We start from the raw sequence: 144,179 nt of genomic DNA, 5'->3' as shown, positions 1-144,179 counted from the left end.
AGTGTGTCGCTGGCTAGGCCCAGCATTTATTACCCACCCCTAATTGCCCCTCGAGAAGGTGGGGGTGAGCCGCCTTCTTGAGCCGCTGCAGTCCATGTGGTGTAGGTACACCCACCGTGCTGTTAGGGAGGGAGTTCCAGGATTTTGACCCAGTGACAGTGAAGGAACGGCCGATATATTTCCAAGTCAGGATGGTAAGCGACTCGGAGGGGAACTTGCAGGTGGTGGTGTTCCCATGTGTCTGCTGCCCTTGTCCTTCTAGGCGGTGGTGGTTTGGAAGGTACTGTCTAAGGAGCCTTGGTGAGTTGCTGCAGAGCATCTTGTAGATGGTACACACACTGCTGCTACTGTGCGTCGGTGGTGGAGGGAGTGAATGTTTGTGGATGTGGAGCCAATTAAACGGGGCTGCTTTGTCCTGGATGGTGTTGAGCATCTTGAGTGTTGTGGGAGCTGCACTCATCCAGGCAAGTGGGGAGTATTCCATCACACTCCTGACTTGTGCCTAGTAGATGGTGGACAGGCTTTGGGGAGCCAGGAGATGAGTTACTCGCTTGCAGGATTCCCAGCCTCTGACCCGCTCTTGCAGCCACAGTATTTATATGGCCGGTCCAGTTAAGGTTCTGCGCGTGGAAGTGTTAAGCCGCTAAGCCTTGCCTTCTTCGTCTTCAGGGACGTCCAACTGGTCTGAGGACTATTTCATCAGAACAGCTGGAGTGGGGCTCATCATAAACCAGACGGAGGGCACGCCCGGCAGCCCTGGCACAGTGCAGAGTCAGCTGAAGGCAGTGTTCGACCGTGACTGGGACTCGGAGCACGCCTTTGATCTGGACAGCAAGGACGTGAAGAATTGCCGGTCGCACCAGGAGGGTGTATAAGGAGCGGCGGGCGTCGCTTGCAGTCCGGCGCTGCGAGTTTTTGGAGGGGGGGGGGGGCGGGGGGGGGGTGGTGGGGTGGTGGGGGGAGGAGGTTGGGCGGGGGAGGGGTGGGGGAAGGAGGTAGGAGTAAACTGCGGAACGCCGGTGGGTGGGGTGGGTAGAGAGAGGGTGGGGGGAAGTCACGCCCTCACCATCCTTTCTGCACAACCCTTGCTGCGGCGCGCTTCCCCTGACCGAGCGGCTTCTGAGACTCACGTTACCTGTTTCAGAAGCCCCTCCTCCTCCTTCTGACCTCCCCCCCCGTCCCCACGCCTCGAGAAAATAAGCAAAATTAGATTTATCACCCCACGGGGGACAGAAAAGATTTCGCACTCTCGGGTTGAGAGGGTTTGACCCTGACATTGCGATGTCAAAACCCGCCTGAGCGGTTCCAGTGGGCGGAGTTTGTGTGGTTTCCTGGATCTTGCACGATTGGCATGAGCGGCGAGACATGTTCACTCCAACGTAAGCCTGGTAATAAGGGCACCGCGCAACTGTAGGACCTTTGGGCGCCCACCTTGCATTCTGCCCGCTTCCAGTTTGTTTGTTTAACAAGGAGAGAATCACGCTTTTTAACGACAGTAATAACCCGGGGCCGGTGGACACTCTGGGGATGCTCAGAAGGGTGATACGCAAATGAGAGCCCATCTCCCGTCCCATTCGGCCCATCATGCCTGTGCTGGCTCTGGCTCTCGCGCCCCCCCCCCCCCCCCCCCCCCCGTTCGCTGGACCCCGTCCCTCTCCGATCAGACCTCTCCGAAAAGCGGCTCTGGATTTTAACCCCGTTCCTGGCCCAAAAGGCTGGGGTCGGGTCGAGAGCAGGGGGGCTCGCAAAGTGTGCGGGGCTACTCAATGGCTCTTAACTCCAGCGCCGTGATTTGCCCCTCTCCGCCACTTGCCCCACCCCCCACCACCCCACACTGAGTGGATTGCGAAGGGATTCGCATTTCTGTAACGCCTTTCACAACCTCGGGATGTCCGAAAATGCTTACAAAGCACTTTCGAAGCGTAGCCCCTGCTGCCATGTAGGAAACGCGGCAGCCAATTTGCGCACAGCAAGCTCCCACACACAGCCGATACCATAATGACCAAATAATGTGTTTTTTTTTGTTAAAAAGTGACGTGAGTCGAGGGGTAAATTTTGGCGGCGGGAGCTGGTGGGATCTCCCTCTCTGCCCACCCCCCCTCCTCCTCCCCCACCAACTTCTCCCCCCCACCCAGCCCTTCTCCCCACAGTGGCTGCGAGGGGAGGCAGGGCCCTCTGTTTTGGTTGTCTCAGCCTAATGATTACGTCATGGGTAGGTGGGTCCTAAACAGCCACGTCCCTCTGTGGGGGGTGGGGGTCCAGAGGGGGCAAACAGGCCCCCTCTCCCCACCCCCCCTGTCTGCCCCACACCTAAAGGGCTGACACCTATCCCACGACGTCTGGGGAGGCACAGGTTGGCAGCCAGTTCCCCCATGGGATCCCAGCAAGGATCAGTCACCCACGGTTGGAGAATCAGCCACGATCGAACCAAATGGCGGAACAGGCGTGAAGGATTAAATGGCCTCCTCCTGGTTCCTGGTATGGGAGAATTTAAAAAAATATATATATATATATTTTGTTATGACTCTATTTTTGATTTTATCTTTTGCACTGAAATGTAGCATTTTTTTTTTGGCTTGAGCTAAAGTGGTCATGATCAAGTAATTTTACGCGTTTATATTTTTTGTGGATCAGAGAGTTATATTTAGCGAGCGCTAGTCAGTCTCCTGTGCTCTTCAAGACTGAGAGTGGGGTTTGAAGGCATTTGGATCAGAGTAAGTGGAGTCCCTAGTCACGTGTTTTGCCTTATTGCCTTTACAAGTTGCAATATCCCCATTTCTCATGGAAACATGTCATGACTCCCTCCCACCTGTGGTGACGCCACTGTACCTCTGGCAGCGTGACACGTTGACATGGCCGGTTTCCATGATAAAAGAGACATAACCACTTGACAAAGGAATAAATTTGGCAGAAGTTTTTGCGGTAATGATTGACAATTTAGCACACACTTCCCGTCACTGTTTTGCATTATAAACTTCCAATGGATGGATAATACTTCTCTCTTGACAAAGGAAAAGCTAAACATTGGAGGAGATTAGCTCTGGCAGCTTTATTCAGGCCCGTTTTGCGTTTTAAAATTGAGCAATGCATCTTGTTTTTTCAGAAGTAACATTCCTCGTTTCTGCCCTGTAGCGAAGGTAAAAGCGCACAATCTTTTTTTAAAATTCATTCGTGGGATGTGGGCGTCGCTGGCAAGAGCAGCATTTATTGCCCATCCCTAATTGCCCCTTGAGAAGGTGGTGCTGCACCACCACTGCAGTCCCTGTGGTGTAGGCACACCCGCAGTGCTGTTAGGGAGGGAGTTCCAGGATTTTGACTCAGCGCCAAGTGAAGGAACGGCCGATATATTTCCAAGTCAGGATGGTGTGTGGCTTGGAGGGGAACTTCCAGGTGGTGGTGTTCCCTTGTGTCGGCTGCCCTTGTCCTTCTAGATGGTAGTGATCATGGGTTTGGAAGGTACTGTCGAAGGAGCCTTGGTGAGTTGCTGCAGTGCATCTTGTAGATGGTACACACACTGCTGCCACTGTGCGTCGGTGGTGGAGGGAGTGGATGTTTGTGGACGGGGTGCCAATCAAGCGGGGCTGCTTTGTCCTGGATGGTGTCGAGCTTCTTGAGTGTTGCGGGAGCTGCACTCATCCAGGCAGCTCCAACAAGCATCTTGCCCAGGAAACCTGGCACTCCTCTGCAGACGGCCTCAAGCACCTTGTCTTAATTTCCCAGTGATGTCCAACCAGGGGAAACTGGTGTAGATTTTCCTTTTTAAAAAGTATGCAGAAACAGTCTGCCACAATGCCCATAAGTAAGTGTAGAAACCTGATCTGCTGTGGAGATCCGCCTCCCATCTCCCCAACACCCTCCTGGCCACTGCCAGGGTCCAGGGAGCTAGATCCTGAAAGTGTAATTTCTAACCCAAAGGCCGCAGTTTTCAGCACCTTGAGCATGGGGTGTGGGTTCTGGTTCACTGGTTAGGTCTCTGGCTAAATGGTTGTCAGTACTTGTTCCAAATGCCCCGCCGACTTGGCTGAACCGTCTGTCTTGAGCAGCAAACGTGTTGCACAAGCAGTGCCTCGGATCCCGGGGCCAGGTTACAAACTGCCTGATGCACCCTGGAAGAGGCAAAGGGAGAGTCCTTTCCACTTCCACTGGGCCACAGGGCAGAGTGCAAAGTAGCAGGCGTTAAGCGGCTGCGACAGGTGGAGTCACTGACCGTGGGAGCTGCGGTGAGTTTCCAGGCAGGGTCCGGTATCTCCGCGGGTATTTTCCGGTTAGGATCGGGGCAGGGCTGGCACTCTGCTGCTGTTTTTTTTTTTAACAGGACTGCCCGTGCAAGGATTGGGAGGGCACTTCAACTCCTGCGATGTTCCGGTTTAGCGCAGCAAACATCCCGGCAGTCCGCACAGACTGGGAGCATTCCAGATTCAGACGCGGGTCTGAGGCTGCTGAGGTGTCGAGGTGGCTGGGGAATAGGCGGGGGGTGGTGGTGGGTGTCGAATTAAACCAGCTGGGTGAACCCCATCGTTTGCAAGCCTGCTTCGGCTGGCAAATATTCGAGCGAGAGTGGGATTGAAGTCGCTTTAATTCAGCTACCTGCCCCCCCACCAACACACATTTATACATTGTGCCTGGGGCAGCGCGAAGCAGAGACAAAATACATTAAGCTGCCGTGCAGTAAGCTGTTCGGAGTGCTTGTAAATAATAGATTTGCTTGTGCTGAAATAAAATGGTTGAACTTCTTACATGGGAGTCATCAGCAGCTTTTGTGTGAATGGTGAACTATTATCAAACCTTTGGGAGGAAACTAAGGTGGCAGATGTGTTATCCCTAGGCTGCATTCATATTCAACCCCACCCACAGCATCCTGTTTCTCACCAATCCAGAACCCGTGTTATGCACTGAGAGACCATCCCCACCAGTACTGTACCCGTGTTATACAGTGACAGACCCATCCCCACCAGTACTGTACCTGTGTTGTACAGTGACAGACCCATCCCCAGCGGTACTGTACCCCAATGTTATACAGTGACAGACCCATCCCCACCAGTACTGTACCCCAGTGTTATACAGTGACAGACCTGTCCCCACCAGTACTGTACCCGTTACACAGTGACAGACCTGTCCCCACCAGTACTGTACCCCAATGTTATACAGCGACAGACCTGTCCCCACCAGTACTGTACCCGTGTTATAGTGACAGACCTGTCCCCACCAGTACTGTACCCGTGTTATAGTGTGACAGACCCATCCCCACCAGTACTGTACCCCAGTGTTATACAGTGACAGACCTGTCCCCACCAGTACTGTACCCCAATGTTATACAGCGACAGACCTGTCCCCACCAGCACTGTACCCCAGTGTTATAGTGTGACAGACCCATCCCCACCAGTACTGTACCCGTGTTATACAGTGACAGACCATCCCCACCAGTACTGTACCCGTGTTATACAGTGACAGACCCGCCCCCACCAGTACTGTACCCCAGTATTATACAGTGACAGACCTGTCCCTACCAGTACTGTACCCCAGTGTTATACAGGGACAGACCCATCCCCACCAGTACTGTACCCCAATGTTATACAGCGACAGACCTGTCCCCACCAGTACTGTACCCCAATGTTATACAGCGACAGACCTGTCCCCACCAGTACTGTACCCCAGTGTTATACAGCGACAGACCTGTCCCACCAGTACCGTACCCCAGTGTTATGCAGTGACAGACCATCCCCACCAGTACTGTACCCGTTATACAGTGACAGACCCGTCCCCAGTATTCAGTACTGTACCCCAGTGTTATACAGTGACAGACCCGTCCCTACCAGTACTGTACCCCAATGTTATACAGCGACAGACCTGTCCCCACCAGCACTGTACCCCAGTGTTATACAGTGACAGACCTGTCTCCACCTGTACTGTACCCCAGTGTTATACAGCGACAGACCCATCCCCACCAGTACTGTACCCCAGTATTATACAGCGACAGACCTGTCCCCATCAAAGTGCTGGAACACAGATGATTTTACCCCAAAGTTGTGGTAAGATCACAGCAGCAGTCAATCTGAACATGCTGCTGGGTCAGTCACACCACTTGAAAGAGCGTCAACTATCTTGAAATCAAAAATCTGCGTTTTCTTCAGAAGATCACAGCCACAGCCACAACACACTCCTTAGTCAACAGAGACAGAATCTCGCAGAGCTCCTGGTGCAGATTCAGAACCCACCTCTTGTATAAAAGGCCACAAGCATTTAATGCCCTCTGTGTACTACTTTCAACACATTGATCAACAAGTTAGTGTTACACTCCTGGCTGCACCATTTTAATCAGTTTCAAATTTCAAACGAGGGGTTTAAATTTCACCGCCTTTAACGAGCTTAAATTTACACAGAAGGAAGTGAAACTCTCTGGTTTGGAACTGAAGTCTTGTGCTCAAACCCAAAATAGAACAACAGGTTTCCGGCTCAACCGATATTTCTTTATTGGATTATCTTGTCACATGATTATATACAAAACAAGAAAAAAAAAATTCAGTCACAGGAAGGACAGATGTGGAATATTTTTCACACATGGGGGATCACAAATCTCCTGTATTCAGGAACATGACGTCAGACTTCACCCTACATCCTGGATGCGCCGACGAACAGGAGGAGTCACAACTCTTGCCGAAACTGGGGCGGGTCTGGGCAGCCAGGCAGAAAAATCGGCTGCCGCTCGCCACGGTAAATTCTACAGGTCCTGGGCGCAAACGGCGATTGACTGGATGCTGCCGTTGGGGCGCTGGAAGAGGGGGTGGTTGGAATGTCCTTGCCGTGTGCTGCTGGGTCTGAAGCAGAGGGCAGGTTTTGCACTCCTGGCTTGGGGTTCTGTGCGCCGAGATGCGGAACGAGTGTCGCTGTAACGCGTGTGAAACCACAATGGGGGGAGGGAGGGGGGTAAATCAGGCCGGTCAAGGGGTCGTTTCTAATAAAGACAGAAAATGCTGGAAAAACTCAGCAGGCCTGGCAGCGTCTGTGGAGAGAGAGAGAGAGAGACAAGAGTTTACGTTTCGAGTCCGTACGACCCTTCTTCAGAGCTGTTGCTGCTTCTGCAGTAGAATATCTCGCTCTGAAGAAGTCACACAGGCTTAAAACGTCAGCTCTGTTTCTCTCTCCACACATCTGCCGGATTTTCCCAGCATTTTCTGCTTTTACTTCAGCTTTCCAGCATCTGCAGCGTTTTGCTTTTATTGTAGGTGTCTTTTTTGTCATTCTGCCAAGTCACCGTCAAAGGAGAGATGAGTGTGTGTGTGTTGGGGGAGGAAGAGGAGGAGAGGTGGGGATAATGAGACTGTACGGGCGTGTGCCTGCTGCCAAAGGAGAGCCAGATCGCTGTGTCGAGCTCAGCTTGGGAGCTGATCCGTTCAGAGGGGCAGGAGGTTCCTGCCGGAAGTGCATCCTGTGACACCAAACCAGGCCGTCGCCGGCCCTGCTTAAACCAGGGGCGTCGCTTTAATCCTCGCCGCGCAAGCACAGGCCCGGGGCCCAGTGATGTCGAACGGGTTTCGAGAGGTGGAGACGGGGGGCATTGCATCAGGGAGGGAAGGGGTGATCTTCGGCTGGTGTCTGCCCCCCTCCCCCTGACCCCCACGCCAGCTTTGAAGGGTCACCGGCCACTTTAGCTCACAAGTCCTGCAAGAGGGGGAAAGACAGATGAAAAGGTTCAATCATTAGAGACCACAATGAATAAAATAACAGATCCAGCTCCACCCCCCACCAAGGCTGATGCCGGTGTTGCAGGTTCAGGCACTACACTTGCTGCTGTCGCTGGTTAGGTAATTCCTCTACGTGCTCACGTGCAAGCACCAGTCTTCGCTCAGCAATGCTGGTTAAGCACTGAGGGGTTGAGTAAGCTTTTCCCAACTCGTTGAGTTCTGAAGTTTAAGGCTGCAGTCATCGACACGATGCTCCACTCCTACTCTGCACCTAACGGTGCACTGGATACCACCTTATGGACCTCGAGCCTATTTCAGACTTAACCCTCGTACAATGGGAACCTGGTGACAGCAGTACATGCCTGCTCGCCTGTGGGGTTCAGCCTCAACTATTACTCCCCACACACCGTAACCCAATCTAGCGAAGACACCCAATGAACAAGACAGGCGTACGCCCCCATTGGACAGACACAGCAGTCACACTTACCCAAGTAGTCGTCCATCAAAGAGCCAATGGCAAACTGGAAGAGAAGGGAAAAGGAGAGAGTACAGGTTATCGGAGCTCTGAACTCAACTCCTGTAAGTAAAAACGGGCGCGTAAGAAGCCAGGGTCCCCTCCCACTCCCTCCGCCGTGACCCTGACATGCCACAAGCACCAGGATCCCGCGAGCTTCTTCAAAAGTATCGGCAGTCTTCAGCCATGTGTGGGGAGGCACAGCTGGGCCGGGCCCTGTTAAGACAGATTCTCACGGTGGAGAAAGCGGCCCACCGCGTTGTGCCGACTCTTTGGGAGAGCTGTCCAATTAGTCTCAGCACTGCACCCACCCCCGCCCCACCCCCGCTCACCCTGTCCCCACAGCCCGGCGACCAGTTACCTTTTCAAATGCACACCAAATTCCCATTGAATCTGCTTCCTCCGCCGCCCCTTTCAGGCAGCGTGTTCTGGAGCACAACACCACGCTGCGCAAAGTAAAAAAACAAAAACCTCATCTCCCTCCCACCCCCACACTCTCCAGATGTTGTCCCACATGGCGTACTCTTCCAGCAGAGTTTGCTGGAGAGCGATGGGGAGTGGGACGAGGATGCCCCCCCTTCCCAGGCCAGGAGCACAGAAGCTAATTGTCGTGGTCCCTGACAGGCTAATTCATGGTGACGGGGAAATCAAACCTGGTGCGTGTGCCCGTGTGCGCGCGTATGTGTATGTCTGTGCTCGTGTGCGCGTGTGCCCGTGTGTGCGCCTACGTGTGTGCATGTGTGCCCGTGTGTGCGCGCGCGCATGTGCCCGTGTGTGTGTGTGTGTGTGTGTGTCCATGTGCGCGTGTGCCCATGTGTGTGCGCGCATCTCAGTACATTTACCAACACAGTTATTGACGAACAAAAATAATTTTTTTAAAGATGAAGTCACTCGTCACCTAATACGCGGGCAGCCATTACAAAATAATTTGCAAAACACTGGGCTGTGTACTTACTATGTCGTTTTTATCTACTCTGGTTCCTACGACCTTCAGTCGAATTTCATCATCTTGTTGGATAACAATGTCCTGGAAACAAACCAACAGAGTTGGGGGGGCTCTTGGTTACATTAGGAGCTTGGCAGCCTTGACTAACAACAATAACTTTTATTTATATAGCACTTTTAATGCTAATGAAGTGACCCAAGGTGCTCCAGAGAAGCATTATAAAACGATGTATGGCACCAAGGCACGTGGTGTGATATTAGATCAGATGACCACAAAGAGTTAGGTTTTAACTCTAAAGGGATAAAGTGAGGTGGAGAGGGTGGGGGAGGGAATTCCAGGGTCTGGGGTTTAGTCAGCTGAAGGCACAGCCACCAATGGTGGAGCAATTCTCATTGGGGACGCGCAAGAGGCCAGAATTAGAGGGAGCACAGAGATCTCAGAGGGTTGTGGGTGCTGGAGGAGATTACAGAGACTGGGAGGGTTGTAGGGTCTGGAGGAGATTACAGAGACTGGGAGGGTTGTAGGGGCTGGAGGAGATTACAGAGATAGGGAGGGTTGTAGGGGCTGGAGGAGATTACAGAGACTGGGAGGGTTGCAGGGGCTGGAGGAGATGACAGAGACTGGGAGGGTTGTAGGGGCTGGAGGAGGTTACAGAGATAGGGAGGGTTGTAGGGGTTGGAGGAGGTTACAGAGATAGGGAGGGTTGTAGGGGATGGAGGAGGTTACAGAGATAGGGAGGGTTGTAGAGGCTGGAGGAGATTACAGAGACTGGGAGGGTTGTAGGGGCTGGAGGAGATTACAGAGACTGGGAGGGTTGTAGGGGCTGGAGGAGGTTACAGAGATAGGGAGGGTTGTAGGGGCTGGAGGAGGTTACAGAGATAGGGAGGGTTGTAGGGGCTGGAGGAGGTTACAGAGATAGGGAGGGTTGTAGGGGCTGGAGGAGGTTACAGATATAAGGAGGGTAGTAGGGGCTGGAGGAGGTTACAGAGGTAAGGAAGGTAGTAGGGGCTGGAGGAAATTACAGAGATAGGGAGAGGAGGAGTGAAGCTATGCAGGGATTCGTAAACAAGGATGAGAATTTTAAAATCAAGAGGTTGCTTGACTGGAAACCAGTGTAGGTCAGCGAGCACAGCAGGAAATAGGGGAATGGGACTTGGTGCGAGTTAAGATATGAAGAGTTTAGGATGACCTCAAGTTTACAGGAGGGTAGAATGTGGGAGCGTCTGGACTGAACGAAGGCAGGGATGAGGATTTCAGCAGATGAGCTGAGACAGGGCGAAGTCGAGCAATGTTAAGGAGGAGGAAATAGGCGATTTTAGTGATGGTGCAGGTATGATGTTGAACAGGACGTACGAGAAAGACTGGTCAGCTTGCTGTCAAGACGGTAATCTTCTAGGAGAGGGTAGGAAACCAGGAGGAAAAACCCTTGGGGGCTAACAGGGAATGAACGGAATATTTCTCACTGACCCCTGTCGGGTGATCGAAACCAAGTCCAGGATCATGAGTCTTTTGTGAAAGTAAAAGTAGGACAAACGTTTCCCTTCCAGGTGTCACATTCCCTGCCCCCGTCATGAACCGGTCCAGCTCCCCCCCACGAAGGTGATGCAGAGTCAGCTCCCGCCACACCAGCGGGCAACACATTCCAGAGGCTCTTGAAGCCTGGAATCTATCAGGGGTCCGCACATCTGCACAGGGGGGTCTAATCTCCCATCCCGTTATAGTAAATGTAGTGGAGGAGAGACCGAGCGAGAAGGGGTTTCAACTTTCCGCATATCAGGAATGTGCTTCCAGGAAAAACGTAGTCACAATTCTGGCCTGAACATTCGCAATACACGTTGTTTCCCATCAAGCTTATCTCGGCCTCGTTTCTCGACCCGCTTCTCCAGGGGGGCTCCCTTGGAGCACGTATAAAGAGGGACTGTCTCGAGTTTTGTTTGCACTTCAGCCCCACGCTCCTGACCTTTGGCCGCACAGTGCTGAGGGAGGTTGGATGTGGGCAGGATGGAGTACCTCCTTGTAAGCCAGCTCCTGGGCCTGGCCAAGATGGCCGTTTACAGGTCCAAGCAGCGGGCAGCTGAAGGGCTCATTCGGCCTGACTGTCTGCCCCTCTTTCGCGGCTGCATTCGCGTCTTGGTGTCCCTGGAGAGGGGGGGCACCCGGTGTCTGCTGGTATGCTTGAGGCCTTCTGTGACCGGTGGGCACCACAGGGGCTGGAATGCATTATCAGCCCCTGCGAACATTATGGTAATTTGATAAGTTTCCCTTGTAGATTTTATTTTAGTTGCAGTACCTCTTTGAGGGGCTGTTAGTTAGTTAATTTGTTCATAGTTTACTCAGCAGAGTATAAAGAGAGACTGCTGGGTCAGTCGGTAGGAGGCAGACATATGTAATGCTACCTTCTGTAAAGAAACCAACTATCAAGAAAAGCAATCGCATCTAGTTTCGTGCTTTGCAGGCTGGCTTGGGACCCATTTGTCAATATGAATCATACCTCGCCAGACATGAACATACCTCGTCACTGGTCTTGTAACACGGAGGGTTGGAATTGGGATCAAACTCCATTTCGGATGGAATTGACTGGAAGGAAAGAGAACACAGTATAAGATTAACAGCCGGCTCATCAATTTAACTCCTCTCAAAGGGTCTGACTCACGAGGCCTCGGGAGTCCGTACACAAGCAGCTTTCTGCGTACTTCAGCTTCGGCTGACGACGCCAGCAGGACACAGTCATAACTCTCTTTGCCTGACACAGGAACCCATGGATTTCCCAACTGGATGCTCATATAAACGTCTCTTTCCCCGCCAGAAAGGGGTAGGGGCTGGAGAAGTGGGGGGGAAATATATATCTCCTGTCCACCCAGCAGCTTCCCGTCATTTGTATAGAGGTGGATGTGTCACAGGTTACACAGAATGTACAGCCATTCAGTCCATCAGCTCTGTGCTGGCATTTATGCTCCAGAAGAGGTGGAAGTGATGTGTGAAGGTTTGAAAAGGTGACCCAACAGCTCCCTCGCTATTTATTTTTAAATGTTTCCCCTGGAATTTCCCCCACTGATGGACCATGATCATAAGATGTAGGAGCAGAAGTAGGCCATTCGGCCCATTGAGTCTGCTCAGCCCTTCAATGAGATCATGGCTGATCTGATAATCCTCACCTCCACTTTCCTGTCTTTTCCCCATAACCCCTGATTCCCTTACTGATTAAAAATCTGTCTATCTCAGCCTTGAATATACTTAACGACCCAGCCTCTACAGCCCTCTGCGGTAAACAATTCCACACAGTCGCTACCCTCAGAGAAGAAATTCCTCCTCATCTCTGTTTTAAATGGGCGACCCCTTATTCTGAGATTACACCCTCTGGTCCTAGACTCTCCCACAAGGGAAAACAACGGCCAGGATCTTCTGGACCTGCCACGGGTGAGGCAACGCCCCAGCCAGAAGTCCATTGACCTGTGGCGGGACCGGTAGATCCCAGCAGCCAGTGGGTGCGTAAAATTCTGCCCAACCTCTCAGCAGCTACCCTGTCAAGCCCCCTAAGAATCTTATATGTTTCGATAAGGTCGCCTCTCATTCTTCTACACTCCAATGAGTACAGCCTACTCAACCTCTCTTTGTAAGAAAATCCCTCCATGTCCGGGATCAACCTATTGCTGGTCACCCCAGGCCGCAGGGCTGACTTCAAATAAATGAACTCTCTGGACGCAGGCATCGCTAGCCAATAAACAGTGCTCATCTCTGGTTGCCGGCCCCCAAGAAGGTGGTGATGTTGGGCTGCCTTCTTGAACCGCTGCAGCCGGTTTTGCTACAGCTGGGTGGTCTGCTAGGCCACTTCAGAGGTTAGTTGAAGAGCGAGTCACGTGTGTGGGACAGGAGTCACATGGAGGCAAGTTTCCTTCCTTAAAGAAAGGACTTACTGAACAGTTTTGCGACCATCCGACAGCCTTATGGTCACTAAAAAACCCCTTGGGCGGGGGGACAAATTGTTTCATTATCTTTTTAATAACCTGAATTTGCATTCTCAAACTACCACAAAGGTATTTTAATCCAGGTTCTCTGGATTTGCACAGCAACTAAAGCACCGTCACTAGATGAGAGGAGACATTGTTTTAAATGTTGCAACTTACATGTCTGGAGATGAAGCAGGACATGGGCCCGATTTCTGTGAAAAGTCCAACCTGTGGAATAAGAAAAGCCCACAATCAAACAGACAGGGATTCTGTACAGTTACACAGTGAGTGATCCTCACCCTGCTGAATAAACAGTGACTCTGTACAGTTACACAGTGAGTGATCCTCACCCTGCTGAATAAACAGTGACTCTGCACAGTTACACAGTGAGTGACCCTTACCCTGAATAAACAGTGACTCTGTACAGTTACACAGTGAGTGATCCTTACCCTGAATAAACAGTGACTCTGCACAGTTACACAGTGAGTGACCCTTACCCTGAATAAACAGTGACTCTGTACAGTTACACAGTGAGTGATCCTTACCCTGAATAAACAGTGACTCTGCACAGTTACACAGTGAGTGACCCTTACCCTGAATAAACAGTGACTCTGTACAGTTACACAGTGAGTGATCCTCACCCTGCTGAATAAAGTGACTCTGTACAGTTACACAGTGAGTGATCCTCACCCTGCTGAATAAACAGTGACTCTGTACAGTTACACAGTGAGTGATCCTTACCCTGAATAAACAGTGACTCTGCACAGTTACACAGTGAGTGACCCTTACCCTGCTGAATAAACACTGACTCTGTACAGTTACACAGTGAGTGACCCTTACCCTGCTGAATAAACACTGACTCTGTCCCGTTACAGACTACAGTGCACTGTCAGCTGCTGGCTACTACTGAGCTTTATCTTTAGTGTGGGGATCAAACTCGGAACTTTCTGGCTAAGGGGCAGGATTGCTGGCAACACCGAGCTCACCTGATACCCCTCTTAAGGGTAAAAATGAAGAACGGCTTCATACTAAACTAAGGGCAAGAAAAGACCAGCTTGTCCATCAAGCCTGCTCCACAACATGATAGCTGGACCGACATGGCCAAACACTTTCTTCCCTCTCACCCAGCCATATAACTTCCCGGGAGCAAAGGAGAAAGCCCAGAGCAAATAACAGAGAAAAATATCTCAAGACTTCAATTGATTCCACATTTTGTGCCGGGGAATCAGTACACCCAGATATTAGTTACCTTGTTGACCTGAGTGACCACAGCATCGACCACCTCCCCTTTAAACGGCCGGAAGACTATGGCCTTGTACTTGACAGGGTAGAGTACAAACCCCCGCCCTGGCTGAATGACTCCGGCTCCAATGTTGTCTATGGTGGTGACGGCAATCACAAAACCATACCTGCGAAGACAACATATATATAAAAAAAGTGGCAGCTTAGATCGCACAACACTCCAGACCAGAACACAGTAACTGAAACGCAGACAGTGCGATCATCAGATCAGTGTAGAGCTCACCAGTGGCTCAGGGACAACTGCGTCGGGTCTGCCTCAATGCTCTGTACCCGATGAGTTGTACAGCCCAAGGAGGAGGCCATTCTGCCCATCGTGCCTGTGCCAGCTCTTTGAAAGCGCTCTCCGATTGGTGCCGCTCGCCTGCCCTCTCCCCAAAAGGTGGAAAAACGGTTAAGATGGCGGATGGGGTGCCGATCAAGCTTGAATACTACCGAGAAAGGAAAACATAGGGTGACTTAGGGTCAGAGTCGGTTGGAGGATAGGGGATTTCCTTGCAGTACAGACTGAGGAGCTGACGACACAAGACTGAGGCGCTCCAGAACAGACACTCCGGGGAGGATGCAATACTGCAACGATCTCCCTAGCAGCACTGGGGAAGCACCCTTTACATGGACTGCAGGGGTTGAATTTGGTGCCTCCTACCCACCCCACACCCCCAACACCAGCTTCTCAAAGGCAACTAGGAATAATAAAAACAAGTGACTTTCCCAGGTTGACATAAAACATAGGGCACAGGAACAGGCCATTTGGCCCAACCAGTCCATGCTGGTGTTTATGTCCCGCTCGAGCCTCCTCCCATCTTTCCTCATCTAAATGTACTATTGTAACCCTCTATTCCCTTCTCCCTCCTCCCTCATGGGGTTGTCCAGTTTCCCTTTAAATGCATCTATAGGAAGATGGTGGCGTAGTAGTAATGTCACTGGACTAGCAATCCAGAGGCCCGGGCCAATGCTCTGGGACACGGGTTCAAATTCCACCAATGGTAGGTTGTGGAATTTAAATTCAATTAATAAAATGAATATAAAGTTAGTTTCACGGTCGTCATTAATGAGGCTATCATCGATTGTCGTAAAAACCCATCTGGGTCACTAATGTCCCTTTAGGGAAGGAAATCTGCCATCCTCATCTGGTCTGGGCCTACATGTGACTGCAGACCCACAGCAATGTGGTTGATTCTTAACTGCCCCCTGGAATGGCCGAGCAAGGCGCTCAGTTCAAGGGCAATTAGGGATGGGCAACAAACGCTGGCCTAGCCAGCGACGCCCACATCCCACGAAAGAATAAATTTATAAAAAATACTATTCGCTGCAGCCGGTGGTAGCGAGATCCCCGTTCTCCCCACTCGCTGGGGAAAGAAGTTTCTCCTGAATTCCCTATCGGATTTCTTGGTGACTATCTTACATTGATGGCCTCTGGTTTATGCTCTTCCCCACAAGAGGAAACATTCTCCCCGTATCGACTCTGTCAAAACCTTTCAGAGTTTTAAAGCCCTCTATGAGATCATCCCCTCAGCCTTCTTTTATCAGGACTTGAAATTAAAAAGCACATTTCACGACCGCCGGACGTCTCAAAGCGCTTTCCGGCCAATTAAATACTTTTGAAGCGTAGTCACTGTTGTAATGTAGGAAATGCGGCAACCAACGTGCGCTCAGCAAGATCCCATAAACAATAAGCAATGTGAGGATGGCCCGGGTCATCTGACTTTGTGATAATGATGATGACGATGATGAGGATGATGATGGAGGGATCAATACTGACTAGGGCACACGGGATAGCTCACCAGCTCTTCTTTGAAAGAGTGCCGTGGGATCTCTGACACCGGCCCAAGCAGGGAGAAGGGAGCCTCAGTTCGATGACTCCTCCAAAAGATGGCACCTCCAACTGTGCAGCGCTGCCACAGTACCACAACGAAGGGTGTCAGCCTTGGTTTTATTTTTGCGTTCAAGCCCCTGGGCTTGAACCAGGCAAGAGTGCTACCCACTGGGCCATGGCTGACACTCAAGCAAATGGTCAATAAATGTCCGCCTTGCCTGCGATGGCCATGTCCCAAGAATGGAGAACGTAAGAACATAAGAACTAGGAGCAGGAGTAGGCAATTCAGCCCCTCGAGCCTGCCTCGCCATTCAGTACGATCATGGCTGATCTCATTTCAGCCTCAACTCCAATTTCCCGCCCTCTCCCCATAACTTTTCAGCCCATTACTAATTAAAAATCTGTCTATCTCCTCCTTAAAGTTATTCAGTGTCCCGGCATCGACTGCACTCTGAGGTAGTGAATTCCACAGATTCATGACCCTTTGAGAAAAGTAATTCCTCCTCATCTCTGATTTAAATCTACCACCCCTTAGCCTAAAACTATGGCCTCTTGTTCTAGAATGCCGCAGAAGGGGAAACATCCGCTCCACATCTACTTTGTCTATCCCCTTTAGCATCTTATATACCTCCAATTAGATCTCCTCTTATCCTTCTAAATTCTAGCAAATATAGGCCTAACCTGCTCAATCTCTTCTCATAAGACAAGCCCCGCATCTCTGGAATCAATCTAGTGAACCTCCTCTGAACCGTCTCCAATGCAACTAAATCCTTCCTCAAGTAAGGGGACCAAAATTGTGCACAGCACTCCAGGGGCGGTCTCACCAATGCCTTGTACAGTTGCAACAACACTTCCCTATTTTTATACTCTGTTCCTTCAGCAATAAATGCCAAAATTCCATTTGCCTTCCTTATTACCTGTTGTACCTGCATACTAGCTTACAGCGATTCATGCACGAGGACACCCAGATCCCTCTGCACTGAAGCATTCTGAAGTTTCTCTCTCCATTTAAATAATAAGTCGCCTTTTTATTCTTCCGACCAAAATGGATAACCTCATACTTATCCATGTTAAACTTCATCTGCCAAATTTTGGCCCATTCACCTAACCTGTCCATATCCATTTGTAAATTTCTTATTTCTTCATTGCAACTTACTTTCCCACCTATTTTGGTGTCATCTGCAAATTTAGCTATAGTACCTTCTACCCCTGAATCCAAGTCATTAATACAGATTGTAAATAGTTGGGGCCCAAGGACTAAACCCTGTGACACCCCACTAGTTACAGCTTGCCATCCAGAAAAAGACCCATTTATCCTGACTCTCTGCTTTCTGTTGGTTAGCCAATCCTCTATCCAAGCTAATATATTACCCCTAACTCCGTGTGATCTTATCTTGTGTATTAATCTTTTGTGTGGCACCTTATCAAAGGCCTTCTGGAAGTCCAGATATACTACATCTACAGGATCCCCATTATCCACTTTGCTTCTCACATCTTCAAAGAACTCTAGCAAATTAGTCAAACACGATTTACTCTTCATAAAACCATGCTGACTCTGATGGATTGCATTTTGACTTTCCAAATGTCCCATTACTACTTCCTTAATAATGGGTTCCAACAATTTCCTTCCTAACTACAGACATTAAACTAACTGGTCTATAGTTTCCTACTTTCTGCCTCCCCCCCATTTTGAATAAGGGTGTTATATTAACATTTTTCCAATCCACTGGAACCTTTCCAGAATCCAGGGAATTTTGGAATATTATAGCCAATGCATCCACTATCTCCACTGCCACTTCCTTTAAGACTCTGGGATGTAGGCCATCAGGTCCTAGGGACTTGTCACCCTTTAATCCCAATAGTTTGCTCAGTACTTTTTCTCTAGTGATGGTGATGGTTCTAAGTTCCTCCTTCTCTATACCCTCTGCACTACCTGTTACTATTGGGGTGGTACTACTGTCCTCCACCGTGAAAACTGAGGCAAAATATTGATTAGGCGTCTCTGCCATTTCTGCGTTCCCCTCTATTAACTCCCCAGTCTCATCCTCCAAGGGACCAACAAATAAAGAAGGGGGAAAAAAAAAATCACAGGCAGTTTTCATTATAACTGTGGACGTTGCAACTTGGTGGGAAAGCACGACATAAAACACACCACGATTTTGTAGACTTGAATACGCAGGCTTGAGATTTATGATCCTATATGAATTTTAAAACGGAGTTGGTTTGTCACTCACTTTCCAGTGCAGGTTCCCTCGACCTCGGTGAAGAGCTTCTGCTTGACTGTGTTGAGCAGGTTAGGACCAAAATATCGAGGATGCAGCAGGATCTCGTGTTCCAAAGAAATCTGAAAGCACGAGAGGAAAACAGAGATATTTAAAAATGGGACGAGTATGATTTTTGTCTATAACGACTGGAATTTCAGAGGGTTGAAACGTTCCCTTAGTACCTCAAAGTCTATCAATCTCAATATTGAATATACTTAAGAGGTGGGGGAGGGTGGGGAGAAGGTCTTTGATGGGGTAGAAGGCAGGAGAGATTAAATGACAAGGGATGATGGTGCCAGGCAAAAGGAGATTGCGCTAAGTCAGGAAACGTGCGATGGGTCCAGATGAGCGGAAATAGGAATGCAGTAGAAGAATCATCACCAGTGTTTCCGAAATGTCTTCCCTTTCCCTCAACTGAGGATTCCCCTTCACCATGCTCAATAGGGCTCTCAACCAGTGTCCATCCCCACTCCCAGGATACAGCTTGGCAAACACACACACAGGATAGTTTTTTCTGTGTGTGTGTGTTGGGAGGGTGGGGTAGGGAGCCACTCTTGCCTTATCTATTCAGCAAGGGAGGTGGTTTTGTCAGCATTGACTCTGTGTCAGCGCTCCAGAGACCCGGAACACAAAATCTAGGTTCGCTCCCCCAGTGCGGGTGCGGAGGGAGTGCTGCACTGTTGGAGGAGCCCTCCCTTTAATGGGGCATTAAACCCTCTTACGATTAAACACAGGAAACGCTCGAAATGTTCAGCAAGTCCAGCAGCATCTGTCGAGAGCGAAACTGAGTTAACGTTTCACGTCGATGATCTTGCATCAGAAATATTAAAACCTCTTAGCCGGACATAAAAAGGTCCCATGCCACTATTCAAAGAAGAACAGGAGAGTTCTCCGGGTGTCAAGCCCAATATTTATCCTGTAATCCACGTGACTGAAACAGTTTTCCCATTCATCAGTAACAATAGCATAGTATATTACTGGTCTGGGGGTTAATGATTCCGAGACCCAAGGCCAAATCCCACCATGGCAGATGGCGAATTTAAATTCAGTTATTAAATAAATTTGGAATACAATTCTAAAGGAGCAGGGGGATCTGCGGGTATACGTGCATCGGTCATTGAAGGTGACAGGGCAGGTTGAGAGAGCAGTTAATAAAGCATACAGTGTCCTAGGCTTTATTAACAGGGGCATTGAGTACAAGAGCAAAGAGATTATATTAAACATGTACAAAACACCGGTTCAGCCTCAGCTGGAGTATTGCATCCAGTTCTGGGCACCGCACTTTAGGAAGGATGTGAAGGCGTTAGGCAGAGTGCAGAAAAGATTCCCGAGAATGGTTCCAGGGATGAGGAACTTCAGTTACATGGATAGATTGGTGAAGGTGGGGCTGTTTTCCTTGAAGAGAAGGTTGAGAGGAGATTAGATAGAGTCATTCAAAATCATGAAAGGTCTGGACAGAGTAGATAGGGAGAAACTGGTCAGGATTAGACAGGATCAAGAACCAAGGGCACAGATTTAAAGTAATTGGAAAAAAAAGCCATGGAGACATGAGGAAAAAAAATTTCACTCCCTCCTGAATGTTACGACTGAAGTTGCTTCCACCAGCTTTGCATGGGTCTGGGATAGATTCACTGAAAAGCTGTACATACGAAATAGGAGCAGGGATAGGCTACTTGGTCCTTTGAGGCTGCTCCACCATTCAATAAAATCTGATTGTAACCTCAACTCCACATTCCCACCTACCGCCAATGACATTCCACCCCCTTGTTAATCAAGAATCTATCTACCTCTGCCTCAAAAGTATTCAAAGGCTCTGCTTCCACTGCCTTTTGAGGAAGAGAGTTCCAAAGACTCACAGCCCTTTGAGTGAAAAAATTTCTCCTCATCCCTATCTTAAATGGGTGACCCCTTATTTTTAAACAGTGATCCCTAGTTCTAGATTCTCCCACAAGAGGAAACATCCTTTCCACATCCCCCCTCCACCGGTCAAGACCCCTCAGGATCTTATATGTTTCAACCAAGTCGCCTCTTATTATCAAAACTCCCCCTCTCTTTGTCATTGGTCTCAATAGCTGCCAATCACGCGACAGACCCACCTACCGCCCGCCACCTGGCTAGGTCCCGAGGACATCATTGCCCACCACTGCCTAGCCGGTCCAACCTTTCCTCACAAGACAACCCTCCCATTCCAGGTTTAAAGCACGGGTGATGATTCCACTTTGCCACTCACGCCTCCTCGATACCCAACTTCTGTCTGTTTACTTGTCCCATTACCATCTCCCTTTGCCTCGCGTCATCTTCACCCTTTTGTCGCTTGCCTTTTAATCCGGGACAGGCCTTTCCCTTTTATTCTTCCTTCCCCCTTTTTATTCTTTCCCAGCACCCCCACCCTACCGGCAGATCTTGGTGAGTGGCAGAGCAGGCCAAAGCGGTCCACTCCGCCCAGGGTGCCCAACAGCCCCGGATTTTAACTGGTCCGGGCGTCCTGCGTCAGGGAAGATTTATAGAGTCACGCGAGACGGTAAATTTTTCCAACGGAGTGCTATCCCCCCGACTAATCCTAACCTTGCGTTATTCACATGCAATTAGCCACAGAACCCCCTGCCCCCCCCAAAATCGTCTTCCCGACCTCTTTGATGCCGGGATGATGATTTTACCAAGTTTGTGACGTTGGAGCTTTCACAGGTACCCCGGTGCCAAAATATCCCATAACTTTTTGGCCAGGAATTGATCGCCCTGACTCCATGTACCTCTAATTGAGAAGTGAAGGGACTATTGACTTGATTTAACTGTTTTACATCTCTTTGTAACATTTTACAGCATTGTCTATGTTTTTAATTCAGATTTCCAGCATCTGCAGGATTTTGCCCTAACGCAGGTTAAACAAATTTGGGGGGCTCCATTTGCGCCTCCGCCCCTCTCTTTGCCATTGGTCTCAATAGCTGCCAATCACCCTACAGACCCGCCCACCGCCACCTGAGTGGGTCATCACAGCCTACCGCCGCTTGGGTAGGTCGAGACGGCCGTCAGTCAAGTCGCATCACCGTCCCCTCCCTCTGCCCCGCCCCGCCTTGGTAGACCGACACAGCCGTCTGTCAAGTGGCATCACCGCCATGATAGGTCGAGACGCCTGTCATTCAAGTGACATCACCGCCTCCACGGGACACGGTCACGGCCGCCGTTTCTCAAAGCGCAAATTCGATTTCTTTTAAAAAAAGGTCAACCGCCTTACTTTCCCTCGCCCTACATCCTTTAAAAAGAATAAAACCGCTCACATGATAAAACATGGTCGCAATGAACCGAAATTTTCTTTTTTTGGAAGGGGGGGGAAAAAAATATAAGCTGATCCCGTCCAGACAAAGCAAGCACCAAGCGTCCGACAGCCACTACGCCAGCGGCAGAGAAGGCCTGATGATGTGCGTCACTACGCAATCACGTCACCCGCGCACCTACGTCGCTCAGCCGGCGTGGCCCCGCCCTCTATCCCTCCCCCCACGTGATGCGGCCGGCCGCAGCTCCCGCCATTTATTTCCAGGAGCTGTCCGCTGGGAGGTGCCGCCATCTTGCTCCCTCAGCCAAAAAGTCGAGGTTTGACAGGTGGGCATCATTGTTCGCTTGCTGCACACTCCACAACCTGGCGCTGAAGAGGGAAGGAGGGGGAGGGAAGGAGGGGGAGGGAAGAAGGGGGGGATCTTACATTCATTTACGGGACGTGGGCGTCTCTGGTCTGGACAGCATCTATTGCCCACTCCTGATTGTGCTTTGACCTGGCAGATGATGCTGCGCCAGGTGGACCGAATCCTCGAGGGAAACCTGGTCGCGCAATCACGACGGTTTTGCAATTTGTATTTATTACGAGATGTGCGCACTGAATTCAGACACCAAGACCCTTTAGAGACTTTAAAGATTAAATTAAAACGTTTATTAACAAAATAAAAGATTTCAAGCACATGCATAAGGCTACAATTACTATTATAATAACTCCTAAAATTCCTAATTAACCTGACTCCTGGTTACACTCCCTTTAAGGCAACGGTCCAAAATAAATTTTAGATGTAAAATAAACTCAGCAAGTTGACTCAATACCCTGCACAGTGGAATTCCAAATGGCATTTTCCCCAATTTCCGTTTAGTTAGACGGCAGACAAGGCCCCGCCTGGGAGAATGGTCAAGAAGGTAAGAGCCCATGTGACTCAGGGCAATTTGGCAAACTGGATCCAAAATTGGCTTAGTGGCAGGATGCAGAGGGTGATGGTCGAAGGTTGTTTTTGCGACTGGGAAGCCTGTGACATGTGGCGTACCGCAGGGATCGGTGCTGCGACCCTTGCTGTTTGTAGTGTACGTTAATGATTTAGACCTGAACATAGGAGGCATGATCAGTATGTTTGCAGATGACACGAAAATTAGTGGTGTGGTAAATAGCGAGGAGGAAAGCCTTAGATTACAGGACGATATAGATGGCCTGGTAAAACGGGCAGAGCAGTGGCAAATGGAATTTAATCCTGATAAGTGTGAGATGATGGATTTTGGGATGGCTAACGCGGCAAGGGAATACACAATGAATACTAGGAGCAGAGGAGGTACAGAGGATCAGAGGGACCTTGGTCTACATGTCTATAGCTCCATGAAGGCAGCAGCACAGGTAGATAAGGTGGTTAAGAAGGCAAATGGGATGCTTCCCTTTATTAGCCGAGGCATAGAATATAAGAGCAGGGAGGTTATGTTGGAGCTGCATAAAACGCTAGTTAGGCCACAGCTGGAGTACCGTGTGCAGTTCTGGCCGCCACACTATAGGAAGGATGTGATTGCACTGGAGAGGGTGCAGAGGAGATTCACCAGGATGTTGCCTGGGCTGGAGCGTTTCAGCTATGAAGAGAGACTGGATAGGCCAGGGTTGTTTTCCTTAGAGCAGAGAAGGCTGAGGGGGGACCTGATAGAGGTGTACAAAATTATGAGGGGCATGGATAGGTGAGATAGGAGGAAACGTTTTCCCTCAGTGGAGGTGTCAATAAGCAGGGGGTATAGATTTAAGGTAAGGGGCAGGATTTAGAGGGGATTTGAGGAGAAACTTTTTCACCCAGAGGGTGGTTGGAATCTGGAACACACTGCCTGAGGGGGTGGTAGAGGCAGGAACGCTCACAACATGTAAGAACCATTTAAATGAGCACTTGAAACGTCATAGCATATAGGGCTATGGGCCAAGTGCTGGAAAATGGGATTAGAATAGATAGGGGCTTGATGGCCAACATGGAAACGATGTGCAGAAGGGCCTGTTTCTGTGCTATATGACTCTATGACTTACGCACAAATGCTGGAAGCTTCATTAAGGCTATTTCACACAATCCTGTTAGGTCTTACATGGTCTTCGCACACATAACCTTTCATTCTCCTTTAAAAGTGTTTCTCTCTTTTTAATATGTAAATTCTATTGTTCCATATGTCTTTGAAACTGCATCTTCCTCATAATATAAAAATTTTAATGTTGCCAACATTATCAGTAACCTTTGGGAAAAATAAACACGTTCCTTAGCCTTGCTTATCTGGCTAGTCTTAACCAGACTTAGAGATCTTTGAAATCCAAATCTCCCTTCATTTATCAAAAAATGCAATTTCCCTTCACACCTTACATGCTAAACCAGCATCCATGCTTACTCATTGGCATGTCAAGCTCCCAGTTTCTTTTGATGGTTTAAAGCTTGAAGTCCACTTGACTACAAAACATAATTAAATTACACGCAGACAGACCCAATTATACTTACCCCCATAAACCTACTTCACAATAAACCAGAAAAATATTATGAAAATTTTTATACTTTCATGACAGATGGTGAGCTGCCGTTCCTGTGGTGTAGGTACACCTATAGTGCTGTTAAGGACGGAGTTCCAGTATTTTGATCCAGTGACAGTGAAGGTAAGGTGATATATTTCCAAGTCAGGATGGTGAGTGGTTTGGAGGGGAACTTCCAGGTGGTGGTGTTCCCATGTATCTGCTGCCGTTGTCCTTCTAGATGGTAGCGGTTGTGGGTTTGAAAGGTGCTGCCTAAGGAGCCTTGGTGAGTTCCTGCAGTGCATCGTGTAGATGGTACACACTGCTGCCACTGTGCATCGGAGGTGGAGGGAATGAATGTTTGTCGATGGGGTGCCAGTCAAACAGGCTGTTTTGTCCTGGATGGTGTTCAGTTTCTTCAGTGTTGTGGGAGCTGCACTCATCCAGGCAAGTGGGGAGTATTCCATCACACTCCTGAGTTGTGCCTTGTAAATGGTGGACAGGCTTTGGGGAGTCAGGAGGTGAGTTACTCGCGGCAGAATTCCCAGTCTCTGACCTGCTCTTGTAGCCACAATATTTATAGGGCTAGTCCACTTCAGTTTCTGGTCAATAGTAATCCCCAAGATGTTGATAGTGGGGTTTCTGCGATGGTACTGCTATTGAATGTCAAGGGGCGATGGTTAGATTCTCTCCTGTTGGAGATGGTCATTGCCTGGCACTTGTGTGGCGTGAATGTTACTTGCCACTTGTCAGCCCAAGCCTGGATATTGTCTAGGTCTTGCCGCATTTGGACATGGGCTGCTTCAGTATCTGAGGAGTCGTGAATGGTGTTGAACATTGTGCAATTGTCAGCGAACATCCCCACTTCTGACCTTATGATGGACAGAAGGTCATTGATGAAGCAGCTGAAGATAGTTGGGCCGAGGACACTACCCTGAAGAACTCCTGCAGTGAACTCCTGGAACTGAGATGATTGACCTCCGGCAAAAGCCACAACATCTTTCTTTGCGCTAGGTATGACTGCAACCAGCGGAGAGTTTCCCCCCTGATTCCCATTGACTCCAGTTTTGCTAGGGCTCCTTGATGCCGCATTCGGTCAAATGCTACCTTGATGACAAGGGCAGTCACTCTCACCTCATCTCTAGAGTTCAACTTTTTTGTCCATGTTTGAAGCAAGGCTGTAATGAAGTCCGGAGCTGAGTTGCCCTGGTGGAACCCAAACTGGATGTCAGGTTATTACTAAGCAAGTGCTGCTCGATAGCACTGTTGATGACCCCTCCCATTAATTTACTGATGATCAAGAGTAGACTAATGGGGTGGTAATTGGCTGAGTTGGATTTGTCCTGCTTTTTGCATACCGGACATACCTGGGCAATTTTCCATATTGCCAGGTAAATGCCAGTGTTGTAGCTGTACTGGAACAGCTTGGCTCAGCGTGCGGCAAGCTCTGGAGCACAAGTCTTCAGTACCATTGCTGGACTATTGTCAGGGCCCATAGCCTTTGCAGAATCCAGTGCCTTCAGCTGTTTCTTGATGTCACATGAAGTGAAACAAATTGGTTGACGACTGGCATCTGTGATGATAGGGGATCTCCAGAGGAGGCTGAGCTGGATCATCCACTCGGCACTTTTGGCCGAGGATTGTTGCGAATGCTTTTTTGCATAGATGTGCTGGGCTCCACCATAATTGAGGATGAGGATATTTGTGGAGCCTCCTCCTCCAGTGAGTTGTTTAATTGTCCACCACAATTCATGACTGGATGTGGCAGGACTGCAGAGCTTAGATCTGATCCGTTGATTGTGGAATCACTTGGCTCTGTCTATCACTTGCTGCTTATGCTGTTTGGCACACACGTAGTCCTGTGTTGTAACTTCACCGGGTTGACACTGCATTTTTGTGCCTGGTGCTGCTCCTGGCATGTCTTCCTGCATTCTTCATTGAACCAGTGTGGACCTCCTGGCTTGGTGCTAATGGTAGAGTGGAGGATATGCTGGGCCATGAGGTTACAGATTGCGTTTGAGTACAATTCTGCTGCTGCTGATGACTCACAATGCTTCAAGGATGCCCAGTCTTGAGTTACTAGATCTGTTCGAAATCTACCCCATTTAGCATGGTGGTAGTGCCACACAACACGATGGAGGGTATCCTCAAAAGAAAGATGGAACTTCGTCTTCACAAGGACTGTGCGGTGGTCACTCCCACCAATACTGTCATGGACAGATGCACCTGTGGCAGGCGGCTTGGTGACCTGTCTTTTCTTATTCATTCTCGGGATGTGAGCTTCGTTGGCTGGACCAGCATTTATTGCCCATCCCTAATTGCTCTTGAGAAGGTGGTGGTGAGCTGCCTTCTTGAACCACTGCAGTCCATGTCATGTAGGTGCACCCATGGTGCTATTAGGGAGTTCCAGGATTTTGACCCAGCGACAGTGAAGGAACGGCGATATATTTCCAAGTCAGGATGGTGAGTGACTTGAGGGGAGCTTCCAGGTGGTGGTGTTCCCGTCTATCTGTTGCCCTTGTCCTTCTAGATGGTAGAGGTCGTGGGTTTGGAAGGTGCTGTTGAAGGATCCTTGGTGCATTCCTGCAGCGCATCTTGTAGATGGTACACACTGCTGCTATTGTGCGTCGGTGGTGGGGGGAGTGAATGTTTGTGGATGTGGTGCCAATCAAGTGGGCTGCTTTGTCCTGGACGGTGTCAAGCTTCTTGAGTGTTGTGGGAGCTGCACTCATCCAGGCAAGTGGGGAGTATTCCATCACACTCCTGACTTGTGCCTTGTAGATGGTGGCAGGCTTTGGGGAGTCAGGAAGTGAGTTCTCGTCATAGGATTCCTAGCCTCTGACCTGCTCTTGTAGCTACAGTATTTATTTGCTACTGAGCCACTCTCAGTGATGGACATTGAAGACCCCATCCAGAGTACATTCTGCACCCTTCCTTCCTCTAAGTGCTGTTCAACATGGAGGGGCATTAATTCATCAGTTGAGGGGTGTTGGCAGTATGTGGTAATCAGCAGGAGGTTTCATTGCCCATGTTTGACCTGATGCCATGAGACTTAATGGGGGCTGGAGTCAATGTTGAGTACTCCCAGGGCAACTCCCTCCCAACTTTATACCACTGTGCCACCACCGCTGCTGGGTCTGTCCTGTCAGTGGGACAGGACATACCCGGGGATGGTGATGATCATGTCTGGGTCATGATCTGTAAGGTATGATTCCGTGAGTATGACTATGTCAGGCTGTTGCTTGAGTAGTCTGAGAGACAGCTCTCTCAATTTTGGCACAAGCCCCCAGATGTTAGTCAGGAGGACTTTGCAGGGTCAACAAAGCTGAGGAGGAGAAGAAGGAGCTGCAGGTATCCTCCAATGAGGAGGACGTTAAAGGGGATGACTATGATGAGGTCCTCGAAGGCAAGGATGCCGTCGATGAGGCCATTACGCTGGCCAGACGAGGCAAGCGCGCTCGCGAGGCCCTCATAGCCGCAAGATTCATGGAGGATGATGACGAGATGCAGTGAGGACAGTCTTCACCTTGCATCTGTGAAAGATTGACTCCTTTGTGACTGATGGCAGCGCACCTACCCTTAGTGATCAGGTACATGTTGTGGAGACGCAACAGAGATCCTTATAGTCGCTAGATTCCAGGATGCAAGATTGAAATCCCCTCCAACTGGGAAATTTATGGAACATAATTTCAAACCTATGGACATGTTTTTACCTCATGATTGGAACTATAAATTTCAAAACGATAAGCTGCAGACAGCAGTCCAGGGCTGGACAGCAAGGGGTTAATTCGGACATTTAGTGGAAACACAGTGACTCATCAAAAGGGTTTGGACATTGACTAACGCGATCAAGAAGTCTGATTACCCAATACAATGGTACAAAGGACATATCATCAATACAATATACTCAAGGAATTATTCAACCTCCACAGACACAAGTACTGTAAATGAAAGCCCAGCTTCAAAACAAAACACACCGAGGCAGGCTACACTGTGGGGCGGGGGTTAATCCCAGACATTCCAACATCACAACAGTACTCATGCTATTAAAAGGACGGGACTTTAAGACATCATCACAGGAGTGAACACAGGATAACCACCATCATGTAATCTAATTAAGAAATGAAGGAGGCCATTGTCACAACCCGGTGGCCCCAGACAACATCCACTCACTCCTGTCACGGAAGGAGAGAAACCTTTCACATAAAGATCAGTTTTGGTGGGATTCATTGTTTTCAGTTGTGGAAACAACAGCAGCACTCTGTAGGTCTGTCTGGAACAGACTTGAAGGATCAAAGAAGGTGCTAAGCACTAACCATCCAGCAGGATGGCCTCAGGAAACGTATTCATGATATTTCGAAAAGGATCATCATAAAAAGGACAGGAGTGAAGGGTTTGGCACTGCAGTCAAGAAGGAGGGTCAGGAAGGGTCAGCTTGGCTTGCAACACTAGACAACACTAGACAGACCAGCCACGTTGGGGATTGTAAGTGTTTTCAGTCATATCGTGGTGATACTGGCCTGAAGGTTTTGAGCTGCAGTCAAAAGGAGGGTTGAGTTTGGTCACCTTGACTCAGGCCTCCAGTCAACACCTGACAGGCCAGCCGTCTCGGGGATTGTAAGTTTCAGCCAAATCGTAGCGATATTGGTCTGGGGGTTTTTGTGAAGGTTTGGGGTAAAAAATTGGGTGTTTTTTGCCGGTACTTTGTAACTTGTTTCAGCCATATCTTGGTGATATTGTTCTGAGGGTTTTTTTTTGTCCTTAAGGTTTCAGGACAGGACGTGGTGTTTTTGCCTGTGTTTTTGTAAGTTTTAACTGAGTCGTGGTGACTTTGTGTCGGGCAATGGGAATAGGTTGTTTTAAATTTTGGGTTTTGTACTGTGGAGTTGTGGATGATTCAATAAAGCAAATGTGAATTTATCAGGGGGTGTGTTGGGGGTGGGTGGGTGGGGTGGGTAGCCCCACCTCAACAAAAAGTACACAGGGAGAATGACAGAACTCTGTGATGCCTGCCCACGACATTCTGGCAGCAATGACAAGCACCATCGAGGTGCAGGCATCAGTAATGTGTCCAGTGATTGTGAAGCCGGACCGTCATTTTGATCTGAAGGTCGCACACTGCACAGGGAAGAGGCCCTGGACTGAGACACTTGCCTTTGGGCAGAGTCGTCCCTGATTTGCACTAAGTGCAGTAGCGGGCAGAGAAAAAGAGCGTTTTACTTGCCGGCCGCAAGGGGCAGCTTTTCACGCCATATCATCCCAGTCCTGCCTCATTAATCGTACGTTCCCAGGAAACACACAGTTTCGATGGCAGGCGGGCTCCGACTCGCTCGCCACTCCATCACCTCGTAGCTTCATCACGCCGGGCACCATGTTTGAAGTGTAGCCAAGCGCACAGCTCTCAGTGCTCCCAGGGCCGCTGTATAGAACACAAGGCCCCGAAAGGGAAGAAGACTGCAGCTCCCCCTCCCCAGGTTTAGTGACACATCCCTGGAGCACCTTTTGGATGCCATGGAGGCCTGCCGCGATCTCCTCTAGCCCCGCTCTGGCTGCAGGAAGGGCAGCAACCTCACCACTCCGGCTTGGTAGGCAATGGCGGTGGTGATCAGTGCCAATGCTGCACAGGAGAGGTTGGCCATCCAACGCAGAAAGAGGATGAATGATCTCATCCGTCTTATCCATGCCGCCAGGGTAAGGCAACCAAGGACACATTCAAGCCCATCACACATTCACTGGCATCTCACTCACTGCCAGCTCAAGGGACATCATTACTCTCTCATACACACCCTCACATCTCCATCCGGCCTCATCTCCTCTGGAGACTGCCTCCTCAGCCCTCAGCATCTTGAGGCCACTTGCACAGGTCAACTTGTGCACCCACACACACCCTGGGATACTCCCCTTCCCCAGTACAGCCTTTGCCCTGCAGCCTTTTCTCTTGCCTGAGGTCACTTCCCCCCACTTCCCCAAACCAGCCCTAGCCCTGCAGCCATTGGAAAGCCACCCCAGCCTTTATGGCTGGTCTGGTAGGAGGAGACCTGCCCGTGGAGCCCCCGTAAAAATGATGTGGTGCTGTCTGCAAAGTCTGGCGCTGATGACTGCGAGTGCTGCCCGAAGCAAGGTAGACAAACAAACCTCGAAGTCGCGAGCGAAGCCCAGCTCGCCAGGTGCCACGTCGCTTATGTACAGTTGTGAAACAGCACGCCGACGTGCCCAGACGATCCAGTGTGGGGGATGTTTCCAGCAAGCTGGGCTTATGATGATATGCAGATGTATTACGATGAAGTTTCTGATGCCCGACGACAGGAAACATGGCCTGCCATTCACGGACGGAGCGGACAACTGCAAACTGGTTTCACAACGTTGTGAAACCCTTTTGGTCTTCTCGCCCTATTGTCTGCTCATGCCGCCAAACACATCTGCCGCCAATGGGCACAGAAAATTCCGCCCTTCATCCTGTGCAGGAACCAAGGCTTCACAGCTGAGTGACACAAACACTGCTCATCATAACAAAACTTTAAAATTAAAACATACTCCTACTTCACAAGGCAGCAAATTTGCTTTTTGCTTGTTTTATTATACATTTCTGTACTGATATCACACCTTTCGTGTCCCCAGAGCATTCCTTCATGTTTTAAAACTAATGTTGGACACCCTGAAAACTCCTGTTCTTTGAAATAGTGCCAGGCATTGACAAGACAGCTGGGTCTCAGTTTAAAGTTTCACCCCAAAGATTGCACCTTTGACAGTGCAGCGCTCCCTCAGTACTGACCCTCCGACAGTGCAGCGTTCCCTCAGTGCTGAAATATTTAGGATCATCCAGCAACATCAGGTAAAAAAACTGGAAGGGAATATTGCTGGCAAGGAGACATTCTTGGGAATTTATTTACAATAGTGAACAGTATGTGCAAGTGATCAACACATGTGCTCAGGCTGTGCAACTACATCTTCTTAACCTCCCTAATCCTGCCGCTTTGTTTTGGTGCTCCTCCGACATCCACAGCGGACTTGGAGGCAGCCTGCTGACTGCTATGCCCTCTCTGTGATGACCTTGATGGGTGTCCTCTGAAGGACCAAGCCCTGGAAGATCCCGGTCTACTTTCGGGATCCTGCCGTCCTTGGCCTGTGGAGCTGGAGTTGCTTGAGTCGAAAACTTGGGTCGTGGACCCCCTCGGCTGTTTCCCAGATGTGCCTGCGAAAGCAAGGAGAGATAATCAGTGCATGGCAGGGGAGCGCAGAACAGGGGAACTGACTCACAGCATGGTTGTCTGATGGATGTTGCACTGCTGGACCCTCACTTGGTTGAGCACCGCTAACCTCGTCGTCAGCACAGAAACGGTCCAGATCATTGCCGGCCAGCTGGATGACTCTATTATCAAAGTCTGTGAGGACCTTGCTGTCGGGCATTCGTACATCAGTCTGCGACCTCTCCCTTTTGTTGTGTGCCAGCTTGTCCTGCATGAATATGGATGAAGAGTGTGTAAGCAGGACGCCTGCCAGGCCAGATGATAAGGATGCCAGACATGTGTAGGTGGTAAGCGGTGTCACGTACAGGATGAGGACGTGATTCACAGGGGAGATGGTATGTGTGAGATAGTGAATGGTGATGTCCCTTGAACTGACAGTGAGTGAGATCCCTTTGGATGTGTGATGGGCTTGTGTGTTTGAGTTGAGAGTGATGAGAAGAGTGACTTACCCTGGTGGAATGGAGGAGATCATTCATACTCTTTCGGTACTGGTTGGCTGTCCTCTTTTGTAGGGCATTGGCGCTGACCACTGCTGTCACCGCCTCCCACGCTGGATTAGTGACCTTGCTCCCTGGTCTTCGCCTAGAGCAGGAGTAAAGGACTTCACAGCGGGCCTCCACAGCGTCCAATAGATGCCCGAGGGAGGCTTCGCTAAACTTGGGGGCAGCATGTTTCCTTCCTTTGACAGTCATAACTTTTCAGCAGCTTCTGATGCCTTAGAGAGTGCTAGCCCTGTGCAGAGGCACCCTTTAATATGGCGCCTGGATTACTGGAGGCCTGAGGTGATGGTGGGGCAGGCAAATCAGAGGCCACCCTGCCAGCAACCTGGTGTGTTTCCCAGGAGTACATTATTAACGAGGCGGGATGCGCTGGGAATGGGATGATACAGCGCGAAAAGCCTCCATTGCGGCCAACGTGCAAAATGTCCATTTTCCCGCCTGCTGCTGCACCTTGTGAAAATCTGGGACGATTCTGCCCATAGTTGGACATTTATGTAATAGTAGAAATTAACTTGTTGCTGGTAAGGCAGTAATGAATTCAAGGTTCAACCCTATCACTCTACTATGCAGAATATCACTACATCCATGAGTTGGACAACAGTGATTAACACAAGTTCGAATGTTCCAGAATGGCAGTCCTGTTTTTAAACGAAAGTAGCTTTACTCTTTACAGAACACTGCAGCTTCAGTGTTTTCCTAGGATACAGTACTTAGCCACTGCACCACAGCAACGTCTTATTGGCAATACTGATGGATACCTAGCAACTCTCAAGGGAGTCACAAGACATTTCTGACCTCTGAAGTTAGCCCATCAGTGACACTGGGTCTCCACAGTCCTGGGTTCCTTTCTCGATTAACATCCCAATGAAAATCCCTCCACTCCATCCCGACCTACATTCAACCCCAGATTCTCTCCCCACTGATATCGTATCAGGGATTAGCCATTTGCCTCGTGGTTCTCATTTAACTCTGCCTTTTGGATGCTGTGTTTCAGCGGAATCATCATGAAACAACATGGATGAGTCAGAGTCACTTGATCCTGTGCTTCAAATTGAATCAGCCTTCTTAATTGAGTTAAGCACTGTATTTCTGTATCTCATGCCCTTTCACTGCTCAATGTTATATTGAATGGGGCTAATTTAACATGTCAGATATAATTCTATAAAACATCATAATTTTCCCAAACAGACCAGGAAGGCTCCAAGATTGAGCTCAGCATTTCGCTGAGTTAGCTCACCTTTGCCTGGGGAACAACCATCAGTCTCTGTGCCACCAGCTAGAAACTTGGAAGCATGTGGATGTCACGCAAGGGCAGTGATGCCAACAGCAGTTGAATATCCTTATGATGTTCATAGCCTAGGTACCCATGGAACCATAATTTCAGCACTGTCCTCCTTAGATATACAGATTGTACTGGGGACTGGAGGGGAGCAAATGAAACTTTGTTCCAAGAATGGTGATAAGATTATACCTAGTAACAATAGACTAGTTAGTCTAATATTAGTCAAGGGTAAACTCTTAGACTCCATCATTCAAGATCGAATTAGTGAACGTTGGAAATGCAAGAGATAATTAAGGATAAATTTAATGGAGTTTTTTTGAAGAAGTGGCCATTTAAGTAGATAAAAGGATGTTGTGGATGTTTTTAAAAGTTTATTAATGGGATGCGGGTGTCGCTGACTAGGCCAGCATTTATTGCCCATCCCTAACTGCCCCTTGAGAAGGTGGTGGTGAGCCACCTTCTTGAACCGCTGCAGTCCATGTGGTGTAGGAACACCCACAATGTTCCAGGAGTTCCAGGATTTTGACCCAGCGACAGTGAAGGAACGGCCGATACATTTCCAAGTCAGGATGGTGTGTGGATCGGAGGGGCACTTCCAGGTGGTGGTGTTCCCATGTGTCAACTGCCCTTGTCCTTTTAGATGGAGGTGGTCGAGTGGATCTTCAGAAGGCAGTTGTTTAGTTGTCTCACAGGAGGCTCATTTACAAAGATTCAGAAATGTGAAAGGAAATGTAGTCAATATGATAGGAGGGTGAATTGACTGACAGGACAAATGGATAGGGCTAATGTCTGTTGTCCAGATTGGAGAAGGATTGAAAGGGGTGTACTCTAGGTTTCAGTGCTGGGTCCACAGTTGTTCACATTAAATATGGCATAGTGTAGACTTAGGCATAGGGAGCATGATAGCGAGATTTTTCGATGACATTAAAGTAGGGGGCTTGGCAAACTGCAAGGAGTCTGCAAAAGACCTGAGGAGAGGTTTCTGGGAGAAAAAACAAACAAGCAAGCAATCGGAATATACCGTAAATGGCAAGGCCTAAAGGCTGTAGATTCAGATAGATATTTCCTAGAAAGTGCAGGTGCAGATAGATAGTCATAAAATAGTCCATGACATTTTAGGTTTTATGTACAGAGCTATAGAATACAAGAGAAAAAATGTTCTGCTGAAGAGTCATATGGACTCGAAACGTTAACTCTGTCTTCCTCTGCATAGATGCTGTCAGACCTGCTGAGTTTTTACAGCAATTTTTGTTTTTGTTCCAGATTTCCAACATCCGCAGTATTTTGCTTTTGTTATAGAAAAAATGTAATGTTAAATTTGTAGACTACAATGGTTGAGCAATTTTGGGCAGCCCATTACAAGCATTGCACGGCATAGAGTCACCAGAATTGTGCCAATGATGGGAAACTGTAATCATGAGGAGGGACTTGGCATGTTGGTCTATTAACAGTGGAGAGGGATTTAATACATTTTTAAAAAATTATCAAGGGTTTTGATAGGGAAGGACTGTTTCCTCTGGTTAGGAGTCAATGTTGAAGGGACATCGCTTTAAAATGATCACTGGGGTGAAGAGAAAGATTGGGAGAATTTTTTTTTACACAGAGGGTTGTTGAAGCATGGAACACTCTACCTCAGTGAAGCAGGGACAGTTGCATCTTGTAAGGGAAAACTGCATATATATTTAATACAGAGGCTATGGAGAGACAGGAGTGGGATTAGCTTTGGAGTGCTCCAGCAAAGATGGCACAGACATGACACAATGCGCCAAATGGCCCCTGTACTGTAAGTTTCACTGGTTTTAAGTCAACAGTAGCTCAGATTGATGTAACCTATTCGTACAGCCTGTTGTGCCGCCTTCAGAGGAATTGGGTGTGGCATGTGTGAAAGGAGGCGCCAATATCTGGAGGATGCACCACACGTCATGCAGCTTTGTTGATTATAGCCTAAAATTTTCAAGTATGCTGTGGTGGTGGAAAATCTCAGCTGTGATTGGAAGATTGCAGGAGCATGTACAGCTGGGCAGCAGGTGAGATTCTTCTCTGCAGGCATGACCATAAAAAAATTACCCCCCATATATAAATTGCTGCCTTACTTTCAGATGTGTTCTCCGTTATCGCCATCTTTTTTGTCATGTAATTTTGTCAATGTGTTAAAATTTAACATTTGAAACTGTCTCTGCAAACATTTAGCACGGAAATCCTGGGCTGAATTTTGCCTTCGCCCGGCGGGCTGACCCAGGAGTGGTCGCGAGTCTGACCGCCGCGCCCACAATCGGGCCCCAACATTGTTAATTGGCCAGCCAGCGTGAAACACGTGCTACAACGCTGAGCGCTGCCGGGGTCGGGGGGTGAAGAGGGCGAGCATGGAAATTTGTGCAGGCGAGCGGGTGCGCACAATGAAAGTTCCCTGGGGCACAGAGAGGCATTTAATTAGAATTAAAAGTCTAGTGATAACCATGAAACCATTGCCGATTGTTGTAAAAAAGCACCCAACTGGTTCACCTACCAGTTCTTTAGGGAAGGAAATCTGCTGTCCTTACCTGGTCTGGCCTACATGTGACTCCAGACCCATAGCAACATATTTGACTCTTAAATGCCCTCTGAACAAGGGCAGTTAGGGATGGGCAATAAATGCTGGCCTAGCCAGCGACACATCCATGAATAAAACAAAAACTTACAAATGTTAAAAACATGTCCCCTCATGTGACTCTGTCAGGATGCTCACCCGACGTCATCGTGCACTATTTTACTCTCATTCGGGCTCGGCGCGTGCCTGCCTGACGAGAAAAAAATTCTGTCCTCTGTGTGTAAAGTTTCCTGTAATGGAGTAGTTGCAGGTTCTGACCAGCATATGGCGAAATGCAGGGATTCTGAAGCCTCTTAACTCTGCTGACCTTCTGTCTGTAAAAAAAAGTAATCATGTTCATCAGTGCCACCAGTAGGTTGGTTTGGAGATTCATAAACCAGATGAATTTCTTCAGGCGTCATCACAGGAATTCACCAAGGCTCTTTCGACAGCACCTTTCAAACCCACGACCACTACCATCTAGAAGGACGAGGGCAGCAGACACATGGGAACACCACCACCTGCAAGTTCCCCTCCAAGCCACTCACCATCCTGACTTGGAAATATATCGGTCGTTCCTTCACTGTCGCCGGGTCAAAATCCTGGAACTCCCTCCCCAACAGCACTGGATGTACCTACACCACACGTACTGCAGTGGTTCAAGAAGGCAGCTCACCCCCACCTTCTCAAGGGGTAATCAGGGGCGGGAAATAAATGCTGGTCTAGCCGATGATGCCCTCATCCCGTGAATGAATAAATTAAAAACAAATGAGTGTACAAAGACAGGGTCAGCATTACAAGGATTGGAACCAATTAAGTCGTGGATAAGCAGGATGGATGATACCAATAACCCTGACTAATTATACATCCCGTGAATGAATAAAAATAACCACCCTGCTGACCCAAAACATGCGTGTCACGTATGCTTTCGGAGTCCAGCCATGGTACCATCCCCTTCTGGCTCACTTTATTATCAAACTTGAGCTCCCTCGATGGGTCAGTGGGTAAATGTGTTCCCTGGTGGGGTATGGTCCTGAACCAAGCAGGCAAGGAAGATCTCGGATTTATGCCAAGAAAGCAGATCTTGATTTGGTTTCCATGAAAACAAAATAAAGAATCGGTCAGTGCTCCTGATCCTGATCGTTATCCAGTGACCACTGTTGGAAATTATGTGGACAGTGGATGAGGGTCATTTGACTTGGCCATGAAGCCTTTCACAAAGTCTGTCAGTGCTTACTATCTAGGATCACTTAAGCATTGTCATTTGGCATTCCAAGGGAAGAAAATGCTCTGCTCCACATTATTTTAAGTTATTCATGGGATGCGGGCGTCGCTGGCTAGGCCAATATTTATTGCCCATCCCTAATCGCCCTTGAGGACGTGGTGGTGAGCTGCCTTCTTGAACTGCTGCGGTCTTTTTCCCCTCAAATGGATAAAATTCCTTTCTAAGTTTATTATTCCCAATGCACACGATGGCCTGGATTTTTGGTCTCCTGAAACGCGATTTGGGCCAATATGTGACTTCTGAAACGTGGGGCCCCCCCCCTCCCCCGAACCTGATTCCCAAGACATGGGCTGAGAGGGGTCAGGTTTTGCAAACAACGATGCATTGCGGGAGGAGTATGGGTGCGGAGGCGAGCTAGTTAGAAGGCCTGTCTCAATTCTCCGGGTTAGCAGCCCAGCTTCCGATATCATTTTGAAACCTTGCCCCCCGCCCCCCTCCCCCCCCTTCCAAACCCCTTCATACTCCCCATGCCCTCTCATAACCCCCCAGGTTCCCTATCTCCTAAGTCCCCCATGCTCCCTCCATGCCCTCTGTATCTCCCATGCCCCTTCCATGTGCCTTCCATTACCCCAAGCCCCTTCCATGTTCCCCCTGCATCCTCCATAGCCACTCACTCAGTATCCACAATGGGCAGACCTTAGCATGTCTTTGAAGTACACATTAAAAAAACTATCATTTTAATAGAGCTTTATACTGAAAAAAACTCACATTCATATAAGCCATTCAAAAAAAATTCCTCCAGTGTAAAAACAAATGCTTATTCATATACCGCATCAAAGACAGATAATCCTTTAAAACCTCTTAAACCGTCAATTAAACTGTGAGCATCGATATGGTTCTGAAGCTTTGGAAGCTCAGTCAAGTGTTCATATGGGCTCGGCTGCAATAACAAACTTGGGAAATGTAAATGGAGTTAATTGAAACTGAAAACTGGAAGACCATTTTTTCCTAAGCTACTCCAAATGTTCTGTCAGTCAAAGCAGTCCAGGAGCAGGTTGATGCTTTTTACTCTCTAAGTGAAAGCTGATGAAGGTTTTCTTTTCAATTTAATAGGGCTTGGGCATTTAAATTACTTCAGATTATTACAATAGACATCACAAGCAGTGTTTTTTTGTCAGTTTTGAATGCATAAGAACACTTTTCCAAATGGAAAAAGTACTCTAATGCATCTCAATGCTTACACAATGCTGGTCAATGTAATGGTCAACTTACCTTGTCAGGACAGAGCCCTAATGATGAATCACTACAGTTAAAACAAATTTGCATTACATTACAGAATTTAATAGTGACATTTGAAGTTGTCATAGCCTTTAAAACTTACCTGTCAGAATGTCCCCAAATCCTTAGCAGGCGTCCTCCACTGGTCACAAACTCTCCAATGAGGTGGGTTTCTCCAGGGTTTCCAAAACCCGCATCACACGAAAATAGCAGGGGAGCAGGAGAAAATTCAACTTTCCTATAGGGCTCACAGTGGCAACACCAACCTTGGAAGAGGTATACAGCATCACAATCCAAGGACTTCCCAACCCACATAAAGGCCACATGAAAATAGTGCTGGGTCAGGGAGAGGAGATTTGTTTTTGCAGTCAAATTTAAAGATTTCATGTTTCCCAAACCCATTCCTGTTTCCATTTGGGGATGAAAATCAGGCCTGATATATCAGAGATAACTGCAAAGCAGTCAGACAGCTTATTCTTGGAGTAGGGGAATGCTGGAGCAGATGCTGTATGTGCAGCAGTGCGAAGGATCATGGTGTGTCCCTATCGTTAGTTTCTCCTCTCCTGTGCTCTCACCACCCTCCAGATGTTTTTCACTCCTTACCTAACATTTGTGATTCCTGCTAGGGGGTGGGTTCCAGTGGCATGGCAGCCATTCTTCAGGTCTGAGAGTTGACACCAGAGTGCTGAAATTGCTAGCCCTGTGAAGGCATAGCAAGGACACAGGTCAAGCAATGGAGGGTTGAAATGATGTTAATTAGGATGGGAACTGATTTGATGGCTTTTTTTTTTCTTAAGCTGCAAAGTTCAGGCGGTAAAGATTAATAGCTCTTGTGTCCACCCCATGTGATAGAGGATTATATTCACTGCTTGAAAACCCACCATCTTGCTGTTCTTGTGAGCAGCAGAAATTACCCTGCTGGACTTTTATCCAAAAAGATCAGTATTGTCCAGATCAGCCAATATCCCACAGTTCTAACTTTTGACATTCTGTGACCTCCATGGGGAAGGTGCCCAACCCTCTTATGTTAATGGCCACCTTGGGATTTGAGACATTTGCCATACCAGATGGCAGAAGTTTGATTGTGCTGCATTTCCGGTGCCAGAGGGGTGGTTCCAGGAATCTCAAGGGTCCAGGCGTTGGAAGACTGCTTGGCCATGAAGGGACCAATGCTTCCCTCATTCAGCCTTCACATGTGGACACACACCAACCACCAGAACTCACTGAGTACTGTTTAGCAGCACGGGTCTTGCTTAAATTATTCTTTTCACACCTCAGCCCGCAGGCCTATTGCAGCTATCCTATCAGTCAAATCAAAGATTCAGTCTTTTCTTTCCTAATTTGGATAAAAACTGAGAGATGGAGACAAGACCAGCTTTTAGTTCAGGATAATGAACAATTTATTTGATTTTTACAAGGTACACACTTGTCTTACATTCCCATTGTCTACTGTTTGCCGTAAAAGTGCAGACAGAATTATAAAGAAAAGTTCTATTAACAACACTTTTGAGTGGAACAAAGAAATGGTAAGAAAAACCAAGCAAAGTCACAATTTTCTTGTAATTTGTAAAAAACAGGAAAGTGTTTGCTATGTTACCGGAAGTATTGGTGCTAGCTGAGGACAAGGCGGTACTTTACTGCAGTGCTCTCGTATTCTGCCTTTTAATGCTAGTATATCAGATATTACAGGCTCCTTTGCTGGACTGCCCTTACGTGTGAACAGCGAACTTATCTCAGACCAGCCAACCCATCCTGAAATTTCCACACGAGGCACTGCATTTATCAACCATGCCGTACTGCCAGGAGGGGAGGGGGAAATGGTGGGGAGAAGGCCAGGAGCGAGGTTGGGGTATTTGAAGTGCAACTAAATTTGATATTTAATTTAGTATTTCATACGTTTTAATACTTGGAGTTCACTCCAAACTGCATGCATGGCTGAGTATTGATTAAAATTCCCTGGGACTTGACTTTTTGTGGCTTTGGGGAGAAAGGACACAGGGATAAAAGGTTACAACAGCAACAACATGAGATTAGGGGAGGGGGGGGGGGGGTTGTGTGTGGGGAGTGGGGGGGGGGGGGGGGGTGGGGGGGCACATGAGAAGAGGGTGGCATTAACATTCAGATTCACAGTGGAAACACGCCCTGACTAGATCCATAGACAACAGTTACATGTTTTACAAAGCAGAAGAATTTAAGCTATCCAAAGTAGATTTTTGTTTTTGCAGTCCTGTTAGTTTACAGGGAAAGGAAACTGGCCGAACTTTATTGCTGTAGGACTCTGGCAATACAGCACCGATCATTGGACGCATTGAGTCTGTTTTGGCCATTACCAAATTACACTTTATATAGGTAGGATGGCATCTATTTGTCTAAAGACAACTTAAACTCTTCCTCTCCAACTGTCTCCACGTTGGTCTTGCTCAAATGATTAATCAGTAAAACCTCTCATAGATTAGCTGTAATTCCATCAAATAAAATAAGCTAGAGAGAGCACCAGTGATTACATGTTTTAACACCTCCATTTTACCAGTATATGAAAATAATAAACCACTACATAGAAAATGTAACAAAATAGTTTTTTTTCTGCTAGTAGGCTATTGCTTTCAGCTTGTAGTAATGGAACTTTAGTTTGTTGTATTAGTTGCTACAGAAGTGTACTGAAATATCTGCAGGTCAGATCTGACTATGGTTCAATTCCTCGCATTGTAAAAAAAACAATGGCTCAACACTTTTAAATATTCCATCCTATTTTTGACCTGCCATTGAGATAGGCATTGGACCTCCATGCCTTGGCTTATCAGTTAAAAGTAATGCAGTTAATTTCTATTTACAAGGACTTAGCTCTATTTACAGAATTATTCTTTGTTTTTGTTGACATTTAGTTCTACCTTGGGAAGGCGGAATACTGATCTGGATCCGCTCTCGCTGCTGGACGAGGAGGACAGGCGGGACTTTTTGGAAACTAGAGATATTCCACTGCCCTCTCCTGCTGCCTCACCTTCACCAAGAGTGACCTCGTAGGAGCCCTTTGACTTGGCCCCGAAGCCTCCGAATGTTCCAAATTTCAGCTTTGACTTTTTGCCTTTTGCCCCTGCTGCCCCTTCTCCAAATTCTATTCTGCCCTTGGGGGAAGTTGGTGAAAGTTCATGCTCATCACTCAGAGATGATGATCTATGACGTTCTGACTTTTTGCCTTTAAATAATGAGAAATCTAGTGTGCCTGACTTGACTTTTGGGGAAGTGCTTATGTCCAGACCAGAACCTTTCCCAGATGCTGCCATTTCTGCTCCTTCCATCTCAACATCACTGAATCCTAGGCTACCCTTTGAGCCCTTAATATCAACCTTTGGTCCAGATACACTGAATTCACCTTCTGCTCCTTCAATACTACTTTTCCCTTTAGACTTAGAAAAATTAAATTTGGGCATTTTAATTTTGCCCTTTTTTATCTTGACTCCTGAACTTTCCATCTCACCTTCTGGCAGGTTGACACTTGCTTGGGGTCCTTTAATGTTGACACTTGCACCTTGTCCACCTGAAACATTTAACTGACCTGGAACACTGACTCCCGTTGTCATTTGTGGTCCTTCTAAACTTGGCCCTTTTATTTGAAATTGAGAATGTTTGAATTTAGGTATTGCCATTTTATCCAATGGAACATCAAGATCAGCCATTGCTGCTTTAATATCTGCATTTATGTCAGGGGCTTTGACATCAAGCTCTGGACCTTTCACATCAGCTTTTATCGTAGGGCCTTTTGCATCAAACTTCACATCAGCTGTAGGGATTTTCACTGCAGGGCTCTTTATATTAGCACTTACGTTCACATCTGGTACACCAACATTTACACCTCCCTTCATGTCTCCCTCAAACTTTGGTTCAGAAAATCCTATATTAGTTTTTGGTACATTAAAATCAACACTGGGACCTTTTCCTTTTAGACCACCAAAGTTGATGTCTGGTGTATCCATTTTCACATTTGGCCCTTTAATGTCTACTTTAGGACATTTTATGTCAGTGTCTATCTTTGGACCAGCAAGATCAGCAGCCAGGTTTCCTTCTAGTTTAGGTCCCTTCACATTTATGCCAAAATCAGGTGCAGAGACCCCTTTTATCTTCTGTCCTGCAAGGTTGATCTGAGGCATCTTTAGCTTTCCTTCTCCACCTTTAAAGTCAATATCTGCAGCACCAACATCTATATTAGGACCTTTTATATCCACACCTGGTCCTTTAAAGTCTCCTTTGAAATTTGGGCTGGAAATATTGACATCACCTTTCAGCTGTTGATTCTTTAAATCTATGTCCAATTTAGGTTGCGAGATGTCAGCTGATGGCATTGCAATCTGGGGGCCTTTGAATTTACCATTAGCGTTTATGTCCGCATCAGGTGTCTCAAGATTTACATCTAAACCTGATGTCTTAAGATCACCTTTTATCTTTGGTGCATTTATGCTGAAATTCAGATCAGAACCTTGCAGTTTAGTACCAGAAGCATTAATTTCAGGCATCTTCAGCTTTCCTTTTGCACCCTCAAAATTGACATCTGGTGTCTTAAAATCCAACTTTGGTCCTTTCATGTCTATTTTAGGTGCTTTGATGTCACCTTTTAGATCAAAGTCAGGTGAACTGATCTTGGGTCCTGAAATCTTCAATGATGGCATCCCGAAACCTGATCCTTTTACCTTAGCATCATGACCATCAATGTTTACATCAGGAGCACCAATTTTGATATCTGCTGAAGGTATGTTAATGTCACCTTCTAGCTTTGGTCCTGAAATATCTGCTTTTGGAAGACTGACACCAACATCCATATCTGGCCCTGCTGCTTTGCGGTTTCCACCAAAGCTGGGGAGTTTCAGTTTAGGCATTTTCAACTTTCCTTCTACACTTGCATCTGATGTATCTAGGTTTACATTTGGCCCTTTGATGTCACATTCCATTGATGGGTCAGATAGACTAACATCACCTTTGAGACTTGATCCTTTCAAATGTAGATCTGGAGCAGAGATCTTGGGTTGAAGATCAATACTGGGTGCATCAATGTTAACTTCAGGTCCTTTAATTCCACTGTCTAATTTTGGTGTACTAACATCAATGTCCACACCTGAACCTTTGAATTTAGGTCCTGAAATATTAAACTTTGGCTTCTTCATTTTCATTTTTAATTTGCCTTCTGGTTTATCAATGTCAACATTTGGAGCATCAACATCAAAATCTATTTCTGGTCTCTTTATGTCAATCGTTGGTCCTGACACTTCACCTTTCACGTTTGTGCCCTTTAAATTAATATCCAAATTTGGCTCAGACATTTTGGGCGGCTTGATGTTCACTGAAGGCAATTTTAATTTTGTGCCTTTGGCTTTGAAACCAGGTCCTTCCAAGTCAACATCCGTGTTGACATCTATTCCTGGTGCTCTGATGTCAACATGTGGACCTTGTATATCTGCAGTTGGAACATCAATATTAGGTGTTCGCAAATCTCCTTCAATCTTTGGACTAGGTAGTTCACCTTTAAATTTTGGTGATGCCAGATCAAACTCTACATCTGGAAACGACAACTTCATTTTTCCAAATCGTGGTTTCTTTACTTTTGATGGCTTGATGTTTAATTGTCCATCAGATGATCCAAGGCTTACATTCAGATCTGGGGACTTAATATCTACATCTGGCTTGGATAAATCAAGGTCACTCTTTGGAGTGGTCACCTTCACATCTCCTGCAGGTTTCTTCGATTTGATATTGAATTTAGGCATTTTAAATTTGCCCTTTTTTCCCTTGGTGCTAATGTTCAAGTCTGGTGAATCAACATTCAAATCTACATCAGCACCAGGTACATCCAGAGATGGAGCAGTTATGTCTCCTTGTGGTCCTTTACTTCCAAATCCAAATTTTGGTTTCTTCATTTTTGGCATTTTCAGATGTGCTCCTTGACCATCTCTATCGATTTCAGGTGTACTCACATCAATACCAAAACTTGGAGATCTAACATCAGCTGTACCTTCCAGTTTTGGGCCCTTCAAGTCAAAATTCATGTCTGGGGAAGATATATTGGGAGCTGAAATGTCCAAAGAAGGCAGTGAAAACTTGTGCCCATTTCCTTTTGCATCAGGGCCCTCAATCTTTATGTCAGGCCCCTCAATATCTACTTTGGGGCCTTTAATATCAACATTTGGGCCTTTTATGTTACCCTCCATATTAATGTCAGCAGCAGCACCACCACCATCTGTCAGTTCAGGGCCTTTAAACCCAAGATCAAAATTAGGAGCTTTAATTTTGGGTAATGAGATATTAATGCCTGGCATTTGAAATCCAGGGCCTTTGATTTTACCATCCACATCTGTCTCAGGAACTTCAACGCCACCTTTTATCTTTGGTCCAGATAGATTAACATCTGTCCCAGGAAGGTTGGCATCAATGTCCAGATTAGGTCCTTCTAATTTAGGTCCACCCATTTTAAATGTGGGCATTTTAATTTTTGGCATGCTGAAGTGTCCATGTGCACCCTCCAAATCAACGTCTGGAGTTTCTACATCAATCTTTGGACCTTTGATTTCTCCCTCTATACTTGGTGAAGAGATGTCAATATTCTGATCACCCTTTATTTTGGAGCCCTTGAAATTCAAATCAATGTCGGGAGCTGTTATATGTGGTAAATGTATTGAAGGCATGGAAAACTTTGGCCTACTTACTTTAGCATCAGGTCCCTCTATATCTACTTTGGGACCTTTAATGTTAAAATTTTGGCCTTTGATGTCACCCTCCATATGAACACCAGGGACATCAACATCACCTGACAGATTGGGACCTTTGAGCTCCAGATCCAAATCAGGCTTTGGGATCTTTGGTCCAGAGATACTGAACCCAGGTTTTTTAAATTTAGGGCCTTTGATGTCACCCTCCAGACTAACATCAGAAACATCAACATCACCTGACAGTTTTGGACCTTTGAGCTCCAGGTCAAAACCAGGCTTTGGTATCTTTGGTCCAGAAATACTGAATCCAGGTAATTTAAATTTAGGGCCTTTGATTTTACTGGAACCTCCTTCAACATCTAGATCCACATCTGGTATTTCAACACCGCCTCTTATTGTTGGTCCTGTTAGGTTGACATCTGCTTCAGGAAGATTGGCATCCATACTCAGATCTGGTCCTTCTACTTTAGGTCCACCAATTCCGAATTTGGGCATTTTCAATTTTGGCATATGCAACTTCCCACCAGGCCCTTTAAGGTCAGCCTCAGGAACATCTACATCCACCTTGGGTCCTTTAATCTCACCCTCTATATTTGGAGAACGAAGGTCAACATCATGGTCGCCTTTTATTTCTGGGCTTTTAAGGCTCAAATCAAAGTTCGGACCCTTTATTTTTGGCATATTTATGGATGGCATTGAAAACTTGAGGCCCTTTCCTTTGATATCAGGTCCCTCGATGTCAACTTTGGGATCTTTAATATTCACATCGGGTCCTTTGAGATCGCCCTCTAGATTAATGTCAGGGACATCAACATTTCCGCTCATTTTTGGACCTTTAAATTCTAAGTCAAATTCAGGTTTTTTGATCTTGGGACCTGAGATATTGAATTCTGGCATTTTAAATTTAGGGCCTTTGATCTTACCGCCTCCAACATCTAGATCTACATCAGGTACATTAACACCGCCTTCTATCTGTGGTCCAGTTAGACTGACATCTGCATCAGGAAGATTGGCATCAATATTCAGATCGGGACCTTCTACTTTAGCTCCACCCATCCCAAACTTGGGCATTTTGAATTTGGGCATGCGGAACTTCCCACTGGGACCTTTAAGATCAGCATCGGGAACATCTATGTCTACCTTCGGTCCTTTAATCTCACCTTCTATATTGGCAGAAGGAAGGTCAATATCATGGTCACCTTTCACATTTGGGCCTTTAAGTTTCAAATCAAAGTCTGGAACATTTATGCTGGGCATATTGATCGAAGGCATTGAAAACTTGAGGCCCTTTCCTTTGACATCAGGTCCCTCGATATCTACTTTGGGACCTTTAACATTCACATCTGGGCCTTTGAGATCGCCCTCTAGATTAACATCAGGGATGTCAACATCTCCGCTCATTTTTGGACCTTTGAACTCGACATCAAATTCAGGCTTTTTGATCTTGGGACCTGAGATATTGAATTCTGGCATTTTAAATTTAGGGCCTCTGATCTTACCTCCTCCAACATCTAGATCTACATCAGGTACATTAACACCGCCTTCTATCTGTGGTCCAGTTAGACTGACATCTGCTTCGGGAAGATTGGCATCAATATTCAGATCAGGACCTTCTACTTTAGCTCCACCCATCCCAAACTTGGGCATTTTGAATTTGGGCATGTGGATCTTCCCACTGGGACCTTTAAGATCAGCGTCAGGAACATCTAGGTCCACCTTAGGGCCTTTGATCTCACCCTCTAAATTTGCAGAAGGAAGGTCAATATCATGGTCACCTTTAAAGTCTGGGCCTTTGAGTTTCAAATCAAAGTCTGGAACATTTATGCTGGGCATATTTATCGAAGGCATTGAAAACTTGAGGCCCTTTCCTTTGACATCAGGTCCCTCAATATCAACTTTGGGACCTTTAACATTCACATCTGGGCCTTTGAGATCGCCCTCTAGATTAACATCAGGGACATCAACATCTCCACTCATTTTTGGACCTTTGAAATGTAAATCCCAATCAGGTTTTTTGATCTTGGGACCTGAGATATTGAATTCTGGCATTTTAAATTTAGGGCCTTTGATCTTACCAGATCCACCTCCAACATCTAGATCTACATCAGGTACATCAACACCGCCTTCTATCTGTGGTCCAGTTATACTGACATCTGCTTCGGGAAGATTGGCATCAATATTCAGATCGGGACCTTCTACTTTAGCTCCACCGAGTCCGAACTTGGGCATTTTGAATTTGGGCATGTGGACCTTCCCACTGGGACCTTTAATATCGGCGTCAGGAACATCTATGTCTACCTTTGGTCCTTTGATCTCACCCTCTATATTTGCAGAAGGAAAGTCAATATCATGGTCACCTTTCACGTTTGGGCCTTTAAGTTTCAAATCAAAGTCTGGAACATTTATACTGGGCATATTGATCGAAGGCATTGAAAACTTGAGGCCCTTTCCTTTGACATCAGGTCCCTCGATATCAACTTTGGGACCTTTAATATTCACATCTGGGCCTTTGAGATCACCCTCCAAATTAACGTCAGGGACATCAACATCCCCGCTCATTTTTGGACCTTTGAAATGTACATCCCAATCAGGTTTTTTGAACTTGGGACCTGAGATATTGAATTCTGGCATTTTAAATTTAGGGCCTCTGATGTTACCAGATCCACCTCCAACATCTAGATCTACATCAGGTAGATCAACACCGCCTTCTATCTGTGGTCCAGTTAGACTGACGTCTGCATCAGGAAGATTGGCATCAATATTCAGATCGGGTCCTTCTACCTTAGCTCCACCCATCCCGAACTTGGGCATTTTGAATTTGGGCATCTGGAACCTTCCCCTGGGACCTTTAAGATCAGCATCAGGAACATCTATGTCTACCTTCGGGCCTTTGATCTCACCCTCCATATTTGCGGAAGGTAGGTCAATATCATGGTCACCTTTCAAGTTTGGGCCTTTGAGTTTCAAATCCAAGTCTGGAACATTTATACTGGGCATATTGATCGAAGGCATTGAAAACTTAAGGCCCTTTCCTTTGACATCAGGTCCCTCGATATCAACTTTGGGTCCTTTAATATTCATATCGGGTCCTTTGAGATCGCCCTCTAGATTTATATCAGGGACATCAACATCTCCACTCATTTTTGGACCTTTGAACTCGATGTCAAATTCAGGTTTTTTGATTTTGGGACCTGAGATATTGAATTCTGGCATTTTAAATTTAGGGCCTTTGATCTTACCTCCTCCAACATCTAGATCTACATCAGGTACATTAACACCACCTTCTATCTGTGGTCCAGTTAGACTGACATCTGCATCGGGAAGATTGGCATCAACATTCAGATCGGGACCTTCTACTTTAGCTCCACCGAGTCCGAACTTGGGCATTTTGAATTTGGGCATGCGGAACTTCCCACTGGGACCTTTAAGATCAGCGTCAGGAACATCTATGTCTACCTTCGGGCCTTTGATCTCACCCTCTATATTGGCAGAAGGAAGGTCAATATCATGGTCACCTTTCACATTTGGGCCTTTAAGTTTCAAATCCAAGTCTGGAACATTTATACTGGGCATATTGATTGAAGGCATTGAAAACTTGAGGCCCTTTCCTTTGACATCAGGTCCCTCGATATCAACTTTGGGACCTTTAATATTCACATCTGGGCCTTTGAGTTTGCCGTCTAAATTAACATCAGGGACATCAACATCCCCACTCATTTTTGGACCTTTGAGATGTACATCCCAATCAGGTTTTTTGATCTTGGGACCTGAGATATTGAATTCTGGCATTTTAAATTTAGGGCCTCTGATGTTACCAGATCCACCACCAACATCTAGATCAACATCAGGTACATTAACACCGCCTTCTATCTGTGGTCCTGTTAGACTAACATCTGCATCAGGAAGATTGGCATCAATATTCAGATCGGGACCTTCTACTTTAGCTCCTCCCATCCCGAACTTGGGCATTTTGAATTTGGGCATCTGAAACTTCCCCCTGGGACCTTTAAGATCAGCATCAGGAACATCTACGTCTACCTTGGGTCCTTTGATCTCACCCTCTATATTTGCAGAAGGAAGGTCAATATCATGGTCACCTTTCAAGTTTGGGCCTTTAAGTTTCCAATCAAAGTCTGGAACATTTATGCTGGGCATATTTATCGAAGGCATTGAAAACTTGAGGCCACCTCCTTTAACATCAGGTCCCTCGATATCAACTTTGGGACCTTTAATATTCACATCAGGTCCTTTGAGGTCGCCCTCCAGATTAACATCAGGGACATCAACACCTCCGCTCATTTTTGGACCTTTGAACTCTACGTCAAATTCAGGCTTTTTGATCTTGGGACCTGAGATATTGAATTCTGGCATTTTAAATTTAGGGCCTTTGATCTTACCTCCTCCAACATCTAGATCTACATCAGGTACATTAACACCACCTTCTATCTGTGGTCCAGTTAGACTGACATCTGCATCAGGAAGATTGGCATCAATATTCAGATCGGGACCTTCTACTTTAGCTCCACCCATCCCGAACTTGGGCATTTTGAATTTAGGCATGTGGAGCTTCCCACTGGGACCTTTAAGATCAGCGTCAGGAACATCTATGTCTACCTTCGGGCCTTTGATCTCACCCTCTATATTGGCAGAAGGAAGGTCAATATCATGGTCACCTTTCACATTTGGGCCTTTAAGTTTCAAATCAAAGTCTGGAACATTTATACTGGGCATATTGATTGAAGGCATTGAAAACTTGAGGCCCTTTCCTTTGACATCAGGTCCCTCGGTATCAACTTTGGGACCTTTAATATTCACATCGGGTCCTTTGAGATCGCCCTCTAGATTAACATCAGGGACATCAACATCTCCGCTCATTTTTGGACCTTTGAAATGTACATCCCAATCAGGTTTTTTGAACTTGGGGCCTGAGATATTGAATTCTGGCATTTTAAATTTAGGGCCTTTGATGTTACCTGATCCACCTCCAACATCTAGATCTACATCAGGTACATCAACACCGCCTTCTATCTGTGGTCCAGTTAGACTGACATCTGCATCAGGAAGATTGGCATCAATATTCAGATCAGGACCTTCTACTTTAGCTCCACCCATTCCAAACTTAGGCATTTTGAATTTGGGCATGTGGAACATTCCCCTGGGACCTTTAAGATCAGCGTCAGGAACATCTACGTCTACCTTTGGTCCTTTGATCTCACCCTCTATATTGGCAGAAGGAAGGTCAATATCATGGTCACCTTTCAAGTTTGGGCCTTTGAGTTTCAAATCAAAGTCTGGAACATTTATACTGGGCATATTTATCGAAGGCATTGAAAACTTGAGGCCCTTTCCTTTGACATCAGGTCCCTCAAGATCAACTTTGGGACCTTTAATATTCACATCGGTTCCTTTGAGATCACCCTCTAGATTAACGTCAGGGACATCAACATCTCCACTCATTTTTGGACCTTTGAACTCTACATCAAATTCAGGTTTTTTGATCTTGGGACCTGAGATATTGAATTCTGGCATTTTAAATTTAGGGCCTTTGATCTTACCTCCTCCAACATCTAGATCTACATCAGGTACATTAACACCACCTTCTATCTGTGGTCCAGTTAGACTGACATCTGCATCGGGAAGAGTGGCATCAATATTCAGATCGGGACCTTCTACTTTAGCTCCACCCATCCCGAAACTGGGCATTTTGAATTTGGGCATGTGGAACATCCCCCTGGAACCTTTAAGATCAGCGTCAGGAACATCTACGTCTACCTTCGGGCCTTTGATCTCACCCTCTATATTGGCAGAAGGAAAGTCAATATCATGGTCACCTTTCACATTTGGGCCTTTAAGTTTCAAATCAAAGTCTGGAACATTTATACTGGGCATATTGATTGAAGGCATTGAAAACTTGAGGCCCTTTCCTTTGACATCAGGTCCCTCGATATCAACTTTGGGACCTTTAATATTCACATCGGGTCCTTTGAGGTCGCCCTCTAGATTAACGTCAGGGACATCAACATCTCCGCTCATTTCTGGACCTTTGAAATGTACATCCCAATCAGGTTTTTTGAACTTGGGACCTGAGATATTGAATTCTGGCATTTTAAATTTAGGGCCTTTGATCATACCAGATCCACCACCAACATCTAGATCGACATCAGGTACATCAACACCACCTTCTATCTGTGGACCAGTTAGATTGACATCTGTCTCGGGAAGATTGGCATCAATATTCAGATCGGGACCTTCTAATTTAGCTCCACCCATCCCGAACTTGGGCATTTTGAATTTGGGCATCTGAAACTTCCCCCTGGGACCTTTAAGATCAGCGTCAGGAACGTCTATGTCTACCTTTGGTCCTTTGATCTCACCCTCTATATTTGCAGAAGGAAGGTCCATATCATGGTCACCTTTTAAGTTTGGGCCTTTAAGTTTCAAATCCAAGTCTGGAACATTTATACTGGGCATATTGATCGAAGGTAATGAAAACTTGAGGCCCTTTCCTTTGACATCAGGTCCCTCAATATCAACTTTGGGTCCCTTAATATTCACATCTGGGCCCTTGAAATCGCCCTCTAGATTAACATCAGGGACATCAACATCTCCGCTCATTTTTGGACCTTGGAGATGTACATCCCAATCAGGTTTTTTGAACTTGGGACCTGAGATATTGAATTCTGGCATTTTAAATTTAGGGCCTTTGATGTTACCAGATCCTCCTCCAATATCTACATCTACATCGGGCACATCAACACTGCCTTCTATCTTTGGTCCAGTTAGATTGACATCTGCTTCAGGAAGATTGGCATCAATATTCAGATCGGGACCTTCTACTTTAGCTCCTCCCATCCCGAACTTGGGCATTTTGAATTTGGGCATCTGAAACTTCCCCCTTGGACCTTTAATATCAGCATCAGGAACATCTATGTCTACCTTTGGGCCTTTGATCTCACCCTCTATATTTGCAGAAGGAAGGTCAATATCATGGTCACCTTTCAAGTTTGGGCCTTTGAGTTTCAAATCAAAGTCTGGAACATTTATACTGGGCATATGTATCGAAGGCATTGAAAACTTGAGGCCCTTTCCTTTGACATCAGGTCCCTCAATATCAACTTTGGGACCTTTAATATTCACATCGGGTCCTTTGAGATCGCCCTCTAGATTAACGTCAGGGACATCAACATCCCCGCTCATTTTTGGACCTTTGAACTCTACGTCAAATTCAGGTTTTTTGATCTTGGGACCTGAGATACTGAATTCTGGCATTTTAAATTTAGGGCCTTTGATCTTACCTCCTCCCACATCTAGATCTACATCAGGTACATTAACACCGCCTTCTATCTGTGGTCCAGTTAGACTGACATCTGTCTTGGGAAGATTGGCATCAATATTCAGATCGGGACCTTCTACTTTAGCTCCACCCATCCCAAAACTAGGCATTTTAAATTTGGGCATGTGAAGCTTCCCACTGGGACCTTTAAGATCAGCGTCGGGAACATCTATGTCTACCTTTGGGCCTTTGATCTCACCCTCTATATTGGCAGAAGGAAGGTCAACATCATGGTCACCTTTCACATTTGGGCCTTTAAGTTTCAAATCAAAGTCTGGAACATTTATACTGGGCATATTGATTGAAGGCATTGAAAACTTGAGGCCCTTTCCTTTGACATCAGGTCCCTCGATATCAACTTTGGGACCTTTAATATTCACATCGGGTCCTTTGAGATCGCCCTCTAGATTAACATCAGGAACATCAACATCTCCGCTCATTTTTGGACCTTTGAAATGTACATCCCAATCAGGTTTTTTGAACTTGGGACCTGAGATATTGAATTCTGGCATTTTAAATTTAGGGCCTTTGATGTTACCTGATCCACCTCCAACATCTAGATCTACATCAGGTACATCAACATCGCCTTCTATCTGTGGTCCAGTTAGACTGACATCTGCTTCGGGAAGATTGGCATCAATATTCAGATCAGGGCCTTCTACTTTAGCTCCACCCATCCCGAACTTGGGCATTTTGAATTTGGGCATCTGAAACTTCCCCCTTGGACCTTTAAGATCAGCGTCAGGGACATCTATGTCTACCTTGGGTCCTTTGATCTCACCCTCTATATTGGCAGAAGGAAGGTCAATATCATGGTCACCTTTCAAGTTTGGGCCTTTAAGTTTCAAATCCAAGTCTGGAACATTTATACTGGGCATATTTATCGAAGGCATTGAAAACTTGAGGCCCTTTCCATTGACATCAGGTCCCTCGATACCAACTTTGGGACCTTTAATATCCACATCTGGGCCTTCGAGATTGCCCTTTAGATTAACGTCAGGGACATCAACATCCCCGCTCATTTTTGGACCTTTGAAATGTACATCCCAATCAGGTTTTTTGAACTTGGGACCTGAGATATTGAATTCTGGCATTTTAAATTTAGGGCCTTTGATGTTACCTGATCCACCTCCAACATCTAGATCTACATCAGGTACATCAACATCGCCTTCTATCTGTGGTCCAGTTAGACTGACATCTGCTTCGGGAAGATTGGCATCAATATTCAGATCAGGGCCTTCTACTTTAGCTCCACCCATCCCGAACTTGGGCATTTTGAATTTGGGCATCTGAAACTTCCCCCTTGGACCTTTAAGATCAGCGTCAGGGACATCTATGTCTACCTTGGGTCCTTTGATCTCACCCTCTATATTGGCAGAAGGAAGGTCAATATCATGGTCACCTTTCAAGTTTGGGCCTTTAAGTTTCAAATCCAAGTCTGGAACATTTATACTGGGCATATTTATCGAAGGCATTGAAAACTTGAGGCCCTTTCCTTTGACATCAGGCCCCTCGAAATCAACGTTGGGACCTTTAATATTCACATCTGGGCCTTTGAGATCACCGTCTAAATTAACATCAGGGACATCAACATCCCCGCTCATTTTTGGACCTTTGAACTCTACATCAAATTCAGGTTTTTTGATCTTGGGACCTGAGATACTGAATTCTGGCATTTTAAATTTAGGGCCTTTGATTTTACCTCCTCCAACATCTAGATCTACATCAGGTACATTAACACCGCCTTCTATCTGTGGTCCAGTTAGATTGACATCTGTCTCAGGAAGATTGGCATCAATATTCAGATCGGGACCTTCTACTTTAGCTCCACCCATCCCGAACTTGGGCATTTTGAATTTGGGCATGTGGAGCTTCCCACTGGGACCTTTAAAATCAGCGTCAGGAACATCTATGTCTACCTTGGGTCCTTTGATCTCACCCTCTATATTTGCAGAAGGAAGGTCAATATCATGGTCACCTTTCAGGTTTGGGCTTTTGAGTTTCAAATCAAAGTCTGGAACATTTATACTGGGCACATTTATCGAAGGCATTGAAAACTTGAGGCCCTTTCCTTTGCCATCAGGTCCCTCGATATCAACTTTGGGACCTTTAATATTCACATCTGGGCCTTTGAGATCGCCCTGTAGATTAACATCAGGGACATCAACATCTCCGCTCATTTTTGGGCCTTTGAGATGTACATCCCAATCAGGTTTTTTGAACTTGGGACCTGAGATATTGAATTCTGGCATTTTAAATTTAGGGCCTTTGATCATACCAGATCCACCACCAACATCTAGATCTACATCAGGTACATCAACACCGCCTCCTATCTGTGGTCCAGTTAGACTGACATCTGCTTCGGGAAGATTGGCATCAATATTCAGATCGGGACCTTCTACTTTCGCTCCACCCATCCCGAACTTGGGAACTTTGAATTTGGGCATGTGGAACCTCCCCCTGGGACCTTTAAGATCAGCGTCCGGAACTTCTACATCTACCATTGGGCCTTTGATCTCACCCTCTATATTTGCAGAAGGAAGGTCAATATCATGGTCACCTTTCAAGTTTGGGCCTTTGAGTTTCAAATCAATGTCTGGAACATTTATGCTGGGCATATTTATCGAAGGCATTGAAAACTCGAGGCCCTTTCCTTTGACATCAGGTGCCTTGATATCAACTTTAGGACCTTTAATATTCACATCGGGCCCTTTGAGATCGCCCTCTAGATTAACGTCAGGGACGTCAACATCTCCGCTCATTTTTGGACCTTTGAAATGTACATCCCAATCAGGTTTTTTGAACTTGGGACCTGAGATATTGAATTCTGGCATTTTATATTTAGGGCCTTTGATGTTACCAGATCCACCTCCAACATCTAGATTGACATCAGGTACATCAACACCACCTTCTATTTGTGGTCCAGTTAGACTGACATCTGCTTCGGGAAGATTGGCATCAATATTCAGATCGGGACCTTCTACTTTAGCTCCACCCATCCCGAACTTGGGCATTTTGAATTTGGGCATCTGGAACATCCCCCTGGGACCTTTAAGATCAGCGTCAGGAACATCTACGTCTACCTTGGGTCCTTTGATCTCACCCTCTATATTTGCAGAAGGAAGGTCAATATTATGGTCACTTTTCACATTTGGGCCTTTAAGTTTCAAATCCAAGTCTGGAACATTTATACTGGGCATATTTATCGAAGGCATTGAAAACTTGAGGCCCTTTCCTTTGACATCAGGTCCCTCGATATCAACTTTGGGACCTTTAATATTCACATCGGGTCCTTTGAGATCGCCGTCTAAATTAACATCAGGGACGTCAAAATCTCCGCTCATTTTTGGACCTTTGAAATGTACATCCAATTCAGGCTTTTTGATCTTGGGACCTGAAATACTGAATTCTGGCATTTTTAATTTAGGGCCTTTGATGTTACCAGATCCACCTCCAACATCAAGGTCTACATCGGGTACATTAACACCGCCTTGTATCTGTGGTGCAGTTAGACTGACATCTGCTTCAGGAAGATTGGCATCAATATTCAGATCGGGACCTTCTACTTTTGCTCCACGCATCCCGAACTTGGGGATTTTGAATTTGGGCATGTGGACCTTCCCACTGGGACCTTTAAGATCAGTGTCGGGAAAATCTACGTCTACCTTGGGTCCTTTGATCTCACCCTCTATATTTGCAGAAGGAAGGTCAATATCATGGTCACCTTTCAGTTTTGGGCCTTTGAATTTCAAATCCAAGTCTGGAACATTTATATTGGGCATATTTATCGAAGGCATTGAAAACTTGAGGCCCTTTCCTTTGACATCAGGTCCCTCAATATCAACTTTGGGGCCTTTAATCTTCACATCGGGTCCTTTGAGATCGCCCTCTAGATTAACATCAGGGACATCAACATCTCCACTCATTTTTGGACCCTTGAACCCCACATCAAATTCAGGTTTTTTGAACTTGGGACTTGATATATTCAATTCTGGCATTTTAAATTCAGGGTCTTTGATTTTTCCAGAAACTCCTCCAACATCTAGATCTACATTCGGTACATCAACACCGCCATGTATCTGTGGTCCCTTTAGATTGATACCTGCCTCGGGAAGATTGGCATTAATATTCAGATCGGGACCTTCTACATTCGGTCCTTCCATTGCAATGTTGGGTAATTTGAATTTTGGCAACTGGAACTTTCCTCTGGGACCTTCAATGTCAGCCTCTGGCCTTTTTACATCAATGATGGGTCCTTTGATCCCACCCTCTATATTTGCAGAAGGAAGGTCAATATCTTGACCACCTTTCAAGTTTGGGCCTTTAAGTTTCAAATCAATGTCTGGAACATTTATATTGGGCATATTGATCGAAGGCATTGAAAATTCGAGGCCCTTTCCTTTGACATCAGGTCCCTCGATATCAACTTTAGGACCTTTAATATTCATATCTGGGCATTTGAGATCGCCCTCTAGATTCACATCAGGGACATCAACATCTCCGCTCATTTTTGGGCCTCTGAAATGTACATCAAATTCAGGTTTTTTGATCTTGGGACCTGAAAGGCTGAATTCTGGCATTTTAAAATTAGAGCCTTTGATTTTACCAATACCTCCTCTAATGTCTAGATCTACATCTGGTACATCAACTCTACCTTCTATGTCTGGTCCAGTAAGACTGACATCTCCCTTGGGAAGTTTGGCATCAATATTCAGATCGGGACCTTCTACTTGAGGTCCACCCATTTTGAAGCTGGGAGTTTCCAATTTTCCGATTTGGAACTTCCCACTTGGACCTTTAAGATTAGCGTCAGGAACATCTACGTCTATCTTGGGTCCTTTGATCTCACCCTCTATAGTTGCAGAAGGAAGGTCAATATCATGGTCACCTTTCAAGTTTGGGCCTTTAAGTTTCAAATCCATGCCTGGAACCCTTACACTGGGCATACTTATGGAAGGCATTGAAAACTTGGGACCACTTTCTTTGACATCAGGACCTCCAATATGAACTTTTGGACCTTTAAAATTCAGACCTGGGCCTTTGAGATCACCCTCTAGCTTAACATCAGGGGCATCAACATCTCCGGTCATTTTTGGACCTTTCAGCTCTACGTCAAATTCAGGTTTTTTGATCTTGGGACCTGAGATATTCAATTCTGCACCTTTGAAGTCACCCTTCAGATTGATGTCAGGTGCGTCAACATCACCTGCCACTCTTGGACATTTCTGCTCCAGATCAATATCAGGCTTTGTCATCTTGGGTCCAGAGATACTGAATCCTGGCCTTTTAAATGTAGGGCCTGTGATGCCACCCTCCACTTTAATGTCAGGGCCATCAACGTCATCTGTGGATTTTGTGCCTTTGGCTTGCAGATCAAAATCAGGGCTTTGGATTTTGTGTCCTGAAACACTGAATCCTGGCATTTTAAATTTAGGGCCTTTGATTTCACTAACACCCCCACCTACATCCAGATCTACTGCAGGTATTTCAATGCCACCTGTTATCTTTGGTCCAGATAACTTAATGTCTGCCTCAGGAAAGTTAGTACCGATGTCCAGATCTGGTCCTCCTACTTTTGTCCACTTATTCGTTGCTTGGGGAATTGGAATTTCCTTTGCATCAGAACCTGAAACATTGAAGTTTGGTGTCTTCATTTTGATATTTAGTTTCCCATCTTGTGTATTGAATCCTGAACCATCAAGCTGCATTTTCGACGTTTGAACATCAATCTTTGAGCCTTTTAAATCATCACGATTTCCATATATATTAACATCATCATCAATCTTAGGAGAAGAAATGACTGTTTTTGCTGCACTTGTGTTAATATCAACAACTTGACCTTTCACATCAAATTCCGATGTTGGCGCTGTTCCTCCTCTTCCTGTTATATTGATCTGCGGCATGTGGAAAGTAGCCTGGGCATGTTCTGTATCTGGTCCAGTTACCTCTACAACTTTTGTTTTCACAATGTGCATTGTATGCGTTGTCCGTTGGCTGTCTCCCATTTGAAATTTCAGACCTTCAGTGCCTGGGAGATTAACGTCTACATCCATCTCTGGCATTTCCAGTTTTGGTCCTGATCTCTCAATGGTGACTTGCTCATGCCTTGGAACTTTTATTTTAAATTCTGGATTCTGGATGTCCATGTCCGTTACGACTGTGGGACCAGAAGTATGAATTGTACGTGTAATAACCTTTCTGGTGATATGTACATTGGAAGATCTGTCACCTTGATCTGATGCCTCTGCACCATCTTCTGACTTCAGACGAGGCTTGATTTTTGTTCTGAAAATTCTCTGATAGTCTTCATCATCTCCACTCTAGAAGAAATATAAAATCTTGGTGTCATATTCAGCTTCATGCTTTTGTTTTTATTCAAGAGAAATTGTCAGGCTTCCATTCAGGACAGTAAAGTCCTAGTTTCAGGCCTGTGCTGAGCTAGCCAATCTCAGCTAATGTGTCAGTATGAGAGCTTGGAAGGGAATAAACTATCAACCAGAATACCCACCCTGATCCCTGTCCTGTGATTCTGCTGAAAAGGGCATATATGAGGACATTCAGTGAGGATAGGATCAAGCTTAGCTCTGATGCCTTTCCTTGCCCACAGTTGGAAAGCCTAACAATATAAATTGTCCAGACTCACCCATCTCCTCCAGTTTGCCCCATCCCATTCTCTATGGTCTAGTGTTCGATGGGTCCTCTCTACTCACCTTCCCTTCCCCACCCTTTGACTTTAAAGCCTTAAAGAGCTACTTTCGCCTTACACCTCTCCACCTTGTTACTTCCCACTCCAAATTTGAAAGCCTTTTTAAAACCTATTTATTCGTCCACATTTTCAGTCAGCTCTTCAAATTCTCCCGCTCACCATCTGTATTCTGCAGTGTGAAGTGCCATAAAACATTCTCTAAATTAAATGTGCTCATATAAATGCTGTCGGTTTTGTGGCCTTATAAATAACAAATGAGTGAGGTATGGAGGGCCACAAGCAGCAGGAAGAGTTAGCTCCTTCAGGAGTGATGGGGAAAAAGTGAAGAAATATACGTTCAAAGTTATTGCTGAAAAAAGAGACATGCTGTCAAAGCTTTTCATCTTGATGGTTTCGCAATAATACGAAATCTCAAGGGGAACAACAGTTTATCCTGCATGAAAAGAGGATGCTGATTGGTTGGCATGTGGACTCTGATGGGTAGAGATTATTGTACTAAGAATTACGCTAACAACTAAATTAAGATTATCAGTCGGGCTTGCAGTGTGGTTCACCTATGCATTGCTAGAAACTACATATATTCATACACAGGGCCCTGTCCTTTGTAAACAGAAAGAACATGTCCATGTGTAGTGCCTTTTTCAACTAAACAAAAGCGTGGGGACAGCCATTCCCTAGTTTATTCTCCATTGCAATGCCTTGACCAATCAGAGTTGACTTGCTTGGTTTGAATTTAAACAAAAAGCTTGGCAATTAACCATTCCGCCTCTAACACCTCTACCAATCAAGAGTCCATTTACCAACCAATCAGCACCCTCTTCTCATGCAATATAAATTGCTGTTCCTTTTGAGACTTGGTATTCTTGGAAAGCTGTCCTCATGAGTGCAAGACAGAAAGCTTCAACAGCATGTCTCTTTTTTTCAGCAAAACTCAAGTTCTGTACTACCAAGTGATTATGGTCAAGGTTAGAAAAGCGAAGTATGTTAGAATGTGAGCTGGTTACCTATGGTGGTGTTAGTAGCTTCATTGGTGGAAGGATGTAATTACAGTGTGATAATTTTACATTATCAATTCCAATATCCACATTTAAAATGGGAATTGCCAGTGAAAAAAGTTGATGTGAGTTGCGCTTGGATATTAGTGAAGTACCAAAAACAAAGTGGAATAAGTCAGGAATTTTGTTTTCACAGAAAGATGTAAAAAAATGTGCATTATATTACCTTTAACTTACAACTCTTGTCACCTGTGGCAGCATTGTAAGATGAAAGCAGAGGGTGGAGGTACAACCCCCTCCCTTATGAGCATTGAGACCCACCAGAAGAGATGCTTTTCACTGGTGCCTTTAGAGGGCAGCATTTGTAGCAGAGAATACAGAAAGTTCTTGCCCCTCCAGTTACTGGAGAGGACAGTAATTTTTAGGAAGAGGATTTTTATGCCATAAACTGCATTCCTCAATTTCTTTTATTATTTTCTCTACAATTTCTCTCACCTCCCCTCTTATGGAGGTGTTGTCTGCCTGACTCGATGATCATCTGGTACCTCACTAAAGTGACCCATTATTATGCTTGGCTGGCCATTGCTTAACAGACTATCCAACAGAGCAAAACCCGATCCTGTCCACGTGCACCCATAGTACTCATTTCAATCAGGAGTCAGAAACCTGGACAGTGTTCCCTTCATTAATCCAAGATACTGAGGCCAACTATGGAGCCCCTACCATGGCCAGTTCAGACCTATCCACTCAGCTTAGACCATCCTGGTCCGTGTCATCTGTAAGTAATTGGGAAGCCTCATGAACTATGTCAAGCAGCCTGAAAATAAAGTTACCAAATGCTGCTTTCAAACACAAGGCCTCCATGTTGTGCTACAGAATGTGCCATGCAATGTAAATGGGCAGATCCCACAGAACAAGTAGCTTTGGAATATTCCAGAGCCACTCTTCCTTGAAGCAGTTGTGCAACATAAAAGTAGCATCATTTTATAACTCCAAATTGTAAAAAAAAAACCATTAATTTTAATGTGACTTTACTCAACGTGCTGCTCATACCAGTACAACATCTGGGCTTGTAGCATCAATCCATTCCGGGTTCCAAGAATAACTTCCCCCAGGAGAAAACTTTTCTCCTTTTCGATGTAGCTTCAGTCCCACAGTATGTCGATCCACAGTCTGTAGTATTTTCTGCGCTTCTTCATATCCCATGTCATCAAAGTAGATAGTTGCACTCACAATCTGGTCACCTAGGAGAAAGATCAGGGGGAAAAAAAAATCGTATTTCTACAGTGCCTTTCAGGTTTGCAGGACATTTAAAAAGTACGGAGAAGCTTCAGGATAAAAGCCAAGCTCAGCCCAGAGTTAGACGAGAGCCCGGCTGCATAGCAAGAAAGAGGATGCCAGGGACCAGAAACTGCAAAGGCTCATCAAGCGAGTGCCCTGTTCAGTGTGAATCTGTGATTATACAGGAATGATCCCTAGTCTATGCCGAGTTAACTAACTGGTTTCAGCTGATCCAGCAGGAATAGTGCTATCATTGGTCTCAGTGCCCTAGTATATGTCTGGCTGAACTCTATTCAGTGACTTGTGCTGGAATGTGCAGGTATTTCTGGACCTTCATTGAGGATAGAATGGCGCTTGATGGTGATGCCCAATAGCTTGCTAACACTCATTGTGATGAGATGTGGCCACCTGGGTGAGGTACCAGAGGCAACCATTGAAACCTGCAATTCATCAAGAGCCAGTGCCTTCAGAAAATAAGATTAGCCATGGAAATTAAGAAGCAATAGAATATCTGTTAACTCATAATATAGTTCCTTTTGTCCATCAGCAAAGCAAAAATTAATAATTTAAACTTACCAATACAGGTTACATAGAGACTGATGTATAAAGTAATCATATAATGATACATACCTTTGTGCTGGGGCCTGAAACTGCCAGTACTGCAATTACACTCTGACTGATCTCAGCTTGCATATACTTAACAATAATTAGACTTTGCAGAAGAATGGGAGAGACGGTATAAACAGAATGGCTTTCCTGACAGTACTGCAATTGTACTCTGAATGACCTCAGCCTGCATTTGCTTAACAATAATTAGACTTTGCAGTTTTGGAGAGACATAGCTACTGTAGTAAAATAGCATAATGTGTAACATATAGTGTAATAGTTCTGTCCTTATAAAGCAGTGCATCATCCATTGTATGGTAAACACAGCCAAGGGAGGTCCGTCAATGCATCTTGAAATCTGTAATGGTGACTTTAAGACTGTACAAACCCAGAAGTCTAGGTTTCTGATCATTAGGTGATTTTAAATAAGTTGCATATTTTTAACAGTATCACAGCAAATTCTCCAAGAGTGAAGGTAATTATGATTTCATTTTAATATAATGGGCAAGGAAAGCCATCAATTGGAAAGCAGGACCCATACCTTCCCTCATCACTCCACTTTTTCCTGCTGGAGAATTCTGCACCACATCCTTGATGAAGATCCCATCATCACCACCACTTATACTGAATCCATGTGCAGCTGCTCCTGACCAGTTGGGGAGCAGCACGTCGAGATCATCCTCCTTTTTAGCCATCTGCCAAAGTCAAAAGCGGCAAAGCGTTAGCCAACCTACAAGAAAAAGGCTAACGAGGTGTAACACTATCAGGGTGTCTGAATCCTTAACAACAATTATCATTGCTTGCATTAGTAATTAAAAGCCAAGTTCAACACAGAAAAGTGTGAGGCGATAGATTTTGGTAGGAGGATGGAAAGAGATGATGCAAGCTGAATGGTACAATTTTAAAGAGGTTGCAAAAACAGGGAGACCTGGAGGAGTTTTTTTTAAGGAGGAAGGATAGGTTAACAAAACATAATAATGTATGTGGGATCTTGGTTAAATCAAGTAAGTTATGATTTATAAAACATAGTTTGGCCTCAATTGGGACATTGTTCCCCACATTTCAGGAAACATGTGAAGGCTTTGGTGAGAGTACAGAAAAGATTTACTAAAATGGTTTCAGGGATAAGGGATTACAGTTACATGGAGAGACTGAAGACCTGGGGTTGTTCTCCTTAAAACAGAGAAGGCTAAGAGGAGATTTGATAGAGGAGTTTAAAATCGTGAAGGGTTTAGACAGAGTAAGTAAAGAGAAACTGTTTCCAGGCTGAAAGGTTGATAACCAGAGGGACACAGATGTAAGGTGACTGACAAGAGAACCAGAAATGACATGAGGAAAAATTTTTATGCGACACGCAGATAGTACTTAGAATGCACTGCCTGACAGGGTAGCGGAAACCGATTCGGCAGTAGTTTTCAAAGAGAATTGGATAAATACTTAATGGAGAAAAAAAATTGCAGGGATATTGGGAAAGAGTGGAGGCATTAGGACTAACTGCATTGCTCTTCGAAAGAGCCATCGTAGACATCGTGGGCTCTTCTGTGCTGCACCATTCTATTTTAGATTCAATTTCCTTTCCACCTTAATGGCTTAATAGGTGAATGCACTGTCTGGTGTGCTACAAAGTCATACAGACCAGCAATGACTTGGATTCCAATGCTACGTAAGCTAAGTTAGCTTAGCTATAAGGGTGAAGCTAAATTTCGTCTTTCATTTGGCCTTACTACTGTTGAACTGGAGGGAGAAGGGGCTGGGGGTCTGTACCTGATTGCTACGGAAGTTGAAGGTGCACAATTGTTGATGTTGGATAGGGAACAGATATCAGGCTTGGGAGTGATGTCTCCACAGTTGAAAAGCCTGCCAACACACAGCCTCTATGCTCATGCATGAAGAATGACCACTTGGGCAAAGTGCCAAAGGGTGCCAACAGTTGTTCAACAACACCCTAGCAACACTTTGCAATTTCAACAGAGAAAAGGACAAAGATAAATTTAGAGCATGATGAGTCTGCTTTATAAATATGGACATAGAAATTTCTAATGGAAAAGTTGAAATAGTGTGACAATAGAAAGCGCGCATTTGTAGATAGAAATTGTGTACAGGTATTAGATTATGTTGCCATATCATATTAGCAATGGTCTTCAGGTGCACTGGAACAAAAGGGCAGGAAATAATGGGACCAGCTGCGGGGACAAAGTTCAAATTTTAAAGGATACTTTTATTCCTTGTTTTGTATAATTTTATATTCTTACTTGTCGTAAATTAGAAAAGCTTACAAGAATTTTGAAGTATAGAATTGGTTGAAGCACTGGTGTTTCTCCCTGGGTGAGCCAGGAGATATAAAACTAAGGGAACAAAATGACACCACTATTGGAAGGGTGTGATTACGGCGTAACAAGTTAAAATAGGCAGTTTTGGTTGTAAATGTATATATAGAAATGTAACGGATGAAAAGTTGACAACAGGCAAGGCTTGGTAGACAAGAAGTACATGCAGACATTGATATTTTAAACATAAAGGTATCTCTCTCTCTCTCTAGTTTTGAGATAAGTTTGTTATACATTTTAACATTATGCCTTGTATCAAACAATCTCTTAAGAAGTCCCCAGCAACAGAAAGTGCTCTTTGATTGGTTTCAGGGTGTCCTGGAAATAAGCAATTCTAAATAATTAGACTTTGGGAAAAGGACAGATCGTTAACAGCAGAATTAATACCGTGTACTTCGCATAGAATAACGCTCCTGTTCTAATTAAGATGTGGATCTAACTTGACTGTAAGCAATGCCACAGGAGATCTGTTACTTTTGAAATAAACGTTGACTTCAATCGCGATGTGTTCACAGACACTTCTGTGCCCCGCCGTGCCTGTGGGGTTTGAGGGGGAGTTAGTCAGAAAGCACATACCTTTATGCAGTTTCTCCGTCTCTGAAAGTATGAAACAAAATCGCTGCCGCTTCTTTGGCTGGAACAAGGTCTGTTACTTCACTTTCGTGCTTGCTTCGGGCTCACAGCACTGGAAGAAAGGAGCAGCAGCAGTCAGACTCAGAAGGTTTAATCTAAGCCCCACACACTGTCCATAAACCTGATCATTTGTGGGATGGCTCCAGAAAATGACCGTGAAAGCTGCTGGATTGTCATAAGAACACAACTGGCTCAGGGGAAGGGAAACCGCCCACCCTTTACCCAGGCTGACCTATGTGATTGCTACACGTGACTCCATCCCACCTACTTGGTACTCTCTACGCTCTCTGAAATGGCCCAAGCAAGTCACTTAAGAAGACCCACCACCAATTTCTCTGGGGACAGATCCAGAGTACTAAAGGGTTTTTCTCATACCTTACAAACCTTGTGATCTATCCGGAACGATCTGTCAGAAATGGTACTGAATTCTCTGAATTGCAAGAAAAAGGGGCCCAACTGAGCTGTTCCAGCTCATCAAAGGAACAAGCACAAACTATGACACATAGGCTATAAGGTCTTGATACTTGTCAGATTAATGATGATGAGTGAAACCTCTCTCCCTCCCGACAACAGTGTAGCGAAAATAGTCAAACAGACCCAGATACAAACAAACTCTCGGAAAATACTGCTCAAAAAGCAAAATGCAACAGATAGTAAAAATCCGAAATGAAAACAGAAAATGCTGGAAATGCTTAGCAAGTCTGCCAGCATCAGTGAAGAGAGAAGCAGAGTAAGGAAATATTGAATTGACCGATTGTATGAATTAGACCTCTGCAGTTGGTCTCGATAAACTGAGTCAAGGAAAGGCGAAATGAACTAACTTTTTGACTTGTCACACTTCTGGAATATGAACGTCAAGTGAGGACAGGATCACATTTGGCTGTAACGGGCACTGTGGTTTATTGGCCATGAAAGGCCGATTGAAATTGTTTGACAAAAGGACCAGGGGTGATATCAGGAAAAATGCTTTTGCACAGCGAGTGGTTAGGGTCTGAAATGCACCACCTGAGAGAGAGGGTGGTGGAGGCAGATTTAATTGTGGCTTTCAAAAAAAGAGTTGCATAATTATCTGAAGAGAAAAAAAATTGCCAGGCTACGAGGAAAAGGTGAAGGGGAGTAGGACTTGTCTAGTTACTCTTACGGAGAGCTAACACGGATGCTTTGGGCAAAATAGTTTCCTACTGTTCTGTAACCGATTCTATGATAGTCACCTCCCTGGGCTTCCTCATAAAGGAAATGCCACTCAAGTGAGGCATGATAGGTAGAACAACAACCAGGGAAATATTCCCGAGCAGGAGTCAGTACCTTCAGGAGAAGGGAAATGCTTGATGTTGACATTGAGAGTTTCCCTGGAGTCTTGCAGTAACTCTAGTGAGAGATTTGCAAAACTCTTGCAGAACTTCAGCACCAGGGTGCCTAAAATGGCAGGCCTTGTTTTCCCCAGTTCACATCCTTCACTTTGATGAGCATGAAAGCATCAAAAAGAATTTAGACCAGAACAATCTGCTTTGGAAACAGAATTATTTTTTTGCACCAGTTATATTCTGAAGCTCAAAAGGCTTGTGTTTTGACAGCTGTGAAGGAAGTATAGTTTGCAAAGGGTCAAATCCAGTTCTATCTAGTGATTATCCAAGGTTGCTTCCCTGATACATGGCATGCTGAGGCCAGCCTCTCATTGCTGCCAACATCAAGTCAACAACTGCTCTTTTAATGTGACAAAGCTATGTTTTAATCTGATTAAAACTTCTTTGACTATCACAAAAACCAAAGGAACAATCTTTCAACAGCTTGCGAGTTTGCAACACTCCCAGCCAAGTCACCGGTTTAAGACCTAGGGCTGTCTCACTCATTCAGTATTTTTTGTCTCTTCCCGTCTCTCACTCCAATCTGCCAGCCTCACCCAGTGAGTTTTGCCACCCTTTTGAAAAACCCATCACTGCAGGAGAGATCTACTTGCCCTGGAGAAGGAACCCGCTCAATGCCAAAGCATTTCTTGCTCATTCAGTTAACTCTACCAGGATCTGCAATCTGCGTGTGTCCCTTGTGGCTCTTGTTTGTTTGCAAGCAGTCTGTGAGGGATGAGGAAATTTATGGTGAACAGAAAGACCAAGCAATCTAAGAAGACTCTGCTCCCTCAATGTGTCAATTCACTGCCTAGGTGGAATTGATCCACCTAGACCAGAGTGGTCCCAGCATCAATTCGGTTTGGTTTAGATTCCTCCAGCAGCCAAACAACTTGCTCACTATCTTGGCCCATGTGAGGGATTGGGTTTGAGGTATCAGAGGGTCCCATGTGGATTTGTATCTCTCCATGTGATAGGGTAAGAAAGCATAAAAAGCCTTGAAACTTTTTAAGAAGTTTTTTAAATAAAACAACTAAACACTCACATGCGTCGAAATAAGTAAATAAAACTGGTTTGGCGGCCTAGCTGCCCAGAATCCTGCTTCCAATTATTTTGGGAATTGTACAAGACTGGTTTTTATTCATTCCGAATGGGAGAGTTTACCTGAATCAGCATACCTTCCTGCCACTGCTTTTCTTGTCAGCGATGGCTCAGTGGTAGCACTCTCAACTCTCAGTCAGAGGACTGTGCGTTCAAACCCCGCTCAGGAGACTAGACCCTACAAACTAGTCTGACAATCCAGCACAATACTGAGGGAGTGTTGCATTGTCGAAGAGGCATTGTTCAGGCGAAAGAAAATGAGCCTATGGCACTAAGAATTCAAAGAGCAGCAAGTTTCCATTGGTGTCTTGGTCAACATTCCTCCCTCGATGAACAGTACCAAAAACAGATTAACGGGCCATTTATCTCCATTGTTGTTGATGGAATTGGGCTGTACTTGTCTGCCATGTTTGCCTGCAGAACAACACTTCTGAAGGTTGGTAGTGAAGCGCTTTGAGGTGCCACCAATGGTGCAATTAAATGCTATATCAACACAAGCTCTTTTGTTATTCTACCACATTTGCTTGCCCAGCCTTGTCAGCACCCCACCTGCTATGGTAGGATTTCAATCTGTCTGTCCTAGGACTACAAACCCACCCCAAACCACATTCCTACATGGTGACAGAAGCATGAAAGAGCTTTAGTCATACATCACCAACAATGAACCATCTCAATGGAACATTAAAGCTGTAGCAGCTGTCAGTTGCTTAGTTTCTTCCGCAACGAGGACATGGACATGGCCAAATGCCCCTCCCCCTTGACTGTGACAGATACAAAATGGCACAGCATGTCCCAAAATCATACTCCATATATGTTATGTGAGAGATACTGAAGCACATCGAACAGGAATATTGGGAAGGATGGGATGTGTTTGGTGCTACAGTTTTCTCCTCGACTGGGGTGCAAGAGGGGAGGGGCGGGGGGGAAATCAGCCAGGGCTGTAAAGGGAAGACAGTGTCATAGTGGTAATGTCACTGGACAGGCCCAGGCAAATGCTCTAGAGACATGGGTTCAAATCCCAACATGCCAGCTGGTGGAAATTCAATTAATCTGTAATTTTAAAAAAAAAAGCTTGTCCAAACTATTGTTGGTTGTCCTAAAAATCATTCTGGATCCCTAATGCACTTTAGGGAATGAAATCTGCCATCCTTATCTGGTCTGGCCTTCATGTGACTCTAGACCCACAGCATCTTGTGATTGACTCCTAACTGTCTTCTGAAATGGCCTAGCAAGCCACTCAGTTGTATCAAACCACAACAGATAAGTCAATAGGTAATGAAACCGGATGGACCACCCAGTATCAACCTAGGCACCAGAAATGATAATGGCACACCCAGCCATCCTCCTTACTAACATCTAGGGGCCTGTGTCAAAATTGGGAAAGCTGTCCCACAGACTAGTCAAGCAACAGCCTCACAGAATCATACCTGACAGACAATGTACCAGACACCACCATTACCTTCCCTGGGTATGTCCTATTCCACCAGCAGGACAGACCCACCAGAGGTGGTGGCACAGTGGTATGCAGCTGGGAGGGAGTTGCCCTGGGAGTCCTTTGCATTGACCCCATGAAGTCTCATGGCATCAGGTCAAACATGAGCAAGGAAACATCCTGCTGATACCCCCTGCCCCCTCAGCTTATGAATCACTACTCCTCCATGTTGAACACCATTTGGAAGAAGTACTAAGGGTGGCAAGGGCACAGAACTTACTTTGGGTGAGTGTCCATCACCAAAAGTGGCTCGGTAGCACCAGTATTGACCGAGTTGGCTGGGTCCTAAAGGACACAGCTGTGAGACTGAGTCTGTGGCAAGTGGTGAGGGAACCAATAAGAGGGAAAAACCTACCTACCTCGTACTCATCAATCTACCTGTTGCAGATGCATCTGCCAATGTCAGTATTGGTAGAGGTGACCGCCACACAGTCATTGTGGAGATGAAGTCCCATCTTCATATTGAGGATTCCCACCTTGTGTTGTGTGGCATTACCACCAATCTCAATGGAATAGATTTCGAACAGATCTAGCAACTCAAAACTGGTCATCCATGAAGCACTGTGCACCATCAGCAGCAGCAGAATTAAACACAATCACAATCTATAACCTCATGGCCCAGCATATCCCCCACTCTACATTGCCATCAGCCAAGGGATCAAGCTTGGTTCAATGCACAGTGCAGGTGGGCATGCCAGGAATAGCACCAGGCATAATTAAAAATGAGGTGTCAACCTGATAAAGCTACATCACAAGACTACTTGCATGCCAAACAGCAGAAGCAGCTTGTGATAGACAGAGCCAAGAGATCCCACAACCAACAGATCAGATCTATGCTGTGAAGTTCTGCCACATCCAGTCATGAATGGTGGTGGACAATTAAACAACTAACAGGAGAAGAAGGCTTCACAAATATCCCCATCCTCAATGATGGAGGAGTCTCGCACATCAGCGCAAAAGACAAGGCTGAAACATTCGCAATCATCTTCAGGCAGAAGTGCCATGTAGATGGTCCACCTCAGTCTCCTCCTGAGGTTCCTAGCATCAAAGATGCCAGTCTTCAGCCAATTCAATTCACTCCACGTGTTATCAAGAAACAGCTGAGGGTACTGGATATGGAAAGGCTGTGGACCCTGACAACATTCCGGCAATAGTACTGAAGACTTGTGCTCTAGAACTTGCCATGCCCCTAGCCAAGCTGTTCCAGTATAGCTACAACACTGGCATCCACCCAGCAATGTGGGAAACTGACCAGTTAGTCCTGTCTACAAAAAGCAGGACAAATCCAACCCAGCCAATTACCACCACATTAGTCTACTCTTGATCTTTAGCAAAGTGATGGAAGGTGTCATTGAAGTGCTATCAAGCGGCGCTTACTCAGCAATAACCTGTTCGCCGACACTCAGTTTGGGTTCTGTCAGGACCACTCAGCTCCTGACCTCATTACATCATTGACCCAAACATGGACAAAGGAGCAAAAGTCAAGAGGTGAGGTGAGAATGACTGCCCTTGATATCGAGGCAACATTTGACCGAGTATTGCTTCAAGCACCCCTGGTAAAACTGGAGTCAATGGGAATCAGGGGGAAAGCTCTCCAATGGTTGGAGTTATACTTAGCACAAAGGAAGCTGGTTGTGGTTGTTGGAGGTCAATCATCTCAATCTCAGGACATCGCTGCAGAAGTTCCTCAGTGTAGTGTCTTAGGCCCAACCAACCACAGGTGCTTCATCAATGACTTCCCTCCATTATAAAGTCAAAAGTGAGGATGTTCATTGATGATGCACAATGTTCAGCACCATAATATGACACCTCAGATACTGAAGCAGTCCTTGTTCATATGCAGCAAAACCTGGACAATATTCAGGCTTAGGCTGATAAGTAGCTAGTTTCATTCATGTCACACAAGTGCCAGGCAATGACCATCACCAACAAGAGAGAATCTAACCATCTTTCCTTGGTATTCAATGGCATGACCATCATTGAATTCCCCACTATCAACATCCTAGGGGTTACCATTGACCAGAAACTGGACTGAACCAGCCATAAAAGTACTGTGGCCACAAGAGCAGGTCACAGGCTGATAATTCTGCAGAGAGTAACTCACCTCACTCTTCAAAGGTTGTCCACCATCTACAAGGCACAAGTCAGGAGTGTGATGGAATACTCCCTGCTTGCCTGGATGAGTGCAGCTCCAACAACACTCAAGAAGCTCGACAGCATCCAGGACAAAGCAGCCCCGCTTGATCAGCACCCCATCCACCACCTCCAACATCCACTCCCTCCACCAGATGCACAGTAGCAGCAGTGTGTGTACCATCTACAAGATGCACTGCAGAAACTCACCAAGGCTCCTTTGACAGCGCCTTCCAAACCTAGAAGGACAAGGGCAACAGACATATGGGAACACCACCGCCTGCAAGTTCCCCTCCAAGTCACAAACCATCCTAACTTGGGACTATATCAGCTGTTCCTTCGCTGTTGCTGGGTCAAAATGCTGGAACTACCCTGTGGGTGTACCTACACCACATGGACTGCAGTGGTTCAAGAAGGCAGGTCACCACCACCTTCTCAAGGGCAAGTAGGGGTGGGCAGTAAATGCTGGCCTTGCCAGCGACGCCCACAGACCTTGAAAGAATAAAAAATAACTATTGATCACTAGTTCTGTGATGCCGTGGAGGAAGTGATTTGTGTAGATGCTGTGAGTTGAAGGCTTAAGCAGTGGAATATTTAGACATGAAGGACAAGAAAGAGTGGAAACCTAAGGAACACTAAGTCCTCAGAGAACCTATTATGAATTTGTTGCCTCTTACTGATATAAAACTGCATTGTTTGTGTAAGGCGGGTGTGAGCTGACAAAGGCACGATTGTACACACAGGGCATAGCCACCTCCTGAAAAGAAACATTGGCTGCTACTGAGCGACGGCTCACTCAGGTAAAAGAAATATCTTTCGCTGATCGAAGATAAAAAAAAGACTGGAATTTGGAGATAGACTTGTGTCAACAGGAGGCACAAAAGCAAAACAAATGGAACAGCAAAATGAGTGAAAACGCAAACAATGGCGTGGTCTCCAGGATACCCCGGTGGAAAGTGAACAGGTCCAGTCACCTCTCCCCATGCGTAGTTATACTTTCTATACTGAGCCGTGCAGATAAGAAGGACAACAGGTTCGAATTCCACCTCTTTGGTGTGGTGTGGGGAGGGGAGGGGTGTGTTGGGGGTGGTGGTGGAGCTGGGCGGGGTAATACTACTACTCCTAATAATATCTATTTTACTTGTTGATGATGTCTAGAAAATGGAAAACTAGTGAAGGCTTCAAATCCAGGGTATATGAGCCCGAAGCTTTTCAGACAAATATTTTCACCCAGAGGATAATTATGGAGTTTATAGTTGCATTATAAAGACAAAGGCCCAGATTTTCAAAGAAGGTTCGTGAACTTGACACCCAGATGAATTCCAGGACCCTATTTTTAAATGCATGACCCAATTGGGCAAGAGGCGAGCATGGTGCCCATTTAGAGGCACAAAGCACCTCCAGGAGACATCAGCAGCAAAGGCGAGCTACCATCTGACGTGGTAAATGCGGGCTCACTCTTAAATTTTAAGAATAAATTAGATAGATACATGGATGGGAGAGGTCTGGAGGGTTATGGACTAGGTGCAGGCCAATGGGACTAGCGGAATAATATTTCGGCACAGACTAGAAGGGCCGAATGGCCTGTTTTTCTGTGCTGTAGTGTTCTATGGTTCTATGGCAGGTGGCAGCCATGTTGGGATTGCCACTGCCTTGCCGTATAGACTCCTTAGAAGCCCAGGAGGTGAAGCAAGGCAGAAAATGGCCATAGATGCCAAGCTATGGTGCAGCATTCGACCCATCGACCCAGTGTTGAGTGGCTCATCAGATTTCACTTTAGCATAAACACAAATAAACTTTCTAACACTGACGTGCACCAGACTGTTTGTGTTTGCCAGAAAAAAAAAGACATGGAAAATTCCATTCTTCACCGGACTGGCCCCTTAACAAACTCCAAAAGAAGCTTACTGGGCTGTTAATTGGCAGTGAGTGGATTTCTGGTTCCCACCGCCCCCCCACCAGCCCTTTAAAAATCTAAAACTGTCCAGGAGGCATCGGGATCCCAACACGGCCTCCAGGACCGCAAATCCGAAATAGTGCCCACACGTGGTGCTGACCCTGCAGCCACTTGACCAAAATGTGCGACTTGAAACGGGGACTGAATGACATCTGTGCGCGCTGATCCGATTAACCTGGGCTGCTAGCCCAGCTTCGCTGAAAGGTTACACTTGGGCCAGGATTTTCCAGCCCTGTGGTGGCGGGGACCCTCCGCGGGAGATTCAGCAGGTTCGGCACTGACTTTCGGTGAGACCGGACAATCCCGTGGAAAATCCCGCCCTTGGCATCGACTCCCTGGACTGCTTTTAACTTTCAGGTTCAGTGGAGGGGATGAGGTATATAACAAGGCAGCCTGATCTGCACCAGATCTCTGCCTACCTTTGGGAGTTAAAATCAGCCCTTCCCTTTTGTAACACCACAAGAGGATTGACTGGCAATTTAAAATATGCCTTCGCTGAAGAGGGCGGAATGATTTTTTTTTTTAAAAAAGATTTATGTTCCTTTGAATTTTTTTTTCGCTAACTCCCTTCCAATCCTGCTCCTGCTGGGGCTTGATTTCATCAACCCCTGCATTCTTCTGCCACTGCAAGCAACGTCATTTCTCACAGGCAAGTTATTTGAACACAGGGGGTGGTCCAATCTCCCAACCTGCATTTTCCATCAGGAAACACTGCACAACAATACAAAGTGGTTGGCGTCGTTGACTCTCTTTTTTCTCTCCCTAACCCACTGAGTGAGCTACCACAGGCTCTTACCCCACCCACCCACCCAACCTGAGATCACCTAGCCCAGTCATCGAGGGCAGGATTCAAATCTGGGTTCCCAGAATTTAAAAAAAAAACTCTAAGGCCTTTATTTGTTCAGGAGGAGTGAACACCAAACCCTCAATTGACAAAATACAGACCTGTCCAAGCCTGCACCATCAGTATGAGACATGGATCAGTTTGCAGGTCTAATCCTTTTTGGTCCAGTCACCTATATTCTAACACGCCTAGTGCCTTACTCACAGCTGCGGGAAATTCAATCAAATAGAGCTTCAAAGCAAAATTTCTCATCGTGACTGTAGCAAGCAAGTATCCAAAAACGCCATCCAGAACATTGATTGCATAATGATCTGGTGGGATAAAATGGTGTTTAATAATCCAACCAGGGTTGAGACCTAAGGATCAAAAATAAAAATAACTGAAAAAACTCAGCAGGTCTGACAGCATCTGTGGAGAGAAATACAGTTAACGTTTCAAGTCCGTATGACTCTTCATCATACGGACTCGAAACATTAACTGTATTTCTCTGCGCAGATGCTGTCAGATCTGCTGAGTTTTTCCAGCTACTTTATTTTTGTTTCAGATTTCCAGCATCCGCAGTATTTTATTTTTATCTTAGAGACCTAAGGATGCCTGGCATCCCTTCAAAACTTCAGCCAAATGGTCATTCCTTATTTGAGTGTAGTTTGTATTGCTCAGTACCACACTGGGAATAGGTTTGCCCACTCAGGCTATTTCAACAGTAAAACTGTTGATTGCGTCAAGGTCTCATTGTATTGCTGTGAGAGGTTATCTTCTTCCTCTAATTGTTTATTAACTGGCAGTATATGCCTTTAAAGAAGTCATTGCAAACAATACAATGACTGCTTTATTGCACAATCATGTTGGTCTGGATGAAAGTTTTCAGTGATTTAGATACATTAACCTTCAGGGCTTCAACGTGTTTTTATACTGAGTACCTCAAGGAAGACCATCACAGCTATAATTGTCAGACTGCAGCATGCTCCAACATACATTCCCTAACAAATCACATCTACCTTAAGACTTGAACACTGATGCCACATTTTGAGCGGCTCTTCAGTACCCCTCTTGCATTTGTTAATTGCCAGGTCACAGACACTTCCCTCACCTTGCACCTCACAAGATGAACATTTTTCGTCTGTCTACTGATGGTCTTCCCTCTCTCGCCCCTCCTAAGCTCCACATACACTGCCCCACTCTTTCTCTGTTTTGCACTCACGCTCTGTTAACATTGAGACTCACCATGCTGCTTCCAGTTCTAACACCTCATTTTGAGAACAACAAATCTGGGGAACCTCTAGTGTTACCTAGTGAGCAGCCGAGCCACAGACAAGAAAGCCCCAGGGTCCATCCCCATTAGTGTTGACAAACACTGCTGAACTCCGATGGTGGGACGGTAGGAGTGCTATAATTGGCCTCAGTGCCACTGAGCGCTGAGGAGGAAATTTGTCTGGAGTTCTAACTCCTGAAAATCATTCAGTTCAACTCTTCCCCCTGACCTCTCCCACCCTCACAACCAGAGGGTGAAGATTGGGCTCAACTTTTCAGACTGACGCGTCAGTAATGACAATTTGGACATGGTGACAAGGGGCAAGCAGGACCGCTAAAACTTCAGCCCTGCAAGAACTTAATGCCTTTGGCACATCAGCGAGAAAGTGGCTCTGAAAAATGACTCAATGTCTCCCCTTCCACCAACAATCCTTAGGTCTTTAAAACCAAAGCTTGGTGTCACCTGATCACTGAATGAATAATTTAAAGAAATACTACTACTTGATTTATGTTGTCCTCTCTTCTGAACCTTGGTGCTATCCTCCACCATGGCCCTTGGCCTTTCACTGGGGTCTCTCCTCTCCTATTCCACTCTTTTCCCCCTGCAAGTTCTGATCCTTGCTGCCAATCTGTCTCACCAATTTCAGGTACATCCATAGTAAGTAACCCAAAGCAAGGATATTAGCCGGGTGCTTCATTACTGAGCCTCAAACAAGCAAGATCCTGTTGGGAACATAGGGGTAGGAGCAGGGCCATTCAGCCCTTCGAGCCTGCTCCGCCATTCAATAGATCATGACTGATCTGGTTGTGGTTTCAACTTCACTTTGCCATCTGCCCCCCATAACCTTTGACTCCGTTGCCTATCAAAAATCTGTCTAACTCAGCCTTGAATAAATTCAATGTCCCAGTCTCCATTGCTTTCTGGAGAAGAGATTTCCACATACTGATGACTCTTTGAGAGAAAGAATTTCTCCTCATCTCCGTCTTAAACAGTAGATCTCTTATTCTTAAACTGTGTCCCCTGGTTCTAATCTCTCCCACAAGTGGAAGCATCCTCCCGGTATCCACCCTATTAAATCCCTTCAGGATCTTATGTTTCAACAAGATCACCTCTCATTCTAATAAACTCCAAGCGGTATAGGCCCAGCCTGCTCAACCCTTCTTCATAAGATAAGCCCCTCAATTCCATTAGGTTCTTACCTAATGTCATCCCTCCACCTCCACCACAACACACACACACACACACACACACACAAACAGATTTGGGTCCTTTGTCAATATGACTTGATACTATACAGGACAATATGTTTGCTAGAATTTCCTTCGGTATCTGGCAACTCCCATGCAACCATATGGCCACCTCCATCAACTGTAGTCCTCCCTTACACGCTCTGCTTTATTACACTGAAATTTCCTTTCCACTGATGCTTGCAAGGGACAGCAGTTAACACAGATGGTGACACTCCCGGTAACACTCTGAAATATGCACACCATTACTATTCTGTCCACTTCCACCTCAATAACTCCACCTCACTTCGTCTCATCTGCTGCTGAAACCCTCATCCATGCCTTTGTTGTTCTATTCCAACTTGACTATTCCAACGCACACCTGGCTAGCTCCCATCTTCCACCCTCCACCAACTTAAACTCATCCAAAACCCTGTTGCCCATATCCTAACTCACATAAAGCCACATTCATCATTCACCCCTGTGTTCAATGACCTACACTGGCATCCCATTAAGCAACACCTTGATTTCAAATCCCTCCATGGCCTCTCGACCCTCCCTCCCTAGTTCTGTAATTCCCCAGCCCCCACAATCCTACAAGGTGCAAAAGCAAAATACTGCAGATGCTAGAAATCCAAAATAAAAATGGAAAATGCTGGAAATACTCAGTAGGTCAGGCAGCATCTGTGGAGAGAAACAGAGTTAATGTTTCAGATCGATGAGCCTTCATTAAAACATCCAACAAGGTGTCTGCATTTCTCCAATTCTGGGCTCCCTTTAAGATGCTCAGTAAAACCAACCTCTTTGACCAATTTTTGGTCATCTGCCTTAATATCTCCTTGCATGGTTCAGTGTCAATCTTTGTTCAAAAATGTGTCGTGAAATGCCTTAAATACTTTGTATATATGCAAGTTGTCATTGCTTGTATACTCCACGTGACTTCACTGTAATCCTGCTATAAGCCACACTCGTCATTCGAACACTTTGCTACACCGCACACTGATATAAGTCACACCCTGAAATATCAGAGTTTTAAACTGTTTTTACAGATCAAAAGCAGTCCCTTCATTTTTGGGGTTAAAAGTAACTTTCAAACCAATTTCTGGACCCTCGTGACAGAGTGTGTTGGATGTAATTAAAAAGCAGATGGTCTGTCCCGTCACACAAGAGCATTGTGTATGTTAAGAGAGGCTTATTAACCACATGACCCGAGGCGCTGTCTGAACATTTAAAAGTAGGAGTTGGGAACAAAACTTACACAGAGAGAGAGAGAGGGAAAGAAAGCCTCACATCAGGGGCAAGGGCAAAGCAGATACCGAACGACAAAGCGAGAAACACAGAAACAACACAGCGAGAGAGAGAGTTAGAAACAGATCGCAGAAAAACTGACAGTAAGATACGTGGATAAAGAGAGGGAGAAAACAGGAATTCAATCGAGAAACACATTCTGCAATAAGCACAATTATGAGAAAACTTATTTTCTCAACAATGAGAAAAATAGAGGAACAGAAAAAACATAACAGGAGAAAGACAGAGAAAATGTCATCAGGATGGAGGGAGAAGGTGGAATAAAACTGAGGCAGCAAAACAAGGGGTGGAGGAAAGGAGAAGGGAGAATAATGTAAGACTGACCTGCTGAAAAGAGACTGAGAATGTTAAAGAACTGCAGGGAGAGATAGGAAGGAAGGGAGAGAGAACAGGCGAGAAGAGGGGAGCCGGGCACACTGCCTGAAATGGATCAGTTTTCTGGCTTCAAAAGGACGACACCCACCAACAGACTGACAAACAAACGTCTCTTTGAAGACGACCCAGATCTGATGGACCCCATGCGCTCCTCTGATGAATCATCGGGATTAGTTTCAGGGTCTCATTATTCCAATTAATCTCATTCCATTTCACATGTCCCAGAAAAATGCCCACATGAGCTTCTCCTGGGGTAACACTGAGGCCAATCTGTCAAAACTGTTTCAAGCACTGGCTCTGGAAAAGTCAGTCGGACAACAACAGGCTTAACCAGATAGAACCCTCTTTTGTTAGCTGTTAATTCGTTGAATTTAATTTGTTTTATTCTGTCCTACTCTTTTTTTTTCTAAACAGGATATGTGTCAGCCACAACCCTGGGTCCAGTAACATTTGGCACACAGCAGTCTTCCACTGCTTCGTTTTTTTCAGGTTTCCTCCCCTCCTGCCCCTAAATCACAGCTCCCAACACCTGGCAGGGGCTCTCCAGTACTTCGCCTAGAGTGACCACTCTTCTCCCGCTCTCCTAAGCAATGGGTGTCATCAGACTATTTGGCTTTGGAGGGCAGTGCTGCCAAGCCAATCCTACCCTCAGCTTGAGACTCATGCATTTGGCCCACTGCAATGGTGCTGGCTCTTTGAAGAGCTATCCCCTTATCCCCTTAATCTATTTGCCTTGCCATACTCTTCAAATATTTACCCACTTTCTTTTACTAAAATCTGTGGATTCTGCATCTGCCGCAGTTTCTGACTGACCGTTCCATGCCCTAAAATCCCTTTGCTAAAAAAAGCAAATTCTCTCCTTGTTCTTCAAATGATGATGTTGAGTTTTTGCCCTCTAGTCACTGACTTACAACCTGTGGTAATAGATTTTCCCTCTTTACCTCAGCAAAGCTCGTTACTCCTGAATGCCTCCAGCACGTCTCCTCTTAGCCTGCGTTGTTCCAATGATAAGAGCCCCTGTTTTTGCTGTTATAATCTTAATTCTTCTTCTTCTGCTCCCTCTCTGCTGCATACGGTTTCCAACCGGGGGGGCTGCTGAATGGTGATCAGGAGCAAGAGTCTTGGCTAATTATTCCCTCCCTCTAGGACAGGGACACTATGTGCTACCACAATATCCTTTACTGCTGCCAGGGTTAACTGCTCCTGATTATTATCCAATAACCTCAAAACAATCATACACTTGAGTGTCAACTGAGGGCAATGTGATTCAAAGATGCGATTGCGATGCCCCCTCCAGTCAAATAGCCTACAGACATTCATGGTCTAGCACTTGACGAATGGCCAACAGATGTGGGACAGAGGAGCCGTTGATGTCCCTGGAACTGCATCCTAGCCCCATTGAGCCCCTGAAGACAGCTACGTTTAGAAATTAGTCGGCCGCCTTCATTAGAAACGTACCAGTGAGAGCTGCAGGCACCAGTTGCAGCCTCGGGGGCAACATACCAGGATTGTTGGGGGTCGGAGGTGGGGGGTGGGGGGGGTGATATTTGGCTGGCTCGGAAGTCCACCAAGGGTCTCGGGTGATTCCAGGAAGGGGGATTTATTATGGAGGAGGGAGGAGAGCTCATCTCTCCGCATTCGAGTGGATTAGTGTTGCTGAAAAAAAAAAGACACCCTGTCGAAGGTTTTTGTCCTGTACTCATCAGGGCAAATTCACAAGAATACCAAATTATAAGGGGAACAACAATTTATTGGTTGCGACAGTTTGTTGTTGTCCCCTTTACAATTTGGTATTCTTGCAAATCTATCCTGACAAGTGCAGGACAAAAAGATTCAACTGCATGTCTCTTTTTTTTCAGCAAAACTCAAGTTCTGCACCACCAAATGACTATCTGTAGGTATCTTTTTTTAAAAGGTGCACCTTTTTGGTACGGCACCTTTAGGGACTGCTGGTGAGGCTGCATGTGGACTTTCAGGGTTTCAGGGTAAACCAATTTCTGGCTTGATCCTAAACAAAAAGGGTTAGTTCCGGAATCAGCATATTAGCCAGCTGTCGGAAACGCCTGTAAAGCGTTTGGATCACCTTTACGTCGGACTTGTTTCCGATACTGTTCCAGATTGTTCCCTTTGATTGCCCCTCCTCGCGCCTGTTTTTCACGACGCCCTCTTTCAATCGCAGCGTGTTCCTAGTTGAAAATTTGTGGAGGGTTTTTAAAAAAAAAAAGGAGGCTGAATGTCGTCTAGCTGGGGTCTGATTAAGCCTCAGGATGCAATTTCCCTCCCTGCTGTCTGCTCCTATGTAAACAGCAAGGGCAGTCAGTGGCTTCAAAGGAAATGAGCAAATCTGGACCCTGCACTCATTACATTCCCTGCTGCATTCCACAGATTCTTAGGTCTGTCTGAAGGACAGGGTCTCAGCCTTGTACACTGCACAGCTAAACATCACCCTCTCAACTCAAAGACTTCCTTGTACGTGTCCTCAGTCCAGCGATTGGATAGTCCCCTTTGCTTCTGGCCCCCTAATGCCGCATATTTAAAATTTTGATTCTTGTGTGTATATCCTTCTCCACGACCTCACCCCTCCCTAGTTCTTTAACTTCCCCCAGCCCTATAAAAACTCCCCTCCCTACTCCTAAACGTAGTTCCTCTGACTCTGGCCTCTATCCTCTCCCTTCCTTTCACCACATCATTTGCAGCTGTGCCTTTAGTCACCTAGACTCCACGCTCTGCAATTCCCCCGCACCTTCCTCTCCTCATTTTAGACGGTCCTTAAAGTCCACCCCTTTGATCATTGTTTTGGTCACACCTCCTAATGCCACCTTCACTGGCTCAGCTTCCATTTACCTCTATATGCCTCTGTGAAGCGGCCTGGGACCTCTCTACAGCATAGAAACTCAAGTTGTTATCTTGGTGCACCCAGAGCTGGTTGCTCTCTATGGTATTTAGAAGGCTCGTTGAGCAAACGGGTAATAGATTGATTCGGGGCAAGACCAAGTTCACGGAAAACGCTAACCTTTGTGAAAATACACCGATGCTTGTCGGTCAGGCCTCACGGTGATGTTATCTGGAAGGCCAAGATCTGACTGGATTCAGCCAGCCTGGAGGGAGATTCAAACTGCAAGGTTTCACCCCAGCTGGTCGTAATCCTCAAACACATAACTGTACAAACTCCAAAACAATGAAAGACTCTCCCTTACATGAGGCAGTGGTTGTAGAATCAGCCCAACTCTAAGACCGAGGTTGACTCCTGGCCTTAGCCTGGCTCCGGGCTTAAGACAAATTCAGTCAGTCTGAATTCTCAGATCATACTCGCCCTCCCGCAGGCCACCGATGTGATGCTGAGCACCCTCTCGATGGCCTTAAGTGTTATGCCCCATTGCCAGAGGGAAGAAATATAGCAAGTTGCGGTAACAACAGGGACCAAAGGGGGCAAATCGTCGAACCAAAACCATTAAAAACAAATCATGCTGCGCAGCTTGCTTTAACATTGGAGTCACCCCCTAGATTCAGGCTGGTCTGTGAGCAGAAGTCACTGCCAGAGATCCATTCTGAATTCACTCCAAGCAGACACTCTCTGACTTGGCTCCCATATAAATGGTCAGGGGGTGAGTACCAGAACTGCACCACAGCAAGAGTGTGGCCTTTTAGGAAGCCAAAATTGGAGTGGGGGGGGAGGGTGGATGGAGGTAAAATAATTCTTTCCCCTTCATTTTTTCTGTTGCTCCTGATTGGAAAAGTCTCTGTGAGCTGTGACGTGTGGAACTGGAATCTTCTGGCCCTCTGCACGACAGAGGTGAATCGAATTCGGTGATGGGCCGGTTAATAAAAAGTACCCCAGAGAGGGTAAAAAAACAACTTTCTTCTTCTCAGCTTCCTTGGAATTACAAGTTCCTTCTCTGCCAGTTTCCTAAACTCTCCTTGAAGGGAGGGAGGGTAAACTGCACTCCTCCAGCTAACATCAACAGGGCTCGGAGAGACGAGGCCAAGAAAAATAACACAGCTCCTTTCAGTTCAGCCGAGCCACAGACTCCCTTGACCTACATACAAGCCTGTGGTAGAGCAGTTACTTGTTTACTGCGTTTTTCAGGCTTGATCCAAATTGAGTGCCGAGTTAGCAATGGGCCAAATTCTATTAAGAAAAGTCAATCTGCCTGCTTTTACCATCCCCTGTGTTTCCCTTGTGAAGGCACACATTCCTGCAAAGCTTTAGTTCTGCCAGCTGCCTTCCAGTACTTCATCACAGGTTATGTGGTCATTTTAACATTCACTGTTTTTTGAGGGCTTGCTGTGTGCAAATCGGCTGCTGCGTTTCCTATGTTACAAAAGCGACTACATTTCGAAAGAACTTTACTGGCTGTAAAGCACTTTGGGACCACCTGGGATCAAGCAAGACGCTGCAGAACCTTTCCTTCTTTTACCTAGGCTCAGATTCAAGGGTAGCCAGCCGACTCCCAGCCCACCGATCTTGGCCTCCAGGAGCCCGAAATAGAACACCCTCCTATATTAAAGAAGTGGTTTAAGCTCGTTTCGGCTCCAGCAGCGCTAAGGGCACCAAACTTTGACCCAACACTGCGTAAGAAAAGCAGCCTGGTCTTCCCGCTCCCAAAGGTTACAAGTGTTGGGAAGGTGAGGACTTTGGCTCGGGGGGGGGGGGAGAAGAATCAGGCCTGGCCACGCGCCCCATAAACCGCCCACCCCACCACTTCACCATTCACAGCCCGACCTCAGACACGAAGAAGACAGGCACTTATGTGAGGCTGAACAGCATGGCCAGCACCCCCGCGAACACAGCAAGAGACAGGCATAAACTCAGAGAGCAACACACTAAAAGCCAGTCGGAGTCGGACATGAAAAGCTGCAATCAGAAAACACAGAAAATGCATTGCTACTGCAAATATTTGTAAGCAGATATTCAAACGGTTCACAGCTTAGCAAGCTATCCTTTTGCTCTGCCTCAGCACGAAAGGCCAGGGACTCTGCCAGCACCCAAAGCAGCAACAGCCAAATGGTGCACTGCACTCCCGCATAACTTTTCAAAGGCTCTTAATAAGACATCAAAGCAAAGTATCAGATTCTAACCAGAGAGGGGGGGTGGGGGGGGCGGGATGGAAATAAGCCAGTGTACTCCTGATGGCTCTCCAGTGAACCTCTGGCTCAAAAGTATTCAGGAATTCAAGCGAGGACTAGCACTGAGATATCACCCTCCCAGGTTGATGGAACAGACGCCAACACTTATTGCCAAAGTACATCCATAAGATATAAGGCTAATGGAATGCTATCATTTATTACGAGAGGGACGTTATGCTTCAGTTATACAGGGCATTGGTGAGACCACACCTCGAGTACTGTTTGCAGTTTTGGTCTCCTTATTTGAGGAGGGATGTAAATGCATTGGAGGTGGTTCAGAGGAGGTTTACAAGATTGATACCTGGAATGAGTGGGTTGTCTTATGAGGAAAGGTTGGACAGACTGGGCTTGTTTCCACTGGAGTTTAGAAGAGTGAGGGGGTGATTTGATTGAAGTATATAAGATCCTGACCGGCCACATCCAAGGTGGACGTGGAAAGGATGTTTCCTCTTGTGGGTGAGTCCAGAACTAAAGAGGCACTGTTTTAAAATTAGGGGGTCGCCCTTCTAGGACAGAGATGAGGAGAAATTTTTTTCTCTCAGAGGGTCGTGCGACTTTGGAACTCTCGACCTCAGAAGGGGGTGGAGGCGGGGTCACTGAATATTTTTAAGGCGGAGGTAGATAGATTCTTGTTAGGCAAGGGAATCAAAGGTTATCGGGGGTAGATGGGAATGTGGAAATCGAAACACAAGAAGATCAGCCATGATCTTATTGAATGGCGGAGCAGGCTCGAGGGGCCGAATGGCCTACTCCTGTTCCTATTTCTTATGTTCTTATATAACCTGGGAGAGGTACTAGAGGGTGCCAGACACCAAGGAAAGAGTCAGTGCCTTCAGAAGAGATTTTTAAAAATGGACAAAAATTACAAGCGCAGGAATTTCATTGGAACACCATCACCTCCAAGATGTCCTCTAAGCTACACACCACTCTGGGCATGTATCACTGTTCCTTCATGGTGGCTCAGGTCAATATGCTGGATTTTCCTTTCTAATGCCATGTTGGAGAAGCACCCACTGTCGCCTTCTCAAGCAACTCAGAAAGGCACCCACTGTCGCCTTCTCAAGCAACTCAGAAAGGCCAATAATTGAGGTTTTGCTGCACCCCCTGACAAAATAATGCTTCAAAATCCCAAATGGATTTTAGGCAGCCTGCCCAGGTGGGTGCTCAAGCCATATGTCCAATCCCAGCCAAGCAGGGATTCTGCAAGAAAGGCATCACCCCCCCCACCACCCCCACTCACCCCGACCTCCAGGATGATCTTAAACACCTCCCAGTCACTGGCTGAAGGGCAAAACTTCAGGAGCATGTCATTCACTGTCTCAGTTAGAAAACATGCGTGGGTTAGAAAAACTGCCTCCCCTCCATGGCTCAGCGGCTTCATCCAACTGAGCTGGCCAGACCCGGAAAGTCCCAACTTTAGCCCCCCGACCCGTGGTGGGTTTCCCTGAGTTCCCCTGGGAGCAGCAATTGGGTGCCAGCACTGGTCGCAGTGCTCAGTGAGCTGACAAAGAGAACAAGTTCAAGCTGAGGAGCTGCTCCCAATCCTGATACAGTGAGCTCTGCTCCATTGGGTGAGGTCAGGATTGCAAAGGCCCACAGAGAAGAACGTCCTGCTGCTTTGCTCAGATTACATCTCCCCTGCTGCCCACTATACATTTACCACTGAAAATGCTAGTGAAATGGGGACCCACCCTGTATATAATATCCCTCGGCTTCATCGTAATACTGCCCTCTGCTCTCCCACACTTTGTGCTTGCAACTACTTTAAGGCCAGAGCCCCAACACCCTATGGGCAGCCAAACCCAAATTATCAGTATTCCAGGAATAGCATTCGTCGATGGACTCTGTTATTGAGATAATGGCTGCAGCAGCTGCTCTTTTCAGCGTTTCTTGGCCTCTCTTGTGGCATGTAGAGAAATGTTGTTCTAATTTCACCCTTTCTCCTCTTCTTAAGATTCTAATTCCTTGTCACTTGGTAGCACTGAACTTGAATATTGCTGAAAAAGGATACATGCTGTTGAAGCTTTTTGTCTTGCACTCATCAGGACAGATTTCACAAGAATACCAACTGTAAAGGGAACAATAATTTGTACTGCATGAGAAAAGAGTGCTGATTGGCTGAAAAAAGAGAAATGCTGTCAAAGCTTTTCATCTTGCACTCTCTTCTTATGCAGTACAAATTGTTGTTCCCTTTACAATTCACCTGGCAAGCTGCACTTTGCTCGGGACTTTGCAATTTGTTGGCCTACCTAGCTTTGGGCAGCACTCAGCACCAGGCTTCGCAGGCAGCACCACATCACTTTTAGGGAGGCTGATGGGCAGGTCTCTACCTACCAGTCCAGCCTTAAGGCAGGGGTGGCTTTTCAACAGCTGCTGGACTAGGGCTTGCTTGGGCAATGGGGAAGAAGTGGCCTCAGGCAAGGGAAGAGTCTGCAAGGTGAGAGCTGTACTGGGGGAAGGAGGGTATCCCAGGGTGTGTGGGGGGGGCACATGTTAATCTGTGCAAGTGGCCTCAAGATGGTGAGGGCTGAGGAGGCAGTCTCCAGAGGAGATGAGGCCGGGTGGAGATGTGAGGGAATGTGTGAGAGAGTGAGTGGTGATGTCCCTTGAGCTGGCAGTGAGTGAGATGCCAGTGAATGTGAGTGTGTGAGCTTAGAGTGATGAGATAGTTGCCTTACCCTGGCAGCACGGATGAGATCATTCATCCTCTTTCTGCACTGGATGGCCAGCTTCTTCCGTGCAGCGTTGACACTGACTCCCAGCCACCGCCTCCCAAGCCAAGTAGTGAGATTGCCGGACCTCCTGCGGCCAGAGCAGAGGTGGAGGGCATCACGACGGGCCTCCAAAAGTCATTCCAGTGACGGGTCTTTGAACTCTTCTTGGCTTTCACTGGAGCAGTCCTGGGCTGCAAGCATTGAGAACTGTGTGCGAGGTTTCAGTTTGGATATGGCACCCGGAGTGAGGAAACGGTGAGGTAGCGGCGTGGTGGGTGATTCAGCGGTCGCCCGCACAGCGGGACAGCGTGTTACCTGTGGCTGCATAATCAATGAGGCTGGAAGCGGATGATACAGCGCCAAAACCCACCATTGCGACCGACGGGTAAAATGTTGTTCCTCATGCCCACTACCGCACTTAGTGCGAACCTGGGACGATTCTGCCCATAGTTTGAGATTCTCAAACTTGGGGGGTGGGGGGGGGGGGGGGGGGGGGGGGCGGGGGGGGTGGGGGGGGGGGGTGGGTGGGGGGGCGGTGGCAGTGGGGCTCCGCCACTTAACAGAATTTGAAAGTGGATTGAACGGGCTGGAACTATTTGAACGGGATCCACGGGAAAGGGCCACAATTTACAGACAGTCCCCAGGAAGGTGTCACTGTTGCAATGGGTCGCACAGAATGATGTCAGTATTTGCGGGGAGGGAAGGTGTCGCTGGGAAAGTATCAGCTTTGCCGGGAAGGTGGGCGGGAGGAAGTGGGGGGCAGGGGGAGAGAGGGAGGGGGTGGTCCTTAGAGACCGGCGGTATTTGCAGCTTGGAAGAGTGCCAGTATTTGCAGGGGATCCCAGACAGCAACGTTTGAAATCACTAGACGATCATGTAAAATATAAACTCTCTATGACTGTGCATTACTAACAGCTGTGTAAAGCATCTGAATTAAGTGTGCACAGTCTGTGCATATGTGGAGCATAAACACGCCAGCATGGGCTTGTCGGGCCAAATGGCTTCTCTCTGTACTGTAAATACTTTGTATACTATATATAATACCAATTTTCAGTAGCCTGCCACATCTTATTATGATCTTTCAACATCCCGACTGCTTAAATTACTTTTAAAAGAATTACATATGATACAAATTACATTATCAATGAATTAAGATTAATTATTTATAAAATTATGTCATAACATACTCCTGCCGTTATAAGGCTGCCAGGTTTATGTTTAACAATCCTTGCACCCAGCTTTTACACAACTTTACCCCAAGTTGCATGTACGCTGCATCCCGTCTTGTCTCAGAAACTCGTCTGTGCTTAGCATACTGGATCCTTCTGAAGAACAGTCACCACTGGAATGCAGGCAAACCACCGTAGCCATTTTGTGAATGGCACCAACCTTCATAAAATGAATGGCCAGTTCATCTGGTTTCGGTGGGGATGCATTGAAAAGAGGGATGTTAGCTGGAAAAACCAGGACAACTCCCTGCTGTTCTTGCAAGAGCACGACGGGACCCTCCAAAATCCACCCGATCTGGCAGATGGAGCCTTGGTTTAAGGCCTCATGCCAAAGGCAACACCTCCGACAATGCAGCACCCTCTCAGTTCTGCACTGGAGCGCCAGCCTGGACCTATGAGATCAAGTGTTTCAGAGAAACAGATGTAATGGTCTCCACTTCTCAGCAGTAAATGAAATGGCTGTCCAACACCATGCTCGCAGTAGAAACACTATTTTGACATTAACAGCTAATGGCTAAACATCTAACAAGCTCAAACTGCACTTTAAGCACCTCTTTCTGACTACCTCTATGATTTTGACAGACCATACTTGAAATTCTCTTTCCCAACCACCTTGTCCCCATTACAGCCCAGACCCTGCAGTTATGATCTATTCTCTCGGGTATTTTCAGCATGACTCCCTCCCTGTTCCTCTCCTGAAAATGCTGACTTTAGGTGGGGCACGGGTTACCCCTTGCCACCTTACCCTAAGTAGCCATTATTTGGTGGACAGTGAGCTGTTGGACCCCGGAGGACATCCCAAGCAAGCTCGGTACCCGCGTGCTTGTCCAGCAGGAGTCACCAGACCAGAAAATCGGAAGCCGCCCCACCACCTTGAACTCCAACTCGTGCTGAGTCTGGGCTGCGGCGGAGTGAGGTGGGAGCTACAATTGGTTCCAACGTTGTTAGATTAGGCTGGAGGTAAAAGAATCAGCCAGGCTTCTTGTTCCTGAATGCCATACAGTGGTCCCCTGCTGGAAATTGTGCGGTTGTAAAGAAGCCGGGGCTCAGTGTGTTGCTTTCTGCGCTTCAATAGACATGAACGTTTGTTATAGGGGCCATGCATTAACGATGGTATAAAATCTGGAGGGCAGCTGCATCCACCCTCTTCATCGGCTGAGAAAAGGAAAGGTTCAGGAGTAAAGTTCACAGCAATTAGAGCTCATGCCAGCCGTGGTGCCTGAGTGAGCTACTTCAATAAGAACCACACTGAACGTTGACAAGAGTTACACTGAATATGAATGTGTATCTCGTGGAGACCATAATAAAATTAAAGCATTTGGTAAAAGCGAAATGCTGCAGATTCTGGAAATGTGAAATAAAAACAGAAAATGCTGGACATATCCGGCAGGCCTGACAGCATCTGTGGAGAGAGAAACAGAGTTAACATTTCGAGTTGAACATGATTCTTCTTCAGTTCTTCATACGGACTCGAAACGTTAGCTCTGTTTCTCTCTCCACAGACGCTGCCACACCTGCTGAGTATTTCCCAGCACTTTCTGCTTTCGTTATTAAAACATTTTGTATTTCATGGTGTTCAAGCAATCCATGCACTCTTAAAACTGGTAGTCTTGAGAATACTGTTGAAACAACTCCACCAGCAGTGTCCTTCACCGTGTTTCACTACTGCTCTCTATCCCAAGAGACAGCCCTTTGACCTTGTTTACAGCCCTGTAAGCTATCTGAAGTACTTTTGCTACATGACTGAAATAGCGCGCTCTGCAATGATTCAGCAGAGGAGCCACTGTGATTTGCCTCAACGCCCATGAAATACGCTGGAGATGGAGGGGAGGAAATAGCCAGGAATTTCCGGAGACTCCCGCTGAATAGGACTCGTGGATGTGGGCCTCTGAGGGAGACAAGACTGGGTTTGGCCTTGAGCCCCCCTGCTCCCCCTTCCCCTCCCTTCGGGCGAACAGCCTGCCAACTCAATGCATGGGCTGCTGCGGCGAGGAGAGCAGCCTGGTCTGCAGGCAGCTACCCCAGCTCGAGAAGACATGAGAAGGAAAATGGACCAGTACAAAATGGCACCCACATCTTGAAAGCACCACCATTTTGTCATGTTGATAAGAAAGCCGTAACCATAGCTTGCTCTAAAAACCTATTTACATTGACTTTCTCCCGCTTCAGATCTATATACATCTCGTTTCCATTTCGCGGGAACTTATATGAACTTCAGGTCTGTTCCACCTCGCTCCTTAAAAAATAAACAAGTTACCACAGTTAGAAATGTCACACAAACTCTTGGGGATACAAGTGACCCTTAGGTCGACTGTTGCTATCACCGATTCTGTAAAATTCCTGTTTACTATTTCAAGAGTAGTCGCTGACGGGTTAAAATACTGAAAGGCAGTTTTACACGAGTATGTAAATCAAGTGGCTAAAATAATATCTGAAAAAACGTTACCCCCTCCAACACCAGCCCCACAGTTTAACAAGCCCTAGAGGCAAGGTTCTACAGAAGTCTTTTCACCAGAAACTGGCAGTAAATATTTACAAATTATTTCCCACAGTCAAAGTTCCAAAATATTCTCACGCAATGCCCTTTTTTAAAAAAAAAACATTACAACTTTTTAATCAATTGCTATGGGTAGTTACTTGTTTCCTACGTTCTCAGAGTTAAATTGACAGATTCTAAAATAGACAACGGGGAATCTGAGCTTTATATTTTCTGTTTATTTTTTCAACTCACTTCCCGCACCACTTCTGTACAAATGTTGTCACATTCCCAAATCTCCTTGGTTAATAGATCTTCTCGCTGAACCCAATACATTTCTTTGAAGACATCTCTGGCGTCTACACAGCACCTTATCCCAGATCTCAAAGGTGTCTCAAAGTGCTTCTCGCTCAATGGATTAACTCGGAATAGTTATTTTGCACAAAGCAAGGTTAACAACGGCAAGATAAAAGCAAAATACTGCAGATGCTGGAAATCTGAAACAAAAAGCAAAAATTGCTGGAAAAACTCAGCAGGGTCTGACCGCATCTGTGGAGAGGAAGACGGAGTTAACGTTTCGAGTCCATATGACTCTCTTCAGTTGCTCAGATGCTGTCGGACCTGCTGAGTTTTTCCAGCAATTTTTGTTTTTGTTTTCGTTTCACAACAACAAGAACGTGTCTGCAATGCAGGAAAATGTCCCAAGGCACTTCACAGAAGAGTATCCAAAAAACTTGACAGCGGACAAAAGGAAGACACATTAGGACAACTTAAAAAGCTTCCAATAAAATAAACAACCACGTAACCTGTTGGTTGAGGGATAAATAGTGGCCCGGACACTAGGAGAACTCTTCTTTAACAAGTGCCACATGACCTTTAGCACCCACTTGAACAAGGGACTAAGTTTAAAACATTGATCAGAAAGCAATAACCCCCCCCCGACAACAAAGGTCGCTCTCTCGATACTGCACTGTCCATATAAGAACCACATATTTCCTGTGCATCTTTTTTTTTTACTCAACTTCATTTCACTTTTGTTACAAACATTTTTCACAAGCAAGATGGCTAGAGTGTGAATTCATTCGACTATCCAGTTGGAAGATCCTTATGATAAGGTTGTTAGTAAAGGTTTTTCTCATTGCATTGCAGATTTTTGTTTTAGTCACAACTTTGATCTACACGTTTACATGAAAATTGTCACTGGCAAAACAATTCAGCCTCATTATTCCCAGCTTCCCCACAATGTTTAAAATTGCCACCTCGTCCAATATATGTAATTTCTCCCTGTGCACATCTTATTGAGGTCAGTGCCTCAATGTTTCCCTGTATCTTTCAGTGTCTTCGTCTCTCGGTACCCATGTCTTTCAGTGTTCGTGTGTGTCTCAGGTGCCTGCGTTTCAGAGTTTGCATGTCACTTGCTAAGTTGTGCTGCGACTCTTCAGGTCTCAGTGCCCCAGTGTCTGTCTCTTGTGTATCTTTCGGTATATGTATGCGTGTGCGCCTCGGTGCCTGTGTTTCTCAGTAACTCTTAGTCTTAGTATGTCCCTCAGCACCTGCCTGTGCGTCGGTGTCTGTGTTCCTCAGCGTGTCTTGATATGCCTCTCAGTGTGTGTGCATGTGTCTGCGTTGCTCCATGTCCGCCTGTTCCCAATTAACTTTCATTGTCAGCTCTCGCCGACGGAGCAATAATCTTGCACCTTCAACATTACTTTCAGACATGTCAGCTGTGGCTCAGTCCATAGCACCCTCGCCTTTGAATCAGAGGGTTGTGGGTTCATGTCCCACTCCCGGAAACCAAGAACTGTGATTGTACTCGAAAGAGTTGCAATCTGTGACTGTTGATAACTCGAAAGAGTTTCAACATTACTTTCTGAGGACGGGGAAGTGGGCTGAGATCCCCCATTGTACACTTAAAAAAAACACAAGGAAACGAAGGATCAGGCCAGAACCTAAACCAAAGAAACCTTTCTCAAAATTTCCTGGAATGGATCAATCTTGAGCCTGGGGACTGCAAATTCTAAAAGCTCGGAGATATTAACACTGTAGAGCATGGCTGCTGGTGCATGGAGGTGTTGCTCTCTGGTGCCTGTGTGCTTAATCACATAAATAAGAAATTAATTGAGACACTGGCAAAAATGGGTAAATGTGATTTGGCGTGCCAAAGTTCTCAACATATCTCTAATCAAAATTTTTCATCTAGGCACCCTTCCTGATAAACCTTTTCCATTTTTATTTCCCATGGCCACATTTATAATGGCAACTACCTGTGTAAACTTGTCACGCTGTCACTGCACCCTTCAGCCAGAGGAGATGCAGCAGCGCCATCACTGGCCAGAGGGTGTAACTACAAAACAGCAGGTTTACATAGGATCACAGGAATTGTTTTACATTCAGAGGTAAGAATTTATGGGTAAATGAAGATCAAAGCTACCGCTTTAAAACAGGGTTTGAATTACATTTGAATGGTACATCACTCAAAGTTTGTTTTAAATCCCTGCGTGCAATACTTTGGCACATTGGTATATTTTTGTGGAGGGGAGGGGGGATACATGGAGGGGCGGGTCAGTGAATCTCAGAATTGTTGGAGCGCAGAAGGAGGCCATACGGCCCATCTTATCTGCACCAGCTCTCCGAATGTACCGACTCACCCAGCCCCATTCCCCCTGCCTTCTCCCTGTAACCCTGCACCTTTTCAGATAACAGTCTCATTCCCTTCTGAAGGCCTCGATTGAACCTGCCTCCAAGCACACTCTCAGGCAGCGCATTCCAGACCACCGAATGATCATCGAACTGCATTCTAACCCCGGGTCAGGTTGCCGGCTTGCGGGATCCTTGGAAATCTGATGGAACGGCAGGACCCAGTCACACGGCAGGGAGGGAAAAAAAACTGAATCTAACGGGTTGTGTGACTAACCCACCTCGTCCCTTGCCTACCAGCGAGAGTTCACCCCGAGGAGTTGAAACTCTTTCGAGTTATCAACAGTCACAGATTGCAACTCTTTCGAGTACAATCACAGTTCTTGGTTTCCAGGAGTGGGACATGAACCCACAACCCTCTGATTCAAAGGCGAGGGTGCTATGAACTGAGCCACAGCTGACACCTCCCTGAGGAGTTGAATGCAAATCAACAGGACCTCTGAACAAAATCCACACACCGGTGTCTCCCTAAACCCAACGAGGCAGAACTACGCACATCAGCTAACATTATCCTCCTACTGGCTCTCTCTCCAATTCATGAACAACCTCCTCCCAGTAAAACTACTGCGTCAAAGGGATGTGTTAATCACACTGCAGAAACACCATGTCAACTTTCTGTGACATGTCACTTTCTCTTCCAAAAATGATGACCATTCACTCCTCACTCTCCCCCCAACTCTGTCGAGGGCTGGCTTTCTGCACCCCTCGTGTGACACTCCCTGAGCAATTTTGGGACCTGCTTATTCGCAGACATAGCTTTGCCTTTCTCCTTTCTCCTGCTCTCCCCCCCCACCCATCACTCCTCTGCTCCTTTCCAGAGGGTGAGGGATCTCCTCGCTGGGCTACGGCCCCGCCGATAACTGCTGCCCGAAGTTGCCTTACCCGAGAGGCCACTCCTTTTGGCGACAGCCCGCGAGTTATTTGGCCAAGAGGGGCATCACAGCCGAGTCTGATGCTGCCTTTTCTACTTATCACATCTGCTCTGGCACCCGGCAGCAGAGGGCTCTGTATGGTGCCCTGGGTGTGTGTGCTTAGGGAGGGGAGGAATATGATTCCAACTCCCCACCCACTCTACCATCTAGCCCACAGGTGATAAACTTGTGACGCCTCCCTACTGCTGCAATCCCCAGTTGTACAGCAACTAACTCATTACAGACCAGGGTGGGGTGGGGTGGGGTGGGAAACTAAGATCATCCTGCCCCCTACAGCTCACCACTTACATGGGTGATATTGCAAGCGTGATTTTAAAACTCTTGAACACCACACCCCTCTTCAAACACAAAACAATCCACTGGGTTGTCTTCCACAGCCCAGTGGCTTGCAACCGAGCGACCCACTGGTTTAAAACGGTCAGCCGCTGGAGTTGATTTTCTGAACCTTGTCTGCAGAAAGTATATGTATTAATAGAAACAGGCAGAGCCTCCAATGCAAAGATCAACCCCTTCCTTGCCCCCAATCCCAGAAGCAAAACACACCAAAGGTACCGTCCACTCTACAAGTACCAACCAGCTGGTGTTGCCCTCAAGAGGTTCTGCAGGGGTCGCCAGAAGCCAACCTGGTTTGGTCTTTGGGACCCTGCTGCTTACAGTCCCCTCGTTTGCAAGTCACTCTACCTCTGGGCGGGGGAGTGGAGCGAAGTGGGTGAACCTGATCACGATTTGGTAGAAAACCAGATTCCGCCCTCCAAAGAACCGACCCTCCAAGACGTCTCGATCTGAACGCAAACCAATCCTCTCCACCCACCCACCCCCCTCTCCACAAAAAAGCAAACCCAGTGACATCTTTTTTAATTGCCAAAAGAGGCTACTCGCTCTGGGGAGGGAGGGAAGGGGGAGATTTGCAAACGGATTTAGTTTCTCTCGTTTGTTTAAAAACAAAATACAAAACCGTATCCCGATCGGATGGGATACACCTCTTCTGCAGTGTGTAAAACACACACACAGGCGCTTGTACAATCCTTGCACACATGTTTGTGCAACTTTACCCCTCAAGCACACATGCAGAGTGACACACCCTTAACACATTAGGGGACGTCTTCCTCCTGACTCACATGTCTGTGTAAAAGTATTTGGGGGCATTATCTTTAGAACAATTGATCCAAACACAGGGCACAGATGGAAGTTTTGTGTGTGTGTGTGAGCATGCATTAACCCATACTCTGCCCTGGGGCATTAAGTCTTAACAAAAGGAAGGAATAGGTGAACGCTTTGAAAGTGTCCCAACCCGTTTCGCCCATTCTCGATCGTTCATCCCGAGAAGCAAAAGTACTGGGGACGCTGGAAACCCGAAATAAAACCAGCTACTGCTGAAAACACCCGAATATTTCCAGCACTTTCTGTATTTTTTTTAAAAAAAAATTCTTAAAAGCTGGGCATTCCACCACTGTGGAAGGAAATGGGGAGAACCAGACACAGTTTTCAAACTTCAAAAGTTTCTTCAAACTTTATTCCTCACCCCCCCTCCCCTCAATCTCAGAGGGGTAAGGGAGGGAGAGAGAGAGGGGAGGGGAGGGGGGAGGAAATAAAGTTTGCCTGCCTAGAGTTTGAAGAGAGAGGGGAGGGGGGAGGAAATAAAGTTTGCCTGCCTAGAGTTTGAAGATGCAGTCAAACAGGGGAGTGCTTCAGAAATAAAAATACTATTTGCAGGTTGGAGGGTTTGACACACCAAAAACAAAACGACAATCCTCTAGTATCTCCCGCAGCTGCACTTATAGCTGCATTTGTTTAATCTTCAAATAGCCACACCACACCCACTCCAGGATTTCTTTACATGCCTACCTCTGGCACAGATTTGAAAGTCACTCCTCGCTCTCTCTCTCTCTTTCTATCCCGTCCCTTCATCCCATATGAAATCCTGGCGTGGTTACACTTTTTTTGCTACCCCCGCCACCACCACCACCTTGTCCTCTGCTCTCAAAAGTCTGCTTTAAGTTACTCTGTCTTTCCAACCACAGCCAGGAATTCCAAGGTTTAGACCCTGGCTCAGCGCCCAGATACTGGGAGGGGGGGGGGGGGGAGGGTAGTAAGAGATGCGTTTTTTCTTTCCTCCTTTTTCCACACCCATGTCAAACACTAGGCAGAAACCTTTTTTTCGGGGCAAAAACCCCTTATAACTTGTCAACAACATCCCAAAATCACCTCCCCCCCACCCCTCTCCTCCACCGTTCAATTTATTTTCCCTTTGATGGTAGGAGTTGGAAAATCAACTTAATACAACAACAAACAAAAAAAAAAGAACTGACATTAGAAATTTAGATGTTCAGATTCTTGCAGGCTGGATAACTTTTGGATCTGCAAAACTTTCCTGAGGGGTTTATAGCTCCGTCCCACACAGTCCACGCATCAGACAGGCAGTGAACCCCAACCAGGCAACCCAAAGAGATCCACGCCCACGTTAGAGCTCAACTCTTGTCCAATGCAGCCACCAACAGCTGGAGAGGACTCATTTTTCCGCTTGGCAAAACTTTCCAAACAAACTTTCCGATAACTTTGCAGCTCGAGAAACCTCTCGGCAACTTCATTTCTTTTTCCGCAAATCTTAAAACGAAATATATATATATTTTTTTTTTGGGCAGCAAAATTTCCACCGTTTAAACATATCTCTTATTCGATTTACCTGGTGGCAGCGATTTGCAGGCTAAAGCCCACGCCGTCTCATGGTGCCGGGGCACCCAATGCTTGTTGTGTGGAATAGCCCGTTATTGAATGCAGCACTCTTAGTGTAGCTCCAGCCTCCAGATACTCGATAATAAAGCTCTACTGTTACAGGGCTGGGCTCTTGTACACGATCGGGTGTGTCCTTTAGGGGTGGAGACTAGCTTCGTGCTGTAAGAGTGAAAAAGGAGAGAGCTTACATCAGGGATGTGTCAGAGCAGTCATGTGCCCTGACAAACCCACCTCGCCAACAACCGCTGCAACAACAGCAGCACAGAGTGCCAGACCCTGAGGGGCACGGCACAGTCTCAGTCCTGCCATATCTACCAGGGCAGGGGGGGGGGGGGGCACAGTCCAGGCCAGCATATCTACCAGAGCAGAGGGTACAGTCCAGTCTGGTTATCCCTGTCTACCAGGGCAGGGGGTACAGTCCAGTCTGCTTATCTGTGTCTGCAAGGGCAGAGGGGCGCTGTCCAGTCTGTGTCTTCCAGAGGAGAGGGTACAGTCCAGTCTGGTTATCCCTGTCTGCCATAGCAGAGGATACAGTACAGTCTGGTTATCTGTGTCTACCAGAACAGAGGGTACAGTACAGTCTGGTTATCTGTGTCTACCAGAGCAGAGGGTACAGTACAGTCTGGTTATCTGTGTCTACCAGGGCAGAAGGTACAGTCCAGTCTGGTTATCTGTGTCTGTCAGAGCAGAGGGTACAGTCCAGTCTGGTTATCTGTGTCTACCAGGGCAGAAGGTACAGTCCAGTCTGGTTATCTGTGTCTACCAGAGCAGAGGGTACAGTACAGTCTGGTTATCTGTGTCTGTCAGAGCAGAGGGTACAGTCCAGTCTGGTTATCTGTGTCTACCAGAGCAGAGGGTACAGTACAGTCTGGTTATCTGTGTCTGTCAGAGCAGAGGGTACAGTACAGTCTGGTTATCTGTGTCAACCAGGGCAGAAGGTACAGTACAGTGTGGTTATCTGTGTCTGTCAGAGCAGAGGGTACAGTACAGTCTGGTTATCTGTGTCTACCAAAGCAGAAGGTACAGTCCAGTCTGGTTATCTGTGTCTACCAGAGCAGAGGGTACAGTACAGTCTGGTTATTTGTGTCTGTCAGAGCAGAGGGTACAGTACAGTCTGGTTATCTGTGTCTACCAGAGCAGAGGGTACAATCCAGTCTGGTTATCCGTGTCTACCAGAGCAGAGGGTACAGTACAGTCTGGTTATCTGTGTCTACCAGGGCAGAAGGTACAGTACAGTGTGGTTATCTGTGTCTGTCAGAGCAGAGGGTACAGTACAGTCTGGTTATCTGTGTCTACCAGGGCAGAAGGTACAGTACAGTGTGGTTATCTGTGTCTGTCAGAGCAGAGGGTACAGTACAGTCTGGTTATCTGTGTCTACCAGGGCAAAAGGTACAGTACAGTCTGGTTATCTGTGTCTACCAGGGCAGAAGGTATAGTACAGTCTGGTTATCTGTGTCTACCAGAGCAGAGGGTACAGTCCAGTCTGGTTATCCGTGTCTGTCAGAGCAGAGGGTACAGTACAGTCTGGTTATCTGTGTCTACCAGAGCAGAGGGTACAGTACAGTCTGGTTATCTGTGTCTGTCAGAGCAGAGGGTACAGTACAGTCTGGTTATCCGTGTCTACCAGAGCAGAGGGTACAGTACAGTCTGGTTATCTGTGTCTACCAGGGCAGAAGGTACAGTACTGTCTGGTTATCTGTGTCTGTCAGAGCAGAGGGTACAGTACAGTCTGGCTATCCGTGTCTACCAGAGCAGAGGGTACAGTACAGTCTGGTTATCTGTGTCTACCAGGGCAGAAGGTACAGTACAGTCTGGTTATCTGTGTCTGTCGGAGCAGAGGGTACAGTCCAGTCTGGTTATCTGTGTCTGTCAGAGCAGAGGGTACAGTACAGTCTGGTTATCTGTGTCTGTCAGAGCAGAGGGTACAGTACAGTCTGGTTATCTGTGTCTGCCAGAGCAGAGGGTACAGTACAGTCTGGTTATCTGTGTCTACCAGGGCAGAAGGTACAGTACAGTCTGGTTATCTGTGTCTACCAGGGCAGAAGGTATAGTACAATCTGGTTATCTGTGTCTGTCAGAGCAGAGGGTACAGTACAGTCTGGTTATCTGTGTCTACCAGAGCAGAGGGTACAGTACAGTCTGGTTATCTGTGTCTGTCAGAGCAGAGGGTACAGTACAGTCTGGTTATCCATGTCTGTCAGAGCAGAGGGTACAGTACAGTCTGGTTATCCATGTCTACCAGAGCAGAGGGTACAGTACAGGCTGGTTATCTGTGTCTGTCAGAGCAGAGGGTACAGTCCAGCCTGGTTATCTGTGTCTACAGAGCAGAGGGTACAGTCCAGCCTGGTTATCTGTGTCTGTCAGAGCAGAGGGTACAGTACAGTCTGGTTATCTGTGCCTACCAGAGCAGAGGGTACAGCACAGTCTGGTTATCTGTGTCTACCAGAGCACAGGGTACAGTACAGTCTGGTTATCTGTGTCTGTCAGAGCAGAGGGTACAGTCCAGTCTGGTTATCTGTGTCTGTCAGAGCAGAGGGTACAGTCCAGTCTGGTTATCTGTGTCTGTCAGAGCAGAGGGTACAGTCCAGTCTGGTTATCTGTGTCTGTCAGAGCAGAGGGTACAGTACAGTCTGGTTATCCATGTCTGTCAGAGCAGAGGGTACAGTACAGTCTGGTTATCTGTGTCTGTCAGAGCAGAGAGTACAGTACAGTCTGGTTATCTGTGTCTGTCAGAGCAGAGAGTACAGTACAGTCTGGTTATCCGTGTCTGTCAGAGCAGAGGGTACAGTCCAGTCTGGTTATCTGTGTATGTCAGAGCAGAGAGTACAGTACAGTCTAGTTATCTGTGTCTACCAGAGCAGAGGGTACAGTACAGTCTGGTTATCTGTGTCTGTCAGAGCAGAGGGTACAGTCCAGTCTGGTTATCTGTGTCTGTCAGAGCAGAGGGTACAGTCCAGTCTGGTTATCCATAACAAAAACAGAATTACCTGGAAAAACTCAGCAGGTCTGGCAGCCTCGGCGGAGAAGAAAAGAGTTGACGTTTCGTGTCCTCATGACCCTTCAACAGAACTGAGTAATATTAGGAGAGGGGTGAAATATAAGCTGGTTTAAGGTGGGGAGGGTGGGGGGAGAGAAGTTGGGAGTGGGTGTGGGTGGTTGTAGGGACAAGCAAGCAGTGATAGGAGCAGATAATCAAAAGATGTCACAGACAAAGGAACAAAGAGGTGTTGAAGGTGGTGATATTATCTAAACAAATATGCTAATTAAGAATGGATGGCAGGACACTCAAGGTACAGCTCTAGTGGGGGTGGGGAGGAAAGACTAACAGGGAATTAAAGGTATAGATTTAAAAATAATGGAAATAGGTGGGAAAAGAAAAATCTATATAAATTATTGGAAAAAACAAAAGGGAGGGGGAAGAAACGGAAAGGGGTTGGGGATGGAGGAGGGAGTTCAAGATCTAAAGTTGTTGAATTCAATATTCAGTCCGGAAGGCTGTAAAGTGCCTAGTCGGAAGATGAGGTGCTGTTCCTCCAGTTTGCGTTGGGCTTCACTGGAACAATGCAGCAAGCCAAGGACAGACATGTGGGCAAGAGAGCAGGGTGGAGTGTTAAAATGGCAAGCGACAGGGAAGTTTGGGTCTTTCTTGCGGACAGACCACAGGTATTCTGCAAAGCAGTCGCCCAGTTTACGTTTAGTCTCTCCAATGTAGAGGAGACCGCATTGGGAGCAATGAATGCAGTAGACTAAGTTAGGGGACATGCAGGTGAAATGCTGCTTCACTTGAAAGGAGTGTTTGGGCCCTTGGACGGTGAGGAGAGAGGAAGTGAAGGGGCAGGTGTTGCATCTTCTGCGTGGGCATGGGGAGGTGCCATAAGTGGGGGTTGAGGAGTAGGGGGTGATGGAGGAGTGGACCAGGGTGTCCCGGAGGGAACGATCCCTACGGAATGCCGCCAAGGGGGGTGAAGGGAAGATGTGTTTGGTGGTGGCATCATGCTGGAGTTGGCGGAAATGGCGGAGGATGATCCTTTGAATGCGGAGGCTGGAGGGGTGAGAAGTGAGGACAAGGGGGACCCTATCATGTTTCTGGGAGGGAGGAGAAGGCGTGAGGGCGGATGAGCGGGAGATGGGCCGGACACGGTTGAGGGCCCTGTCAACGACCATGGGTGGAAAACCTCGGTTAAGGAAGAAGGAAGACATGGTTATCCATGTCTGTCAGAGCAGAGGGTACAGTACAGTCCGGTTATCTGTGTCTACCAGAGCAGAGGGTACAGTACAGTCTGGTTATCTGTGTCTACCAGAGCAGAGGGTACAATCCAGTCTGGTTATCTGTGTCTACCAGAGCAGAGGGTACAGTCCAGTCTGGTTATCTGTGTCTACCAGAGCAGAGGGTACAGTACAGTCTGGTTATCTGTGTCTACCAGAGCAGAGGGTACAGTCCAGTCTGGTTATCTGTGTCTACCAGAGCAGAGGGTACAGTACAGTCTGGTTATCCATGTCTGTCAGAGCAGAGGGGCACAGTACAGTCCGGTTATCTGTGTCTACCAGAGCAGAGGGTACAGTACAGTCCGGTTATCTGTGTCTACCAGAGCAGAGGGTACAGTACAGTCCGGTTATCTGTGTCTACCAGAGCAGAGGGTACAGTCCAGTCTGGTTATCTGTGTCTACCAGAGCAGAGGGTACAGTCCAGCCTGGTTATCTATGTCTGTCAGAGCAGAGGGTACAGTCCAGTCTGGTTATCTGTCTCTGCCAGAGCAGAGGGGCACAGTACCGCCTGGCTCCATCCATGCTTATCAGAGCTGTAAAGTACTTTTGGATGCCCTGAGGTCATGAATGGTCTGAGGTAGTGAACAGGGATTTACATTAAGGGGCAGCCTGTGGAACAAAACCTTAGAGAGAGAGAGAGAGAAAACAATCTTAAGAAGAGTGAAAATCAGGGACGGGGGAAGTTGGGAAGAGTTACTTTAAATAGGACCAGTAGTAAAATTGCAAGGAATATGAGATGCACAAATATCTGCAAAGGAAAAAATAAAATGAGCACTTGAGTGGCTAAAATGCCAGCAAGAGAGGTGAAAAGAGAGGTTTTAACTGGATAAAGGGTTCCCTGTATGCCACCATTCTGCACGTCAGAACTCTTAGGCCTATAGTTATATAGAATGTTAAAGGGCAGGCAGGCCCCACAAGTTCAGGAAGGGGAATGGGGAGCAATCAGGCAAATTCCAATTCCAATCAACCTCGTCTAGTTAATATCTTGAAGAGATGTACAAATAGAGAGGCTGTAATCAGGACAGGAGAGTGGATTACTTAACTTTGATAGTCAAGAATGGCCTGGGGCTTAATTGAAGATTCCACAGAAAGGTCATTTTGCCCCTCAGATGAGATGTTAAAACCTTTAGCATGTTCAAGTAGATATTGAAGATTGCATGGTACTATTCGAAGAAGAACAGTGAGTTCTCTTAGTGTCCCAGCCAACATTCCTTCTTAAGTCAACACATAATACCAACATAAAATACCAACACATAAACTGATCATTCCTCATGGGATCTTGCCACACATAAAGTGGCTGCCGTACATAACAACAGTTACTACATCCATGTCAAAGCAGCCCCGCTTGATTGGCACCTAACCCACTACCTTAAACATTCACTCCCTCCACCACCGACGCACAGTGGCAGCAGTGTGTGGACCATCTACAAGATGCACTGCAGCAACTCGCCAAGGCTCCTTCAACAGCAACTTCCAAAACCACGACCCCTACTACCTAGCAGGTGCATGGGAACACCACCACCTGCAAGTTCCCCTCCAAGCCACACATAAACCTGAATTGGAAATATATCGGCCGATCCTTCACTGTCGCTGGGTCAAAATCCTGGAACTCCCTCCCTAACAGCACTGTGGGTGTACCTACACCACATGGACTGCAGCGGTTCAAGAAGGCAGCTCACCACCAATTAGGGGTGGGCAGTAAATGCTGGCCTAGCCAGCGATGCCCACATCCTGCAAAATAATTTTAAAAATTAATTCAGAGGAAACAACCCTTAAAGGCAATCAGTACTGCCTTGTTACTGGCAACTGTTTACTGAACATCCATTCCAAATATGGCAGTTTCAATATTGAAAGTTGATATAAAAGTGTGACCAAACATCATGACAACAGGGAGTTGGACAACAATTGCATGCAGAAACAGGATTTATACATCTCAAATGCAATTATTTACTCTGAATTAGTGATTGTTGCCTTGCAGGAAAATGCACAGGAAGATGTCACAAACATTATTGAGACGGCTTACTGGTTAATTTTTTTTCTCTCAGTGATGTTTGTTGCAAGGAGAATTTTGGTCAGGAGAACTTCTTGCTCTTGGAAGATGCCACGGGATCCTTCACTTCCACCACAACAGGTAATTGGGGCCGGGGTTTATACGTGCCATCCGAAAGACAGCACCCTCTACGGCGCCGCAGGTCATCAGTGCTGCGTTCAAGTTTCAGCCCAGATGTTGTGATTGAGCCTTGCAGTGGGGCATGAACCCACAACCTGCTGATTCAGGGTGAGAGTGATACTAAGTGAGCCAAGTAGAAGAAGAAGAAACAGCGCACAAATGTTGAAATGTTGGCAGAGGCTGTGCCTTAAGATAGAGCAAAAAGTTGCAACATTCCTACAGTAGCCTTTGTTCTGCTGCCCACCATACTCATAGCCCAGAGTGACAGATATGGCTTCCCTGCAACCCGGTTAATAAGGCTGTCTATCACATAGGCACTGCAGTAAACAGATGTTGCCAAGACTGACAAGTAAGGCTGAGTGTTCTTGAGGTTTCCCACTCTCCATTTCTCCACGCATCTTGACTGTTCATTTAGCCCTGGATTAGAACTGACTAGCAAGCCAAGGAACTGAAGGATTGCAGCTGGAGAGTAGAGCTGGGTGGTCAGCATTATTGCTCAAAAACTATTGCTTTCATCCCCGCACTATTAAAAGCTGCACACAATCTTGTCAACAACAAACTTGGTGGATGTGACCTGTCACTGTCTCTAGTTTACCTTAATTTTCAGAAGACATTTGAGAAGTTCCACATGCGAGGCTTTTTCAGAAGGTGGCGCTGAGTGGAATTAGGGGCAAATTAACCAGGCTACAAATAAGCCTGGCAATGGGAATTTGATTAATGAACTGCACCAGCTAGGAATTGGCTAGCCTGGCATTAACTGGAGGTTGAACTTGTTGAGACCTTCTGAATGCATGGCTCAATTCCAAGGGCAATGCACATACCAATTGTGCAAGCCAGCCACTCCCTTTTCTAGTCAGTTGGGCGGCTTAACCATAGGGTGAAGCCAGCCACAACCATAACCACAACATGGTGGTTCCTGATCCTGCAGGGAATATTATCTGTGACTATTACATTTTTGCACGAACCTGTTTCAGGTCCTTTGCCACTTAAACTTCCATAAGTACTAGGGGAAGTCTGCCTCTTGTGATGTTACAAGTTTTAGTGTTGACACCAAGCTGTGTGCCCAAGTGATGCCCAGGCAACTCACCAAGGTTCCTTCAACAGCACCTTCCAAACCCCTGATAACTGTATTCCTCTCCGCAGATGCTGCCAGACCTGCTGAGTTTTTCCAGGTATTTTTGTTTTTGTTTTGGATTTCCAGCATCCGCAGTTTTTTGCTTTTACCTCTACCACCTAGAAAGACAAGGGCAGCAGACACATGGGAACACCGCCACCTGCAAGCTCCTCTCCAAGTCACTCGCCATCCTGACTTGGAAATATATCGGCCGTTCCTTCACTGTCGCTGGGTCAAAATCCTGGAACTCCCTCCCCTAACAGCGCTGTGGGTGTACCTACACCACAGGGATTGCAGAGGTTCAAGATGGCGGCTCACCCCCCACCTTCCCAAGGGGCAATTAGGGATGGGCAATAAATGCTGGTCTAGACCATGATGCCCTCATTCTGTGAATGAATAAGTTTTTAAAAGTTACACAAAGACGGCGTCAGCATTACAAGGATCGGAACCAATTAAGTTGTGAATAAGCAGGATGGATGGTACCGATAACCCTGGCTGATTATACAGGAATCCGGGAATCTAACAACAAAACGGATGTACCCGATGGCAAAAGTGTAGAAGAAAACCAAATGTGCTCCAATTATTAACCAATCAGTAAGAGGCCCAGAAATTCAGTTCCTAATATTTGCTGTACCAGCTGTTGGGTAGAATCAAAGGGGTTCGACAATCAGACAATGACCCTGGGCTAAGGAGACAAAAAGCCAGCCAGGCTCCTGATTAGCAACTTCAGCTGGACAGTTGCATATGTGGAATGGATGGAGTTCAGATGTGATGCCCATCCTCCGTAGCCATGGTAGAATAGCTTGGCAGTACTCACTGTCTGCATTACAGATGGCTTATTGGGTAAGGGACAAGTTTCCAAGGATTATGGACCCCTCGACTGACTTATCCCTTTTTAATGTTCCTAAAGCCATCCCAACTGGGATCAGGCGATGGAAAGGACTTGTATTTATAAGGCACCTTTCACAACCTCAGGAAACCCCAAAATGTTCTACATTTCCAATAGTCTGAAATGTGGTCACAGCCGTAATGTAGGAAAACGCAGCTATCAATTTGGGCACAGCAAGTTCCTACAAACAACAACCAGGTAATCTGTTTTAGTGACACTTGTTGAAGGGTAACTATTGGCCAGACACCGATTCCCCTGCTCGACTATCAGCAGGGCCTGTGGGATCTTTCATATTCACCTGAGAGGGCAGACGGGGCTTCAGTTTAACTTCTCACCTGAAAGGCGGCACCTCCAACAGTGCAGCACTGCCTCGGTACCCACTGGCGAGTGTCAGCCAGGACCATGTGCTCAAGGGAACGCAAAATGCGCAATCGAACCTGGATTCTTCCTGGTCTGTTTGGCTGAGTACCACACTGATGAGTTCACTCACTGACTGATCCAGGAGGGGGATGTGTTGATAGTGTGCCTCCAGACAGAATATCAAAGAAGCTAGATGCTTATCTGGTTATGAACGAGGCCGAAGGCCATAAGGAGAGTGCACACAAGAAGTGATAAACGTGCAAAGATGACCCGTAAGAAAGTCATTTATGGAATGTGGTAGGTCAGGATTGAGAAATGTTACTCTGATAGCTCAGATCGCCAACTTGATTGCCTCAAAGTGAAGAAAGTTCATCTTTCATAGGATTTATCATTTTACTTTTCATCACACAAAGAGTATTGGAGAGAGTTCCCTTCCATAAAAAGCTTTTGAGGACGAGGCATCAACTGAAAATGCCAAAATTGAAAGCAATAGATTTTAGTCAGGCAAAGTGTATCGAGGGATATGGAAACAAGGCAGGTAGATGGAATAAGTTACAGATCGGCCATGATCTAATTGAATATGGGGACAGTATCGAGAGGCTGAAAAGCCGCCTCCTGATTCTGTATTCCTGTCTGTGTTCATGTACGTGTGTTTTGTGTTGCTGGTTGGCTGGAGGAGAAAGTAAGAATTGTAACGTTTTTTTATTCTTTCATGGGACGTGGGTATCAATGGCAAGGCCAGCATTTGTTGGTTGACCATCCCTAATTGGCCTTGAACTGAGTGGCTTACTACGCCATTTCACAGGGCAGTATAAGAATCAGCCACATTGCTGTGGCTCTGGAGTCACATGCAGGCCAGACCGAGTAAGGATTGCAGACTTCCTTCCCAAAAGGACATTAGTGAAACAGATGGGTTTTTATAACAATCAATGATAGTTTCATGGTCACCGTTAATGACACTAGCTTTATATTCCAGATTTTCTTTTTAAATTTTGATTGAATTTAAGTAACGCCAACTGCCATGGTGAGATTTGAGACCATGCCCTCAGTAGCCTTATTCCAGGCCTCTAGATTACTAGTGCAGCATTATTACCACTATCCCACCATCTCCCCCTTCCACGTGGTCAGTTACAGGAACACTGGCTGTTTCTCCTCCTCTCCCATCCCCCCCAACCCAGCGCCACCCCCTGCCCACCCCACCCCCAACTCCCCGCCCAGCACCCACAAAGGGGAGGCCAACCTGCAGCAACATTCCTCTAAAAGAGAGACGAGTTGGCTCAGCACAGCCCCGGGGAATTGTAAGCAAAGACCTCCCTGGGTCTTTACATCTCTGCAACAGAATAGGAAGCTACCAAACCAGTCACGGAGGGAACCTGCATCAACTTGTAACCGTTTGCGCTCGAGATGCTCCCAGCACATAATTAGAATTAGTATGCTCAAGACAGTGGGAACTCAATATTCTTGGCTGAAAGACTCACTAAGGTAAGGGAGAGTTTTGGGTTCAACCCTTTAGGCTCAGGCTTACACAGTGACAGAAAGAAAGAGGAAAGGAGTAAAGAAAGCTTTTGGCATACTGGCCTTCATAAATCAAAGTATTGAGTATAGGAGTTGGGATGTTATGGTGAGGTTGTATAAGACATTGGTGAGGCCAACTTTGGAGTATTGTGTGAAGTTCTGGTCGCCTAACTACAGGAAGGATATCAGTAAGATTGAAAGAGTGCAGAGAAGATTTACTAGGATGTTGCCGGGTCTTAAGGAGTTGAGTTACAGGGAAAGATTAAACAGGTTAGGACTTTATTCCTTGGAGCGTAGAAGGATGAGGGGAGATTTGATAGAAGTTTACAAAATTATGAGGGGTATAGACAGAGTAAATGCGAGTAGGCTCTTTCCACTTAGATTAGGAGAGATAAACACGAGAGGACATGGCTTTAGGGTGAAAGGGGAAAGGTTTAGGGGGAACATTAGGGGGAACTTCTTCACTGGTAGGAGTGTGGAACGAGCTGCCATCTGACGTGGTAAATGCCGGCTCACTCTTAAGTTTTAAGAATAAATTGGATAGATACATGGATGGGAGAGGTCTGGAGGGCTATGGACTGGGTGCAGGTCAATGGGATTAGCGGAATAATATTTCGGCACAGACTAGAAGGGCCGAATGGCCTGTTTTCTGTGCTGTAGTGTTCTATGGTTCTATGGAGTAGCATTTACATTGTGCTATTCAGGATCTCAAGAGGTCCCAAAGTGCTTTACAGCCAATAACGTCTTTTTGAAGTGTAGTCACTGTTGGAATGTGGAAGCATTAACAAATGCCCAAACACTCCCCAAAATAACCGTCATCACAAGGGTGACCAACTCTTATGAAACAAAATAAGGGACATTTCAACTGTGGGATTGGTGAGGAGGGGAACAAAGTAACATTCGTGCCACACAGGTGCCAGGCAATGACCATCTCCAACAAGAGAGAATCTAACCAGCTCCCCTTGACGTTCAATGGCATTATCATCAGTGAACCCCCCCACTATCAACATCCTGTGAGTTATTATTGACCAGACACTGAACTAGATCAGCCATATATGTACGAACATACGAATATACGAAAAAGGAGCAGAGTAGACCATTCAGCCCCTCGAGCCTGCACCACCATTCAATAATATCATGGCTGATCTGTTTATGTTTTGAGTTCCACATTCCCATCTACCCCCAATAACCTTTGATTCCCTTGCCTAACAAGAATCTATCTACCTCCGCCTTAAAAATATTCAGTGACCCCGCCTTCACCACCTTCTGAGGCAGACAGTTCCAAAGTCACACAACCCTCTGTGAGAAAAAATTTCTCCTCATCTCTGTCCTAAGAGGGTGACCCCCTAATTTTAAAACAGTGCCCAAAGTTCTGGACTCACCCACAAGAGGAAACATCCTTTCCACATCCACCCTGTCAAGGCCGTTCAGGATCTTATATACTTCAATCAAATCACCCCTCACTCTTCTAAACTCCAGTGGAAACAAGCCCAGTCTGTCTAATCTTTTCTCATAAGACAGTCCATTCATTCCAGGTATCAATCTAGTAAACCTCTTCTGAACCACCTCCAACGCATTTACATCCTTCCTTAAATAAGGAGACCAAAACTGCGCACAGCACTCGAGATGTGGTCTCACCATTGCCCTGTTATAATTGAAGCAAACATCCTTACTTATATGTTCAATTCCTCTTGTAATAAAGGCCAGCATTCCATTAGCTTTCTTAATTACTCGCTGTACCTGCATCCTAACTTTTTGTGGCTCATGCACTAGAACACCTAGATCTCCTCTGCACCTCGGAATTCTGCAGTCATTCTCCGTTTAAGTAACACTCTGCTTCCTTATTCCTCCTGCCAAAGCGAACAACTTCACATTTTCCCACATTATACTCCATCTGCCAGATTTTTGCCCATTCACTCACTCAACCTATCTATATTCTTCTGCAACCTCCCTATGTCTTCTTCACAACATACTTCCCTACCTATCTTTGTGTCTTCTGCAAATTTAGCTACTATGTCTTCGCTCCCCTCATCTAAGTCAATTGATATAAATTGCAAAAAGTTGAGGCCCCAGCACAGACCCCCGTGGGACTCCACCCATCACATCCTGCCAATCAGAAAAAGACCCCTTTATACATGCTTCCTGCCAGCCAGCCAATCTTCTATCCACAGTAATATGTTACCCCCTACACCATGAGCTTTTATTTTCCGCAATAACCTTTGATGTGGACCTTATCAGATGCTTTCTGGAAATCCAAATACAGTACGTCTACAGGCTCCCCTTTATCCACAATGCATATTACCCCTTTTAAGAGCCCCAATAAATTGGTTAAACACGGGGGAGGATTTTTCTCTTGTCGGGCGGGCTCGGTGGGAGCAGGGGTGGGCAGGGGCAGTCGGGAAGCCCAACCACTGCCCGTGCTCGGGGCTGGACTGTGATTTCACGCTGGTGGGCCAATTAAGGCCCGCCCAGCGTGAAACGTGAGTGGCAGCGCTCAGCGCTGCCTGTATGGGGGAGGGGTGGGGGGAGGAGGACAAGTGCGAACCTCGTGCATGCACGCAGATGTGGTCCTCTAGAGGGTGAGAATGGGGAGTTAATAGAAGATAATAAGGAAATGGCCTTAATAGGCCTTTTAATTGTCGGCGGGCACACTGCTGACTCTGGCCGCCCGCCGACTGAAATATTGAGCAAGTATGCTATGAACTCTTCATCCAGGCCACTACTGCCAGTCTGATTTTTCTAGTTCATATGTAGATTAAAATCAGCCATGATTATTGCCATCCCTTATCACAAGCACCGAATATTTATTCTTTAATACTTTGTCCTAACTGTGGTTACTGTTAGGGGGCCTGTAGACCACTCCCACTAGTGACTTCTTTCCCCTACTATTCCTCATCTCCACCCAACCAATTCTACATCCTGATTCCTGAACCAAGGTCATCTCCAACTATTGCACCAATGCCATCCTTGATTAACAGTGCTACCCCTCCTAGCTTCCTATTTTTCTTGAATATTTTTCTCAAATACCCCTCAATATTCAGGACCCAATCCTGGTCATTCTGCAGCCCACATCTCTGTAATGGATATCAGATCATATTTATTTACTTCATTGTGCTCTATCAATTCATTTACTTTGTTATGAATGCTGCATGCATTCAGATATATAGCCTTTAGTTTTGTCTTTTTGTTAGCTTTGTAACATCTGGTCTTGACTGCTGGTGAATTCTTAGGTTTTTATCTCTCTGTCCTTTCTTGGCACTCTCTGACTCACATTTCCCAAATTACTATTTTGCTCTCCTGCTTTGACTCCACCCCTTGATTTGCTACATCTACCCAAGCTTGATCCCTTACCCCCCCTCCCGCCCCACCCCGCTTGTTTAGTTTAAAGCCCTCTCTACTTCCTTAGTTATGCGGCTTGCTAGAACACTGGTCCCAGCATGGTTCAAGTGTAGACTGTCCCAATGGTACAGCCCCCACTTTCCCCAGTACTGATGCCAGTGCCCCATGAACCAGAACCCACTTCTCTCACACCAGCCTTTGAGCCACACATTCATTTCCCTAATCTTATTTGCCCTATGCCAGTTTGCATGTGGCTCAGGCAATAATCCCGAGCTTATTACCTTTGAGGTTCTGCTACTTAATTTTGTACCTAGCTCTTCATACTGACTACGCAGAAGCTTTCCCTTTGTCCTGCCTATGCATTGGTACCTACATGAACCACAGCAGCTGGATCCTGCCCCTCCCACTACAAGTTATTTTCTAGCCCTGAGCAAATGTCCCAAACCCTGGAATCGGGCAGGCAACACAGCTGTCTGGACTCTCACTCTTTGCTTCAAAGAACAGTGTCAATCTCCCTCGTTATATTGTCCCCTACTACCACTACATTCATTTTTGTTCCCCTCACTTGAACGGCTTCCTGTACCATGGTGCCATGGCCAGTCTGCTCATTCACCCTGCAGATCTCACTTTTGTCCACACAGGTAGTAAGCACCTTGTACCTGCCTGACAACTGCAAATTCTGAGGCTCCTCCACCACTGTCTGCTCGGTCCCTTTACCTGCCTCATTCACGGTCACATCTTCCTGTCCCTCACTGCTGACCAAAACAGACAACCCTTATCTGAGAGGTGTGACTATCTTCTGGAACAAAGTGTCCGGGTATTTCTCCCCCTCCCTTATGTTGTGCAGTGTCTGCAGTTCAGCTTCCAGGTCAATAATCCTGATCCGGAATTCCTCTAGCTCCTTATACTTTTTGCAGACGTGTTTGTCCCAGATCACCTAGGTGTCCACACATTCCACAGCTGCAACATAACACTTATCCTGCCATTCTTAATTATGTTATTTAGTTAATTTAATTTAATTACTTTCTAAATTAACTTTGAATAATTTCTATGTATACTACAATTTACTGTGCTTATTAGAAACTAGTACCACCTACAATTAAAAGCTATACATTTCTTAATTGCACAGACATGTGTTTTAGGAATTTATTTTAATTATTTTATTTATTTTATTTTAAAGTTTTAGTTATTTCATTTATATTTATTTATTTTAATTAATATACCCTACTACTCCCTGTAAGGTTTTCTACTGCTGTTACAAAAACCTTACTATGAAGAAAACCTTACTGTTACCAATAAATACAGTATTTAAAAGATAAGCAAGTATAAATACTGTGGCTACAAGAGCAGGTCAGATGCTGGGAATTCTGCGGTGAGTAACTCACTTCCTGACTCCCCAAAGCTTGTCCACCAGCTACAAGACACAAGTCAGGAGTATGATGGAATACTCTCCACTTGCCTGGACGAGTGCAGCTCCAACAACACTCAAGAAGCTTGACATCATCCAGGACAAAAAGGCCGTTTGATCCACCACCTTCAACATCCACTCCCTCCACCACCGACACACAGTAGCAGCAGTGTGTGTACCATCTACAAGGTGCACTGCAGCAACTCAACAAGGCTCCTTCGACAGCACCTTCCAAACCCACGACCGCTACCACCTAGAAGGACAAGGGCAACAGACACATGGGAACACCACCACCTGCAAGTTCTCCTCCAAGCCACACACCATCCTGACTTGGAAATATATCGGCTGTTCCTTCGCTGTCGCTGGGTCAAAATCCTGGAACTCTATCCCTAACAGCACTGTGGGTGTACCTATACCACATGGACTGCAGCGGTTCAAGAAGGCGGCTCACCCCCACCTTCTCAAGGGGCAATTAGGCATTTTTACTGCTGGCCTTGCCAGTGATGCTCACATCCTGTGATAGAATATAAAAAAATTCAGTGCTGTGATTGCTTGAGGGGTGGGAGAGGGCTGTGGAGTGGGGGAGGTGGGGGGTGGGTTGAGTGTTGGGGTGATTGGTGGTGACCATAAGAGTGGAGGGAACGGGTGTGGGGGGGGTGGGGTGGGTGGCGATGTGGTGGTGAGTTTAAAGCGACCAAAGTAAAAAGCTTACCTTGTTGGGTCACAACAGTATCATCTCTCTGCTGGCCCACTCAAATCACTCCACTGAGACACTCAGGCTCAGTGTCCTGTAGGCTGTCCTAGAAATTCGGGACAAAAGGGACATGGGACAAGCAGTCAAAATAGGGGGTGATCTCTCAAAATACAGGACAGTTGGTCATCCTGATCATTACCCAATTCAAAAGTACTTCAAGAATGCAGTATGCTTTCGTAATTGTCCAGTGAACTTTAATGGGCCCCCCAACCCCTGTGCTTAAAGTCTCCAACTCTCACCTCCCCCTGCTCCTCACTGGAGGCAGAGGGTTCAGCCATATCCACTGGAACGTCCCCCCTGAATCGTTCTGCTTGGCTGCTTCCATATCCACTGGAACTTCCTCCCTGAATTGTTCTGCTTGGCTACTACCATATCCACTGGAACTTCCTCCCTGAATGTTTCTGCTTGGCTGCTTACCCTCTCACCTTGAAATGTCTCCTCAAAACCTAGAGTAGAGAAACTGGGATTGTTCTTCGAGCAGGGAAGGTTAAAGGGGGATTTAGTACAGGATGACCAACTCCCACAGCGAAAATTAAGGACACACTGGCACGGGGGTCCATTAGAGTGGGAGGAGGGGCGTTGCTGCCAGAGCTGTGGGGTGGGGTGGGGTGTGGTTGGCGTTTCTGGCAGGGCTGTGAGAGCCCACAAACGTGCCTAAGAGCAGAGCGAGATTTAGACATCCCAATCAGGGGACAAACAAAGTCCTGGATACATGCAGTTCGGGACACGGGGCAGAGGGCTCGATCACAGAATAATCCCGTAAAATAATGGGAGACCCCTTATTTTTAAACTGTGTATACCCTAGTTCTAGTCTCTCCCACACAGGGAAACGTCCTTTCATTGGATAGCTCTTACAAAGTGCCAGCTCAGACATGAAGTGCCGATTTGCATCCTTGTGGTGTATGATTCTATGACTGACTCTATGGAACTGTCCTTTCAGTTAACTCCCAAACTCTTCCATTGCGGCTCAGCATCCGTCTCTTCTCTGGGATGTGACTTGGAAATCTCCTACGATGAAGACGCTGTATAGGCCGGAGCTCTTTTTGATTTGAAATCAGAGACAAAGCATACAGAGCAGAGCAGAAAGAGAGAGAGAGTGAGAGAGAACATGCAGCTTATATACATGGATATTCTGAAAGTGTGGATCCAGTGGCTTACGCTTAATGCCTGCCATTGAGCCAAACCTTGTCTACCTGTCTCCTAAATCACACTAAATCCCTTTAGTTCATTATCCGCTGTGCTCACTGACTTACAACGGATCCTTGTCCGGCAATGTCTTGATTTTTGAATTCTCATCCATGAGTTCACAGAATCACAGATTCGGCCCATCGAGTCTGCACCGACACGTGAGAAACACCTGACCTACCTACCTAATCCCATTTGCCAGCACTTGGCCCACAGCCTTGAATGTTATGACGTGCCAAGTGCTCATCCAGGTACTTTTTAAAGGATGTGAGGCAACCCACCTCCACCACCCTCCCAGGCAGTGCATTCCAGACCGTCACCACCCTCTGGGTAAAAAAGTTTTTCCTCACACCCCGCCTAAACCTCCTGCTCCTCACCTTGAACTTGTGTCCCCTCGTGACTGACCCTTCAACTAAGGGGAACAGCTGCTCCCTATCCATCCTGTCCATGCCTCTCATAATCTTGTACACCTCGATCAGGTCAACCCTCAGTCTTCTCTGCTCCAATGAAAACAACCCAAGTCTATCCAACCTCTCTTCCTAACTTAAAAGTTTCATCCCAGGCAACATCCTTGTGAATCTCCTCTGCACCCCCTCCAGTGCAATCACATCCTTCCTATAATGTGGCGACCAGAACTGCACACAGTACTCCAGCTGTGGCCTCACTAAGGTTCTATACAACTCCAACATGACCTCCTTACTTTTGTATTCTATGCCTCGATTGATAAAGGCAAGTGTCCCATATGCCTTTTTCACCACCCCACTAACATGCCCCTCTGCCTTCAGAAATCTATGGACACACACGCCAAGGTCCCTTTGTTCCTCCGAAATTCCTAGTGGCATGCTGTTCATTGAGTACTTCCTTGTCAAGTTCAAATCCTTCTCCTGCCTAGCCCCTGCCTATCTCTGTTGTCTTCTCCAGCTGTACAAGATCTCCTACTCCGGCCTCTTACACATCCCCTGAGCTCCTCTGATCCACCTTTGGCAGCTGCGCCTTCAGCTACCTGGACCCCCTAAGCTTTGGAGTTCCTTCCCTGAGCCTCTCCGCCTCTCACTCTCCTCTAAGATACTCCTTAAAACCAGTGTCTTTGACCAAGCTAAAAGCAAAATACTGCGGATGCTGGAAATCTGAAACAAAAACAAAAATAGCTGGAAAAACTCAGCAGGTCTGACAGCATCTGCGGAGAGGAATACAGTTAATGTTTCGAGTCCATATGACTCTTCATCAGAACAAAAGAAAAATAGAAATGAGGTGAAATATGAGCTGGTAGAGGGGAGTGGGACAGGTAGAGCTGAATAGAGGGCCAGTGATTGGTGGAGGCAAAGAAGAGATTGCCAAAGATGTCATAGACAAACGAGGGGGGTGGGACAGGTAGAGCTGGATAGAGGGCCAGTGATAGGTGGAGGCAAAGAAGAGATTGCCAAAGATGTCATAGACAAAAGGACAAAAGGGTGTTGACGGTGGTGATATTAGCTAAAGAATGTGCTAATGGTGACATTAAGGGTAGAAAGCAGGACGAGCAAGTGGCAGATGGCCCTAGTGGGGGTGGGGTGGGGGGAAGGGATCGAATTGGGCTAAAAGGTGGAGACAAAACAATGGATTGTTGTTCAAAAACAAAAATACCTGGAAAAACTCAGCAGGTCTGACAGCATCTGCGGTAACTGGATCCCTCTCCACAGATGCTGAGTTTTTCCAGGTATTTTTGATTTTGTTCTAGATTTCCAGCATCCGCAGTATTTTGCTTTTATCTTAATGGATTGTTGTTGTTGTCTTTGACCAAGCGTTTGGCACTATCATCACATGTCTCCTTCTTTGGCTTGGTATCCATTTTTGTCTGATAACCCTGCTGTCAGCACCTTGGGAAATATCCCACGTTAAAGTCATCATTGACACACCTCCTGATCTGCATAGGTCAGTTCAGAATCTTTACAAAACAAATGAGCACTTACGTGAGGCGCTGTAAGGGAGGGAGCCTGGTGCCTGTGATGCAATGTTTCTTTAGGAGAGGGGAGAAGGCAAAGAAAAGGAACATGATGCAGAGGGAAGTGGAACGTTTATCATTCGGACACGGTGGAATTTTATGCTGGGATCAGCCCTGCATTTATTTGCGGCAGTCCACAATCAGAATGGGACTGAGTCTACTTCATTCCTTCAACATGTCTGCCAAACCAGCAAAACTGCCCACCACAAGCTGAATGACTTCCTGATACGATATATTTCATGCCTGGGGTAGCCAGTTACAGACCCTTGTTGGGTATGCTCTCCTATCATTGCGCCTTGTGCTCACTGCGAAGCACACTGCCTCCCGTGACTATATGCACTGCCCCATGCGGTGTGACAGCGAGCCACAGCGGGCCTGTTGTGGATCCGATCCTCCTCCACCTCCGGCCAGCCTGTAAAGCAGTAGATTTCAACCAGAATTCATGATCAGCCCCTGAATCCCCTTGAGGCATGGAGAGCCAAAGAATTGACCCTACTCCTCATCGTTATCCAATGACTCCATGTTAAAGAGCGAGAACTTGTCTTCGCCTAGTGCCTTTTGTGTCCTCAGGGTATCCTGAGGGCAATTAAATCACTTTCAAAGTGCAGTCACACTTATCGTGAAGGCAATGATGTCAAGATCCCACAAACAGCAAATTAGATCAGCAGTAGAATACACAAAGATAAAAGCAAAAAAACTGCGGATGCTGGAAATCCAAAACAAAGACAAAAATACCTGGAAAAACTCAGCAGGTCTGGCAGCATCTGCGGAGAGGAACACAGTTAATGTTTCGAGTCTGTATGACTCTTCAACAGAACTAAGTAAAAATAGAAAAGAGGTGAAATATTTCATACGGACTCGAAATGTTAACTGTGTTCCTCTCCGCAGATGCTGCCAGACTTGCTGAGTTTTTCCAGGTATTTTTGTTTTTGTTGTAGTAGAATACACAATCTGTTTTGGTGGCATTGGTTGAGGGAGGAATGTTGGTCACGACATGGGGTGAATTCCTTGCACGTTTGGAATAGTACCATGGCATCCTTAACAACCACCTGAGCAACGGGTTCACATTTCATTCAAAAGACAACACCTCCATCATTGCAGGAGTCTCTCGGCGCCACGCTTGGAATGTCAACCTAGATTATGTGCTGAAATCCTAGAGGGTGGTCTTCATACCCAGTTAGAGATGAAAGTTCTGCCTACAGAGTCAAGCCGTTGCAAGGTGGAATGTGTAAATGTAGAGTGAGGGCAGGATCAGGACCTCTGTGATGCCCTTTAATGCTTGCTGACAAGAGGTCCTCCCCTCCATCATAAGGTCAGAAGAATGTTCGCTGGTGTTTGCACAATGTTCAGCACCATTCGTGACTTCTCAGGTACTGAAGCAGTCCACATCCATATGCAGCAAGACCTGGACAACATTCAGGCTTGGGCTGACAAGTGGCAAGTTACATTCACATCACACAAGTGCCAGGCAATGACCATCTCCAACAAGAGAGAATCCGCCCATCGCCCCTTGACATTCAATGGCATTACCGTCACTGAATCCCCCCACTATCAATGTCTTGGGGATTACCACTGAACCAGAAACTGAACTGGGCCAGCCATGTAAGTACTATGGCTATAAGAGCAGGTCAGAGACTGGGAATTCTGCAGTGAGTAACTCACCTCCTGACTCCCCAAAGCCTGTCCACCATCCACAAGGCACAAGACAGAGTGTGATGGAATACCCTCCCTGGGTGGGTGCAGCTCCAACAACACTCAAGAAGCTTGACACTATCCAGGACAAAGCAACACCCCCATCCACCACCTTAAACATTCAATCCCTCCACAACTGACTCACAGTGGCAGCAGTGTGTATTATCCACAAGATGCACTGCAGCAATTCACCAAGGCTCCTTAGACAGCATTTTCCAAACCTCTCACGTCCATCACCCAGAAGAACAAGGACAGCAGACACATGGGAACACCACCACCTCCAAGTCACTCACCATCCTGACTTGGAAATATATCGGCCGTTCCTTCACTGTCGCTGGGTCAAAATCCTGGAACTCCCTCCCTAACAGCGCTGTGGGTGCACCTACACCACATGGACTGCAGCGGTTCAAGAAGGCAGCTCACCACCACCTTCTCAAGGGGCAATTAGGGATGGGCAATAAAGGCTGACCTAGCCAGCGATGCCCACATCCCACGAATGAATAATAAAAAAAGAGGTATAGCCACATGGGCAAGGTACTTGAGGAACTCCAACCTTCACAAGAAAACGCCAACATCAGTTTATATTTCTATAACATTTACTGTGTTTTCCCCAGCATGTTATTCTGCTGTAGCCATTTTCACCTCCCGTGGGCCCATCTTTTGTCTTTTTATTCATTCCATTACCACGCCATTTTGCCTCGCACCACCATCCCTTTTGTCATTCAGTCTCTCCTGCAGTTCAGCCTTTCACAGACCTTCCCCTTTGACCCTTCCTTCCCTCCCCGTCCCTCCTTTTACCTGGATTTGTACTTTCTCAAACACCTTTCATCTCTAAGATTTGCCGGTTCCGAAGGAAAGGCCATTGACCTGAAACGTTAACTCTGTTTCAGTCTCCACAAACGCTGCCCAACCAACCGAGCATGACCAGTCCGGACACCAGCAGAACACAGGCAGGTGCTGAAATAAACACAAAAGATGCTGGAAATGCTCAGCAGGTCAGGCAGGATCTGTGGAGAGAGAAACAGAGGTAATGGCTGGAATCTTGTGCTCTCACTGATGGCAAGCTCGGAGGAGAGAAGTGCATTTACTTAGGTTGGGTGGTGGCATACCAGAATCCTGTAAATTCTGGGTGGGAAAGCCCAGGGTTGACCTTCCAGCCTCCCGCTAATCGAAGCCCTTAAGTGGCCAGCTAATGACCACTTAAGGACCTCATTGCGTGCGGCTGCTGGGATTAACCCAGCCGCAGGCGGGGCTGTTGCCATGCGGCATGCACGACAGGTAACTGGCTCGTCCCTCGATGGGGGCAGGAGAGGTCTCAGGCACTCCGTGCTTGATCGAGGGACTGGGCATCGGGAAAGGGGGCAGCCACAGAGATCCACCACCCCCCCCCCCACCCCCCTGCCTTTGCTTCTGACCCCACTGTCTCCCTCTCCCCACGATTCTCACTCTGTGAAACCCACCAGCAAACCCCCCCCACCCGGGCCCTGCAGCACCACCGCCCACATTACTTAGCTGTGGCCTGGGACTCTGGTGCCTGCCCTCCTGGCAGCAGGCCATGGCCTCCTACGTGGTGCCGCTGAATGTCCCAAGGTGCTTCACAGGAGTGTTATCAGGAAAAAAAGGAGATTGACAAAAAGGAAGGAGATATTAGAATATGGGAGGGGGTGGGTGGGGTGCGGGAGGTGGTGGTGATGATAGATTTTAAGGAGTACCTTGAAGGAGGAGAGAGAGAGGCGGAGAGGTTTATGGAGAGAATTCCAGGCCTTCGGCCCAGGCAGCTGAAGACACGGCTGCCAATGTTGGCACGAAGGAAACGAGGGGGAGTGCATAGGAGGCCAGAATGGGAGGAGCGCAGAGATCTTGGAGGGTTGCAGGACTAGAGGAGCTTACAGAGACAGGGAGGAGGCCAGGGAAGGATTTGAACACAAGGATGAGAGTTTTAACTTAGAAGGGAAGAAAACTAGTGCAAGGGCTAAAACATTGAAGCAAGCTAGGCCTCGAATCATGAGGCGTTTCTTTTGTTTCCCCCTCAGGGGATTTGTTTCATTGCTGTGTTGCCTGGTGACAAAATGGAGTGCTAAATGGTGGATCTAACATAGGGTGGAGAAGATGTCAGGATTTGCTTATGCAAATCAAACCTGCCACGGAATAGCTTTTGTCATGGGAATGAGAAGTGCTGTGTATGGATGGATCCAGCTGGTGTCAGTCAGGTAGGCTTTACACTCTCCCTTTAGCTTTGAAGCTATTCAGTCCACAACCAGGTTCAAATTGTTCCTCAACAGATCTCCATGGTATGAGTCATGTTCATCAGGAGATGGTGGCAATTGTGGTAACGTCACAGTATGTCCAGAAGCCCAGGCTAATGCTCTGGGGACATGGCCCTAAATCCCACCATGGTAGCTGGTGGAATTTGAATTCAGTTAATCTGGAATTGAAAGCTAATCTCAGTGATGGTGACCATGACAACTATCATCGATTGTTGTAAAAACGCATCTGGTTCACTCATGCCTGTTTAGGAAAGGAAATCTGCCATCCTTACTTGGTCTGGCCTAATTGAGACTCCAGACCCACAGCATTGTGTTGACTCTTAACTGCCCTCTGAAATGACCTAGCAAGCCTCTCAGTTAAAGGGCAATTAGGGATGGTCAACAAACGCTGGCCTTGCCAGCGATGCCCACATCCCATGAAAGAATAAAGGAGGATGACAGATGATAGAAAGATGGTGAACATGACTTGTGCACAATTGGATTATAGTAAGGGAGATTTGCCCATCACTAGCCTCACTCTCTCACCCTGACTTATCTTGGTCCAATGGCAAGATGTCTTGGCTAGATGCAGTAGGTGATCTGGATGCAGTGGTGACCAGGGCATATTCTGTGTTTTGTTGAGCTCTACATGTTCCACAACATGATGCTGACTTGCCTTCATGACTTTTGAGCCTTAAGTTGGTCTCATCCACCCAGTACGCTGCCTGGGTAGACAAATTGGCCCCCGTGCTTCTGTTTAATTCAAAAAAGGTGCAATTCCCTGGACATGTTTCTTTTGCCTGCAGAGGATAGGTCATTGAGTATGAAATATACATAGCTTTTAGCAAGCATAAGTGAGCCACATTGTGAGCCTGACTGATAACCTTAAATTGGTTGTTAGCATAATTCTGAGCACACTCGGGATTGTTCAGAAAATGCTGTCCCAATCGCAGAATCAAATCTAACATTAGACATTGCATTCTGAGTGTTGCAGGCAGACAGTAGCTCTCTGGTGCATTCCTCATGGCAAAGCCTCGACCAATCAGAGCCAACTTGCCAACCAATCAGCACCCTTTTCTCGTGCAGTATAAATTATTGCTTCCTTTGAAGTTTGGCATTCTTGCAAAAGTCCTGATGAGTGTAAGATGAAAAGCTTTGACGGCATGTCTCTTTCTTCAGCAATACTCAAAAAACAGAAAACGTTGGAAGAACGCAGCGGGTCAGGCAACATTTGTCAAGGGAACGTTAGCCAAAGGAACAGGAGGAGGCCATTCAGCCACTTCGAGCCTTCCCCGCCGTTCATTAGATCATTGCTGATCTGTATCTTAACTCCATCCACCTGCCTCGGTTCCATAACCCTTAATACCTTTACCCGTTAAAAAAATCTATCAATCTCAGTATTGAGCTTTTCAATTGATCCCTCCAGCTTTGACAGCATTTTGTGGGAGAAAGTTCCAGATTTTCTGTGAAGCAGTGCTTCCTGACGTCACCCGTGAATGGACTAGCTCTAGTTTTAACACTCTCCACCCCACCCCCCCACACCCCCCCCCACCCCGCAACCCCCCACCCCCCTCCACCCCACTCCGCCGTTCATGTTCAGGGCTCACCCTCCCCACGCCAGAGAAAATAGTTTCTCTCTATCTACCCCTTAAATTACTTTAATCGTCTTGAACACCTCAACTAGATGGCATTTAATCTTCTAAAGTTAAGGAATACAAGCCTAGCCTATGCAATAAAATGCTTCGGATGCCTGAAATCTGAAATAAAAATAGAAAGTGCTAGGAATACCCAGCAGATCTGGCAGCGTCAGTGGAGAGGGAAACGGAGTTAACCTTTTGGGTCAACATTAGTCTGTGCAACTTCCTCATAATTTAATTCTTTTAGCCCTGATAGCATTCTGATGCATCTGTGCTGCAACGCCAACATAGCTTCTTGCAGTGAGTCATCAGCCGAGCCCTTCCCCAGGACAACAGAGGGTGCTTATGTTGAAATGCGTGATGATGTGTACGGCTTTAATTGCCTGTGTTAAGACATCCACATAATTCAGTGTCCATGGTACTATTTTAATACAGTTGTGCAACCTGTTACACAATGTATTTGGCGTCTGTTGATACAATTCCAGAGACGAAGTTATTTTGCTTCCATGTTGTAGGCTTGCACTTTTTAATTTACTCTCCTTATCAGTGGCCCCGGCCCCCATCCTATCCCGGGTGAGTGAATGAACAGTGGTGGGCAATGTCCAAGCCCTGGTCACAGAATCGCAGAGTAGTTACAGCACAGAAGGAGGCCATTCTGCCCGTAGCGTCCATGCTGGCTCTCTGCAAGAGCAATTCAGCTAGCCCCACTTCACCGCCCTTTCCCTGTTAGCCCTGCAAACCTTTCTTTCTTCAGGTGCTTATCTAATCTCCTTTGGAAAGCTACAATTCACGATGCCTTCACCACGCTTTCAGTTAAGACATTCCAGATCCCAACCGCTCATGTGTAAAAAAGATTTTCCACAATTCACCGTTGGGTCGTTTGGCAGTCGCCTTAAATCGGTGTCCTCTTGTTCTCAACCCTCCCGCCAATGGAACAGTTTCTCTCTTATTTCAAATCTCTCGACCCTCTCTTCTCTAAGGAAAACAACCCCAGCTTCTCTAATCTACCCTCACCCCTCATCACTGACACCATTATCATGACTCTTTTCTCTCTAAAGCCTTCACATCTTTCCTAAAGTGCGGTGCCCAGAATTGGACACAATAGTACGGTCGAGGCTGAAACAGTGTTTTGTAAAGTTTCATAATAACCTCCTTGGCGCGCATTACAAAGTGAATAATTAGGGGACTTTTTATGTTGGCACCAGAGCCCCTTACAGTTAAAGAAAGAGTATTGCTCTCCAGAAGTTCTGCACAAGGGCTGTGGTGAGTTGCTTGATGCCCTGGTGGGGAGAGGAATGCGGAGGGGTGATTGCTACCGTTGGCCCCCGGGCCAGGGGAGATGTAAACCCAGCCGGAATTCCTGCTTCTGCTCGGCATCTAGTGAGCCCTGCTTAATAGAAAGGAAGAGTCAGGATTCTGGGTAAAGGAGAGGGGTTGCATTTCTATAGCACCTTTCACGACCTCAGGACATCCCAAAGCGCTTTAAAGCCAATTAAGTACTTTTTGAAGTGTAGTCTCCATTGCAATGTAGGTAATGCGGCAGCCAATTTGTGCACAGGACAATCCCACAAAAGGCGACGTGATCATTAACCAGAAAGATAATCTCTTTCAGTGATGTTATCTGAGGGACAAATGTTCGCCATGAAGGTAATGCAGCTTGGAGGGGGCAGTTGAAGCCTCAGTTTAGCATCTGAAAGAGGGCACCTCTAACAGTGCAGCATCCTCTCAGCTGGCACCATGATGGTGTCAGCCAAGATCACCAGTGTACTGCATGCTTTTGACACACATGCCCTCAGATGCCAGTCCTCGAAGGCCTGCTGGGCTCCAGGAGCTCGCCAGAGTATGCAAACGCGTGGGCCTCGTTTTACCCGGGTGGGGGGAGGAGGGGGTGGGGGGGGTGGGGCATCACCTGACAGCACATTTTGTCTTCCCCACCTTCCAGCAGGCCGACAGCATGGCCAGTCCCTTGTGATTGGCGGAGGTGGGCGTGGGTGCGGGGTGACATTGGGGGCTGTGTCTCTGTCATCAATCCATGTGACATTAAAGAGGTTTAGCGATTTGACGGGTTTTAAAAAAGGAGGACTATTGAGAGGATGGTCTGGGTTGAACACAGCCACACCCAGCAGAACAAACAATTCCAGTAGCAGCTTCAGGGCCTACAGGTGCTTCCTCACAAAGGTGCTTGTGTCTGAGCTTCCGCCAAGTCAAATAGACAGCGCTTGTCCCTCCTTTGTCTCTCTTTCTCATGTTTCAGTGCTTAGATCAGTAAATTATTAATATGCTCCTACACCATGATTTGCGCCCGTCCCCGGTTTAAGAAAGAAAAGTCTTCCTTTGACAATTATATCACCAGAAAATGCGAAAATGCGCAGCATCTCACTCCACAGATGCTGCCTGACCAGCTGAGTATTTCCAGAACATTCTGTTTAGATTTCCAGCATCTGCAGTATTTTGCCATTGTGTTTGCGTTGCTCCAGTGTCCTTTCATAACCTCAGACGCCCCAAAGTGCTTTGCAGCCAATGAAGCACTTTTAAAGTGAGTCGCTGTTGTCATGTAGGAAATCACATCAGCCAGTCTGTGCACAGCAAGCTCCCAGGGACAGCAATGTGATGTTGACTGAGAGATAAATATTGCTCTAGGAACACCCAGGAGAACACCGAGGAAACTCTGTCACTAGAAGGGTTCAAAATTGATAAGGAGGAAGTGTTGAATAGACTGTTGGTACTTGGCACAGGGACTGGGTGAGGTGCATCCGAGGATATTGAAGGAAGTGAGAGCAGAAATTGCAGGAGTACTGGCCATAATCTTTCAGTCTCCCCTAGACTCAGGGGTGGAGCCAGAGGACTGGAGAATTGCAATCATTACGCCCTTGTTCAAAAAAGGTTGTAAGGACAAGCCCAGCAATTACAGACCAGTCAGTTTAACTTCAGTGGTGGGCGAGATTCTAGAAACAATTATTCGGGATAGAATTAGTAGCCACATGGAAAAGTATGGGTTGATAAGGAAGAGCCAGCATGGATTTCTAAAGGGGAAATCATGTTTAACTAACTTGCTGGAGTTTTAGGAAGAGGTAACAGAAAAGGTCGATGAGGGTAATGCTGTTGATGTGGTGTACATGGACTTTCAAAAGGTATTTGATACAGTGCCACACAACAGGCTTGTGAGAAAAGTTATTGCTCATGGAATAAAAGGGACAGTAGCAACATGGACACAAATTGACTGAAAGTTAGGAAGCAGAGAGTAATGGCCAATGGATATTTTTTGGGCTGGAGGAAGGTTTGTAGTGGAGTTCCCCAGGAGTCGGTATTGGGACCCTTGCTTTTCCTGATATATATCATTTATCTAGATTTTGGTGTGCAGGGGAAAATTTCAAAGTTTGCAGATGATATGAAGCTTGGGAGTGTTGTGAACTGCGAGGAGGACAGTGTGGAACTTCAAGAGGACATAGATAAGCTGGTGGAGTGGGCAGATAGGTGGCAGATGAAGTTCAATGTGGAGAAGTGTGATATGATGCATTTTGGTAGGAAGAACATGGACAGACAATATAAAATAAGGGGTGAAATTTTGAAGGAGATGCAGGAGCAGAAAGACCTGAGTGTATATGGGCATAGATCATTGAAGGTCGCAGGACAGGTGGGGAGAGAGCAGTTAATAAAGCATATAGTATCCCGGGCTTTATTAATAGGGGCATAGAGTACAAGAGCAGGGAGGTTATGCTGAATTTATATAAAACACTTATTAGACCTCAGTGTACAGTTCTGGGCGCCAAGCTATAGGAAGGATGTGAACACATTGGAGAGGTTTACAAGAATGGTTCCAGGGTTGAAAAACTTCAGCTATGAGGATAGATTGGAGAGGTTGGGACTGTTCTCCTTGGAGAGATGAAGGCTCCAAGGAGATTTGATAGAGATGTTCAAAATCATGAAGAGGCTGGACAGAGTAGATAGGGGGATGCTGTTCCCACTTGTAAAAGGATCAAGAATGAAAGGGCACAGATTTAAAATGATTTGCAAAAGAAGCAAATGTGACGTGAGAAAAACATTTTCACACAGTGAGTGGTTCGGGTCTGGGATGCACTGCCTGGAAGTATGGTGGAGGCAGGTTGAATCGAGGCATTCAAGAGGGCATTAGATGATTACTTGAACAGAAACAATGTGCAAGGATACGGGGAAAAGGCAGGTCAATGGCACTAGGTCATAATGTTCATTCGGAGAGCCGGTGCAGACACGATGGGCCGAATGGCCTCCTTCTGTGCCATTAAAATTCTGTGATTCTGAGACCTCCCCCTGTATCTCTTCTGATGTTTTCATGGGACAACAATCTGGGAGGCAGACGGGAGTGTTGGTTTAACATCTCATCCAAAAGACAGTACCTTTGACAGTGCAGTACTCCCTCAGCGCTGCTCTGGAAACGATAGCCTAGATTAAGGCTCAAGGCTTGGCTCACAGTGGGATAGGGTGTCACACACACTGGATGCCCATCAATAAGCTGTCCAGTCATTATTTCATCACAACCGAGTTGATCCTGCCCTTTTCTCTAGTCCCCTGTCAATTGTTTAAGTTAGTATTTTTCCTCCCACCTCAATATTGTTTTGAAGACCTGGATCATATCACCCCACCCACTCTCAGTCTTTTTCCAGCAGAAATAAGTTGAATTGCCTGAGCTGCTCTTCGTAACTCGGGCCCAAAAGTCTGGAATCACCCCGCCCTCCCTCATTGCTCAACCCTTTCCAATCCACCTGTGCCCTTTGTAAGGTCGGGTGACCAAAGCCAGACTCCAGAATTGGCTTCACCATCAACCTGGGCCATTTCTGATTTATAGTCAAACTCCCTCCGACAATACACGCTTGGCCTTACTAAAAACTGCAGCACGCTGATCAATGATCACGTCCAAATCCACTGCTCATAGAAACTCTTCTGTGTTGTACAAATATTTACTATTGCCTGATCCTACATGCATGACCTTTTATTTAACCACATTAAAAAATATCCATCACATCAGACAAACATCATTAGTCTAAATCTCTCAGTAGATATCCAATTGCTCTACTTGGCACGTGTCCTCGCAGTTCATTAATAAATACACTGGCCCTGCCTACATTCCCATCCCCATAATCATTGGCGGTTCACAGAGGTCTCACGATTCATTCCTGTGAGACCCTACTGGTTGCTGTCTTTCCCAGGCATCTTCTTTCCTTCACTGAACCCTTGCCTTTTGTCACCGGCCCAGTTCTCAATCCATCAAGGCAACTTTCTAACAACTCCATGAGCCAGGCTTCCTCACCAGCCTCACCTGAAGACCTTCATCAGACTCTTTTGGAAAATCCAAAGTCAACTGTACGCTGTCCACTAGTTTAGTTAACCAATAAAAAGATTTAGATAACATTGGCAAGACATGACCTACAACTTTAAAGCTGATTGATTCCCTCCTACACCAATTCTCTTTTAACCCTTATTAAGGGAATCCTATACATGCCACCAAGCACTTTTGGCACTATCCTTGTTAAACGCCTCCTCTAGGTACCATGCCCTAAGTAGGCATCGGTGACCATGGACTGCCATTGGATTGGCGCATGATTTTGCTTGGTAATGTACTGAAGTGGTTTGCCATTGCCTTCTGCAGTATGGCTGACCAGGAAACTCTCCTGCTCTTAATGCCTGCCACCCGGCTTTTTGGAAGGATTTACAGGCTGATAATCAACCTGTTTGGCCACATTGCGAATGCATCTCCTGTGGCCATCAAGTCCTGAAGTGGGACATGAACCCAGAGGTAGGGACGCTACTCACTGTACCACAAGACCTCCCACTGTTACACTAACCAGCCACAATCGCTAGATGCATGCCTTATCCTTTTTTTACCTAATGGGATTATGTTGCTGTTATAAGATAGCCGCTAGGAAGCCCAATGGGAATTGAGGAGAAACTCCTTTACCCAGAGAGTGGGGAGAATGCGGAACTCACTACCACAGGGAGTGGTTGAGGTGAATAGAATGGATACATTTAAAGGGGAAGCTGGATAAACACATGAGGGAGAAAGGAACAGAAGGATATGTTGATGGGGGGGGGGGGGGGGTGGGGGTCGGTGGGGGGGTGGTGGGGGGGGGCGCGGTGGGGGAGATGAAAAGGGGGTGGGAGGAGGCTAATTTGGGGCATAAACAGCGGAATGGAGCAGATGAGCTGAATGTCCTGCTTCTGTGCTGTACATTCTATGTACCTCTCTCAGCCTCTAGGCACTTCTGCATTTACCAAGTTCTGAAAAATATCAACTGAAGCTCATTATTTGAGGATTTTAGAGTTATACCACCTGGCCCTGGAGGCTGGAACACAATCTTCCTTGGCTTCCATGAATGCTGCGGAATGTTTAACCTTCTACTATTATGACCATCTCCTCTTGACATTCAATGGCATTACCATAAGACCATAAGACATCGGAGCAGAAATTAGGCCATTTGGCCCATCGAGTCTGCTCCGCCATTCAATCATGGCTGATAAGTTTCTCAACGCCATTCTCCCGCCTTCTCCCCGTAACCTTTGATCCCCTTACCAATCAAGAACCTATCTATCTCGCTCTTAAATACACTCAATGACCTGGCCTCCAAAGCCCTCTGTGGCAATGAATTCCATAGATTCACCACTCTCTGGCTAAAGAAGTTTCTCCTCATCTCTGTTCTAAAAGGTCTTCCCTTTACTCTGAGGCTGTGCCCTCGGGTCCTAGACTCTCCTACTAATGGAAACATCTTCCCCACGTCCGCTCTATCCAGGTCTTTCAGTATTCTGTAAGTTTCAATCAGATCCCCCCTCATCCTTCTAAACTCCATCGAGTATAGACCCAGAGTCCTCAAACGTTCCTCATATGTTAAGCCTTTCATTCCTGGGATCATTCTCGTGAACCTCCTCTGGACCCTCTCCAGGGCCAGAACATCCTTCCTGAGATACGGGGCCCAAAATTGCTCACAATATTCTAAATGTGGTCTGACCAGAGCCTTATAAAGCCTCAGCAGCACATCCCTGCTTTTATATTCTAGTCCTCTCGAAATAAATGCCAACATTGCATTTGCCTTCCTAACTACCGACTCAACCTGCAAGTTAACCTTAAGAGAATCCTGGACTAGGACTCCCAAGTCCCTTTGCACTCCAGATTTCTGAATTCTCTCCCCCTTTAGAAAATAATCTATGCCTCTATTCTTCCTACCAAAGTGCATGACCTCACACTTCCCCACGTTATATTCCATCTTCCACTTCTTTGCCCATTCTCCTAACCCGTCCAAATCCTTCTGCAGCCTCCCCGCCTCCTCAATACTACCTGTCCCTCCACCTATCTTTGTATCATCTGCAAACTTAGCCAGGATGCCCTCAGTTCCTTCGTCTAGATCATTCATGTATAAAGTGATAAGTTGTGGTCCCAACACTGACCCCTGCAGAACTCCACTAGTCACCCGGCCACCATCCTGAGAAGGATCCCCTTAACCCCACTCTTTGCCTCCTGCCAGACAGCCAATCTTCTATCCATGCTAGTACCTTGCCTCTAACGCCATGGGCTCTTATCTTACTGAGCAGCCTCCTGTGCGGCACCTTGTCAAAGGCCTTCTGGAAGTCCAAGTAGATAACATCCATTGGCTTAATCCCCACTATTAACTGATACCATCACTTAATCCCCCACTATCAACATCCTGGGGGGTTACCATTGACCAGAAACTGAACTGGACCAGCCATATAAATACTGTGACTACAAAAGCAGGTCAAAGGCTGGGAATCCTGCAGCAAGTAACTCACCCCCTGGCTCCCCAAAGCTTGTCCACCATCTACAAGGCACAAGTCAGGTGTGCAACGGAATACTCCCCACTTGCCTGGATGGGTGCAGTTCCAGCAATACTCAAGAAGCTTGACCATCCAGGACAAAGCAGCCCACTTGATCGGCACCCCTTCCACTACCTTAAATATTCTGTCCCTTACCACCAACACACAGTGGCAGCAGTGTGTGTACCATCTACAAGATGCACTCCAGCAACTCACCAAGGATCCTTCGACAGTACCTTCCAAACCCACGACCTGTACCACATAAAAGGACAAGGGCAGCAGACACATGGGAACACCACCACCAGCAAGTTCTCCTCCAAGCCACTCACCATCCTGACTTGGAAATATATTGGCCATTCCTTCACTGTCACTGGGTCAAAATCCTGGAACTCCCCCCACTAACAGCACTGTGGGTGTACCTACACCACAGGGACTGCAGCGGTTCAAGAAGGTGGCTCACCACCACCTTCTCAAGGGGAAATTAGGGATGGGCAACGATGCCTACATCCTGTGAATGAATTTAAAAAAACAGTTCGAATTAAGTACTTCATTGACTGTGAAGCATTTTGGGGTTTCCTGCTGACATGATAGGCGCTATATAAATGCACGCTCTATCTTTTCTTTGGAAAGTGTTTGTTGAAGTGTTGAGTTTGGGTTGGCGATGATGGGGGTGGGGAAGGTCAAACGCCCCGATGAGGAGAAATTGCTTCACTCCGCGGCTGGTGAACCTTTGGAATTCTCTACCCCAGAGAGCTGTGGATGCTCCATCGTTGAGTACATTTAAGGCTGTGGGATAGACAGGTTTTGGTCAACGTGTGCGGAACTGTACGTCAGTGAGGAGTGAACACTTGCAGCAAAGGACAAAGAAATGGGGGAGGGGAATTTGGAGGCCGAAAAGGAGATGTAACAGGACCAACTGGTCAGTAACCAGAGGATACAGATTTAAAGTAACTGGCAAAAGGGCTAGGAGGATGATGAGCGGCTTCGATGATGTGGAGGGCCGGAGAAGCTGGGATTGTTCTCCTTAGAGCAGAGAAGGTTAAGGGAAGACGAAATAGAGGGATTCAAATTCATGGACAGCTTTAAATAAATGTGGAAAAACCACTGTTTCCGCTGGCATGGGGCTCTAATGAAAGGAGGTATATTTAGGATAATTGGCAAAGAACCCAAGGAGAGAGGAGGATTTATTTTTAACCCAGTGAGTTGTTGTGACCTGGAATGCGCTGCCTGAAGGGGCGGTGCAAGCAGATTCAAGAGGAATTTTCAAAGGGGGAAATTGGACAAATACTTCGAGGGAAAAGAATTGCAGGTCTATGGGGTAAGAGCGAGAAGAGTGAGATTAATTGGACGGCTCTTTCAAAGAGCCAGCACAGGAACGAGGGGCCGAATAGCCTCCTCCTGTGCTGTAACCTCGTTCGAAGTGAGGCCAACCCTTTCACAGGTTCCCGCTGCATTCTTTAGCGCGACTATGCTTTGATGTGGTTGCTTTGAATCTTTTATTTTCCCCTGCTGGCGTTTTTGATCTGTTCAGAGGCAGAAATAGCGAGTTTTGTGAAATTAAAATAAAGCAACATTGTTGTCATCAAAGTAACCACATCAAAATTTAAAGGGACATGACCAGCTTGAAAAATTTTCCCTTTAGCGCACGTAGAATGAGTCAGGTTGTCCCTTTTTGAATGCGCCTCTCAAACTCCTACGAGGGATACAAGAGAAATCTTGCAATTTAATAGGTTTTTTTTTTATTCTTTCACAAGATGCGGGCATCGCTGGCCGGGCCAACATTTTTTGCCCATCCCCAATTGTCCTTGAGAAGGTGGTGGAGAGCTGCCTTCCTGAACCGCTGCAGCCCTATAGCATATATTGGTGCATTCACAGTGCTGTTCGGAAGGGAGTTCCAGGATTTTGACCCGACGATGGAAGGAACGGCCGATATAGTCCCAAGTCAGGACGGTGTGAAGGAGCAGCTGATATAGTTCCAAGTCAGGGTGGTGTGAAGGTGCCCCCTTCCTTCAACAACCTCTCTCTAAGATTGCCGTCTTTTTGTCTTCCTGTTTTATCAAATCTGGCCAGTGATCCCCCTAACCCTCTTCTTCCCAAACACAAAATCCCACTGTTCCTCCTCGTTTCCCCCTGCGTCCTTTCTGTGTCAAGATCAAGATCACTGCCTCCTACTCCAACAATGCCACCTCCTAAAAAAAAGGGCTGGTGAAACTGGGGGTCAATTGAAAACTCCAAAACTGAGAGTGATAGATCTTTGTTAAGCCAACTGGGGCTGTTCCCCTCAGATCGGGGAAGCTTGAGAGGAGATTTGATAGAGGCGTTTGAAATGATGAAGGGCTTAGATAGGACAAATAAAGAGAAAATGTTTCCAATGGTTGCAGGGCAGCCAAAGACCACAGGTTTAAGACGATTGGCGGAAGAAACCAGAGGAGGCATCATTGGAAAATTATTTTATGCATAACTCTACAGGCAATTTGTGCACAGCAAGCTCCCACAATCAGCAAAGTGACGATGATCAAGTAATCTGTTTTAGGGATGTTGACTGAGGGTAAATGTTGCCCAGAACAGCAGAGATAACACTCCCTGCTCTTCTTTCAATTAGTATCCATGGGATCTTACTCGTCCACCCGGAAGACGGGAGGCCTCGGTTTAATATGTCACCCAGCAGACAGCCTCTCCGATTCCACAGCAGCTTTCAAAAGGGAACTGGTTAGATACTTGAAGGGGAATAAAATGGCAAGCAGATAGGGAGAGCACGGGGGAGCGGAACTAACAGGGCTGCTCTATGAAGGCGTTGGTGCAGACTCACCGGGTCGAATGGCCTCCTTTATTATACTGTTCTATGATTTTAAAAATTATTTGTTCATGGGATGTGGACATCGCTGGCTAGGCCAGTATTTATTGCCCATCCCTAATTGCCCTTGAGAAGGTGGTGGTGTGCTGCTATGGTTTTGATTCTGTTTACAATTCTATGGTATAAGGGTTATGGAGCCAAGACCAGTAAGCAGGTGAAGGTAGGATACAGATTAGCCATGATCTCACTGAGTGGTAGAGCAGGCTCCGGGGGCTAATTTATTCTTTCATTGGATGTGGGGGTCACTGGCAAGGCCAGCTTTTGTTGCCCATCCCTAATTGCCCTTGAACTGAATGGCTTGCGAGGCCCATTTCAGAGGAGCAGTTAAAAGTCAACCACATTGCCGTGGGTCTGGAGTCCATACCAGGTAAGGACAGCAGATTTCCTTCCCTAAGGGGCATGAGTGAACCAGATGATTTTATGACAATCAATGATAGTTGTCATGCTCACCATTGCTGAGATTAGCTATCAATTCCAGACTTTATTAATTGAATTTAAAATTCTACCAGCTGCCTTGGTGGGATTTGAACCCATGTCCCCAGAGTGTTAGCCTAGGCTTCTGGATTGCTAGTCCAGTTACATTACCACTACACCATCGTCTCCACCTAACTGGCCTCTGCCTCTTCTTATGCCCTAGGACCTCAAAACTGGGCAACCTTTCTCCTCCCCTTGTTCTTAAGATGTTACGTTTTTTAAAAGGCTGCGTTTGCTGCCAACACTGCTCACGTGCAATTGTATGCAGATGACAGGCCCCAGGGGGAGGGGGAACCTCGGTTTAATATGTCACCCACCAGACAGGGGGAATATATATTTATATATATATTTATAGGGGGAAATGTGCAGCAGGACGCATGTGCAGTCATCACTGGCAGCAGGAGGAGAGAATTTAGTGAATTTCTATCCTGGACTGACAATGATGGATTTTGGAAACTCCTTTTACAGGGAAGGGAAGGATTTGCAGATGGGAAACTAAAATCTTTTCCTTGTGGGATATTTTACTGCAGTTGCGTTGATGAGTGTTTCTAAACTGTGTCTCACTATCCCAGTGACGCAAGTGGATTGTAGGTTGCTGTGAGCGTTGGGCTATATTGCTTCACAGCAACCTACAATCCACTTACATTATTGGGATAGTGAGATAGAGTTTAGCAACACTACCAACATGGCTGCAGTAAAATATCCCACAAGGAAAGGATAGTTTCCTGTCTGCAAATCCTTACCTCCCCCTTCTGCCACTCCAGGTTGCAGGCTCCATCAGTGACATCATTGGGTTCCTGCACATACATGGACCCAGTGCACAAGCGCAGACCAGTGCAGATACAGGACCAGTGCACAAGCGCAGACCAGTGCACAAGCGCAGACCAGTGCACATACAGGACCAGTGCACAAGCGCAGACCAGTGCACATACAGGATCAATGCACAAGTGCAGACCAGTGCACATACAGGACCAGTGCACAAGCGCAGACCAGTGCACAAGTGCAGACCAGTGCACATACAGGACCAGTGCACAAGCGCAGACCAGTGCACATACAGGATCAGTGCACAAGTGCAGGCCAGTGCACATACAGGACCAGTGCACAAGCGCAGGCCAGTGCACATACAGGACCAGTGCACAAGCGCAGGCCAGTGCACATGCGCAGACGGGTAACGGCGGCCATCTTGCGTGGCCATATTGCATTGGCAGGAGACACAGTGGCCGGGCTTTTCCCACCCCGCCCACCGGCAGGATCTTCCCGACCTGCCGAAAGCCAGTGGACTTTTGGCTGGCCTGCCGCATCCCACCACGGTGGGTCCCGCCGTGGCAGGGCTGGAAAATCCCGGCCAGTGTTTTACAAACCCAAGCTTGGCGTCACTTATCCACTGACTTTGCTCATCTTCTCTCCCGTTGTTTTCAACCTTGGCAGCATCCTGAACCCTGAATCTTCCCTTGTGTTCCTCATAAGAATGAGATCAAAACATCCAAGCCTCTGGGTTTCATGGGTGGAATCCTCAGAGTTTTCATTCCCTTTAATCGTATTAAAAGTTATAGTGTTTGGTTTCCTGTACTTTCTTTGGCTCAGGCTCAAATATGTAAGAAAATAAAAAGCTAAACCTCCCACCCCCACAGTGATAAGCCCTGGCAGAAGCCAAACCTTTAAGACTCAGTACGGCTTCCCAGATCAGAATTGTACAGTAACACAAAGAGGTTGACCCACAAACCACTCACGAGTATCGTGTCCAGCTCTGATCGCCAGGACACGAGGGAGGCAACTTAACCCTGGCGGTAGAACATTAAAGAACTGCAAAACCACTCCCCGGGAATGAGTTAGGACAAACATTGGCGTTAGCCATAGATTCCTGGACCCTGAGGCAGAAGGTCATGGTCTCCAGTCCCACTCCAGAGATTTGAGCACAAGAGCTCCGCTGACACTCCCAGTGCCACAGCTGAGTGAGTACTGCACTGTCGGAGTTGCCGTCGTTTGGGTAGGATCTCAGATGAGCATTAAATATCCCAAGGCCACTGTTGGAAGAAGGATGAGGAAGTTTTGGCCAAAATTTACTCTTCAAACGACATCACCAAAACAGATGAACTGTTTATTATTTCATTGCTGTCTATGGGAGCTTACTGTGCACAAATTTACTGCCACATTTCAACAATATCTGCACTTGAAAAGTACTTAATTGTCTAGAGCACTTTGGGACATCCTGAGGGCATGATAGATGCTATAGAAATGCAAGACTTTGTTTTATGAGGGATACATATTGAGTTCCAGAAGACCCCAATTCCCCACATCCCTTGCTTGCTATCTCTCTGTTAAGTGTGTGTGGTTTGCAGGTGTGTTTGACACTGTGTGTATGAATGCTCCTTTGTGGAGTGATCCAGTTCTCCGTGAACAGATGGGGTTGCCTGCTGTCCCCATTCCACACCATGTGGTTTCACTTGTGGTTTTGTGATTCTGGGAAGGCCAGGCTTTGTTGCAGCTGGGTAGAGTGAGCGGAAGTCAATCGTTGAGCAACAGCGAGAAAGATGCAGCAAACACGACAGTGTTGCAGTGTCCTGATGGTGTGACGTTACCTGCATGGCCCTTCCTCCTCCCTCAACCGCAACCTTCGCTGTAGAGCCCTGGATCTCCCTGGGATGTGACCATCACTGGCAAGACCAGCACTTATTGCCCATCCCTAAAAGCCCTTGGGAAGGCGGTGGTGAGCCACCTTCTTGAACCGCTGCTATCTGTGTGCTTTAGGTACACCCACAGTGCCGATAGGGTGTTGCAGGTTTTCGATCCAGTGACAATGAAAGAATGGCCGATATAGTTCTAAGTCAGAACGCTGTGGGTCTCGGAGGGAAACTTCCAGGTGGTGATGTTGCGATAGAGAATAGCAGAGAACCCATTTGTGGATTTCTCAACTAGAATGTCAAGGAAAAGGGATCTTGTTAGGCTGCCCCATTTCAAAGGTGCATTTGAGTGCAGGATGGAGCCCATTAATTAAGGTGTGCAAAGAAACTCTTACATGCAGATTCAAAAATAGCAAACATATTATCTCCATACCGGAAATATCCAAGGGGATGTGGGAGGTTAGGGGTCATTCCTTCAAAAGCGTGTTTCTTGTGGAAACCAACAAAAGTGTTAGTGAGAGCTGGGCCTAGAGGGGATCCCACAGCAACACCATCTATTTGGGCATACATGAGTTCATGAAAGCCTACCTTTACAGGTCAGTTTATGTGTTGGGATTCCTACAGTTCCATGCACTATAAGGTTGGCCTTATCGACAACCTCGTATATAGGGCCTGAGACATTTGCTCACTGTGCAAGTTTGATGCCGAAATAGGGAGCATCAAAGCTAGATTGTGGGATAAGGATTACCCTGATCAGATCATTGCCCGCTGTACATCGCGCCTACTCACAAATGGGCCTAAGGCTGCCACTTCCAGAGCCGAAAAGCGCCCAATCTACCTCAAATTACCTTGTAGGGATAAAGCAGCTCAAAAATTTCAGCAACAGGTGAAGCTATCTGTTTCATGCTGCTACTATGCAGTGGCAACATGAATGGTATTTTCCACTAACAGGATGCTGCCGTCAAGCCAATAAGACATTTTGCCTACCACACAAACGAATAGTGTGTCATATGAATTTCAGTGCCAGTGTGATGCCAGGTATGTAGGCCGTATGTCCCAATGACGGTAGATCAGTAGACCGTGTCAACAGCACATTCTTTTGGCTGTTCACAACAGGCAGAGTACTGAATGTACTCAACCAGCCTGTGCTTGAAAAACTCAAAGCACAGTGTCTAACGTTAGATGTGGTTTTACGATTGGACAGCACTTGCTGAACAATCCCGAGCATGCTAAGAATTACGCAAACAACCAATTTAAGACTGTCAGTCAGGCTTGCACTTACGCTGGCTAGAAGCTACATATATCCATACGCAAGGGCCAGTCCTCTGCAAGCAGAAAGAACATGTCCAGGCATTGCACCCTTTTTTGAATTATACAAACGCATGGGAGACAACAGTACCCTGGTGCATTCTCCGTGGCAAGGCCTTGACCAATCAACTTGCCTTTGCTCATGCGGTATAAATTGTTGCTTCTTTGAAATTTGGCATTCTTGCTTCTGTCCTGATGAGTGCAAGACAAAAAGCTTTGACAGCATGTCTCTTTTTCACAGTAATGAACAGCAATGAGATAAGTGACCGAATGACTTTTTTCCTCAGAGATCCAAAGAAGAGTCATATTGGGCTCAAAACATTAACCCTGTTTCTCTCCACAGGTGGCTGTCAGACCTGCTGAGATTCTTCCAGTTTTCTGTTTTCTCCAGTTTTTTTCTTTTGTTTTTATTTTAGATCTCCAGCATCTGCAGAATTTTGCTTGTATTTTAGAAACATTGCTTGAGGGGTAAATGGTGACCAGGTCACTAGGAGAACATCCCTTGCTACTCTTTGAAATAGCACCATGTGCCCCTTTAGGCTCACCTGAGGAGGGAGACAGGACCTCCCTTTCATTTAAGGGATCAGGGGAAGGTCATCCAGCCCCTCAAGACCGTTGCATCAATTCAATCATATCATGGCTGCTCCATACCACAGCCCCATTTTCCTAGCTTTGCCCCATATCCCTCAAAATCTTCACCCAACGAAAACCTTTGGTATTGATCTTAGGCTTGAGCGTTTCAATTGATCCCCTGTGCCACCGTCTTTGCAGTGGGGTGGGGGTGGGGATGGTGTTGCAGGGGAACAGTTCCAGATTTCCATTACCCTTTGTGTGAAAATGTGGTTCCTGGTTTCACTCTTAAGTGGCCAAGCTCTAGATTTTGTTAAGACAATGCACCTTGTTTACCAGAGGAAATAGTTTCTCTGTATCAACCAGTTTGATCTTTTTAAAGGCCTTGGTTAGATCACCCGTTACTCAGTGGAACACAAAATAAGTTTATGCAACCTGTCTGCATGAGTTAACCCTTTAAATCCTGTTCTATCTCTAGTGAGCCTGCACAGTCCCTTCCACCCAGGCTAAGATTGCCAATCCTCCCCGGAGTGGGCACCAATCTCTCGGTGGCCAAAGAAAGCCTTCCAGGAGATTTTAGAACAATATTTAATTGACGCCATTGAGTGAGTTGGGTCAGTTTGGTCCACAAGCATCGTCACCAGTGCCTCCGCACCCCGCTCCTCCCCCACCCCACCTCCGCCCCACCATCCCCCAAACCAGGAAGGAGGGTCACGTGGCTGGGAAAGAAATGTAGCCTCCCTATCCCCGAATGGTGGTGCGTGAGGAACTGGGTGGAGATCAGACTACAACTCCGCGAGGACACTGCAGCCGGGCAAGGGAGATTGGAGGGGCGGGAGGTGGTGGTGATTTGACTTGTCAAGTGATACACCAGAAGCTGAGGTAAAAGGGGGAGGTGATGGTGTAGCAGTATTTTCACTGGGTTAGTAATCCCAACGCCCACAGTAATGCTCTGGGGACCTGGGTTCAAATCCTGCCATGGCAAATGATGACCATGAAACCATTGTTGATTGTTGTAAAAGCCCATCCGGTTCACTAATGCCCTTTAGGGAAGGAAATCCACTGTCCTTACCCAGTCTGGCCTACATGTGACTCCAGACCCCACAGCAATGTGGGGTTGACTCTGAAATGGCCAAGCAAGACACTCAGTTCAAGGGCAACTAGGGATGGATGACAAATACTGGCCCTTGCCAGTGATGCCCACATCCCATGAAAGAATAACTTTTTAAAAAAAGATTCTCTTTCACCCAAAACACTGGCTTCCTGAAAAAAAACCACATTCTACCAGCCCACAAATCAGCAGAGGCCAGATTGCAACTGGCGCTTCTCAAAGGACAGAAAGCAGAGGAGCTTCAAGGGCTGCACACACGGGACTGAGCCATGAGGGGAAAGCTGGAGAAACGTCCAAGTGTTTAAGCCTCAAAGTGGAAACAGGACCTCCCAGACATTTAAGTTATGAAGAGAGGTTGGATAGACTTGGGTTGTTTTTGTTGGAGCAGAGAAGACTGAGGGGGCGACCTGATCGAGGTGTACAAGATTATGAGGGGCATGGACAGGGTGGGTAGGGAGCAGCTGTTCCCCTTAGTTGAAGGGTCAGTCACAAGGGGACATAAGTTCAAGGTGAGGGGCAGGAGGTTTAGGGGGGATGTGAGGAAAAACTTTTTTACCCAGAGGGTGGTGACGGTCTGGAATGCACTGCCTGGGAGGGTGGTGGAGGCGGGTTAGCCTCACATCCTTTAAAAAGTACCTGGATGAGCACTTGGCACGTCATAACATTCAAGGCTATGGGCCAAGTGCTGGCAAATGTGATTAGGTAGGTAGGTCAGGTGTTTCTCACGTGTCGGTGCAGACTCGATGGGCCGAGGGGCCTCTTCTGCACTGTGTGTGATTCTGTGACACATGGTTATAAAAGGGCGCTGTTTCAAACAAAACCGCTGCCTGGGCTTCGGATTACCACCGCACCACCATCTCCCCTCGATTCTTCTTCAAAACTGGAGGCTGGAGTCAATGTGCGAAGACGTTTTAAAATGTATTTCTTCTCAGGGACGAAGGCCTCACCAGTTGCCCAGAGGTCATTAACAGTCAACCACATAGGACTACAAAACCCTGTGTTGGTCAAGACCGGGTAGGGTAGGACATTAACAAACCAGTCGGTTTCTTTTTTTTACAAGAATCCAACAATTTTCATGCTCGTTTTAACTGTTGCCAGCCCCCAGATTAACTTCACCAAATGCAAGTCTTCATCTTGCCCCATTGGGACTTGAACACGCAGCCTTCAAATGGCTGGTGCAGCATCGGAACCATTAAACGTCACAGCTCGTTGCTTGTTAGGCAGTTCCAGTTTTGGAGGAAGAAAAAAGGATGGCAAATATGGATTAAGGTACCACCCAAAGTGGCAATGAGGCGTACAGAATATGAAGGTCTCAAGACTGACCCTCTCAAGACATGGAGTTGAAAATGGAGTTGAAGCCCAAGATCAGCCACGATCGTATTGAATGGCGGAGCAGGCTCGATGGACCGTGTGGTCCAATCCTGCTCCTATTTCTTGGGCAGCATTTCCCCCCCTTTGGGGGGCGGGGGTGGGGGGGGTGGGGGTGTGGGGTGGTGTTGTGCGGGCGGGGGCGGGTTCCCGATTGGCACCCCCAGTGGGCGGCGTGCCACCATTTTACGTGGGGTGGGTCAATTAAGGCCCGTCCGTCTGGAAGTGTTGTGTGCTCCCTGTGCGGGCGGGGTGGGGATTCCCTGAGCCGGGAGTGCGCTCTTTCGCGCATGCGCATGGAAGAGCGCACAGATCTCCCTGAGGCAAAGTGCCGCCTCGGGGAGATCGGCTCAAGTGTGAAAACGTTATTAAAGGCAGAAAAAAATATTCCTGACGTGTCCCCTCCTGTGACAGTGTCACATGAGCTGGGACATGTCCATCACTTTTATTTTAAAATTTTCCGGACATTTTAAACCCCTCATGAAACCTCACCCCGCCCGTGGATGAGGTTCCATGCTTCCTCGGAAGGCCGCCTGGGCTCTTCGCCTGCCCGGCCAACCTTAAGGTTGGACGGGCCGGCCCATTAATTAGGTAAATTGCTTTTTTAAAGGCCTTAAGTGGCTGCTGACAGTTCAGCGGGCGTGCAGCCGACTCAGCTGTGCGCCCGCTGAGCTGAGAATCTAAATGACGCGGGGTGATGCCGGGACACACGCCCCGCGTCATTTTACACGTCAGCGAGTGGGCCCCGCCCCCTCTCGCTGTCCGGAAATTGCTGCCCCTTGTGATCTTGTGACCCTCCCCCCACCCCTCTCCCACACAAATGCTCATGTTAGTTAGCTAATCTCAACTGGGGTGCAATGGTTGGCCTCTGTGCCCCTGGAGTACGTGGGGGGGGGCAGGGGGGGGGAAACAATCAGCAATGGCTCCTGGCCCTTCATCAATACCCAACATTGAGCGACTTGACAGCGATGCCTCCCCTCCACAACATTGAATATCCAGCTGGCGTTCAGCATCTGTGTTGCAACACATGGCCACTTGGCATCGGGTGGACAGGACCTTTGCGAGTGTACCTCAGCGAGGTGTCAGCACCTCCAGGACAGGAGGGAGGGAAAATTTCTAACCATAGTCCGGTGTAGGAAGGAGGGTGGGAATGCTTGCATTCCTAAATAAACTCCTGTATACAAACCACTCCCTCCTGAGCTGCTGTGCAATGTTAAATAAGCCTGCATTGAGCCCCAGTGAGCTGTGCTGTGCAAGAGCTAAGAGCTCTGCTCTCATGTTTCCCCACTGTCCCTGACACAATCCAGTTGTGCATTCCTGGATCTTGAGTCAGTGGGGCTGGGAGGGGCTGGAATGAGCCTGTTTCCTCTGGTGAGTCAGTGGAAAACAGCCTGTTATCTCCCCTCCGCAGCATTAGTCACTAGCATTTCCTTAGAGAAACCCTGCTCTGACACAGAAATCCACGGTCTGCCCCCCACCCCCACCACCCCCACCGCCTCGATCCTCCACATGGAATGAGTCTCTGAATTGAGAAATGTGCCGACTCATTCTGTTCCTTTATCTGCGTGAAACAGCCAACATGTCTTCCCTTCCCTTTCCCCTTTTTGTGTGCCAGTTTGGTACGAGATGCATGGTCCCTCCACAACTCAAACCTGTAATCCAGGCTAACATGCTGGCTGCGGTACCTCGTCCTTTTGAGTGAGACTTCCCCTCTCCCAGCCCGTCTCCCTATCGCTGTAGTCTCCCACGGCTCTCCAACCCTCCAAGGTCGCTAATAAAAACAGAAAAATGCTGGGAACGCTCAGCATCTGCGGAGAGAGAAACAGAGTTGAAGTTTCAGGTCGATGACCTTCCACCAGGGACTGGGAAACATTGGAGATGTGGTAGGTTTTGAGCGAGGGGTGGGTGGGGCAAGGGCCAAAGGGAAGGTCCGTGATAGGATGGAAGACAGAGATTGGATGACAGAACAGTTGGTCTGACAGGGCCAAAGGGAATGGCGATGGGACAAGGGAAGAAACATAGAAACAAAAGAGGTGTCAGGAGTGCTGCTGACTGAAAGCAAAAAATAAGAGAAAGACTGAAACAAGCAAAGAAAAGGAAACAAAATTGGGGCGGGGAACAGAGTTTACTGTCTGAAATTGTTGAACTCAATGCTGAGTCCAGAAGCCTGTAAAGTGCCTATTTGAGAGATGAGGTGCTGTTGTATAAGCTTACAGTAAGCTTCAGTAGAACAGGTGCAGACCAAGGACAGAAACGTCAGCAGGAGAGCAAAGTGGAGAATTAAAATGGCAAGCGACTGGAAGCTCTGAGTCATGCTTCTGGACTGAACGGAGGTGTTCCGCAAAGCAGTCACCCAGTCTGCGTTTGGTCTCCCCACTGCAGAGTAGGCCACATTGTGAGCAGCAAATGCAGCAGATTAAATTGAAAGGAGTGCAAGTAAATCGTTGCTTCACCTGGAAGGAGTGCCTGGGGCCTTGGACGGTGAGGAGGGAGGAGGTAAAAGGGCAGGTGTTACACCTCCCGTGTTTACATGGGAAGGTGCCGTGAGAAGGGGCTGGGGTGTTGGGGGGGGTGATCAAGGAGCGGACCAGGGTATCACGGAAGGAACAGTCCCTTTGGGATGCTGACAGGGGAGGGGGGGAGAAGATGTGTTTGGTGGTGGCATCACTCTGGAGGTGGCGGAAATGATGGAAAATGATCCGTTGGAATACAGAGGCTGGAGGGCTGGAAGGTGAGGACTAGGGGAACCCTATTTTAGTTTTGAGAGGGAGGGGAAGGTGTGAGAGCAGGAAATGCGGCAAACACGGTTGAGGGCCCTGTCAACCACAGTGGCAGAGGGGGGGAATCCTCGGTTGAGGATAAAAGAAGACGCCTCAGAAACACTGTTGTGGAAGGTTCCATCATCAGAACAGATGCAATGGAGATGAAGGACCTGAAGGAGGTGAAGGAGAATGGAATGGCATCCTTAGAGGGTGTAGGGCGTGAGGAAGCGTAGTTGAGGTAGCTGTGGGAGTCAGTGGGCTGATAATGAATATTAGTTGATTGCCACCACCTCCCCAATCTGGTGGTAGGCTTAGTGGTATTGTCACTGGACTAGTACTCTGGGGACCCGGGTTCACAATCCCATCAAGGTAGATGGTGAAGTTTGAATCCAATAAAAATCTGGAATTAAAAGTCTAATGATGACCACGAAACAATTGTTGTAAAAGCCCAGCTGGTTCACTAATGTCCTTTAGGGAAGGAAATCTACTGTCCTTACCTGGTCTGGCCTACGTATGACTCCAGATCCACTACAATGTGGTTAACTCTTAAAATGCCCTCTGAACAAGGGATGGGCAATAAATGCTGACCTAGCTAATGATGCCCACATCCCATGAATGAAAAAGAAATAGAGACAAGGGGAAGAGTCAGCGATGGACCAGGTGGAACTGAGAAAAGAGTGGAAATTGGAAGCAAAGTTAATGAAGTTTTCCAATTCAGGGCGAGAGCAGGAAATGGCACTGATACAGTCATCATATACCAGAAAAAGAGTTGAGGGAGGGGGCCTGAGTAGGACTGAAACAAGGAATGCTCAATGGAGAGGCAGGCATGGCTTGGATCCATACGGGCACCCATAGCAACACCTTTTATTTAGAGGAAGTGAGATGAATTCAGGAGAGATTGTTTAATGAGAGATCAAGATCAGCCAGGTGGAGGTGGGTGAAGGTGGATGGAAACTGGTTGGGCCTCCAGAAGAAGCAGAGAGCCTTCAGACCATCCTGGTGGATGATGGAGGTGTAGAGAGATTGGATGTCCATGGTGAAGAGGAGACAATGAGGGGCAGGAAATTGGAAACTTCTAAAGTGACAGAGAACATCAGAAGAGTCATGGATGTGGGTGGGGAGAGACTAGACAAGGGGATAGAAAACAGAGTCAAGGTAGGAAGATATCAGTTCAGTGGGGCAGGAACAGGCTATAACGATAGATCTACTGGGGCTGTCCTGTTTGTAGATCTTAGGAAGGAGGTAGAAGCAAGCTATGCGGGGTTGAGAACTATGAGGTGGGAAGCCATGGAGGGAAGATCACCAGAGGAGATGAGGTCAGCAACTATTCTGGAAACAATGGCTTGATATTCGTTGGTCATAGTCTGGTGGCAGGGGGCCAGGGTAGGAGGAAGTGCTGGAGAGTTGGCACTCAGCCTCTCAGCAAGGTAAAGGTCAGTTGGCCAGACAACAACAGCAAACCCCTAGTCAGCAGGTTTGGTTCCTCTGACAGGCCTCTTAAGCATTCCCTGCCCTTTTCGATCCACCAATGGTAGCCTTGCCTTCAGCCACCCAAGCCTTCCAGACTTAATATTGAGTTCAGCAACTTTAGATCATGAACTCTCTCCTCCATCCCCACCACCTTTCCAATCCCCCTTTTTCCAATAATTTATAATTTTTAATATATACATTTTTCTTTTCCCACCTATTTCCATTATTTTTAAATGTATTTCCATCCATTGTTTTATCTCTACCTTTTAGCCTATTTCGATCCCTTCCTCCCACCCCACCCCCAATAGGGCTATCTGTCCCTTGCTCTTTCTACTCTTAATGTCTCATTGGCACATTCCTCAGCTAATATCGCCACCGTCAACACCCCTTTGTCCTTTTGTCTATGACGTCTTTAGCAATCCCTTCTTTGTCTCCACCTATCACTGACCCTCTATCCAGCTCCACCTGTCCCACCCCCCTTCAACCAGCTTATATTCCACCTCATTTCTATTTTTCCTTAGTTCTGTTGAAGAGTCATCAGACTCGAAACGTTAACTGTGTTCCTCTCCGCAGATGCTGTCAGACCTGCTGAGTTTTTCCAGGTATTTTTGTTTATGTTTCAGATTTCCAGCATCCGCAGTGTCTTGCTTTTACCTCAATGTCTGGAATTGCTTCCCTACGCCACTCTGCCTACCTACCTCCTTTCCCTCCTTTAAGACTCTCCTTAAAATCCACCTCTTTGGCCAAACTTTTGCTCATGTTTCCTGTTGCCCTCCTTCTTTAGCTCGGTGCCAAATTCTGTCTGATAAAGCTCCTGTGAAGCACCGGTCTGGTGAAATTTTACTGTGTGAATTGGCACTATATGAATGCAAGTTGTTGCTGTGGGTGGATATTAAAGATCCCGGGGTAAATTTCAACTTGGGAGGCAGAGCAGGCTGACAGAAAGCCAGCAGAACCCAACCAGCCACCCGTTAGACACCCCGCCCTTTTACACATCGCCTCTATTGGACAGAGTGTATGTACAGATGGCCGATCGGGGAATAGTTGCTCTTTTCAGCTTCCTCCCCATAAATTTGAGATTTACCCCTGGGATCTTTAGCGTTCCCCTCAGAGGGGCTGACAGAGCCTCGGTTTAACATCTTTGTCTGAAAGCTGGCACCTCCGACTTTGCCGCGCTCCCTCGGTACCACGCAGACAAGTGTGTGTCTGGATTATGTGCACGGTCTTGGGAGCGGGGCTTTCTGACTTGGAGGGGAGAGAGGGACAGAGAGATAATGCTACCCACTGAGCCAAGAGGCTTGTCTGCCTGGCAGCTGTACCTATTGTAAGTGAGAGATGTGGAAATGGAAAGCAGGAGGAACTTGGCTGCTGGGTACTGAATTCCAAGAACAAGGTTCCTATGTGAAAACTCGGCCTCCAGCTGAAGGACAGCCAGCAGGCTCA

General features: G+C 46.7%; 3 protein-coding genes across 4 annotated transcripts in view; 1 reads left to right on the top strand and 2 right to left on the bottom strand.

The window, feature by feature from the left end:
• Positions 1-913, top strand: part of LOC144670203 (5'-3' exonuclease PLD3-like) — a 4,031-nt gene extending 3,118 nt beyond the window's left edge. Inside the window, exon 5 of the mRNA XM_078532689.1 lies at positions 670-913. Within this exon, the coding sequence (XP_078388815.1) occupies positions 670-875 (206 nt within the window). The 3' untranslated portion in view covers positions 876-913. The remainder of the gene's footprint in view (positions 1-669) is intronic.
• Positions 914-6,448: 5,535 nt separating this feature from the next.
• polr2g (RNA polymerase II subunit G) lies at positions 6,449-21,881 on the bottom strand. 2 transcript variants are annotated; one of them, XM_078532683.1, is made up of 8 exons: positions 21,744-21,881; positions 18,439-18,548; positions 14,339-14,498; positions 13,267-13,317; positions 11,654-11,719; positions 9,152-9,223; positions 8,170-8,203; positions 6,449-7,659 (listed from the first exon to the last, which is right to left on the bottom strand). In XM_078532683.1, exons 1-8 carry the CDS (start codon positions 21,753-21,755, stop codon positions 7,646-7,648), a joined length of 519 nt encoding a protein of 172 aa, XP_078388809.1. In that variant the 5' UTR covers positions 21,756-21,881; the 3' UTR covers positions 6,449-7,645. The 2 variants fall into 2 exon arrangements, with proteins under 2 accessions (XP_078388809.1, XP_078388808.1); XM_078532682.1 differs by lacking the exon at positions 6,449-7,659 and having other exon boundaries at positions 8,055-8,203.
• A 17,824-nt stretch (positions 21,882-39,705) lies between these two features.
• Positions 39,706-96,006, bottom strand: LOC144670173 (neuroblast differentiation-associated protein AHNAK-like). Its single transcript, XM_078532647.1, has 5 exons — positions 95,796-96,006; positions 64,850-64,958; positions 62,488-62,641; positions 61,113-61,303; positions 39,706-58,678 (listed from the first exon to the last, which is right to left on the bottom strand). Exons 3-5 carry the CDS (start codon positions 62,639-62,641, stop codon positions 41,189-41,191), a joined length of 17,835 nt encoding a protein of 5,944 aa, XP_078388773.1. The 5' UTR covers positions 64,850-64,958; positions 95,796-96,006; the 3' UTR covers positions 39,706-41,188.
• Positions 96,007-144,179: the final 48,173 nt, after the last annotated feature.

Source organism: Cetorhinus maximus, chromosome 31, assembly GCF_964194155.1.
Source record: "Cetorhinus maximus chromosome 31, sCetMax3.hap1.1, whole genome shotgun sequence".
Lineage (NCBI taxonomy): Eukaryota > Metazoa > Chordata > Chondrichthyes > Lamniformes > Cetorhinidae > Cetorhinus > Cetorhinus maximus.
Note: the sequence above shows the minus strand (reverse complement) of the source record. Positions and strands in the feature narration are given on the sequence as shown.

Excerpts from the sequence above, each read along its gene's own strand:
- polr2g (XM_078532682.1), bottom strand. Across the intron at positions 11,720-13,266 it reads CCTGCTTCATCTCCAGACAT|TCAATTCCATCCGAAATGGA; the intron begins GTAAGTTGCAAC and ends CTTTCCTTCCAG. Across the intron at positions 8,204-9,151 it reads GAGTAGATAAAAACGACATA|TTTGCCATTGGCTCTTTGAT; the intron begins GTAAGTACACAG and ends CTTCTCTTCCAG.
- LOC144670173 (XM_078532647.1), bottom strand. The coding sequence starts at position 62,641 with ATGGCTAAAAAGGAGGATGATCTCGACGTGCTGCTCCCCAACTGGTCA. Across the intron at positions 61,304-62,487 it reads AAGTGGAGTGATGAGGGAAG|GTGACCAGATTGTGAGTGCA; the intron begins GTATGGGTCCTG and ends TCTTTCTCCTAG. Across the intron at positions 58,679-61,112 it reads CAAGCCCAGATGTTGTACTG|AGTGGAGATGATGAAGACTA; the intron begins GTATGAGCAGCA and ends TATTTCTTCTAG.